This window comes from Notechis scutatus, chromosome 11, assembly GCF_049901735.1.
Source record: "Notechis scutatus isolate UNSWTSFEM ecotype Mainland chromosome 11, rNotScu1.2, whole genome shotgun sequence".
In the NCBI taxonomy this organism is placed as follows: domain Eukaryota; kingdom Metazoa; phylum Chordata; class Lepidosauria; order Squamata; family Elapidae; genus Notechis; species Notechis scutatus.
Window position 1 is genome coordinate 6,049,292 of NC_142019.1, and position 121,896 is coordinate 6,171,187.

The window sequence follows — 121,896 nt, forward strand, 5'->3', positions numbered from 1 at the left end:
CCAAACATGGGTTAAAATGATTTTACAATTAGAACAGTACATTGACACAAGATCCAGGAACCTCAATGAGTATTGAACTATCTGAACTGAACAGCTGTTGGGAAATTGCAAGTCAATCTCTGTGTCTTCGGGAAGGAAACAGATTACAACATTAGAAATACTTTTATCGGTTATGAAATAACACATAAGATGCCACTTAGGGAATAAGGACTGCGCTTGAATGTTGCATCTTTACTACAAACAGAAATGAAATATTTTCCAAAACAAAGACATGGAAATAATTTAGCAAGCTTCCTCCAATTATAGTGTGTCAGAATATTATTCTGTGATGGTCTAAAAGTTTGAATTTCTCTTGGTAGACCAACTCAGCTAATTTTTTAAAGATGGCATTAATCTGCAGCCTCAGTTTGAATTCTTTCTTTAGATCATTCGTTACAGGCTTCCCAACCTTTATCACGGAATTTTAAATAGGCCGCTTCTTCGGCAAATTCAGCAGTAGACCTCTCAACGTAGGCATTGATTTTTTTTAAAAAAATGAACATGAGCAGTTGTAACAATGTTCACATAAAGTACCTTTTCGTCCAGCAAAACAATTGAATAACCTCTCCTGAAAATTCACAAAACCTCATCAATGCTGTCTGAAATGTCATAGTGTAGATAAGGAGAAACTTTCTGACAATGAGAACAATCAACCAATGGAACAGAAGTTGCCCTCGGAAGTTGTAGGAGCTTCATCACTGGAGGCTTTCAAGAAGAGATTGGACTGCGATTTGTCAGAAATGGTGTAGGGTCTCCTGCTTGGGTGGGGGTGTTGGACTAGATGACCTACAAGGTCCCTTCCAACTCTGATTATCTGTTATCTGTTATATGCCAGGAGGATCTCTCTGGGACTGGCATTCAGTAATGCCACGTTAGCACCGAGATGTTTCCTTCCTCACTCACTGCCACATTACCTCTCATGGTGCAGGCACGCATTGGTGCAGCATTTCTGGGAAAGATAACGGTTGCCTAAGGACTTCTTACGACATAAGCCTTAATATCAAGTGGAGATAGGCCAGGACATTATGTGACAGAATCTCCTCTTGCTTAGAAAAAACAAACAGATCAAGCTAAGCCGGTGAACCAAAGAACATCTGGGAGAGGAAGCACGAGAAGGTATCGCCTACGGAGATCCTCGATCATCCAGGTCATGGGTATCCCAAAGAGGCTGTTCAAAAGGCAACTGAACTTTCTTGATTTTTTTTTTAACAACCACGATCTGGATGATTGAGACACTCCTCAGAGATTTAGCCCTGCAATTTGGAACAAACACTCTTCAAAAAAAGACCCAAGAAAGCCCAGTTGCCTTTTGAACAGTACCTTTGGGACACGGGAGAGACTCATGTTGGTAATATTTTTCTAGTCAACTGGAAGATTGAAGACGACAAGAGGCCATCAACCCTACAACCTGCTCCAGCTAGATTCTTCTGTCACTTCCACCCTCCACCCATCTAAGGGCTATTCGTTACCCTGGTGGAAAGAATCCAAAACATGACTAGATTTGCTGTTAAATATTTACTGCCTTTTTATTTACCATTACGTTTCAGAAGAACTCTTGAAAGGGTACAAATAATTATTGTAGCCGTCTATTTTAAACGGCCCCAACGCACTCTCAAAATTTCCATCAGTCTACTACTTCAAAGGTAAACTCCCCAACTACTAACTGTGGAAACAATTCGTAGTTTCGAGAATTTCTGTTTAAAAAACTATATAAATTCCTCAGCTTCAATTTTAACGATCCGCTGGAGCAGGGGTCGCCAACCTTTTGGACCTCAGGGACCACCAAACTCATAATTTTAAATTCCGCAGACCAGAGAGCCTGGGAAAATCCCCCAAAAAGTCTGGAGGAAAATTTCCCACCCCGTTTTCCTACCGATCGATCAATTCTTTATTTGGGATTGCAGGATATTGTCTCCAGCTCTGTTCTCAGGGGGGGAGAGAGACTTTTGGCTTCATGCAAGGAAAGCAGCAGAAGCAGCAGCAGTCTTTCTTTTTCTCCCCCAAACTCTGCCAGAAATGAGTCTTTGTGAGACTTGTCGCGCCGGTGCAGCCTCTTGGAGCAGGAGGCCTTGCAGGGTCCCAAAGACTCATTTCTGGCGGAGTTTGGGGGAGAGAAAGAAAGACTTTTGCGTGCAGCCAAAAGCAGAAGAAGAAAGAAAAGAAGCAGCCCAGTGGCCAGGCCAGGCGCGTGGGGCGAATGGGGCAAGTTCCCCCCCCCCCCTGCCCTTTACCCCCTTCCCTCACTACTTTGTGTTGTTCGCAATGTAAGCGATACAAGCCTTGTGTTCCCACGGGCCATGTGGGTGGTGCAGCCTTGTGTTCCCATACAGCCTGGATTAATTGCTTTGCGGGTGACATTTCTCTGCGGACCACCAACATTTTCTTGCGGACCACCAGTGGTTGGCAACCACTGCGCTGGAGAGCATGGTCCTCCTTTCCACCTTACCTTGGAAAGAGTCTTGCCGTTGGCCACGAGAGTCACGAGTGCCGCACAACAGACCAAAGCACTGGAGCTCGATAAACCGGAACTTGGAGGAATCGTGCCTTCCACGAGGCAGTTAATTCCGCTCGGCTTCCTCAGATTGAAGCGATCCTGTAAAATACAAGATAAACTGATTTGGGGTTTTAGTTCGGAAGAATTGAACCGCTTGCTGTCTTCTTTGTGGGACAAGGAAAGCTGGTTTTCGTCCTCCAGGACGCCCTCGGCTGACCACAGTTCATTTAGTGATCATTTCAACAGCATTGAAAAAAGTGACATGACCGTTTTTCACACTTATGATCGTTGCCGCATCCCTGTGATTAAGATTTGCACGCTCGGCAACGAACTCACATTTACAATGGTCGCCAAGTCTCAGGGTCACGTGGTCACCTTTTGTGACCTTCTGAATAGCGAAGTCAATGGGGAAGCCAGATTCACTTAGCAACCGTATTACTAACTGAACAACTGCCGTGATTCACTTAGCAACTGTGGCAAGAAAGGTCGTAAAATGGGGCAAAACTCACTTAACAACTGTCTTGCTCCCCAAGGTTAAATTTTGGGCTCAGTTATGGTCGTAAGTCGAGGATTACCTGTATGTTTATGCATGTACGCACATACACACAGACAGACACATAGTTTTCATGGCTTCCTGGGCAGGACATACCTAGCAGCCTGGACCTGTTTTTATTTTTTTTAATATAAATTTTATTTGGGTTTTCACAAAATACAAATAAAACATCTTTTTTTGAGAATAGCATGATCCCGAGTTATCACTTCTCCATACAGACACAAACTCATATTTCATATTCATCTTTGTGTTCTATTCCATGTCTTGTTACTATTTTAACATTTTCTCCATAATTTTTTCCCTCCCTTGGTTTTCTCAACTTTATTTTTAATTATCTCATATCTAAATTCAATTATATATCTTTTTCTAAGTTTCAATGTCTTTCTAATCATTATATTTATACTTTTGTCTGTCCTGCTTCAATTTCATATTGTCTTTTCTCATTAAACAAATTTTCCCCTGTAGTTACTAATTGGAGTATGACACCTTTATATCTTTTAATTTTATCCATTCAACTCTTATTTAAACTTAAATTTATGCCTTAAGAATTATAACATTCAATATAGTACATAACTAATATAGTACATAACTTCCATTCTGCTTGGTACATTCTTAAAATACACGCTATGTTTATATATATACACATACATACATACATACATACATACATACATAACAATAGTAAATAAAACAATCATTCCATTCCAATTCAATTCTATCATTAATATCAATTACAATCTTAACGTCTTTAACATTTCTTTTCAATTGAACATCATACTTCCTTGGGAACACTTATAAACTTTCCATAATTAATTCTCCCCCCCCCTCCCATATTTTTAGACCTGCTTTTAGAGAACTAGGCAGGCCCAGAGTACAATTGAGCGAGATTCCTTAAAACAAACAAGTGTTGCCTCATTAGGTAATTTGTACAGCTGAAATCTGTGTTCCAGTTTCCTGAGAAATTTCTTCCTCACAAACGATATTATTCCTGCCTCATTCTTAGGATGCTTTAAAATTCTTTTGCACCATGTTCCTAAGCTCACTTTAAAGTTGCAAGGTAATTAATATATTTTGTCCAGAGGTGGGTATTCAGCAGGTTCTGGCCAGTTCTGGAGAACCGGTAGTGGAAATTTTGAGTAGTTCCGAGAACCGGCAAATACCACCTCTGACTGGCCACGCCCCCATCTATTCTCCACCTCCCATTGAGTCCCAGCTGATTGGCTGGGTCTTCTTTGGTTGCCCTGCACTGGAGAATGGAGCTGGAAAGCAGGTTAGTGGGGTGAGGAGGGAAGGGGGATTTTGCAGTAACCTTCCCTTGCCATGCCCACCAAACCACACCACGCCCACCAAGCCACGCCCACAGAACCAGTAGTAAAAAAATTTGAATCCCACCACTGATTTTGTCCCACATCTTTCTTGGTTACTTTGCCTTCTCTCTCACCCCATTTCTTGAAAAAGGTTTAATGAATTATTTTCCTTGGGCTTAATTGCTGCGAAGGAAGTCAACTATAGACTCTGGAGAAATAAGACTTCTACAATAAAAACATATACCTTGTGCAATGAATTAGAATGAAGAAGCCCGTTTCATACATACACTCTCCCCCCTTAACCTGGTTTTAAGATGATCAAACAGAATGCACGTAAAACACGTGGATGCTAATGTGTTTCATCACCAAACAAACTTTGCATAAGTTTATTCTCAATGCCCAAATGCAGTTTTGGCATACACTGTTAAAAAAAAGGTCGGAAGTATGATTTCAATCTGATTATTTCTCTGACATTTCTGAATACATCAAGTGGTCTTAAGGAGGGCTTTGTTGTTCTGCTGGTTATGGATTTCTTCTTTTTTTTCCAAAGGAGAAGTAGAAATGGTTAGATGTTGTATAATCAGTTGCATTAGGATGCTATAAATTCAGAAACAGTTCCTCAGGTATTTAGAAAAACAGAAAAACTGAGCTATTGGCTGAGTTAAACTCAGCCAGCCAATTTAACATAGATTAGATATCTGCTCTTCAAATGTCTTAAGTTATTTTAGTGGCCATCCAGAAGACAGTAATTGCTGTCCATGCTGTCTTGTCAGTAGTAGAACGTGACCTTTTGTTTCTGTTTTAATTTGGCCAGGAAGCATGTTGGCCATTGCTCTCCTTCTTACCACTCTGCTTCTTATCAACTGCTTCCCTATTTCTGGCTTCATTGTTTTTCTCCCTACGAGCTGAAAGCAAGCTTGGAAGATAAAAAAGCCTAGTACATTCCTGACCTCAAATGTTTGGAAACCACAATCACTTGCTCTGTGGGGAATTGATGTGAATTTCTGATCCCTAAGTATATCGGATCTTTATTTTTATTAGCATTGCAGATGGAATGGAACCAATAGCTGTTTTGGCCTGGATGTGGATTTATTTTAAAAGAAATTTCAAGGAAATTTTCTCATGTGATTTCCTGAAAAATCACATGCAACTTTCCCGTTTCTGCATTAATCTACCTGATTTTTTGTTCCCAGTGTGACTTAAGTCATTTAAATACGAAATGTCAAATTAAGTAGAAAAATGTGTTATGTTCGGCATCCAAAGAAATGCAGCACAAAACCTGCAGCTGAAGCTAGTGGCTGGATGCCTAGACACAATCATCAGGGTCTATGGATTTCCTGAACATAGCTTTCTGAGAACATTGTAATTGTGGGGTGCTTTCTGGGGGCTGAACAATAAAATCAACTGCAGATCTGAACCTAGAGAGAATAATTAATAATGCAATTAGAAAACAGATATAGCTGTTGGCATGCATTTTTATCACAAAAGACCAAGATAAACCACAGAGCTAAACTTGATAGCAAATTACAGGTTAAGCAAAAATCGTATATATTTCATTCGTATTAATTCTCCATAATCATTGTTCCCCATTTTGCTTTTTACATGATTCTGTCCCTGATGAACTAAACAAGACACATGCATGAACTTAAGATCTTCCTTTTTATGTTTTTTTTTAAAGTTGAGCTGCTTTGAGTCATAGAAGAGCAATATAGAAGAGCAATATCTTCATTCATATCTCTTTCTGTTTGGTGGCTTACTATTTGAAGAGTATCGTTGAGTGGTTCAGAGCTGCATTTGCTCAGAGTATGAGAGAAGGCTAAGATTTTTGTGAAATTTTATTGAAGTTTGGAGGGATTTCTTACTTTTAGAAAACATGTTGCAGGTTTTACATTTGTTTCCAGGTGGAAACAAGGCAACAAAACCATGATGGCAACATCCAACAAATTTCCGTAGAGAAAGCTTCCAAGATGGCATGCCAACAGTTGGATCTTAAGCTGTCCTCCTCTGCTTTAAATTATATGCGAGGACAATCAATCGCTTTTCTGTTAAGTTCATTTTAAAGATGGCTTCCCTGACTTGGCATTCTGTAGATCAGGGGTTTGGGGAGTTGAAGTCCTCCAGGCTTAAAGTGGCCAAAGTTGGAGACCCCTGCTCTGGAGGACACAGAATGTATTCAGTATCGGCTGGTGGGGGAATTCTGGGAGCTGAAATCCACAAATCTTAAAAGTTATTAAGGTTTCAAACACTGGGAAAACCTTGGAGGCCCAATCTGTTCATTGTCTTTAACTCTGCTCAACTGAACCTCCGAATTCCAAAGCTTTATGTTCAGTGCTGACAAAACTGGTTTGTTCCTAGATCCGTTTGGCAATCCTGATTGAATCCAGTACCACAAATTCTTATGCTTGCATATGCTTATTTTACTAAGAAAAATTGGCAATCTGCAGAAAGCCTGATCTGTTTTAGAAAGGCTGAGTTCCCTTCAACCCTCTTGACATACTTCCAGTATTAGACAGCAACAGCAAGATTCCTGCAACACCCACAGAAGACAGTTCAAGTTAAACACGTTCTGCGCACCGAATTGCCCACGCACACAAAAAAATATTCTCCTTTTAGGCACACAAACTACTTGCTGCTGAGGCCACCTCTGACAATTTCCCAACAGGGAGAAATCCATCAGATTCTTAACCAGAAAAGGATTAGCAGATATTCCTTTGAAGATGGATCAAACTTTCACATTTATTACGGAATATGCATAATGGAGGGAAAACAAAGTCCCTGACTCAAAACTGAGGGTTTTTTCTTTTCTTTTCTTTTGTTTATGGAGCTGGGCAGGATGTTTCTTTCCAGTGGATAATGTGCTCAGTTTAATATAAACAGATTGTGCCACGGGATGATGCTTTAGGTTTTAAAAATAATTTCGTATAGAGGAATTGTGAAAAGTAGCACTGAAATTTCCAAGAGGCGACTTGCCAGCATTTAAAAGTCTAGATCACAAAAAAGAAAGGGCTACGATTTATAATACTAAACATTACACGTTATCTATCAAATAGTTCCTGCTAATAAACATATAATTAATATAGAAACTTGGTACATGTAGTTTGTGCTCTCTGTATGTTTCTTTTTTAAAAAAGCATCATGCGTTTAACTTTCTTTTAAAAAGAAAAAAAACTTTATTGATTTTACCATTAAAAAACAGCACATCTACAAATATACACAGAAAGAAAGAACAGGCCTTGACAGAGGCCAGAAAGAAAGAAAAGAAAGAAATGGGGGAAAAGGGGAAAAGGAAAAAACGATTAAAATGGAACCATTTCTTTTGTAACAGTCTGTAAGATCTTTTCTTCTTCAAATAAGCCGTATGCAGAACTTATCGATATCTCTACTTGGGTTGCCCTTGGCTAAAGTTCTCTTGACAGTGATCTATCTCTGATTTAGCCAATTGTACCAAGGATTCCAGTTGCTATAGTAGATTGAGGATTCTTTATTTTTTAGTGTTAGAGTTAATCTATCCATTTCAGCACATTCTAAGACTTTCTGGATAATCATCTGTTCAGTGGAGATGGAAGGTGATTTCCAGCACTGAGCGAACGCCAGTCTGGCCGCTGTTAGGATGTGGATTATCATATACTTCGTTTTCTTTGATAATTGTTTATCAAAAATCCCTAAAAGGAAAGACTCTGGTTTGTATTCAATTTGTTCCTTAGTTATCTCCTCCAGCCAATACCTAATTTTTTGCCAGTATTTCTGGGTTTCTTTGCAAGACCACCACATGTGGAAGAAGGTACCGTCTATGTTTTTGCATTTCCAGCATTTTGGACTCATGTTGGGGTGCATTTTCGCCAACCTCGAAGGGGGCAGGTGCCATCTGTAGAACATTTTGAATGAATTTTCTTTGTATGCTGCTGATTTTGTGATCTTGTTCCTATTCCAAATCCTTTCCCATTCTGATAGAGTAATGCTCCGTCCCACATTTCTACTCCAAGCTATCATATTTCCTTTGACTATCTCTTGTTCTAATTCTATTTCCAATAAATATTTGTAAAATTTGGATATATTTTTTTGGTGTGGTCCTAATAAAATTTTATCTAAAATCTGCAATTGGTTATAGATTCCAAAATCTTTAATGTCTTGTTTATATCTGCTATGAATTTGAAGGTATACCCACTGATCAATTGTAAATCCTTGCTCTTGTAATTCTTGTCGTGTTTTCAGTTTTCCTTGTGGGTCTAATAAATCTTTATATTTAATCATTTTTTTGATGTCCAAGTTATTAGGATGTACTATTGCCTCCATTGGAGATAGCCAGATCGGAATTTTTAGATAGCATTTTTTGCGTACTTTTTTCCAGTTAATTAATAGAGAGTCCCTGATAAGATGCCTATGAAAATATGATTGTTTGATTTTCCCAACATCCCACAAAAAGGCATGCCACCCTCTCTGCATGTCGTGGCCTTCTAGTAGTAGAGTTCTTTTATTGGTTAGATTCACCCATTCTTTTAGCCATAGTAAGGTAGCTGCCATATGGTATATTTCCCAATTTGGGAGGGCTAGTCCTCCTCTGCTTTTCAAATCTTGTAGAGCTTTTACATTAAAGAGTGTTTAACTTTCTAACCGACTGCGTGTTATTGGAACATTTGTGTTTTGCTTTTCATTTTGCTGAAAATTTCAAAGGAAGAGGATGTAAATTGAAGTTACTTCACCTGTATTCCTTTGAACCCACAGAGGAAATAGTTGTGCCATAAAGGTTTTGTTTGCTTTATTTGGATGTCATTGGCATCTGTATTGAAATCCCTAGGAAATAAACAGAAAAAAGCGAAATTGTTTCAGAATAGGTTTACTACATTCTCGGTACGCATATAAGCCACTCAAACATATCTACTGCCACCTGCCGGTAAAAGAAATCAGTTTCTTTTTCTCTCTCTGCCAATTACAGATAAGCCTCAACTCATGATCACAGTTGAGCCTCAAATTTCTGTTACTAAGTGAGATACTTGCTAAGTGAGCCTTGTCCTAATTTACGGCCTTTCTTACCACAGCTGTTAAGTGAATCCCTGCAGTTGTTCAGTTAGTAACACAGTCGTTAAGTGAACCTTGGCTTCTATTGACTGTACTTGTCAGAAGGTCACAAAGGAGAATCATGTGACCCTGGAACACCGCAATTGTCGTAAATTTGAGGCAGTTGCCAAGCATCAGAATTTTGATCACGTGACCAAGGGATTGTTAAAAAAAAAAAAAAGTCATAAGTCGTTTTTTTAGTGCTGTTATAACTTCTAATGGTCACAAAATGAAGGACTACTTGTATATTCCTAATTAAACATTGAGAAATTTCTTGATAGAAATTTGAATGAGGGCAGACCGGGGTATCTTCTTCCTAGAACAGTAAGTCCAAAAATGTTCGATCTTTTTGTTTTTCAGTTTGGATTTAAGGCATAAATTAGGTGCCTTAAGCTTTGTACTGGCGAAAAATGTTGGAAATGTCATCAGACACCTGGCTCATATTACCATATGTGGTGGACTTGTGGCGGATGCTAAAAAATACTGGACTAAGATCCACATGTAGTTGGAAAAAATGACAAAAAAGTATATATATTTGAAACCAGAGATATTTTTATTGGGAATTTTACCTGAAATATATAGTAAAGACTTGAAATACCTGATTGTAAATGTATTAACAGCGGCTAGGATTGTATTTGCTAAAAACTGGAAAAATGAGAAAATACCATCACAGGAGGAAATCATTAAGAAAATATTGGAATGTGCTGAAATGAGTAGATTGACATTTGAAATTAGAGAACAAGAGGATAAACAATTTTATAAAATTTGGGATCTTTTCTATCAATGGTTAGACAATAAAGTACAGTAATGAAATATGTAGACTTTTAGAAAATAATAAATCTATAAAGATGTACTTCTTTCTTATTATATCTACAAAATGATTTTAGGATAGATTTGGGATGATAATATGAACTGTTATAAAATAAACTAAGTAAATTATGGTTATCTTGTAAAACATGAATGAATGAATAAAAGTACAGTCAAATGATTGATTAATAATGATACTAAGGTATTTAATTTTTGATTGACAATACGAGATTATATGCAATGTAACTGTAATTGAAGACTACGAAATGGAAGCACAAAACAATTTGTAAACCAACTGGCACACTGTATGTACATCTATGGAAGATAGCTTGATGTTTTTATGTTTTGTTTGTTTATGTTTGTTTTTAAAAACCAATAAAATAAAATAAAAAAAAGCTTTGTACTGGCACCAGAAGTCTATTTTTACCCCGTGAGACCCCTGGAACCGATTCCCCTGTTCAATTCTCAAAACAGCACAGTGGGTAAAATCAGTGCAGCGGATGGTGCCCTACAATGTAATCTAGTTTAAAAAAATAATTAAACTCCAAGAAAGTTTATTATCTTTCTTGTTGTAGAACTTTATGTATAAAGGACAATCTTCCAAGATCGGCCGGTAAAAATTGTAAACACTGCATTAAAAAATTATAAACTGACTTCATATTTAAGACAGGTTTTGGCTGATGGATGGCCGTGGAATTCTTTTTCGTTGGTGTGGCTTTCTAATCAGATGTCTTCTGACATCTCTCTCACAATCTACTGGCCTAACTCCTTTAGTTGATTTCTCCAGTGCTTTCCAGGCCAATGAAGCTCTCAAAGAAGACGACAAGCTATGGGTCAAGGAAGGGTGTATTTCCATCTAGAGTTCAACTCAATTAATGTGAATTAACTATTGCAACAGGAATGTAAATGGGATGAATATCCCAATTGAACACTCCCATCTAAATACTTGGGTTTTAATTTGGAACAAGCATTGGGCAATCTCTTTCTTCCCCATATGAGACATTAACCAGGAAAGTTTGGAAACCAATGTCAGATCTACCAACCCATGTTCTCCATTCTGGTTCTTTCCCTTATTCCTATTACCAGAAGAAAAGCCAACACAGCTTTCTTGACAGACTAGAACACTGGGCCGTATCTAAAAAAATGAAATTCAATGTAGAGAAAAGTAAAGTCCTACACTTAGGCAAGAAAAACCAAAAGTACACATATAGACTGGGGGAAACCAGGCTCAATAGCACTAACTGGGAGAGGGATCTTGGAGTCTTAGTGGACAACCAGCTAAATATGAGCCAGCAGTGTGCAGCCGCAGTCAAAAAAAGCTAATGCAATCCTAAATTGCATTAGCAGAGGGATACAATCAAGATCAAGTGAGGTACTAATACCACTCTATAAAGCCTTAGTAAGACCACACCTAGAGTACTGCATCCAGTTTTGGTCACCACATTATAAAAAAGATGTTGAGACTCTAGAAAAAGTGCAGAGAAGAGCAACCGGGATGATTAGGGGACTGGAGGCTAAAATATACAATGAACGGTTACAGGGGTATGGCTAATCCAGTGAAGAGAAGGAGCAGGGGAGACATGATAGTAATGTTCCCATATTTGAGGGGCTACTACAGAGAGGAAGGGGTCAAGTTGTTTTCCAAAGGACCTGAAAGCCAGACAAGGAATAATGGATGGAAACTGATCAAGGAAAGATTCAACCTAGAAATAAGGAGAAATTTTCTGACAGAACAATCAGCCAATGGAACAGAAGTTGCCCTCGGAAGTTGTGGAAGCACCGTCCCTTGAGATTTTCAAGAAGAGATTGGACTGCCATCTTTCAGAAATGGTGTAGGTTCTCCTGCTTGGGCAGGGGGGCTGGACTAGATGACCTACAAGGTCCCTTCCAACTCTGATTATCTGTTACTTTTCATTTTAATATTCCTGGGATGCTTTCTACTGTAGGGATGATGAGATTTGAAGATACCATACCATACAGCTGCTAGAAGACCCACAGGCCAGTCAGCACACAGAAGATCCACACATTCATACTAAGCCAGGAATGTTTGTTTGGCTTTGGCTTAAAATGTGGCAGGAAAAAAGCCGTAATGATTTGTCAGCCATGGTTCATGTGCTCGGATGTGCTAAATTCAAATAACCCGCAACTTAGGACAATGTATGAATTCCAGGTATCAGCAAAGTATTACAGGTAGTCTTTGACTTATGACCACAATTTGCATTCAAAGTTTGTGTTGCTAAGCAAGACAGAATTTTGCCGTGTTTTACGACCTTGCTTGCCACAGTTGTTAAGTGAACCGCTGCAGTTGTTAAGTGAATCCAGCTTCCCCATTGACTTTGCTTGTCGCAAAAGGGGATCATGTGACCCTGGGACATTGCAACCGTCATAAATCCATGCCAGTTGCCAAGCTTCTCAATTTTGATCACGTGACCATAGAGATTCTCCAATGGTCATTAAATGTGAAAAATGGTTCTAAGTCACTTTTTTCAGCTCTGTTTGTCAGAGTTGGAAGCCATATTGAATACAGATGCTCCCACCCTGCCACATTTTGAGCCTGGCAAAGTGGGAGGGTGAAAGTTCTTGGGGTAAATGTGGTTAGACAAAATAACATGCTTTTTGTAGTTCAAGGTCCTCTTGTTCTCTAATTGCCATTGTCAATCTACTCATTTCTGCACATTCTATTGTTTTCTTAATTATTTCCTCATCCATCGGAATTTTCTCATTTTTCCAATTTTGTGCAAATACAATCCTGGCTGCTGTTAATACATTGATAATCAAGTAGGTTAACTCTTTGTTGTAACCCTCAGGCAAAATTCCCAATAAAAATGTCTCTGGTTTTAAATCTATAGATTGTTTTATCATTTTCTCCAGCCACGTGTGTATTCTAGTCCAATACTTTTTGGCTTCTGTGCACTGTTATTGTAACTTTGAACGATCACTAAACAAACTGAAGATGACCTGTATCCCACTTTTTCCTTTCTAAAAAAAGTCTATGAATAAAGACCAACAAGAGTGCATAAAGGAGGTATCACCCTTGATTGTAGAACACACTGTTTCAAGGGTTACTTTTCTACTGTAGAAACTAATTTTCCAGCCTGCCGTTTCCCTTTGTTCCTTCCCCCCAAATAAACACGGATCCTGTTTCCTCCATGCATTTTTTTCCTTCGCAAGCTCAAAACCCGAACATGAAACAAGATGTGGATAATTACATGGGTATCATTGTTCCCTCTGGAGTAGATGGTTATGATTTAAGAAGACAGCAAGAACACTGGAAACCTTTGCAACCACCTCAGACCCGAAACCAAACCTGGCTTCTAAAGTTGGCCCATTTATTTCAGACATCCATTTTGACAAACTGGCTGAGTGAGGTAGTGTAGAAATTGGGAGAAACAAGTAAAAAGGGGGAAACCGAGAGACAATTGTTTGCAAGGAAAACATAAGCGTTTCAATCTCTTTCCTCCTCCCCCTCAATGTGTGCTTTCAAAACACTGTTGACTCAAAGGTTTTTAGAAGTGGTTTGTATTTCTTTCATCATAAAGGTGGTGATATACAGACTTGTCCAAGATCTGGCACGAGGTTTGGGGCCTCAGGTAGGACCATAACTCACATCTTGCCATTTTTAGTCTTAACCACTACACCAAACTGCCTCTCAGAAATCTGATATAAATTACCAATGCTATAATATTACGTTTTTATCTGAAGCAAATGGATCCCTCCTGGATTATGCTGAAAAACTTGGATTATGTTCCAATTTCTTAAGCAGTTTGGGGAATCGGGAGGTAATTTTAATATTTTTAAAACGGTTCCAGCTTATGTAGATAACTAAACTCATCCTACTCCAGCAGAGATTTCTACTATCTAGTGCTCAGGTATACAGGTAGGTAGTCCTGGATGTAAGACTACAATTGAGCCCAAAATTTCTGTTGTTAAGTGAGATTTTTGTTAAGTGAGTTTTTCCCCATTTTACGACTTCTTCCTTGCCACAGTTGTTAAGTGAATCACTGCAGTTGTTAAGTTAGTAACATGGTTAAGTGAATCTGGTCTCCCAGTTGACTTTGCTTATCAGAAGGTCATAAAAGGAGATCACATGACCCCTGGACACTGCAACCGTCACAAATATGAATCAATTGCCAAGCATCTGAATTTTGATTAGGTGACCATGGGGATATGTCACAATGGTCGTGTGAAAAATGTCATTTTTTTCCAATGCTGTTTTAACTTTGAACGGTCACCAAACAAACTTTTGTAAGTCAAAGACTACCTATATTAAACTGCAGCTGCCATTAGCCATGTTGGCTGAAGAGTTTTGAGAGCTGGAGCCTGACACATGTACCTATTTCCAGGTGCATGATGTTTGTTGATAGTTCAAATATTGAATGGCTTAACACATAATGGATTCCGCTCTGAATTTTGCTCCATTTTCACTAATTTCCCTTTTGTGATGCACTTTTTCAATTGCATGTTTACAGGTCAAGATTGTGCCATTGTTTAGTTGCTGTGAAACATCTATATTACAACAACAATAATCAGTAAAAAAATATATGGTACTCACGAGTATGAGGGATCTGTGTTAGCCAAATGGAGGATTGGACTGTTTAGAGGTTCAGCTGCTATAAGTATGTCTTGATCTATGGCCATTGGGAGTACACTATATCCACAGTAATCTATATGTTCACCTATTTAAAAAAAAAACCAGAAAATTAAATGATCTCACATAGCACCCAAATACCCCCTTTTCCATTTGACTAAATTCTGCATGGGATAGTTTATGCTGAAGATTCTTAGACACAGAGGTTATATCTTGGTTTGTAGGACTGGCCTTCGCTAGACTGAAGCAACTTGATAGAATGCATAATATACAATATAAAATTAAAATAACCATGGCAAAAGCACTGACGGAAAGGTCAAAAAATAATCAGAGCAAACCTAATCAATTTGTAATAAAAATAAAATAGTAATATATCAATAATAGTACAGATGACAACAGCGCTCTGTTGAAGAGTCCTTATATTATTTTTGGGACGTTAAGTGATGTAACAAGTGTTAATTCTAAGGGAAAACTGCTCCATGGCCCTGGAGCTGTCAGAAAAATAATATTTCTTGGCTTTCTTCCCCTTACTTCATACAAGTGGGGTAGAGTATACCTAAAAACATCTCCTGGGAAGAATGTACTGAACAGGTTAATTCACACAGGAGGTGGCAATCCTGCAGATACCTTAGTTAGTGCCACACCTTACTGCCTAACAAACAAATATAGGCTATTTAAAGTGAAAAGGTCTGGCTGCCACTTGATTCTACTGCTCAAAGGTTAACAAAATAATGCATTAAAAATACTTTACCTATTAAGTTGACTCGGCCTGGTGCTCGGACATAAAATTTTGGTGTTGTTTTAAATTTAGATATGAACATGTTTTTCAGCTTCAGCAGTCTGAAAAGGAGCAGCAGTACAAATTTGTCAGAGATACAGATGTCAAGGGATACATTTCAAAATCCAAGGTCTTCAACCAATTTGACATGAGCAGGCTCTAGTTTTGTAGGCTAATGTAATTTTAGTATTCACAGATCATATTACTGCATTCCATTAATCACGGCACTGTTATTGAAAGTAACAGCAAATAATCTTTACATCAGACACAAAGCTATGAAGGGTTGCATAGTTTTATATTATATGATTCTAGCCTATTGCAGTTTATTCAAAAATATCATGGCTTGCTGAATTTGGCAGAAGAGAAATTTTGCATGCAGTTGATTCCAAATCATTATTGTCAGGCACAAAATTTCCCCCAGGAGATATCCCAGATGATGGGACAAGACTTGTAAATTTAAGGCACATCCAAGTCACTATTCAACTATATTTAATATGGCTCCTTAATGAAATTTTGTGCCTGACAATAATGACTGAAACAAAACCAATTGCCATTTTGAATCTGCACCTTCTGTTCATTAAACCTTGTTGGTCAGATGATGTTGAATTATCCAGTGTTATTCCCACAACTACTATGTAAGATATATTGGCCTATGAGGCTCCAGATCATCAAATGAATGTCCATGGCTGAGTAGGGTTGAATTGGATCACCAATTTTTAGTTCAGAATCTTAACTCAATCTTCCCCAATCTGGCATCAGTGGACATCTCAGTGGTTTATGAGAGATATAATCCAACCCATCGGATATCAGGCAGGGCAAAATTATCCTAGCAATGCATTGCTACCCACGGAGCTCTCTCTTACACAGTTGCAAGATCAAACTTGGGGTGGAATGGGCAGAAATATATCAGAGACTGGGGTGCTGAATGTATTAAGGACCCTGTTGCCAACTGGCCAAGCATCTCAGCCAAGCATATTTATTATGGATGTTTCTTTTGTTTTTGTGTTTTGAAATGCTTTTTAGCATTTTGAGTGTACCGGTATTTTTTTAAATTGTAAGATATCCAGAATCATGGACTGAGACGGGCAGCTATAGAAATTGAATGAATGAACGCCTATTTTCTTGAAAAACTCATAGGAAGCAAACTGAGCAAACCACCCGGAACTGCTCCTGTAATCTTCTGGGAGATTACAACTCCTCCAATCTCATGCACCTCGACCTCGGAGTAAGTAACCTGGGGCACTGGAAAAACCACGAGCAGGACTCGTTGCAAAGCGCTTCAAGGAAGAAGGTCCTCTTAGCCCCCTGCCCTGACCGCTGGAGCTCAGACGCGGAAGGGGAGCGAGAGTCCGACCACGCACCTCGGTTCTTCCACCAGCTGGAGCGAAAGGATGGGGGGCGCGTCGGCAGCCATCCCGTGCTTCCCCCACGATTATCAACGTTGCTGCGGTGTGTGTGTGTGTGTGTGTGTGTGTGTTCCTTTTGCAAGTGGCCACGTCCGCTTCCAGCTCGGCTCGTTGCAGCTGTTTCCTCCCCGTATTCCCCGCCCAGAGGCGCTCTTGATGGCAAAGAGGACGAAGCTCCGGCGAACGACCGTGCCCCACCTCCGGCTGCAGATGCGGAACTGAAAAAAAATCACAACGAAAGATGCAGGAAGAAGCGAAGGACCCCGTCTCTCCACCAGGGAGAGTTAGCCTATTCCCGCGAAGACTTCTGCAATGTTTATTTTATTTATTTGATTTGTCAATTGCTTACAAAACAATAGGTATAAGTATAAACATGAGTAAGAATACAGAAAATAGGTACGATTAAATGGGGACAATAGGACAGGGACGGGAGACACGATGGTGCACTTATGCACGCCCCTTAATGTGGAAACATCCACTTTCGGAAATAAAAAATGCCCCTCCCTCTCTCCCTTCCTCCCCATCACCGATTGAGAAAATTGGAGAGATTGGGTCTTGCAGCCGCTTTTTCAACTTACACGTTTTATTAAACGCGTAAACTTAACTAATGAAAAGTGGAGGATTACAGCATCTGTTGAAGGGCAGGTGCGTGTAACTCAAGAAAGGATGCTTTTTAATCAAAGGTGTTCATCAGAAAAAAAAAATGGTAGAGTTTCAGGCTTTTGCTAAAGTTGGGAAGTTACCTTGGAGGTAACACCTACTTAGTCCAGTGTTTTGAAAACTTGGCACAGTGGCTGTGAAATTCAGGGAGTTGGAAGTCCACACATCTCAAAGGTGCCAGGTTTGAAAAACACCTATCTAAGTTTTCAAAAATAGTTGAAAAGGCTGGTATAATTAGGTTGGAGTATTCAGCCCTATCTTATGTTCCATTATTTATTTATTTATTTATTTATTTATTTGATTTGCCAATTGTTTACAAGATAATAAGTATAAGTGTATACATAGTTGTGAATACTTGAAATGGGTACATATAAGAAAAATAAAAGAATAAGAGAAACAATAGGACAGGGACGGTAGGCACATTGGTGCGCTTATGCACGCCCCCTACAGACCTCTTAGGAAAGGGGTGAGGTCAATAGTAGACAGTCTAAGGTTAAAGTTTTTGGGGTTTCATGGAGATTCATTCACAGGGATTCATTATTGTATTATACTTATATCTATATGTCAGGTGTGTGTATAATTTATGCTAAATTATAGCTTGGCGGTGTATGAAAGACACACAACTGGCTGCTTTTATACGTTGTGCAAGTTCTATACACTGTTTATAACCTCTGGCCAAACTGATGCCAAGCCAGGCAAATTGCAAAACAGGAAAACTCATCTCTTGGGCTTCTGCTGGTCTGTGCTGTAGCCATTGAAGCAGAGAGACTTGCAATAACTTGGATGGGGGATTCTGGGAGTGGAAATGCACACATCTTTGAGTTGTCCAGGTTGAGAAGTGTTGGTCTTTTAGGGTTACAGTTGTTGCATTTGAGGGGCCCTGCTGTGAGGTGGCAGCTCTTGTAAAAAGCCCCTTTCTCCTCTTCCTGTATCAGCTGACGATTTAGTGACAGTTGACCAACGATGTCAGGTGCACTGATAATGTTACCTAGTTCGGTCATAAAACGTCTGCAAACACCAAAGATCGGAGAACACCAAGAACTCCTCATTTCAACCCCAAACTACAAATATTCCTTTCCAAACTTGACCAAGTCAGAGTCTGATTCTGCCCTTCGGGGGTTCGCTAAAAAGCAGCAGAGAGCCGCCCAAGGGAGAGCACAACGCTCCCCTCTGCAGCCCTCTCTTAACAACACCAAGGCAAAAGTTTTGCACCCGGGATCTCTCCGCTTAAGATCCCGGTGCATCGGGCGGCCCGAAGCCTCATTCCAATCACCCGAGCTGTGCTTTTGGCAAGCCGAGCCGTTGCTAGGCAGCCTGGTTGCCAAAAAACGACAACAACCCAGGCCTGGTGCACCCCGAATGAGGCTCCGGGTGCGCGCGGCCGGAACGGCCGAGGCGCGGCGCGACGCGAGGGACGCTTTTGCGTGAGAACCCCTTTCCGCGCCGTCGCGTCGAAGGACGGGGGAGGGGGGGTGTTGCCCAAGGCGCGGGGCATTGTGGGAGAAGGGGGCCGTCCGTTCGGCTGTTGGTCCGACCTCCGCGCCCCGCCCCTCCTCCTCCTCCTCCCTCCCCCTCCCCTCGCGTCCTCCGGCCAAGATGTCTGACATGGAGGATGATTTCATGTGCGACGATGAGGAGGACTACGACCTGGTAAGGGGAGCCGGCCGGCCGCTGCGCCGGGGGCCGCCCCCGCCCTTCCTCCCCTCAGCCGCCTCCGCTTCCGCCTCTCCTCCGCTCGCCCGGCGCCTTCGCTCCCTTCGGCTCCCGGGTGCGGGGGGTCTGCGCCAGCCCCTTGGACGCCCGGCTGCCCCGGGGAAGGAAGCGCGGAGGGGCGAGCGCGAGACTCCCCCCACCGGCTCCCTCTCTCTCCCCCCGGCTCTCCCCGCAGTCCCGGGGAGAAGAGCGCCGCCGCCGCCGCCGCCCAGGCTCCGCGCTAGGCCCCCCTCGTCAGGCCCGCCCAAGGGGCTTGAACCGCCTCGCCCCCGCCCGAAGAGCTGGATCCCGAGCCCACAGAGACCCGGGCGTCGCGCCCCCTGGAGCCGCCGCCCCTGGCCCGGGGTGGGTGGGGGCTGTGGGGGGGGGTGTCAATCCCGTGGAGGGGTGCCGGGGGTTCCTTCTTTGGAGGAGGAAGGGGGCTTCTGAAATCTTGGCCGGCTTTTCAGTTCAGGTAGTCCTCGACTTACAACCATCCGTTTAGGGACCCTTCAAAGTTATACAGATACAGATGAACAACAGTTGGAAGGGGACCTTGTAGGTCATCTAGTCCAACCCCTGCCCAAGCAGGAGAACCTAACAAAGATAATCAGAGTTGGAAGGGGACCTTGTGGTCATCTGTCAACCCTCTGCCCAAGCAGGAGAACCTAACAGATAACAGATAATCAGAGTTGGAAGGGGACCTTGTAGGTCATCTAGTCCAACCCTCTGTCCGAGCAGGAGAACCTAATGGATAACAGATAATCAGAGTTGGAAGGGGACCTTGTGGTCATCTAGTCCAACCCCTAACAGGAGAACCTAACGGATAACAGATAATCAGAGTTGGAAGGGGACCTTGTAGGTCATCTAGTCCAACCCCCTGCCCGAGCAGGAGAACCTAACAGATAACAGATAATCAGAGTTGGAAGGGGACCTTGTAGGTCATCTAGTCCACCACCACCCCCGCCCAAGTGGGAGACCCTACACCATTTCCGACAAATGGCAGTCCAATCTCTCCTTGAAAGCTTCCACTGATGAAGCTCCCACAGCTTCCAAGGGCAACTTCTGTTCCATTGGTTGATTGTTCTACCTACACCATTTCTGACAGATACTTCAAAGTTACACTGAAAAAAGGTGACTTGTGACCGTTTTCCACGCTTAATGACCACTGCAGCAAAAAAACAAAAAAAACCAACCCATGGTCACATGACTTATGTTCCTGATGTTTGGCAACTGGCTCACAGTTATGACTGTTGCAATGTCCCCGGGAGGGAGGGTTCCCCTTTGGCAACTTCCTGACCAGGCAAAGTCAATGGGGGAAGCCAGATGCACTGAACAACAGGGTTGCTAATTTAACGACGGCAGGGCTGTGGCTAGGAACATCGTAAAACAGGGCAAAGCTCGCTTAACCAATTTCACACTTAGCAATATGAAGGTTGGGCTCAGTTGTCGTAAGTCGAGGACCACCTGTGTTTCATTCCTGCCTGGGAGTGTGGTTTTGTTGATCTTTGTGGTCCTAGGAGGGGAAGATGACGTTTTTCATGGGAGCCTCAGTCAAACGTCATTATCTAATTGATTATCCTCGTTATTTCTTTTTGTGTGTGTATTAGGAGTTTTTTTTTTTTGTGTGTGTGTGTGTGTATGTTGGCAGTTGCATGCTTTATAGGGAGTTTTTCCTCCTGCATGGTAAAAGGCCTCTATTTTGATGTGATTTGACAGGTGTTGTAGAAGCCACTTCTGAAAATGCGTGACTAATCCACTGAACAAATACATATCGATTCATTTTGTGCTGTAGGAAAAGTTGTAATTCTGTTTTTTCTTTTTTTCTTTTTGAGCAATAGCTTTAGGTGGATATGTGGGTTTTGTGATTTTTTTGCAGCGTTCTGATGCTTAGTGGTCATTTTATTACACAAATACAACATTTTTAATCATGTAAGCTGCCTTGTGTCGCTGTGAGCGAGTAGGTGGCAATGTAAAATTTCCAAATAAATAAAACCAAATATATGGATCTTTCCAGTAATTCAGTGGTTCTCAACCTTTTCTTCCCCACGAACGCCCTTTAAATATCTTTTGTTGCCATGGACCCCCAAGACTTAATCCAAGATTTTAATCATAACATTTCTTCAAGCCTTATCGGACCCCCCCTGTTATGACATTGTGGCTCCCAGAGGTCTGCGGACTACAGATTGACAACCACTGCAGTAATTAATAAAATCGAAAACAAGTTGATTGGCATGTTTTCTAAATTGAAATTCTTGTTTGTAGGTTTGTGGGAGTACTTGCTAACTTTTGAAAACACTGATTACATAGTACTCTCCACAAGTTTTTTCAAGAGGCATGGTGTGTCTATTTCTTGAAGTAGATTACATGTGTGTCCCTTTTAAAATTTGGCTCCTAGCATGTTCGTTTAAAAATCAAAGCGACTATAACTAGGAGATACTCTTGTTTAAGGTCTTGGAGAGCAAATAGGGTAGTCAGGTATGGCTTTTCCAGGTGTAAAACATGATCTACTTTTCCATTTGTAAAACATGATCTACTGGGTTGTATGAATCCCATCATTCATGACAAATTCAGTGAATCTACTGATTTAACTTGTAGTAAACACAACCAGAATCTCCTTAGCCACAAAACAACTTGTCTTTGAAAATCATATTGAAAGCATATAGGGGATAGCTTGATGGAAGCATTAGTTGATTCCAGAAGACAGTAGACTATTGGGCCTTCATCTGATCCAGCAAGCAGCATTAATTATTCAGGCTACTTTCTTTCATAGCAGAAATCTTTCTGAAACCTACCAGTAGTAATGAATGACTCCATTTCTCATATTTTTAACCTAATCCAGGAAAGATTAACGCTTGGGCTGATGAAATCTATGTAAAAATTAAAAATATAAGTTTTGATGTATTTATGAGAGTTGCTTTTAACTGCATGGATTGTTTGACTTATGTTTTGTTCCATAGGACAAACTACAAAAAGCATCCCTTTTCAAATTGTTAAAGCAGCTAAGGATGTGTGGCAACTTAAGCCACTGCTAGCTATTTGCACTACAAATCATTCCCCCCCCCCATTCATTTCTACCCCGTATGCACACTTTTCTTTGGCGCGTACCTCTTAATTGATTAAAATTTAATGTTCTCAGCTGATATGTATATATATATATTTACCCTTTTTAAAATACAGGAATATTCTGAAGACAGCAACTCTGAACCAAATGTAGATTTGGAGAATCAGTATTACAATTCCAAAGCCTTGAAGGAGGATGATCCCAAAGCAGCACTGAGCAGTTTTCAAAAGGTTTATAGTTTTAATTTTTCATATTGGTATACATTCGTTGGTCAAATATTTTGGTTTATTAGGCTTTTTATGTGTGATAGCTTGGTGCAGGTGAAATCCTGTTGTCAAATAATCCTGGGATATTGCCATATTTCACTTTTAATATCATTTATGATAGATGATATCACTTATTATAGTATTGGGAAACCTATCTGGAATATCACTGCTCTCATAATGTCTGGTTCAGGGAGGACTGAGCTTACCTACTTAAAATCTCCTCAGTGCTACTTAGAAGTATGTAAGACTTTTTGCTTGTGGGAACATTTATTTTAAGAATAATGCATCTTATTGTTGCTACTTTTGAATTTTTAAAAATATTTCTACAACTGGGTTCTCATAGTGATGGATCACACATTGCCTCTTCTCTTCCTATCTGCCTTCTTTTGTTCCCGTTTTAGTCACTGCAATGTAGGTAGATTCAGTTGCTGAACTGACAACTAACTTCTTTGAAAATAATTTCTGCATAAAGCTGCTGGGTGTTTTTTTTTTTTGTTGCAATAAATCCAGAAGAACAACTTGAAATCAGGACATGGACATTCAAGGATGAAATACAGAAATTATAAAAACTGCTGCTTTACAGAGAACAGAAGACCTTTTCCTGAAACAAAAAAAAAATGCTGACTAGGATTTACTGTAGCTTTTGATGAATCTGTAAGTATCAAAATTGAAAAATATTATCTTTTCTGTTTTTTAGGTTTTGGAGCTTGAAGGTGAAAAAGGAGAATGGGGATTCAAAGCATTAAAACAGATGATAAAAATAAATTTCAAACTGGTAAGATGTGTATCATTTTTACTTGGGTTTTTCCTGTAAGAACTAAGCCACATCAAAATGGGAGAAAATTGTCGTTAGCAAAGTATGGTCTCTGCAAAATGAGTGGAAGAGCACTGGCAGAACTTCAAGGCATGTATCCAGTTACACAGGCTTTGCCCTATTTTTAAATTTACTAACTAGACTCATCTTCAGTTTGAAATGCATTGTTGTAATTCATAAATATTTCTTTTTCTGATAAAGACTAACTTTCCTGAAATGATGAACAGATATAAACAACTATTGACCTACATACGAAGTGCGGTCACAAGGAATTATTCAGAAAAATCCATCAATTCTATTCTTGATTATATTTCCACTTCAAAGCAGGTTAGATTATCTCTCCTTTCTATTTCTAGAAGTTGCACCTTCTTGAAAAATATCTGCAAATGCTACTTTATTTCATTTATTATAAAAAATAATTGTTCAAGCTAAACAGAGGGCAGTTCATCACAAAATAGAGAACCATTTATTTATTTACCATTTATTACAAGGACTTGCAAATCACATGGGAAAAAATCAATTTATTTTTATAATCTATTTCTTGCATGCAAAAACATGGGAGTAAAACATGCTTTCATGTACTGTTGTCCCAAAAAGATTGCAGGTCCTTGGAATAAAAAGGGACCTGTGGTTTTTGAAAATTGAATGGATTTAATGAACCGAATTTGAGAAGTTTGGCAGATTTATATTAGCTATATAGCATTAAGTTATGATCGTCTTCAGAAAAGAAATTGCACCTTTCTTATAGCATGTGAGGTGGTGGGATATATATATATATATATATTTTTAAAACCCTTCAGTATTGCTTGAAGGGTGTCTACTCAAACTTGTGGAAACCTTTATATAAATATTCTCCAGCTTTAACTCTGACAGATCACTGGGCATCTTCTAGGAACTTTTTATTCTTTGCTATTTTGATTTGGAAATTCTTAATTCTTATAATCATACTATCTTAGACCAACTTTTTAATTGTATGATATTAGTTTTTTTCATGATATGCAAGATTTCAAAGACAAAGATGTAATCAAGATACTTAAGTAGATATGGAAAATCATTTGACAGCTGTAATCTTACTCAACACTAGAAAATGTCCTGTGTTCTAACAACTGCCATTATCTAGGACATTCCCATCCTAAACTCAGTGATGGTTGCGCCATGTGATAGTTTTGGAATAATTTTAGGCTTAGCTTGGCTTGTTGTTCAATGTCCTATTATTTTAAAAGGTCTAAGAATCTGTTTAGTTTGCTTCTCTTGGAAAACTGTTAAGTAGAACCATTTTTAGCACAAATGTTTTTGATTTTGCTGTTTTCTACCTCTTTCTCATTAATTGTTCTTTTCTCAATGTTTTAAAACTATAATGTTAAAATAATATTGAAATTGAAATCATTTTTCAATTTCAGGCACCTAGAGTAGCCCCAAGGTGAGATAGGCAGCAAATAAATTGAAATCATAAATAAATAAAATATTGCTGAACATGTGTACTGGATCTTCAAACTCCTAAAATATCCTCAAAAACCTGAATTGCACAATGTATGATTCTGCCATTGGCATCTGTGTTGATTATTTTCATGGGCAGAGTTTCCTTAAGTCTTCCTTATTTCAGACCCGAAAAGATAATAGCTGTTTGATACAGAAATAAGCATGGCACTAAAAAGTATGAAATCAGTATTTCTAATTGCACATCTTAATTATAGTTGAACAGCAATGTATCTCACTGGAGGAAAAAAAAAACCATTAATCTCTTTTTATTACTTTTATTTGCCCAATATAGGGTGATAATTTTGTAGATGCCAAAATAAAAGGTACTTGGGAATTTGCAGCTTCAATAGCTCAAGCCAAATCATAGTATTATTCCATGAAGCACTAACGAAGAAACAGATTCTTACAAATGCCTGGAAAAAGAGTTTGAAAACCCAAATTAAGCTGATTTTGTTATGGTTTGTCAATGTTAATGCACATCTTAATGCTGATATTAGAGTGTATAAGTTTTCAAAGTTGCACTTTGGGTGTGTTCATTTGACTTTATTAACAGGCACAAATTTGCTGTTTACAATTATAGAATTCTGATTTTTTATGTCAGATGGATTTGCTTCAGGAATTTTATGAGACAACACTTGAAGCACTGAAAGATGCTAAGAATGATAGATTGTGGTTTAAGACAAACACAAAGGTAAAATGGCCAATCTGGGTTGGGGTGGTTTTTTGTTTTTTTTTTTTGAATGTTACAATTTTTAAATATATATTTAGGATTCTTTCTCTTTTTTTTTAAAAAAAATAACATTTTGCTTTGCAGCTTGGCAAACTATATTTAGAACGAGAAGAGTATGGCAAGTTACAGAAGATTTTGCGGCAACTCCATCAGTCGTGTCAGGTAAGGTGCAGTTTGTTCTCTGAGTCTGTTTCTCAACTGGTTGTAACTCTGATGCAATCCTTCGTAGAGTATTTAAATAGCACAAGCATTTATTTGACAACAGAATAGTACTGGTTTAGTAGGCGTATCTTAGAAAGATAATTAATAGACATAAAGGAAGAACATTTTTTGCATTGTGGGGTTCTCTGCAGAATTGCTTTGATGTGTTCTTCTAAAAGGAATTTTAAAGAGGCATTTTACCTGCCTTTGAACAATTTTACAAGTGCCAGTGACAATCCTGCATCCAAAAGCAAATGTCCATTGAAATCAGATAGCTTAGCACTTTAATTTGGATTGTTACTTTGACGGACAGACTTATGCTAAATGTTACATATTTAAGCATGGCCAGTGATGCATCATGCTTGCTCTTTCTGTTCATTTACAAAATATTAGTCCATTGCTCCCATTGCTCTGCTAACTGCAGATCTGAATGGCAGAAATGAAAAAAAAAAAAACCCGCAATTTTCATGTTCATGATTTCATTCTTAAACTTTCTCATCCAGCTCCATAGATCAGGGTTATAGCAGACAGCCAAAGGATTGATGGATCTTCCAGAAGTCTCTTGTCATGTCTTATTTGGGAGCTTTCAACAGCTAAGCTTCCCAGTCCATGTGGGAAATAAATTTATATTTGAAGCTGATGGTGGAATGGAGAATCTAATAATTAACTTCTTCACCCCTGGAGTTCTCCTTTCAGGTGCGGAGAGAGAACTGTGTTCTCTGGAAAGCTGTAGAAATTCAAGTTTATGGCTCCTAGGAATCTATACTGGATTTTGGTTTCTGTGTGTTGATTTGAAATGTATACTGCTACTTTTTTTTTTCCAGTCCAGGCATAAAGATGTCACAAGATAGTTTAGAACTTGCAGTGCATATGAGATACTTTTTATAGATTAAAATCTATAAATAAATTTTATTTGTAAGTGTTTTTCATAGGAAGCAGAGAGAAAAAGTGTATTCATGATTTTAGACTGCACTTTTTTTTTACTAGACTGATGATGGAGAAGATGACCTTAAAAAAGGCACGCAGCTTTTGGAAATTTATGCTTTGGAAATTCAAATGTATACCGCACAAAAAAATAATAAAAAACTGAAGGCACTATATGAACAGTCATTGCACATCAAGTCTGCAATTCCTCATCCGCTGATCATGGGAGTTATCAGAGGCAAGTACAATGGCATCTTAAAGGCTAATAGATTAAGCCAGGAGTCTCCAAATTTGGCAACTTTAAGACTTGTGGACTTCAACTCCCAAAATTCCCCAACCAGCCATGGGTTAGGCTGTTGGAAGAGGCATACTGCTAGTGATACAGCAGTATATTAAACAGGTTAAATTGTACAGAAACATTTTGCTTGATCCTGTGGCTATGAGAATAAGTATGATTTGGATTACTGCAAAGGGAGGAACATAATGGAAATTAGTATTTTAATAAATAGGGGAGTTAGCTTGTTAGCTACAATTTATTAGGGACATTATTTGTAGAAATTACGTTAAGCTGGATATCAACAAGTATAACAACAGAATATTAGGGAGAATGCACATACTCTGTTATGTTTATAGATGTATTACCTAACATATTGAACATGACCAAATTTCTTAGAATTGATTGGATTGGGGTTGTGCCTGTGGGAAATTAATTAGGGTCTTGTGACGCTTTGAGTCCAGTTCCAAAAAGGTGCTTTGGAGTCCTTGGCAGGCAAACGTAGCTTCTATTTGCAGCCCTTTAAAACAGCTTGTTTCTTTTCAGGATCATGTGGCTATGGCCCTACTCATACTCTGAAACAGCATTTTGGAACTGACTCCAAGAGTTGCACAACTCTGGGGCGGGTGGGGAGAACTACTTGGGCAGATGGTATCCTTTCCTTAAATTACTATGCAGATATGGTCATATTTCACTTCTTAATGTTGATGTGTATTACAGCTTGAATATTCTACAGACATAATGAGATTCCAAGCTTGTTGTTTGGGAAAATTCCCTCCGAACAAATGTATTTATAGGTAGTCCTTGCTTACTGACTGCCTTGTTTATCAACAGTTTGATGTCAATGTGTTTGAAAAAAAAAACAGCTTTGCGACCAATCCTCACATTTATGACCATAGCAGCATCTCCCACAGTTCCAGGATTCCTATTAGGGTGCCTTTCAACTGGCACATGTTTGTGACTATTGCAAGGATCAGAGTTTGCATGCTCCCCACATGACTTGCAACAAGCAGAGTTAATGAAGAACACAAAAGTAACATTGCAAGTCGTGGCCACGTAATGCTTTAGCTAATAGTCTTGGTGATTCACTTGGGAAGGAATGTAAGTCTGTTCTCATCACATGATTTGCTGTTTAGTGACCACGAAGCTTAGTGATGGAATTGCCAGTCTCAATTGCCAAAAGAGGACCCACTGTATATAGATTTACTATAATAACTGAACGTTTATCCAGGATAGCCGTGTTCATCTTATACTTCCTTATAATGGGTAGTTGAAATAAGAGATGTGATTTAAACATTATTCAATCTGCTTGGCCCTTTGTCAGTATTAATAAACAAAAAGTCAGATTTAAAAGGTATTCTGTGTTCTGTGTGGCAGAATAAATCATTAGCAGCTGTCTTAATTTTTCTCCCACAGAATGTGGTGGTAAAATGCACCTAAGAGAAGGTGAATTTGAAAAGGCACATACTGATTTCTTTGAAGCGTTCAAAAATTATGATGAATCAGGGAGTCCAAGAAGAACTACATGCTTAAAATATTTAGTCCTAGCAAACATGCTGATGAAGTCTGGAATAAATCCGTTTGATTCTCAGGAGGTACAGCTGACCCTTACTTCATTTTTTTTTGTCTCTGTGAAAGAGATTAGCATAAATATTTTTGTTATTGTAGAAATGTAAATATGTATTATTTCCCGTGTAGGCAAAACCATACAAAAATGATCCAGAGATTCTAGCAATGACAAATTTAGTAAGGTAAGAACTCTTGAATTCTTTCTTCTTAACAAGCAAAATGAATAGCAACCTACAAGTGAATTTGAAACTGTGTGAAGTGGTAGAGAAAATTTGAAATTTGTTTCAAAATTATCTTTAATTGCAAAAAGTATAAATTATTTAATTAATGGTTGACTAGAATGTAAAGGGTACACCTAGTTTGATGCACCAGCAGTCTGTCAATCTGTTAACACTCCTGATGTTTAGTTTCTATCTCAGCGTTATGAAAAAAGCTATTCTAGTTTACCAGATAGTTTCTGAATTATTGGATGCAACATGTGGCATGTGGATAAATGGGATTATGTTGTTAAAAATCACATAGGTCTAAAAACAAAAACGAATGGGACCACTAATTCCTTGCCCCGGCTTTTACCTACAAACCCTTAAGCTTGGATCAGCACTTTGAATGGTAGCCCTTGTATCATAAAAATAGAAACAACTTCATTTCACACCTTGAGAAATTATCTCCTCCCCTAACCTCATGATCTGCAGTCTCATCCCCCCTGCAGGGTTGCCTTTTGGGAAGGCTGCTATACAGTAATAGCCATAGCACTTAGACTTACACACTGCTTTACAACGCTTTACAGCCCTCTCTAAGCAGTTTACAGAGTCAGCCTATTGCCCCCAACAATTTGGGTCCTCATTTTATGGAAGGATGGAAGGCTGAGTCAACCTTGAGCCTGGTGAGATTTGAACAGCCAAATTTCTGGCATTCAGCAGAAGCAGCCTGCAGTACTGCACTCTTAACCACTGCGCCACCGCAGCTCCTATGTTCCCTTTTGGATTGCAAATACAAATTTATGTGCCTGCTGTCTCCTTCAGTCTACCGAAGTGTAACTCTGTGCTCTTTCTCCTGCAGTGCCTATCAGAATAATGACATCACTGAATTTGAGAAGATCCTAAAGACAAATCACAGTAACATCATGGACGATCCCTTCATAAGGGAGCACATTGAAGGTACAGAAGGTTTTTTTGTCTCTTTTTTGTTTTGCATTCTTCGTTTTCCACCCTGCCTGGATTAATTATTGATGTCCTTCGTTCAGAAAACTTCTTTTGTATTTAAATAACATTAAAAGTACATCTAAAATTCTGTTAACCATGAAAATGAGAGGATTGAACCATGCAATTTTTACTTCAGAATTGGTTTGTGATAAGTTGGTTAATTAAAGGCCTTGGCGTCATATGTATATTTTTGGGTGATTTAAATTTTGTTATTTTAAGTTTTGAAAAGACAATTTGAAAATCAGTTACTGATCTCAGGATATACAAGTAGTCTTCGAGTTACACCAGTTCATTTAATGACTGTTCAAAGTTACAACGGCACCGAAAAAAGTGACATGGTCACATATTCAAAATTCAGACGCTTGGCAACTGACTCATATTTATGACAGTTGCAGCATCCTCGGGTCATGTGATCTCCTTTTGTGACCTTCTGACAAGCCAAGTCAATGGGGAAACCATTTAACAACCGTCTTGCTAGCTTAACAAATGCAGTGATTTGCTTAACAAACGTGGCAAGCAAAGTCGTAAAATGGGGCAAAACTCACTTAACAAATGTCTGACTTATGAACGGAAAATTTGGGCTCAGTGATGGTTGTGCTTGATACATATAGAGCATGACAGCAATCACAGGAGAGAGACATAAGCATTTCTTTTATTTCTAACGCTGTCCCTTATTCATGCAATGACCGTTTTGCTTTTGTTCTCTTCCAGAACTTCTGAGAAACATCAGGACACAAGTGCTTATAAAATTAATTAAGCCTTACACAAGGATACATATTCCATTTATTTCTAAGGTATTTGTACATATTGCTTGCATAGGATTTCAGTTCTTGTTACTTATCAGGAAGCGAGAAAAAAAATGTTGCCTCTTCATATTTACGTCATTGAACCTCTTAACGCTGGGGCCATTACTTCTGCCTGTTGTTTTCCCCTTAGGAGTTAAACATAGATGTAGCTGACGTGGAAAGCTTGCTTGTGCAGTGTATACTGGATAAGTGAGTATTTTTTTTCCCTTTTCTTCAACCATAAGTTTTTTCAAGGATGTATTTATAGTGAAGGACATATAAACAGTGTATTTTTTTCCCAGTTAAAATGAAGTTGATGTTATGTTGCATGGTAATAGTAGAATACTTTATTCAACATTATTTGGTTGTGAAATAGTGGTGTCATGTAGGAGATAAACTTACAAATAGGCAGTGGTTCCCAATAATCATTTTGTATTGTTCTGTAAATATTGATTTTATTCGAAAACAGAATTAAGCTAGTATATACTAGAGACGTAGTCTCTAGTATATAGAGGGCTTTTTTCCTCATAGCATTTTAATGTTAACTCAGAATAATAACACTGATTCATAAGGATGTACTTTAAAAGCAATCAGATATCTACTGGTAAGGAAGCAGGTAGTTTATTGAATAAATCTCCAGGTAGAGGTAAAGGTTCCCCTCGCACATATGTGCTAGTTGTTTCCGGCTCTAGGGGGCGGTGTTCATCTCCGTAACAAAGCCGAAGAGCCAGCGCTGTCCGAGGATGTCTCCGTGGTCATGACTAAATGCCGAAGGCGCACGAAACACTACTCCCTTCCCACCAAAGTGGTCCCTATTTTTCTACTTGCATTTTTACGTGCTTTTGAACTGCTAGGTTGGCAGAAGCTGGGACTACTAACGGGAGCTCACTCCATTATGCGGTGCTAGGGTTTTGAACCGCCAAACTGCCAACCTTTCTCATCGATAAGCTCAGCGTCTTAGCCACTGAGCCATTGCGTCCCTTAAGTAATATCTACCAAAGGTCAAAGATTCACAACTTCCATCAACCTTGTCATTCGATTGGATTATTTTTCTTCTTCTTCTGTTCAGTTGTGTCTGATTCTCCAAGACTGGCTGGACAAGTCCCTGCAGTTTCTTGACAAAGTTTTTCAAAAATGGCTTGCAACTTCCTTTTCCTAGGGCTGAGAGAGAATCCCAAGGTCACTCAGCTGGCTTTACGCTTAAGGCAAGACTCCTAATTTCTAGCCTGATGCCTTAAACATTACACCAGGCAGGCTCTCTAGATTGGAGGATAGAACAAAATAAAAACAGATGCTGGGTTAATGTTGGAGTATATCAGATTATCTCACTGATTACAAGTTTTTATTATGAAAGAGGTATCGTTTCACGGTCACTTCCATTTCATCATGGCAGAACATTTCAAAAGACCAATTTCATTTGTTCTTGGCTTTGAACTAAGTGTTGCTTTTGAAATTAATAAGTAAAATTTCTAATATTTCCTTAAGAATTCATTAATCAAACTGCCTCTCTTTCCCTGTAAAAGTTTGTTTTTTGTAATAGGAACCTCTGATGTTGTGTCTGTGTTGTTCAGTTTTTCCCCCCTTATCTTTGTTGCTGGTTTTGTGTATGTGTGGTTTTTAAAAACATCAGCTTGCCTGCACTTGGTCTTTGGAATGTATGTAGAGTTTCACCTCTAAAGTGCTTGTTTTCTTCAGTATATATACTTTAGTATACTATATTCACAATCTCCTGGTCATATTAAATTAGGAATACTGTGTGGGGTTGGATTCACCCTGTGAATTCCATTTGAATCTAAAATTATAGTAGCATTTATCAAATTATAATTAGTTTCAAAACAGATTTCATAAACTCTGACTTGTAACAAAGTCTGGTTAGTATTAATAGAAGCACCTAGATTATGCCTCTGTGTAATTAGGGGTGAAAAGAAAGGTGGGAAGTCAGAGTATTGTGCAAACTTGTATTTATCCATGGTCAGAGCATTGGCCTCAAAGATGTATTCGTTTGTAATAACGTTTCTGTTTTTGCTTCTTTCAGCACTATTCATGGCCGGATCGATCAAGTAAATCAACTTCTTGAGCTAGATCATCAGAAGCGGGGTGGAGCACGGTATACTGCATTAGATAAATGGACCAACCAACTAAACTCACTCAACCAGGCAGTAGTCAGTAAGCTGGCTTAAACAAGAAGAAGCTATGACGAAAATCTACTTAAGGCAACAGCGCAGTGATGTAAACCTTAAAAAACTGGGAATGGCAAAACTACTGTCGGTTGGTGTGCCCTGAAATTATTGGAGTTACTGGCAGAAGTGCTTTTTTGATCAGCTGGTTTGTGTTTTGCTGCTGCATTTATCCCAAGAAAAAAACAAACAGCTTTAATCTTCAGAAGAAAACCAAAATGCCACGGGATTGATGCCGTGTTGACCTTTTGCCCTCACCATGCAACACCCTAATAATCTGCCAAGGGGCACCTTATGGCCAGAGAGAAGGTTATGTTTGTCATGATTTTAATTACACTGACACGTTCCTGTTGGTTTAAATTTAAGCATATTTTACCTGCAGAAAAAAAAATCTCACAAAAAATAACCTGCAATAACTTGAAACGCATACCCTTTTGAACATTTCCTCTTTCTCATGTATACATTGAAATGTTTGCTGCATTTTGCAAAATGTCAACTCTCCAAAAATGTGTCTGCATATTTCTGTACCTGCAGTGTAATAAAGGATTAGAGGAAATCCACAATTATGGTGGCATACTGTCACTTAGGTTTCAAGCAGCAAAAATAAACAGTGCGGTTCAGAAATTGTATATATATACATTTATTTTTTTCTTGAAAAGTTTTAATTGTTACATGAGTGAGTTGCATTTGTGGGACTTGAAAGAGCAAGAGGGTTTAAAACCATTTTTGGGGGGTGGGGGAGGTGATGCTGGCCTTAAACTGTCATAATAGGAAATCAAGCATGGTTTGTGCATTCTTTACATCAATGCTAGACTTTTCTGTTTGAAATGACACTCTGGTTAGTATGATAGCCATAGTTGGGTTTTTTTATAGCCCTAATTAATTCCAACCTGAACCTTGCAGCTGGAATTAGAATGGATTTACAAACCAATTTGGGTTAAATATAGTTTCTGAAAATACAAAGGATGTAATGTTAACCATAGTTAGCTCTGAAATGAAAAAAAAGGCAAAAATTCTCAAATGGGACAGGGTGGGGGTGGGGGATATATAATCTGACAAATATGACCTGAGATGATTAATGTGGATCGAGCAGCAGAATTTGGGGTGGTTGATACAGATTGCCTTAAATTGTCCAAGTATATTTGTTTTGGTTTTGGGTTTTTTTTTGTAAACACTATTGTTTTAACAACCCTAATTTAATAGGTATATTTAGCTTTATTTAAAAGTATGTAAGTATGTGTTGTACCTGCTGCTTTACTTTTAAATTTTGGCTTTGAGAACCTCAATTATAGTTGATGGGCTAGCGGCACGAAACTGAAGTTTGTAGTTTAATCTTTTAAAAAAATGAAAGACAAAAGACAAACCTTGCCAACAATTCTATATGGCTGCTGCTTATAGGGAAAAAATGGTTAGTAGGTTTTCTTTTGGGTAAATTCCTCTGTTCTTACTGATAACCGGGGGACTGACATAATAAAACAACGGAAAGTTATACCAATTAAGTTTTACAAATGATTGAGAAGACGTGGCTCAGAGTAAAAAGTTGAGTTCATGAAGATAAAAAATGTATGCACATTTGTGAAATCAATCAGTATTCTCACTAATATCAGTTAATTCAAAGCAATAAAAAGAGGCCACCTAATTTGTCATAATAGGAGAAAAAAAAACTTAAGGGTTGTGATTTTTTTTTCTTCAGAAAAATATATAGGAAATACATAGATGCAGAATTGTGTGTATATTTTCCTTTTGCTGTGCCTATCCCATAAGACTTGGTTGAACTGATATAAATGTGTATCAGAGAGATTTGAAAATGTCAGCAAAGTGTAAAAATTTAATATCTCAGGTAAAAAAAGACCTCTTAAAGAATTGGGTAGGTTTATTTCAAGGTTTATTGATGGAATTAATTCTAGGGTATTTTTGAAAGTTAGTTCACTTCCATTTGCAACTCCAGTGTTTTCCCATATCTTTATGTATTTATTTATTTTCCTGGTATTTTATTTGTTCATTTATTTACTTACTTGCCTATTTAGTATTGATTTACTTCAGGGCATCTTACGTGAATATAATCCTACACATGGAACCAGCAATATTAGTGATTGAACAGATACACTGTCCTTTAAAACCTGATTATTACATGCTGTGCAGTTGTAAGCCTAGTCAGAAGTAAACCTGATGAAATTTAATGGAAATTGTTCCCTAATAAGCAGTCTTAATCCTGTATCATTCTTTACGACTGAAATCCTTTTGTTCCATTGTTGCTGCTGAATTAACAAACAGCACGCAGAAGAGCAGAATAGGGATATACGGAATCTGCAGATACTCCTACTCATCTGGAGGGAGGAGGAACTCTGGCTGTGTAAAAGCAATTGAGCATCTCTTGAAAGTACAAACAGAATAGAAAGTAAAATAGAGGACAGCATTTGGAGAGCCAACATGATTCTGATCATGTAGGAGAGTTGAACTTTTAATCTGTTTAATCATACTAATAACTAAGTTAAGGCAACTGCTGTTACAACATTGGGAATGCTTCTGTCACATAATTTAAAAGGAGAGTAGTAGTTTTGCAAGATTAACAATTACATTTATTAATTCTGGTGTAGGCTCTTTGAACTGACTCTTGCCTAAGGTGACACCTGAAACAGGGAAGGGAGTTTTTATGCTGTAATACATGTGGCAAAATATGAGCTACGTAAAATGCTTCTATGTGCTTCACTTCAGAAATTCTGACTCCACCAAAGGATGCGACAGAACATATGAGCATGGCTTAAACTGGGACGCTTAATGCATCTCTGAGAAACGATAACAGTAGCCTTTATTTACTTGGGCTTATAGCTATAATCTTTGGAGATTTATAATAAAGAAGTGGAAACTACCTGTCTGGTTCAAAGAATGTGTAAACGTAGGGCAAATGAGGAAGATAGTATAGATATTAGAGAAGCATGAAAGAGATAGAAATCCAGGCCACATGGATTTTCTATATGAGTAGTTTTCTTACATGGGAGGAAAAGCCCAACGTATATTTGCTTTGATTCTCAGTATTAAAAACAGGCAGAGTTTTTTCTGCTCTACCTCTGCAACAAAGTTATGTCACTATCTTTTTCATTTTCTTTGATCAAATGTATGATTTGTTTGTTGTAACAATTATAAAAGAGGAAGCAACAAACAAAATATAATCCCATTTTTTTAAAAAAAAGCTTTTAAGGGTGTATAACATCCACTAAAAGTGGAACAATTACTTGAAAGTCTCTGCAAAGAATTGCCACTGAATGCTAATCCTATTTTGGTTATCAGTTAAAGACATTTTCTCACAGAACTAAGTTCCTTTGCTAGTTACCTACGTAGCTGATTCAGAAGAACAGGTGAGTTGGCAAGGCCAGTTCTGTTGGCTTTAGTGTTATGAATTGGCTTCCAGAATTGGGATGAAGCATTACACTTGAATTTTATTCATTTTGCCTCTGGCTGTTTCTTTTTTCTGTCGTCTATTAAATGGTAAATCATAAACTGGAAACTGAATTGTTTTGAAACATTACCTTCAAATTTATATATACATAAAAGTATATATCTGATACAGTTGAACTTAATTGGGATTAGTTACACATTTAATTCTGAATGCTCAAAATCAAAATGGCTTTAAAATGTAATCTGATACTAAGATTTAGTATCAAATGAGCTTTACTCAGCCCATTTTTAGATTGCCCATGATGGGAACTTGTACTAATTTTTAGGAAGTCAACATTCAGCTGACAATTAATGGCTTAAGCCAGAGCCAAACTAGAGCATTTCTAGTTACAGCTGAACGAACAAGAAGGGTGAGTGAAATTTATTTTTATGGGCTGACTTCTTGGTGCAGCTCAGATGCACAACTTTTATACAAATTCTAATAAAAACAATAATGCAGAAATCTAGATTTTTGTGTACAAAAAGGATATAACTTCAAACAGGCAGCAAACTGGGCTGAAATGTCAGTGTATGCTATGTATTTTTAATGTATCCATGCAAACATACGTGACAAAATGATCTTAGCACATTTGCAACCACAGTATCTCTTTACTGGGCTATTCCTTCAACTAATTCAGGGGTGTCCAACCTTGGCAACTTTAAGACTTGTGGACTTCAACTCCCAGAATTCCTCAGCCAGCAGGAATTCTGGGAGTTGAAGTCCACAAGTCTTAAAGTTGCCAAGGTTGGACACCCCTGAACTAATTGGTGCAGGACTATTCTAGTCAATAGTAAAAAGAAGAAGATGCCTTTTCAATACTAGCTTGATAAAAATGAGTAGCAAAGATTTCCAAGAGCGACCCTACTATTCCTGGCGATGTAATTGGAGTTAGAGTTACCACCACTAAAATCTGCTTGATAAATATATCGCAAATATCGCAAGTCAGGTACAAAAGTTACACTACAGAAATGAAGCCTAACACACATTGATATGGGCTTGTTTTTAATTTATTTTGAGCTCCCTGGAAGAGAGGTGGGATGATAACCTCATACATGGAAAACATGTTTTTCTTCCAGATCTTCCTGAAAGAAAAAATGCACGGCTTCTGGAAACATTAAAGAACCAGCACAAGTTAAAGTATTCTGCAATTCATGGTCATTTGGGCCAAGCGTTTGGAATATCCTGAGGATGGTTAGACGTCTAACTAGCTTTTTTGTTTTGAATTCATAAGAAGGTAAACTCCATTCTTATTTCCCACAGATCAACCCAAGCACATGATCTGGACATCATTTCCTCTTGCCCAGTTGGCAGGACAACAATTTTCCACCTTGTTTTTGAGGAAGTTGGGTTTAGCAGCCAAACCTCAAGGAAAAAAATGTGCTGTCGTGGAGATAAAGTCACCAGGGGTGTGGCAGTTTGTGAAGTATATAAAAACTGATCAGACCAAAGGTTAACCTAGTCCAGTCATGCCTCTGGAAGTTTCACAGAGTATAACTTTCTCATGTTCAGGGGCTGCCATAAGCTTCTACAGGACAAAAATAAGATCCAGGCTTGCAGAAACACTTCGATTAATATTGCTGCTCCAAGAGCTGCCATTTAAATCTCCCCGAATTCTAGAGCAATAGTATTTTGGAAGTAATAATTTTCATATTTAGCCCTTTATATTGTTTGCCCTCCCAATTACTCAGTGCTGTTATGCTAAGTGCGCAGATCAGATTCCAGAGTGTTCTTAATCTCTCCCATATAAGTTATGGGAAACAGTAAAGTGCTGCTTTAGGGACATTACTGACTTGAGGATAAAATCTTGTTTTCTGCAACTAATCGAGAAACTGAGTCCTTCATAGATTTTTGTTTGCATCTCCAGAGCATTGAAAATAAAACTGCATTTCCATAGAGTGCAAATTCTCCCTTGCATGTGCAATCTGTCTACATAATAATAGGAATTTTGCTGCTATGAAACAGATTAAATAAATATTAAGTGTTGAGCCACAGAGTTGGCAAAGCTTGAATAAAAGCCTTTTTTTAAAATGACCTTTACAAGGATATGTATTTCTGGATTTGTTTAAAAAAAGTAACACAATGAATATTTTCAGTGCAGCAATACATTTATTTTAAATACAATCAAACACTTTTTTAAAAATGTCACAGGCTGTAATTCAACAGTCAACATATTTTGGGAGTAGGATTTCTAACAAGCTGAGCTACATTTTTGCTCAATAGATCAGATGGCCATGACAAAGGACCCAGTTGTTTTAAATCCTGCTTGCAGTGGGCATTTTTAACTAGATTCTCTGTTGGGTGGACATGTTCTCCCACAGTTTGAAGGCTAAGAACAGCGACCAGGTTTTTAATTGAGCCATTTATGAACAGGATCACAACATGCATAAAAATGATAATGCACATGTATTTTAGGAAGGACAGAAGAACAAAGATTAGTTATTTACTTAGAAATATTAAGAAATCTGTCTTGCTACATTTTGCACTCATTTACGGATGACTCATTAAACTCTGCTCTTAAATTGCAGGGCTTTAAGGACTCTTGATAAAATCTCTTTATATAATGAATTGGATACACATCTTAATCATACCCTGGAAAATATGAAGAAACGTTATGGGGGTGGAGGGGAAATGGTAACATTACTATATCATCTCAATAGTAGGAATTGATCCTACTGTACCTTTTGCATAATTTTCTAATCCAGCCTTTTATCATAACAGAAAATGTTAACATATTTTTCTAAAGTTACAATTATGCTACTGCTTGAGTACAAAGTAGTAAGGAATTGATTTATGTGTAAACATGTTAAGAATGTGGACTTTTTCACAGGTAGCATTTAGAAATATTCCTGAGCTTCAGCAGGAATGTAAAAACACGGCAACTCAAAATTTTGCAATGCAATGCATTTCGTGTGTCCCAAAGTTGCTTTTTATCCAAAAGGCAATTGGACTTTCTTGGTTTTTTTCTTTGAAAATGTCTCGCTTCTCATTCAAGAAACTTCTTTGGTGAACTGAGAAGTGAAGAGAAGTGAAACATTTTGAAAGAAAAAACCCAAGAATGTCCAGTTGCCTTTTGGGAAAAAAGCACCTTTGAGACAAATGAACATAAATAATACATGAGACTTAAACCTACTTAAGCCTCCGTGTATGAAAACTTTCCAAAGTAATAGGAAATGAAGTTACACTTTGTTCCTTAAAAAGGAAAAGAAATAGCTTAGCGCAGTTCCATCTAGCATTTACATCACAGCATATAACACAGGATAGTGTTCTGATATTACTGATCATTTTGTATGGAGCTGAAAACAGTGAAGACTAAAAAATGTAACCCTTGCCTCTTTTTTTTTTTAAGCCATTGGCCGGAACAGGAACCCACCAGACAGAAATTGGGTGGGCCTGGATGCTCTTCGCAGCTCACAGAGAACGGGTATATCAGGTAAAGTACCAACGCCCTTTCTCCAATGAGCTGCTCCGAGCATCCAGCAGTGGGACATACCAAAGCTTGGCCTGTCCAATGGGAGGGTCTCTGTCTGGCGTGGAGTCCCCTCATGGTCCCTGTGGACCCTTTGCAAAACTCTCCTACTGAAAGAAACCTCAGCTGAGGTAAACCCATCAATTTTGTAGTGTGTAATGAAGGGCGATGGAGAGGCCCAGGTTGCCACATGACATATTTCTGTTATTGGTGCTTAAGTGGCCCAAGCTGTTGAAATCATGGCGCTCCTGGTTGAATGTGCTGTTATGCCCCTGGACACAGGTAATGATTGAGTCTCGTACATTGCAGCTAACTTTGCTGTCCAAAACTATTCGTAGAATGCAGTTTTCCAGAAACTTAAAAAACAGATCATTTCCCCCTATCTTGTTACAGGCTCTTGTCAAACAGGTGTTGGACATTTTAAAGCTCTTTCTAACATGACCTTTAAATACTCTAACTCCATGTTGGCAGTATTATGTGAATCAACTAATGTAGAGGTAGCAGGTCCATCTTTGACAGCCCCTTTAGGCAAAATGCCAATCAAGGAAAAGTCTTACCTCATCTGCACTATTTAATCGTTCCTTCCTCCTCTGGTTCAACCAATGCCATGTTCCAGAAGACAGTCAAATACTCAGATTTTACTGATCATTCTCTGCATTGTTTTATTGCCAGAGAGTCAGCAGGATCTCCAGGAGCCAGAATTAGAGGACTCTGCATCTCAACCAGGGTGTGAATTTCAGCAGATAACCTAACAGCGGTTGCTGAAGTATACGATTTAAAGCACAAGGATTTTCCTAATTCAAATATTACATCATCTCAATGATTATTTCAAGATATGAAATATGAGCAGTTATTTAAAAACAACAAAAGTGATTTGTCAAAAATCATTTGACGAGAGCCTGAAATAATTTCTTCACCATCTCTCCTCCTCTGCTCAGTATCAAATTGGTTTCAAGCATACTTCCATAACAAGCAGATTTTATACTTGTCAAGTGAACAGTGCCTATCTGTAAACCAGCTATCTCTTGAAGAATGGTTCAAATTTGGAGAGTTCAACTTTGATGTGAGCAAAAGCCTCAGCTAACCATTGCCTAAAGAATACTTGCTTTCAATTTTCCACAAATAGGTCAGGCAAAATACGTCCCTATTCTCTGAGCCAGCATTATCTATATCAAATCAGAAACATTTCTCATTGATTAAAGTAATCAACAGGAGATGACTTGCTTCATAATTACCTTTCATTTCCTATGAACTATTTGATCACTCTGGGAATATATGATAGAGCAGTATTTGTTATACACATTCTATTACTGCTTTCTAAACATAAAACTTGATTAATAGACCCATTACTGGGGATAAGTTCAATACAGATCAATCCATGCCAATTCTTATCAAAATAAAATGATGTCCTTGAAAATGTTCTTAAATTGGGTCAATAAACCTATTTTGATCTAAGCCATAATATTTAGTGTTGGATCCATCACTAACTATTAGTCTTTGAAAATCCATTAACATTTAATATCAAACAAATCATTGTCTTTGTTCCACAAATTATTAACACTATGGTTTAATGCAGGAGTCCTTAAACTTGGCAACTTTAAGACTTGTGGACTTCAACTCACAGAATTCCTCAGCCAGCTATGCTCTGGTTTAATGCAATCTGTGAAGTCAACATTCTACTTCCAATTTAATAATACATATAATGTATTATTAAATACATTTAATAATACTAATAAAAATAATAATATAGTATTATAATAATACATATAATGTGGGAAATGGTCCCGAGGGTAGGCAAAGGTAGCTGCAGACATCCTTTTAAAATAAATCTATGAAGCTAATTGTGCAGAAATGTGCTCCTTCACTTTCAGATAAAAAACTAAGAATATTGAGTAGAATGATAATGACCATTATGAATCAATTATTTTCATAAAACCATATTTAACTATTCGGATGTTATGAATACATTCCTGGGATTATATTGTGGTCACAAAAACCCCAACCAAAGAAAAATCCAAGCAACTGTTTGACTTAACATGTGATTTATTTATTTTCTATCTTGATAAGATGTGCAAATACAGCCCGTTAAGAGCAACAACACCCATCCTTTATTATACCTTTCCCGTATCACTTCATTCCTGTATTACCTCTATATATCTCTTCCTGCATTCTTTTTATTTCCTTCCACGCATCTGATATTTTAGCCCGTTTGGTGCAATGGTTTAAGGCGTCAGGCTTCAACTGGGAGACAGTGAGTTCTAGTCCTGCCTTAAGCAGAAAGCCAGCTGGATGACTTTAAGCCAGAGCTCCTCTCTCAGCCTTAGGAAGGAGGCCACAGCAAGGTTTGAAGCCAAAAGGTTTGAAGTCACAAAAAGGTTAAAAGGTTTGAAGCCACAAAAACTGCAGGGATTAGTCCAGGCAATCGCCAGGAGTCAAATACAGACTTGAAGGCACTGAATGAATGAATGAATTTCTGAAGAGAAAACTTAAATAAATGTCTTGGAAGCAAAATTTAATACAATAAATTTCTTGCAAACAGAACTTAAATAAATTTCTGAAGACAAAACTTTCAATGTCTGGAAAGCAAAACTCAATACACACATTTTTGAAAAACAGAACTTAATTAAATTTCTGAAGACAAAACTTAAAGAAATAAATGCCTCGAAAACGAAATAAATTCTTACATAAAGAAATCATTTCTCGAAAGCAAAATCGAATTAGCTCTTGAAGGGCCGAATTTGACAACTGAGTGAGAAAACAATGCATTCGTTTTATAACCGGCCCCAATGAATGATAATGGGGATTATCCTTCCATCCTTAAAAAAGGGGAGGCCCTTAAAACTGACCCGTCTTCTGGTTTCAAAGGATTGCCCAGGGAAGCCCACCTGCTCCGCAGCCCCCTTGGGCGACCCCCTCCTCGGACCCCACGGAGAACCGCATCGGGGATCGAGTCAAGCGGGGGTGTCGCAGCCCATCCTCCAGGCAGGCCGGGCCTCGCCTCGCAGGCAAGGGGCTTCGGGGCTGTCCCGGCCGGAAGGAAGAAGCCCCCCTGCCCACCACAGGGCCTACCTGAGAGCTGTGCAGACCCCCGAAGCTTCCTCCTCTTCCTCCTCCTCCTCAAGGCGGGCCTAGAAAATGCCCCCAAACCAGGCTCTCGGCGTTGCTTAGCAACGGCGAGGGGCGGGGACCTCCGCCGGGCGAGAGCGCATGAAACGAGCGCTTTCCGCGAGGCGCGGCCCCTGCCGGCTTCCGTCCCAGATGATCCCCGCCCCGCCTCCTCCCTTCTCCTCCTCCTCCTCCTCCTCCCGCTTCGCTTGCTCGCTGCCTCGCCTCCATCTCTTGCCGACGCCACTGGCGTAAACCCGCTCGGGGAAGAAGAGGGAAGCCGCGTCAGCCGCCGCCGCCGCCGCCGCGCAGGGTGGGAGCGGAAGCCTGTCTGTGAGGGGGAAAGGAGCCATGGGGGACGCGGCCTGCCGTTCCGCCGGCGCTTGTTAAAGAGGAGCGCCCTCGCCGCCTCAGAAGCCGGAGAAGAAGAAGAAGAAGCCGGAGAAGAAGAAGAAGCCGACCGACCTCCTTCCTTCTCTCCTTCCCCGCCTGCTGGAGCCATGGACAAAGCCGTCGGCGGCCAGGTAGGAAAGGCGCTGAGGGAGCCCTCCGTGGGGGGGCGTGGGGGAGGAAGGGTTGAGGGGTTGCTAGGCAACGGCGAGGGGGAGGTTTCTTGGGAAAGAGGTGGGGCTCCATTTGGAGGACCGTTGGGGAGGGGGAGCGACCGAGTCCCCCCGGCCCGCCGTTATCGGGAGGAAGGCGCGGCCCCGGGCGTAAGTCGAGGCTGCAAAGGGAGGAGGAGGAGGAAGAAGAAGGCAGGGCGGCGAGTCGGGGGGGGTGGGTGGGTGGGTGGATCTGGGTCAGGGGTCCTTCTTGCCCGACGGAGCGGGGAAGCCGAGCCAAAGGCAGAAAGGACCGGAGGGGAGGTGTCCCCCAGCCAGCCGCCCGCCAAGCGCTAGGAACAACAACACGGAGAGAGGAATTAACGGGGACGGAAGGCCAGGGGAGGTGGGGGGACTTAGGCCAGAGGGCGGGGGGGGGAGAGATTTTTAGGCATTTTTAGGCCGGAGAGGAAGAGGAGAGGCTGCTGCTCTTGCTCCTCCTGAAGCCTTCCTGGACTTGCTTAGGCTGCCTATAGCTTAGCTGAGTTTCCTAAGCCTGTCTCGGTTCTCTGCCTCTCTCGGGGTTTGCCTGAAGCTTTGAAATGGACGCATTTCCAACTTCCTGCCCCGGTGGTCCTCGACTTACGGCCGCACTGGAGCCCGACGTTTCTGTTGTTAAAGCTGACAGCTCAGTTGAGCTTTGCCCCTTTTCTTACCACCTTCCTTGCCACGGTTGTTCTTTAAAGGGAATGCCTGTACTTTAAGTGAATGCCGTCGCTAAGTTAGTGAGTAACCCGGTTGTAAGTGCATCTGGTCGCTAAGTTAGTAAGTAACCCGGTTGTAAGTGAACCTGGCTTCTTCCCCCATTGACTTTGCTTGCCAAAAGGTGGCAAAGAAAAAGGGATCCCCGTGACCTCTGGATACAAGCAGTGGTCGTAAGTATGAACCAGTCATAACTATGAAGTGGTTGCCGAGCGTCTGAATTTTGATCCCGCATAGAGGTGGTGAAAAATGGTCTTAAGTCCCCCTTTTTTTCCAGGGATGTCATAGCTTTGGATGGTCACTGAATAAACTGTTGTAAGTCGAGGGTTACCTGTAGTTGTGCGCAAACAGAAAGAAGAGCTGGGTTCTGGGATTCCGGGGCTGAGCAACAGGGTTGGAAGAGAGGGGCCTTGGAGGTCTCCTAGTCCAACCCCTGCTCAAGCAGGAAACCCCATGCCATTCCAGACAGTGGTTACCATTTCAGACAAACTGAGTTAAATGTATGGGCACAGGAGGTTGAGTGGGGGGAAAACAAGCTCTCTGGGACTGAGCCCCTGGGCTAGTGACTTGCTGCAAAGGGTTACAAATGCTACCAGCCTGAGTTTAGTTTTCCTAAAAAGCTGGCTTGCTCACAGCTTCTATCGCTCCAGGAATTCAGCCTTCTGAATGGCAAATTTGAGGGTGGGTAGAGAAGCCTGGGAGTGGATTTTTGTCCTGGAATGTCAGGTATAACTCTCCTACGTGACACATTGTTTATTGAATTAGCATACACAAGCACAAATGTGTGATTTAAAATAAGCCTCTTCCATGTAGGTGTGATTTTCAGGAACATTGGAGAATGTCTTCCCCACTCAAAATGGTTAACTTCTACAGTTATTAAAACAAAACAAAACAAAACATGTTTTTCACTATAGGGACTCTGTATAATTATATATAATTATATAGGAGTACCCTTAATAGCATTTAGAATTAGTAAAACAAGGCATTTGTGTGATTTATTAAACTAGGAAATTAACCTTTGCCTGAATGTTAAATATTTTGTCTCTGGCAGTAACTAATTTTGTTCCTTCATTTCAGCCTTTCTTCAATTGTAAAATAGTCCTGCCTGATGCTATTTTCTCATTTTAAATTGAAGCCAATATTTGAAGTTTTTGTGCATTATAACATCTGCTCTTTGGAAATTGTTAGTAGGAAGCTCAAGGGAAAAACAGACAATGGGAAAATGCAACATTCTGGGACTGAATCCCTAAGGACTTTAATGAAATGGTTATTGGGCAGATGGTATGTTGAAGCATGTGTAAAGGCCCACAGGAGATCAGCTGGAGTCTGAATCCAAATTTGAAGATGGGACATTAGAGAGGCTGTTACACATCGAGTAGTTAACACTGGGCTAAGTGAACCTTCACAGGCTTGATGTAAGGCAGTTCTTTTATAATGGTAGCATACATTGTTTATTGTAGTTAACCTTGGTTTAGTCAACCCAGCTGGCTTTGCACAATTCTGTGGACCATAAACAAAGCACATGGGCTGTGCTCACATGCTAGGATAAAAGATTAGTAAGTGTCTGAGATCATCCAAGATATCCATATACATGTAAAGCTTCCTGTTTAATGACTAGATAATTTTTATAATTGCTTATTCAAACACACATTCAAACCACAAGAGCAAAACCAAATTGTGCTTGTGCCTTTTCTGTTGTTGACCTTGTTCTGTACAACACCCCTACTTCATTCCAGATGCAGGCCCCAGCTCTGTTCACTTAGTCCCCTTTTGTTGGCGGCTAATAGTGTTTGGTCATCACCATTCTGTATAGCTTTAATATTAAAGTTTGAGAGGGGTAGTTTGGTTTATTGTTTGTTGTTGTAAGCTGCCCAGAGTCACATTGTTTCACTTAGGAAGAAGCTTTACAAATCTGGTGATTTAAAGCAGGGATCCCCAACCTTTTCGACGCCGCGCCCGGTTCCGGCATCAGCTGGGCGCGCATGGCCCGGCACCGGCGTCAACTGGCGCCGCCATCTTTTTGACGAAAAGTGCTTCCGGTGACATCACCGGAAGCACTTTTTCGCCAAAAGATAGCGGCGCTAGCAGCCCGGTGAGCTTTTTCGGGTAGAAATGGCTTTCTACCCGAAAAGCTCACGAGCGCGCGCCGCCATCTTTTTTGATGAAAAAGTGCTTCCGTGAGCTTTCTACCCGAAAAGCTCACCGAAGCACTTTTTACAAAAAGATGGCGGCGCCAGCAACCAGCTGCCGGTAGGACTTGTTCCGCTGTTCGGCACTGTCCGCGGACGGTGGTTGGGACCCCTGATTTAAAGGGTTTCATGGCAGTAATAAATAAAACCCTTTAAATCAAGATTCCTGTTTTGATTTTTTTCTTTTGATTTCTCAGTTTAGCCTATAGTGTTGGAGCTTTAAATTAGTCTTCATCACAACTAACCAGAACTACCCCTATTTGGTTTCTAAGCCCAATCACTTGCTAAGATTGTTTAAGAGGGTAATGTTTTGTGTTCTTTGTTAACAAGGTGTTTATTTTGTATTCTATAATCTTTATGAGATTGTTTGCTAGTTCTAATTAAAAGTGTGTATGCTGCACTCTGGGCATGTTTGTGAATTAAGCATTTAAAAGCCTATAATGAAATTCAAAGGCTAATTTCCTCAATTGCTTGGAGAGGCAAGCTATTTGGGGAATCTACTCAGCATGTTGGTTTATGTAGTAATTAACATAAAGAACATAGTTAAAAGAAATCTGATCAAAGTTTGGGTTTCTCATCTTTAATTGGTCGCGTTGATATTTAAAACAATGGTGGTAGTAAATGAAAAAGAGTTCAAAGTGACCAATAAAAAACCATTAATTTAACACCCTCAAAATTGGTTTGGTTCAAATATCCTAGCCTAATTTTGTTTTGTCAATTGATAAGTGGTCAGTATTTTGTCCTTTTGATTTATCTGGAAGCAAATTTTGTTGAAATAAGATTAGCATTGGGGTAAATTTGTACACAATGACTTACGTGACAGCCTCAACATAATATTAAAAAACCAACAAAAATACTTCCTGTTAATAGATTAATATGACGTGTAAAGCTTTTTTGGAATAAAGAAGGAAAAAAAACTTCAAAGTTTAGCTCATCTCTTCTTACTGGCTGTATGTTGAAAAATAAGTTCTCAATTTTTGGCAAGCAATTTGCTCTAATCACAGTCTCTAGACTTTAGTGAAGCTTATCTAAATAATTATATGCCTATAATTACAATGACATTGAGTTTTTCTTTCTCTCTGTGACAGCTGGGGACTGGCAGAGTTGGGATGAAGATTGCATAATTTAAGGGGGAAGGAAGCTACCTTTTTATTTTATAGTTTTTCCTTTATATATCTGCGGGTAAATTCTCTGAGGTATAAATGGCAGACTGTTATAATTATGGGAACAGTCTGCTATTTTTATTTCCTCTTTATTTAAAAGAGGATATACAATTTATGGTTACTAAATATACTAAATATAGAGATAACCAATTTAGTGGAGACTAAAAACTAGGACACCATGACTTAAGTTCTTTCTGTCTTAAGGCAGAAGCCTGTTGAGTGAGTGTGGGCCAGTCACTTTCTCTCAGTCCTAAACTGTAAAGTCAAAAACCACAAGGGTTAGTCAGAATAATAGATTGCACCCATAACCTTCAAAAAAGAGGCTTTGATCCTACAACAGATTGTTTAGGCTAATAAGATTTATTGAAAAACTGGCACCAAGTAACCATATGTTATCCACAATGTGGTCTTTAGTGTCCAGGAATAGAATAAGTATTATTGCAAAATGTAACATGTGCCCTAAATTGTCCCTTGTTTTGAAACACCCTATTTCATGTGAGAACAAATTGCAGGAGATGTTTAAGATAGTGGTTTAAAAAGCATATTTACCTAGGATACAATTTCCACTGCTCGTTATCTCTTCTTGAAGTAGGTAAGTCCTTTGGGCAACATGTTCTACTACCATATATTTTAATAAGTATCATTTTATGAAACTGGTCAGATACAAATCAGAGTTGCAGAAAACAGGTTCTTGTTCTGGTGCAGCTGAAATCTGATTTCCAACACTTCCTTGAAAATAAGCTATAGTGCTGAGGATTGTAAAGGAGACAGAATGCTTATGGACTATAATTTTGTACAAATACCGAATTTTCAGGACTGCATAGCACAGGGCTGAAATTCAGTCCTTGACCCCGAATGTCTTGTAATGCCAGATCCCCAGGATAGGATTGCACCCTTAAAGTTGCTTCTTGTGCATGCAGGTAGTTCTCTTCTTAGGAACATAATTGTGATCAGAATTACAGTGGTAAGTCATAGCAGTGGTTAAGCAGGTCATCTTGTGACACACCTGACTTTACTCTTTTTCTGTGATGGTTAAGTGAACACAGTGGCTGTTCAATGAATGTTTTTTTCAATAGTCATTTTTTATAGACATAAGTGCAGAAACTGGCAAAAAATGCTGAAAATTGCAGTCATCTGATCATAGGATACTTCAAATGGCCATGAATGTGAGCTGGTTACAGAGTGTCCAAAATACGATTATGTGACTGTGTGTGTGTGCATCCATTGGAACTCTGGAACTGGATTGCAAGTAGCTCTGGGTGAGGTCTGTCATAACTTCAAACAGTTGCTAAGTGAGGAATAAATTACCAGTAAATTGTCTATAGGTTGCATCCTGGTTTAACTCATCAAGACACCATTTGAGTTATCTGTAAACACTCTTTTTGCTCATTTCATAATCATATACTGTAGAACAGTGTTTCTCAACCTTGACTCCTTGAAGATGGGTGGACTTCAACTCCCAGAATTTCCCAGCCAGCTGGCTTGGGAATTCTGGGAGTTGAAGTCCATCTATCTTCAAAGGGTCAAGGTTGGGAAACACTACCCTAGAACAGGGTTGTCAAACTCTCAGTCCGCGGATTGGCTGCATCACGTGCTGTCCACGCCCACGGCCGGTTTAGCGAAGGGGGGTAAAGTCATGATATGTCATGTGATACCACCATGACAATGGGAATTTGATACCCCTGTTCTAGAAACCTCTTCACATCTATGACATTAGTTTTATTTATCCCATTTGATTACCCCTTGTCAAAAAAAGTTTATATTTTATCATTTTATTAGCAACATATCTCTCGAATATGGACAACACAACATGTATTGTTTGCTCTTGTGCTCATTTCGTAAAATGAACTTCCCCACCCAAGAAATATTGTACCTCTCAAAACAATTCTTTCTCAGCCTGCCACATTTTAAGGCAGAATCCCCTACAACAGGGGTCCCCAACCGCCTGTCCGCGGACCGTACCGGGTCGCGGAACAAGCCTTTACCGGGCGCTGGTTGCTGGGCGCCGCCATCTTTTTGGTAAAAAGCAATTTTTTTGTAAAAAGATGGCGGCGCCAGCGTTGGTGAGCTTTTCCGGTAGAAAGCCATTTCTACCCGAAAAAGCTCACCAGAAGCGCTGGCGCCGCCATTTGACGAAAAATCACTTCCGTGACGTCACCGAAGTGATTTTTCGTCAAAAAGATGGCGGCGCCCAGCTGACGCCGGAACCGGGCCGCTGTGTCGAAAAGGTTGGGGATCCCTGCCCTACAAGATGATGACAGCGCTGCCTTTGCTAACTTCAAATTAGCTTGCATATTTGCCATATCTTAATATTACATTGCTCAGAGTTTTGTAACTATAGCCACAGCTGCTTTGGTGTTTTCGAAGCTCCTCTGAAAATAACTAGAGAGTGTGACATCTTGTGAAGCTGTTCCTAGAAGGCTCTGTGTTTAAAAAAAACAAAACCTGATATTTTACAAATTCTTGAAAGATCAAACGTGGCACAGATCCTTTCCTTTCCTGCCAGGGCAACTGCAGCTTCATTTTCGGTTCAAAACATAACTTGTGTATATCTGCCTTATGTTTTTGAACACTGGGCCCCTTCAGCTATTGCGGTTCTGGCCGAGGCACAGCATGGCTTCTATTTTATTGGGTGAGGAGGATAAATGTCCATTACTCATTTTTTTTGTGCTTTGTAGTGTACTAACTTTACCAGTCTGTTCCTGCTAGTGTCATCTTCTGTCCCTGCAGCTGCTAAAGACTATAGTGCCTTTTACATAGAAAACAAAGGGGCCTTTATGCACAATATGTTGCCAATATAAAACAGTTTTACATTTGTTGAAGTAAAAATTGAAGGCCAGGCCAGTCTTAAAACGCTGCGATTGGAAAGGAAGTATCTGCACAAACAATAGAGTGTACAATATTTTATTTCCTTTATTTTAATGGTGTACAGGTAGTCCTTGACTTACAATCATTCCTTTATTTTAACAGTGTACAGGTAGTCCTTGACTTACAATCATTCACTTAGTGGCTGTTTGAAATTACAACAGTTTCTGAAACCAAGACTCACACAACAGCCACGGCCATCCCCACAGTCACGTGATCAAAACTTGGGTGTTTGACAGCCAGCATGTATTTAAGAAGGTTGCAGCATCCCGGGGTCATGTGATCACTGTTTTTTTTAAAAAAAAACTTTTCTGGCCACCTAACAGGAAGCCGGATTATCTTAACGACTGCGTGATTCATTTAACAACAGCAGTGATTTGCTGAACTGTGCCAAAAATAATAAAATCAAGTGTGACTTGCTTAACGACATTGCTTAGCAACGGAAATTCAGAAGTCCTAATTGTGGTTGTAAATTGAGGATCACCTATATTATTTTATTTTTTTCCATTTCTCTGCTGTCCATCTCCTTCAAAGATGGGACGGTATTTATAGAAAAATCTCTTTCTGAAGAAACATCAAATTATTATTGCATTATAAGCCACTTAGTATGCAGATGTTGAAATAAAAACAGAAGATAACTTAACCCAAATAAAAACATTTCAGGCTTGTAGTCACATGTTAGGATAAAGTTTAGGTTTATGGGTGTTAGTTGAATCCTCCCCTCTTATCTGATTGTTCAATTTTAGATTAGCTACAATTTACAAATACTGAGTATTGTTTGGTAACATGTACAAGATAGGTTGTACTTGATGGTTTTAATTTTAGCTACAGTGTTACCTACCTTTCTTTTTGTTTCCTAATCCCGGTAATTATGTTTACAACCTTTACAGGTAACAAACGTTAACAATTGCTTTAGTTCTTTTTAATTCAAGCCCCTTTTTAATTTGAATTGGCAATTACATTACAAAATATTATTATAGAACTTTATCTTCCACTGTCATAAACTACTTCTAAAATCTCAATAGCAAAACTGAAGCCCCATTATTTTTGTTTTTCATAGATGCATTTAACAGATTTATATAGCAATTTTTTTAGATAGTTTATGAATAAGACATCTAGAGAATGGGCTAGAATGAATGTTTCATGCGGGAAATAGTTTCCCATTCTGCATTGAATGTATTTGGGTTTATCATTTACCCTGTGTAAATAAATGTTTAAATCTCATCAGTATTTTTATACTTTTAATGAGACTGAATTTAGGTGTGCTGAGCATGTTATCCTAAGTGACATAGTTGTCATCTTCCTGGTTACTATTCCAGTACTTTAAAATGCATGTTTTCTGCTGAAGTAGATTATAAAATTATACATCAAGTTAGCAATATTTTTCAGTGTTAGACATATCCTGGAATGAAATAGAATGAAGTAAATAGCATTTAGATTTATATACTGCTTCACAGTGCTTTACAGCCCTCTCTAAGCGGTTTACAGAATCAGCCTTATTGCCCCCAACAATCTGGGTCCTCATTTTACCCACCTCAGAAGGATGGAAGGCTGAGTCAACCTTGAGCCAGTCAGAATTGAACTCTGGCTATGGGCAGTGTTAGCCTACAATACTACATTCTAACCACTGCACCACCACGGCTCCTAAATGCTAACCAAATGGAACACAGAGTTACGTTATCCAGATTTAGTTTGGGAGCAACCATGATTAGAGGCAGCAACTGGGATAAAATGTTTAAGCTCTTCACAAATAGTATGATTTGTGGTATAAGGTAGATGGAAAGAAAAGCCAGTATTTTACATTAATAATTACTATTATTGTAAGATAACTTATAATATGATGGTAGCTTTAAGAAAATTATGCTTCTGTGGATAATTAAATTAATTATAAATGATTAGTTAATGAAAATCTCCAACTTTAATCATTTTTTCCCCTGTAATATGAAAATAAATTGTCTCTGGTTGGCTTAAATGAACATAGTGATTAGGTTTGCAGAATACCCTGAAATGCAATCTGACTGACCAAATACTAATCTTAAGAGTGCTGTGGGAACTCTCTCCATGGGGTTAGTTGATGATGCAATCTGTTAACCATGGGTAAACATGTGCAAATGTACAGAAGGAAATGTAATTTGAATGGTTTTCTAGCTAAAAATCTTAAACTTTGGTAGAGGCTGCTGGCATATAACTTGCCACTCTTTTGATGAGAAAGAAGCAGATCTGCTAGGCAATCTGATTTGCTGAATGTCTCAGTAAACCAAACAATATTTACAATGTACAAAATTCAGTTCTGACAAACTACAGGTTTTCAACTTACAACACTTTGTTTAGTGACCATTCAAAGTTACAAAAGCACTGAAAAAAAAACACTTGTGATCATTTTTCACACTTACGACGGTTGTGGCATTCCCCCTGGTCACATGATCAAAACTCAGGCACTTAGCATCTGACTCACATTTATGATGGTTGCATTGTCCTTTTGCGATCTTCTGACAAGCAAAGTCAGTGGGGAAGCCAGATTCACTTAACAACACTGGTTATTAAATTGACAACTTCAGTGATTTGCTTAACAAATGTGGCAAGAAAGGTCGCAAAATTCACTTAACAAAGGTCTCACTTAGCAACAAAAATTTTGGTTCAGTTCTGGTGGTAAGTTGAAGGCTACCTGTATATCACTGGGAACTTGTGTAATAAACATACTTTTGAAGTGTTTGCTGCATTAGCCAAGAGTGTTGCTTTTTGACATGGTGAAACCTGATCTTATAATTTGGATAGTGTATAAACGCCGTAATATATATATATGTATAAATATTAAGAATGAAGTACTAAATCCTCTTGTCAAAATCAAAGCCAGTGTCCTTTGATGATAAGAGATCTCAAAGGTTCCATTCTGAGTGGATTCAATTTTGCTTAAATAGCTTGCTCAGGCTTAACACACAGCAAACTTGAAAACTTAAAAAGCAGGTTAACAGATTAACAGAGTTGGAAGGGACCTTGTAGGTCATCTAGTCCAACTGCTCCGCCCAAGCAGGAGATCTTACACCATTTCTGATATATGGTATTCCAGTCTCTTCTTGAAAGCTTCCAGTGATGAAGCTCCCACAACTTCCGAAGGCAACTTCTGTCCCATGGGTTGATTGCTCTCACTGTCAGAAAATTTTTCCTTATTTCTAGGTTGATTTTCTCCATCGGTTTCCATCCATTGTTCCTTGTCTGGCCTTCAGGTGCCTTGGAAAATAGCTTGACCTCTTTCTCTCTGTGGCAGCCCCTCAAATATTGGAAGACTGCTATCATGTCTCCCCGGGTCCTTCTTTTCACTAGACTAGCCAGGCCCAGTTCTTGCAACCGGTCATTGTATGTTTTAGCCTCCAGTCCTCTAATTATCCTGGTTGCTCTTCTATGTACCAAGAATCCTTTTCATTTCGTTTTTCCCTTTAAGAATGTGAAATTGTCTGCTGAAGTGGAACCATTCATTCCTCAGAAGAAGGCCCCTGATTCACTGGTGATGCCCATGGCCCTGCCAAATGATGGTGGAAACATCAGTGGTGTTGAGGCAACTCCGATTCCCAGCTACCTGATTACGTGCTACCCGTTCGTTCAAGAAAACCAATCCAACAGGTAATTCAATCTATATGTCAGAAAACCAGTATGAGTCTGTTTTGTTTTGTTTTATTCTGCTTTACAGTATATCTCTGTTTGGACTAGGGTAATCTAATTTGCCTTGCTTTGCGAAATGTTGGGAAAAATCTAAAAATGAAGGATGTATTTTTCTTGCTTGGATGTGCGTTGAACTCATTGTGGCTTTCTTCTGAGTGAACTTGCAGAGCATTGAGTGGCATGACTGTTAGGGAACAAATTATTTTGAGAGAGTCTTAAAACCCTTCAGATTATTAATAGTATAAAAGGGAGCAGGCGGAAACTCTAGCAGGCTTTCAAGATTCTGTGATTATACTGTACTATGTAACAAAGTTATAGTCTTGGCATTATCTTTATTTTTTTCCATTTTTATTAGAGTTTTTAGTACATTGAAAGTAGAGAAAATTAAAAGATTTTTAAAAAATATAGAGAAAATGAGAAAATATAGGGAATTCTAGAAATCTATAAGTCTTAAAGTTGCCAAGGCTGGACACCCTTTCTTTAAACTACAATAATTTTAGAGAAATAAGCATTGACCTAACTGGATTCCTCCCCCCATTTATTTCAGACAGCTTCCAGTGTACAATAATGACATCAGGTGGCAGCAGCCTAACACAAACCCTGCCGGGCCGTATCTGGCTTATCCCATTATATCTACTCAGCCACCAGTTTCTACCGAGTATACCTACTATCAACTGATGCCAGCGCCTTGTCCTCAAGTCATGGGATTTTATCATCCCTTCCCAACAGCTTACTCTGCCTCCTTTCAGCCTGCAAGTGCCATAAACACAGTTACAGCACAATGCACAGATCGTCCGGCCCAACCAAGCCAGGCCTTTCCGTTATGTAGCCCCAGGAGCAGAAGTACCAGCAGAGGATCGATGGTACAAAAAGTAAGCTCGTTTTGTGCATTTCGGAAAAAGTGGTGGCGGGAAGTTTGTGTCTTCAGATTTGCATGGTTTTATTCATGTAGCCTTACAGTAAAGTAGAATTCATCAACTCCTACTTCCTGTTTGGTTTACCCTGGGAGAGCTGACAGCTTAAGAGACATATGCTTTTTCAGTCACAGAAGTTTGCACGTTGATTCTGCAAGGACCTGAATGAAGCTCACAATGGCCACAAGCTCTCAATGCTACCTAACATACGTCCAGAATGTATTAAAGTTGGTTTTAAGTGTTTCTGCCGCCCTCGTATTTTTTTCTCAGGCATTCCAGATTGTTTTCCACTTGTTAATCTCCATCACTTGGGCAGAGATCACAAGGGATTAACGTGATTTACAGGTCACTTAGTAAAGCCCTGTCATTAGGTGTTATTCGTTAAACAGTCTGTCCTTGGGATTTCAGCGGGGAGCTCACGTGAGGTAGGGGCTAAACATGAGAAGTGCAGAAATCAGCGACCTATTAAGTTACCAGTACTCATGGGACTCTAAAACTTAAAAGACTTCTTGTGTGTTTGTTTGTTTGCCAAATTTGTCTAAAGTGCTCTCGTTAGCTCACAGAGTTGAGTAGAATGTGCTGTCAAGCACTATTAAAACAATAAATAAGGACCTTAAGTTTAAAATTCAATTAAAACTAAGCAGGATGGAGAGGTACTGAGCCAAGTACGCAAAGGCAGGTGGGTTGGAGTGGGGTGGGGGTTATCTACTCTATTAGCCACCTGCAAAGTGCTACATTTCCATTGGGACCCCAGGCGAGTTGACACTTCCAGGTCTTCAAGGCCTTTCGGAAGACCTAAAGAATGGGAGCAGATAGACTAACATTCCATAAAACTAGTTTCAGAAGTAACAAGGTAAATGACCACAGATCTGATTGTTGCTCTTCATATATTCTTATGATTGATACACACACACACACACACACACACACACACACACACATATATCTAAGTCATGTCAAGTAGCTTCATCTGTTTGTTGGCTAATCTTTCAAACAGCCGCCGCCGTCACAACCGCACATAAAGAGCAAAAGGCCTCCAGTGAAAAACGTTGCTATCCAGAAGGAAACGAACTCTTCGGGCCCAGAGAACAGACCCAAAATTGTCCTGTTGGTGGATGCTTGTCAGCAAACAGGTGTGGCAATGATGTGTTTAATTTTTTTTATAGTATACCGGATCTATTTTTCTATTCCTTCTTATTCAATTTGAAATGTTATTTTTAAGAAAGAAAAGCTTGATTTGATAACTAGATCACCTTCCACACCGGAACTATGGACAGTGGTTTCAGTCAAATCACGACACTTCAAAACTGACATTTTTACTTATATTTCAATTTTATAAAATTTACATGCTGCCCAACTTGCCATCCAGAGCGACTTAGTGACGTATTGTTATTAAGCTGCTTATCAAAGGGGCTGCTTTACTCATCCAGTCTTGGGACTTGTGGACTTCAGCTGCCAGAATTCCCCAGAACCAGGGGTGTCCAACCTTGGGGACTTTAAGAATTGTGGACTTCAACTCCCAGAATTCCCTAGAATTCTGGGAACTGACTGGCTAGGGATTTCTGGAAGTTGAAGTCCAACAAATCTTAAAGTTCCCAAGGTTGGACATCCCTGGTTCTGGGGAATTCTGGGAGTTAAAGTTTAACCCCTGCGTTAAACCCTTGTCAGTTCTTGAGACTCTTCTTTGCCTTGCAGACTTCCCTTCAGAGATTGCCAGCAAATCCCTGTCGGAGAGCGTGAGTGGTCTGCACTGGAAGCCGAGAGGCAGGCGACGGCGGACCTCCCACCCTGCCGAATCCTCGAGTGAGCAGGGGGCCAGCGAAGCCGATATTGATAGCGACAGTGGCTATTGCAGTCCCAAGCACAGCAACCAAGCAGGGGCAGCCATATCCAGAAGTGCTGAATCGGCCGGGACAAACGTAGGTAGACCTCTGAAAAGTTCAGAGTAGAGAGCAACATTAAATCAGCCCATGTAAAGTAACCTCTACAACTTTTTTTTTTTTTAATTTTCAGATCAAAGAATCATCCATACACCCAGGTACAGTTTCCTGGCTTTGCAAGTTTGCAGCATTGCCATGTGTGTTTGTGTCTGTGTCTGCATGTGCGTGTGCGTGTGATGGATATATTTTGTCGCTTTCACCGATTACGCCTTGATGACTTTAACTGATTAAATTCTCCACCCTTAATCTTTTTCTACATTGCAATGTTTAAATACAGTGGGTTTCTTTCTGAACCTGTCCAGCTTTTTCTCCTCAAAATATTTTTGAGTAGTGTCAGAATAACACTTTTTAAAAAAACATTCAATATTTAACATTTTAGTAATTCCTGATAATCTGCCTCCTTTTCCATTCTCCCCCCCCCCACTTTTTTGGCCACATTTTCCGTGGCTGCATTGATTAGTTCTTAAGGATTGCGAGTAAGTTGAGAGCCTTCTTGTACCCCTATGCTGAAAATTAAAACATAGAAATAGAAATCTATACAGTTAGGGAATAAAATGCAGTATATCATATATGAAAAACAAGCAAATGAGAATGGTAGCTATACTGTATATTTCAAGATTGCTCAGTGTCTTTAAAGAAAGAGAAGTTGCAGACAGACTGCTCTCTAAATTATTTTTTATGATGTAACCATATAAACTGGCAAACAAAGCTAATTATGTGAATACACATGCTGATTAGTTCCAACATCTAGTTGGCTTTCCTAAAGGTGTGGTGTTTTGGTTTTTTTCTGTGTAAAAAAAAGTAACATGTCTTCTTTGCATTATTTTCTCTTTTCACATGTTATCTTTCCTTAAACTTCTGTGATGCTTGTCTCAGTTGGTGCCAGCTGGGCAAGCGTCAGTTCTCAAGCAACTCAGAAGAAGCCTTGGATAGAGAGAAACTCTTTCTCCAGAGGTGGAAGGCAGCCTGAACCTCAGCACGATTCAGAGGTATAGTTTCCACTGATCTACTTCAAGCCTTCTTTAGAGGTAGAAAAATACTGTTGAATAGATAGCAAGATGCTCTGTTGGTTCAATCTTCTGTCTGAAAGCACTATACTTGGCAAGTTTTTACTGTTTCCAAGATTTTAGGAACTTTCAGCTCAGGTTTCAACAAACTCGATAGATAGTTGCAGAATCTGTTAATCAGTAAGTTTATACAACTTCATTTAATGAATTTCTTAGATTAGAAAGAAATTTGCTTCTCCTTTGCAGAGTTTATTAGAGAAATGAAATTCTCCACCTATTGCTACTTTCTTTCATTTGTGCCTCTTGGCTGAAAGATGATTACAGAATTAATTGGCAATCTGTATACACTGTTAAACATGTTAATTTTATTGAATTAGTTTCCTATTAAACTGGGTTTAGGCACACAGAATCCAAATGAGCTGATAAAATATTGACTGCATGAATTAGTGTTTTATTTTCTTGTAATGCCAGTCCATTTACTCTGCTCCACTCTGTGAAGACTGTTCAACTTTTTATTGTCACGTATTTTCATCTGGCAGACAAGATAGCTAACACATACTTTGTGATTTACATGGGTGCTTTCATACTATAATTTAAAAGGGACAGTCCTAATATGTTTGTTTTTATTTGCTTGTATAGCCTGGCTTTAAATGTAGAGGTCACAGCACATCTTCAGAAAGGAAACAGAGTTTGCAGAAGAAAATTGAGAAACCAGTAATCACAAGCCAGTCAAACAGAGTAGAGCAGACCCCCGAACTGCTATATTTTGGGGTAACTCTTTCATTAATCTTGTTTATGACAGCTTTCACTCACTAAGACAAGTGGAGATTTTGAATTGGTTGATGGCTACATCTTACAGTGCCCTGCTTGCTGATTTTAAAACATTAAAAACTTATTTTTCAAATGATCATTAACATTTTTTCAGTTTGTTTCCAATATGGCATGTGATAACAATATCTTTCCTGAAAATTCCAATACAGTTTCATGCTTAATCCTTTTGGTACTCTTCATATGCATTGGCCAGTTTCCACCAATCTTTAGCTGAGTAATGCTTTCCTTGCAAAATACAGATATTTTGTTCTGTGACTTTCAGTGAATGAATTTTCCGTTTGTTTGTTTGTTCAGGATGAAGAAGAATTCCCAGAGCTAAATTGTGATAGTGGACATTCTAAAGCTAATAACATGCAGCTGAAGCACGCACCCAAAATGGTAAGTGACGCTATTATACTGTATTTGGAGGCTAGAACTGCAGTGAGGTTATTTTTCTTTTCAATATATTTTGGCTGATTTTAATCAGCAATAAAAGTGAGCAGAACTGTTCCTTGGGAACACACACACACACGCACGCAAGCAATAGACAGGCATTGTGAAGAGCATAACATTTGATTTCTTAAGATCCGGATATTCAGTTTAAAGCAGATTATTACTTGGCTGGGAGCCTGCAGGCAATATCAGGAGTGAAGGTTCTGTAGTAACCCCAAATCCCACAGGCATGCTTAATGTGATAACCAGGCAGTGAGTTTAGCCAGAAAGACTTTACCATGCCTTAACTATGTGCATATTTGGGGATGTGCTCAGAAACACATTTTGGGCGCAGCACATACCAGAATCAAGAACCATCAGTCTCAATCAAATCATGGTTGCTAATTTTGAGTGGCCTCTAAAGTAGGAGTTGTATTTTATTAAGTTAAATAAGACTAAGTATAATTAGAGACGTTAGCGGACAATTGCACATTACAATTCAAATTCTAGCTTTATTGCAGCATTGTGAGGCATCTTATAGCAATAGCACTTAAGCATATACAGCTTCACAGTGCTTTAAAGCCCTCTCTAAGCGGTTTACACCTTTCCCCCCAACAATCTGGGTCCTCATTTTACTGACCTTGGAAAGATGGAAGGCTGTGTCAACCTTGAGCCAGTGAGAATCGAACTGCTGGCAGTCAGCAGAATTAGCCTGCAGGACTGCACTGTAATCACTGCACCACCTTGGCTGATGGAGTTATGAACACAGAAACAGACCATCCACTTAGAAAAAACACTAGGTAAAGAAACAAGATCAGCTCTAGGAAAACCAATGTACAATGAGCTACTGCTTATGCTATATCTCTTTTTAACACTGCAGCCCCTTTATAGTTAATCACCACCTCCTCTTTCCTTAGTTGGATGATCTACCTGAAAATTCTCCAATCAACATAGTACAGACTCCTATTCCAATCACCACCTCTGTTCCCAAAAGAGCCAAAAGTCAAAAGAAGAAAGCTCTCGCAGCAGCACTGGCCACAGCCCAAGAGTATTCAGAAATCAGTATGGAGCAGAGGAAGCTTCAGGTCTGTTTTAATGGTTATAATGGAAATGCATTCTGGGTTTCAATCCAGGTGGACCGATTGCAGTGTTTGATGCTAGAGGTCCCTAAACTCAGGTGCCTACGAATCATGCAAGAAAGTTTCCCATAGTATAGTATAGTTATAGTATAGTTTATAGTTATAGAATAGAATAGAATTGAATTGAATAGAATAGAATTGAATAGAAGATGGAATAGAATAAGGAATAGAATAAGGAATAGAATAGAATAGAATAGAATAGAATAGAATAGAATAGAATAGAATATGGAATACATTTCATATTTCATATAGACAGCTGAATATAATTTGTTTCTTGGGTTCATTCACATGTTTTAAATCCTCTTTTCTCTTACATTATTATCATATATTTACTATATCTTTTTATTCATTATTTAAATAATATGAATGTATTAATTAAATAATAGTTATAAACCAACGAGAAGATTAGTAGAGTATTGTGAGTTATTTAGTGATTAAGATGTGACAGTAAATGAAAATGCGATAAGTAGCAGTTAGTACTGACTAGTAGGACTTATAAAATTCGATATCAAATTCAAAGAGTACGTGTTATTTACATACTATTGTTTTTGTATTTTTAAATTTGTATGCTTTCTTGTAAATAAAGTTTACTTAAAAAAAGATAGAATAGAATAGAATAGAATAGAAATTCTTTATTGGCCAAGTGTGATTGGACACACAAGGAATTTGTCTTGGTGCAAATGCTCTCAGTGTGCATAAAAGAAAAGATACATTCATCAAGAGTCAAGAATCATAAGGCACAACACTTAATGATAGTCATAGGGTACAATAAGCAATCAAATCATACTAGGAAACAGTCAATATAAATCGTAGGGATGCAAGCAACAAATGAAATGAAATGCTACACTTCCTTTGGAAGTTAGTAATCTTGTTTTCTGTTTATTATAACTCAGGTTGTCCTTGACTTACATTTAGCGACCAAAGTTACAGCGGCACTGAAAAAAAAGTGACTTAAGTGACTCCCTTTTCACATGATCGCTGCAGCAGCCCCCTGATCATGTGATCAAAATTCAGACACCTGGCAACTGGCTCATATTTATGACGATTGCAGTGTCCCAGCTCATTTTACGACCTCCTGACAAAGTCAGTGGGGAAGCCAGATTCACTCCACCTCTGTGTTACTTAACAACTGCAGTGATTCACTTGACAAACATGGCAAGAAAAGGGGAAAAATGGGGCAAAACTCACTTAACAAATGTGTTGCTTAACAACAGAAATGTTGGGCTCAATTGTCATAAGTCGAGGACTACCTGTCTGGATTCCTTAATGAGTCAGTTCATGCGATAAAATTCATTGCCAGCCTCACCCACCCCTTCCCTTTTTTACGATCAAAAGAACAGCTTCAGATAAGCCAGGATGGCCTGATTGAAATAATCCCTTTGGCCACCGAAAGTGACATCTCACGTTGTCACCCTGCATCTAGGAAGCTGTTTCAAAAGCAGCCGGAAAGAAGAGTAAAACTCCTGTGCAGTTGGACTTGGGCGACATGCTGGCGGCGCTTGAAAAACAGCAGCAGGCGATGAAGGCCCGTCAGATCACGAACACCAGACCCCTCTCATACACAGGTCGGTATGCCTCACTTCGCCGCTCTGCGTAGTTGCGCAATTCCCCAACATCTCTTGAGCTGGTGTAATAAACGGCATCGTCTCCTTTTGGTCCAGAATCCTTTAGACCAGGGGTGTCCAACCTTGGCAACTTTAAGACTTGTGGACTTCAACTCCCAGAATTCCTCAGCCAGCAAAGCTGGCTGAGGAATTCTGGGAGTTGAAGTCCACAAGTCTTAAAGTTGCCAAGGTTGGACACCCCTGCTTTAGACCAAGGTTCTTCAAACCTGGCAAGTTTAAGATTTGTGGACTTCAACTCCCAGAATTCCTGAGCTAATATGACTGGAGGAGGAATTCTGGGAGTTGGAAGTCCACAAGTCTTAAAGCTGTCAAGTTTGAAGACCCCTGTTATAGAAGTACAGTGTGACACTCCTCTGTAGCCCATCTTTTGCCATGGATAAATGGTGGCTACTCTCCGTGCAAAACATTTCTTCGAACCTTAGGATGCAATTATGGTTTGCACCAAGGCAGAATTCTGCACATTGTGCAACTCCAGATGTTACGATTTGTAGACCATAATCTTGTGGTGTGGACCAAGCTCCTACAACAAAGTGTGGGATGCTTTGAGGTGGGGTTGTTTTTGAAGTTATCAAAAGGGATTAACAAATAACATTACTTATCTTTATAAACCTGGTGTACAGCATGTTTCTTAGTCTTTCTCCATGATTATTTTCTTAGAAGAAGAGGTGATCTCCATGAAATGGGCAGCATTTCACTGCACAATTTCCTTGCTGTTGTAATCTGTTTTTTATTTCCAGTGAAGGAAAAGGCATTTTAATGAGAATGGAGGAGGTGGGAGGGGAGCAAACCACTGGGTTTGCCTTCCCCCCCCAGCAGCATCAATTCAGCTGTTGCACACTTTTTTTTTTTGTTTATCTTCAGTTGGCAGTCCAGTTCCTTTTCACACCAAAGAATCCACCAGTCGAAAGTCCTTCTCCAAAGGGCAGCCCTCAGTGGGTTGCATTAACCCTTTGGATTCCACTAGCCCGAAAGTAAAGCGGGGAAAAGAGAGAGAACTCTCAAAGTTGAAGCGTCCTACAGCACTGAAAAAGGTAAATGGGTTTCTTAAAGTGCAGCATTCTCTTTTAACAATATTGGGTGGGCAACTATGGCAACCTTACAGCCTGTGGACTTCAACTCCCAGAATTCCTGAGCCAGCAAAAAATATTCACAATATCCTAATTGGTTTTATTTCAGGTTATTTTGAAAGAGAGAGAAGAAAAGAAAGGACGGTTAACAACAGATCACAGCCTTTTGGGAGGTGATGAAGAGCAAGAGGTGACTCTGACTTCTAACCAGGCAGAAGAACTAACATCTCAAGAAGGTTAGAAGATCCACCTGACACATCTGTTTGTATCAATATGTGTAATAGCCATTATATAACCAAACACATGTTTAGTGGACTTTTAATTCAGTAAAAATCAACCTGGAACTCCCTGGTTCCAGTTGCTCATGGAAACAATGGTCTAAAATAGTTTATTGCAATCTATGATGTAACATTCTGCTACACAAGACATTAAATTGGCCAACAAGAGGTGGGAAGTGACTGTTCTATTCATTAAATCTGTATCTGCTACATTATTTTTTGAACTAATTTCCTGGGAGAGCTTTTTAAAAAGACCTTTAGATTTGCTGATACTTATATATGAAGAAAGACATGTAAACGGTATTTCTGAGGATTATGATGAGATGGAAGTAGAAATATGGGAGGATTTGAAGAATAGAATAGAACTTTATTGTCACTTTAGATGTACACTAATCAGCAGAGAGTAAAATGAAATCTGTTTGCTTTCAGCTCTCAAAAGGATTGTGCATGTACCCACATACACACACATATACGACACAGGGAAACAATACAAATAAATTTCCCATGCTGCAACTTTACGAGCGAATGACTGGTTGGTTTTGTCTTGTTTCTTCCAGAAACTGGTTTGAGCGTGCCGAGTGACACCTCCCTCTCTCCAGCAAGCCAGAATTCTCCCTACTGCATGACTCCTGTCTCCCAAGGTTCCCCTGCAAGTTCAGGGATAGGAAGCCCCATGGCATCGTCAACTATAACCAAAATCCACAGCAAAAGATTCAGAGAGTAAGCTTTGCATTCTGTAGGACTTGTTCAGCGAAAAACAGGCTGGCTCAAGGAGAACGAATGTAAATTCTTACAGGGAGGCATGTCTGTTCCACCTAAATACGAGATTCTAGCTTTCCGGAGCATCAGTTACTCGAGCTGAGAGAAAATGGCTTCTGGAATTGCTTCTTTGGATGTCTTTAGCCAGGCATATGTGGTGTTTTGAAATAAGTTGTCCAAGTGCAGGTGACTGGTTTCCAACAAATGAAAAGATTTGGTATTGACTCATATAAGATAAGCAGATTAAAAAGTATTTATAGGTGAAAGACATAGGTAGGTTCTCATGTCTTCGTCTTTATCACAGCCTTAGAGCTGAAAAATGTAATATGCATCAACTATACCAGGGATCTCCAACCTTGGCAACTTTAAGCCTGGAGGACTTCAACTCCCAGAATTCCCCAGCCAGCTTGCTGGAGAATTCTGGAAGTTGAAGTCCTCCAGGCTTAAAGTTGCCAAGGTTGGAGACCCCCGAACTATACAGTACATACCAGATGCATATAGAAAAATGTATATATAGTTGTTTTTTTAAAGTGGATTCAACAAATAATGTAGGTCAGGGGTCCCCAAACTTGGCAACTTTTAAGACTTGTAGACTTCAACTCCCAGAATTCTCCAACCAGCATAGCATAGCTTGCTGGAGAATTCTGGAAGTTCAAGTCCACAAGTCTTAAAGTTGCCAAGTTTGGAGACCTCTGATGTAGAGAGTCAAGGGTCTCTCAGATTAAATTCAAAAGTGAGATGTTTTATTTATTAAAGTTTTATTAAATTTGTTTGCTGCTCAATCTCATCACAAGGGAACTATATTATTAAGTAATGATACCAGGATTGCTTTTCTTACTTTGAGGACACCTTACTGTCCGTTCTCCTGTCTTTCTACATTACATTTCATTTATCAATGCATAATCTTTCAAGGATTATTTCTGATTGTCTGTGGACATTCTCAGCCATCCAGGTCCTCGTTGTCCCCAAAGTGCTTTTTCAAAAGGCAACTGGACTTTCTGGGAGTTTTTTTTAAAGATGTTTCGCTTCTCATCCAAGAAGCTTCTTCAATTCACTTCTAGAACTGAAGAATTTTCTTGGATGAGAAGCGAAACATCTTCAAGAAAAAACAAAGTCCAGCTGCCTTTTGAAAAAGCACCTTTCGGATTATTACTGATGCTTTTGTACTTGAAACTGCTTCATGCGGCATCCATGCAGTCTGTTTGCAAATAAAATAATTGCCCTATTTTTGGAAAACACTGCCAGTAAAATAGTTTTCAAATAGTACAGAGCTCAGGGAGAGTTTTAAACAAAGGAATGAGGAATGTGTAGGCAGTACTTAGTACGTAAGAAATACAGCTTGTAATGCAGATAACAAAAGCTCTTCAACATACACACCCTTGAAGTTTTTTTCAGTCATGTCTATTTATGGCAGATGAAATTAAACAAAGTTTCAGAAAGAGAACTTTAAAAAGGATGAATGCTTCCCCCCATGTGATAGATCCAGATCGTCATTGCTGAAATTTGTCTTTCTGCTCTCGTCCTGAACGTGCAGGTACTGTAATCAAGTTCTCAGTAAAGAAATCGATGAATGTGTGACTCTCCTCTTACAAGAACTTGTCAGCTTCCAAGAACGAATTTATCAGAAGGATCCTATAAAAGCCAAAGCAAAGAGGAGACTTGTGATGGGCCTACGGGAGGTTACCAAGCACATGAAGTTAAGCAAGATCAAGTGTGTAATTATTTCTCCCAACTGTGAGAAGATCCAGTCCAAAGGTACACATGACACTTAGGGGGTATCTTCTCTTATGAGCTAGTTTCCCTTTTAACATAGGATTTATTTTGCTCATTCTTTCCTCATTGCTTCCCTTTATATATTAAAGTTTTAAACACTGCTGCCATCTAAGGTGCCATGTCCTTAGATCACTGAGCAATGCTTCGGCTTTTCCCTGTGGCAGCCTTCACTTTCTCAAGAAGTTCCTCCAGGAGATTTAGGAGACTATTAAAGGAGGGTTTTGAGTGTGACCCAGGATCTGTGGTTGCAGAGAAGCGAATGGGCAGACATTAAAACATTCTTGCATTTTTGGGGGGGCGGGGGTGTCACAGAAGACAATCGTATTTGAGACAATCCGTTATCTTTTAAGTAACCATTTACCTCAGGCTTTTGAACTATGAAGACTAATTTTCTTTTCAGGCACCCGTCTTGCTGATAAGTTGCCCACTAAGAATAATTGATACTCACTTTTGAACAAGCAGCATTTTGAAACAGGGAAACACTATTTTCCTTTTCTGACTGGCTGTAGATGGTGCACTTGAGTTACAAATGGCGGTTTTCATTTCCTGGAGATGACATTTAGGCTCTTCCACATATGATGCATCAGCAAATTGCATTTGCCTTTGCAGGGTAGATGTTTATGGGCTACAGCAGATGGCAGCACCTGGCTGAGATTGTGATGGATCCCAAAAAGACTAAATGAAGTTAGAATTGTTTATTGCTTGGATGGAGAGATCATCAGCATTCTCAGGACTGTAGCCTATATTGGGAAGTTTAAAAAAAAAATATAGAAGACCATGACAACAATTTCCATACTGCAAAAGTTGATATATGGCCTAAGAATTTCCCTTCAGCAATGTTGGCTGGAGAATTCTGGGAACTGAAGTCCAAACACCTTAAAGCTGCCAAGGTGGAGAAGGAATTCAATTCAATTCCAGAGACCAATACTTGATATGTTTGAGGTACCTTCATATTAGTGAAGTGTTTGCTGATACTATGGTGGCGCAGTGGTTAGAATTCAGTATTGCAGGCTGACTGCCCGCTACCAGGAATTCGATTCTGAACAGCTTAAGGTTGATTCAACCTTCCATCCTTCTGAGGTCAATAAAATTATCCAGATTGTTGGGGGCAATAGGTTGACTCTAAAAAACGCTTACAAGAGGGCTGTAAAGCACTATGGAGTGGTATATAAGTCTATGTTCTATTGCTGTTGCTACTTCGTTTTTTTGGACAGGTTCACATTCATCTGGTTTGCATGTTTTGCATGCAAACAATTTTCCTCTGATTTTTGTTTGACACAGTAAAACAAAACTTCAGCTTTTGGGTGGTTTAGACTTTTTAGTAAATTTGGTGCACTTGGTGCACTTATGCACTCATTGTGAGGAAGTTCTTCACCTTTTTTTGTTTGTATGTTTGTTTCTTGATGTGCCTCAAGGTGGACTAGACGAAGCTTTGTATAACGTGATCGCCATGGCTCGGGAACAAGAAATCCCTTTTATCTTTGCCCTCGGACGCAAAGCGCTTGGCCGCTGCGTAAACAAGTTAGTTCCTGTCAGCGTAGTGGGCATCTTCAATTTTTCAGGCGCTGAGGTAAGAGCTTCTTAGTCAACTCTAGAAGAATGGAGTTCATTGTCCATGGCATTCCTAACCCAACCAACGATGCCTGAAAATAAATTCTTTCTTTTTCTGTCCTTTAAAATAATCTGCCATTTGGGTGTGTTGTGTTTCTTTCCAAATCTTCGAATTGAGTTTGGTGCTCATATTCCTTTCCATACACACAACTCTGAGATATCTTATTTTTTTAAAAAAAAGAATAAAAGCCAACCTGGATGTAATCAAAGGGGCACATATATGTACCTTTTTTTCCACATTTTATATTTATGTAGAGCCAGTTTGGTTTAGTGGTTAAGGCACCAGGCTAGAAACCAGGAGACTGTGAATTCTAGTCTGGCCTTAAGCATGAAAGACAACTGGGTGACTTTGGACCATTCATCTGGAGACCTTGAATCCACCTAGCCAGCCAGTTGGGTGACATTGGGCCAATCGCTCTCAGCCCAACTCACTACAGGGTGGTGGTTGTAGGGAACATAGGAGCAGGAAGGAGTATAGCATGTGTTTGCATCCTTGAGTAATTTATAAAAATAATAAAGGTGGGATATAAATACTTAAATCTTAAAACAGTTTTTATTTGTTTGTGTACTGTACAAATAAGGGGAAAACAAGCATGAAACCGTCCAAGAGAGCAATGCAAACAATCTGGAAGCACCTGATGGTCGTAGTTTTCCTTCTCTTAGTGGGCTCTTTGTCTTCTAGAACCTCTTTAACAAACTGGTCTCTCTGACGGAAGAGGCCAGGAAAGCCTACCGGGAGATGGTTTCAGCCATGGAGCAAGAACAGGAGGAGGCCTTGAAGAATATTAAGAAGGTGCCTCACCACATGGGCCATTCCCGGAACCCTTCGGCAGCCAGCGCCATTTCCTTCTGCAGTGTGATTTCAGAGCCCATTTCCGAGGTGAACGAGAAGGAGTACGGTAAGCTTGCATTTCAAAACAATGCTTGTTAACACTTTCCAACACATCTTCCTCTAGTCTCCCTTTAACTCACCTTTGAGTGATCTATTTTTAATTTACTTCCTAACTTTCTGGGAATGTTACAATTTCCTACAGCCTGTTGGATTGTCTGTTTAATGATGTGTCTGAGGTTTAATCACATGTCTGAGGTTAGATATAATGGATTCACGTGGTAGGTTGGGGTGGGCAATTATGGCCTCCTTTACAACCTGTGGACTTCATCTCCCAGAATTCCTGAACTAGCATTTTGGGAATCGAAAGTCCACAGGTCGTAAAGGGGGCCATAATTGTCCATCCTCATGGTAGGACAACCATGGCATGAATTTCTGGACTTTGGAATCAGGAGGGTGTAAAAGAAAGGAGAGGGGAAGAGAAGTTCATTTAAAAAAGTCAGCATGGGGGCCACAATTGTGTGATTATTCCATTTTTACATTTGTCTCTTGTGAGATGGAGCTTGATCACTCAGGTGTGGCAACCCTCTTAACTTTCCCTTGCCAACATCCTTACATGGAATATTGAAGTGTAAGCTTTTGTTTTAGGTAGATTAAATTTCCGTATTCAACCAGCTGCGTAAATCTGAAAATATTTAGTACGTTTTCCTTTTACTTCAGAATACAAGGTCCGTAGGGTATTGCAGTCTCATAAAACAGGCTATCTCTCAGCTAGCTTCCAGAGCAATTTGTAGTCTGAGAATAATTTAAAAAAAAACCCAGAAAAACTAAAACAATAAAATAGGATGCTAAAAACATTAAGATCAGAATGATTAAAACAATTAAGGAACAGCGGTGTACTAACCACACTATAGCTTTGTAGCACTATTTCAAATGTTCTTCAGTATGTCTGTGGTTGCTGATTTGGAAACAAATAGTTAAACTCTCATAGGCTAAAATTTGTCTATTGTCACATACAGTTTTATTCACGGAAACAATAGTTCGCATTCTTAGAATTGCTTCCTCCCATCCCCTTTTTTCTTAGGTTTGCTATAGACAGAAGGGTTGTGGTTTTTTGTTTTGTTTTTACATTTTAATTATTAGCATTTAAAGTGCTCAACTGGACAATAGTCCCGATTATGTTATTTTGCAGCGTTAAGCACTTGCTCACAATGCGCAGAATTTTGTGTTCAGTATTGTTAACCCCACAGCACGCTGGAAACAGCGCTTGTTTGTGTGACCTATGCCAGCCTTTCAGTCACTGTATTGTTCAAAAGCTTTTTCCTAGAATGGCGATGACGTTACCTGGAGGCACTTAGCAGCTTGTTTAAAACAGAAGTGCGCTTTTGCGTGTTCCCCAAATGTTCTGCATTCTTTTCTCTTTTTTTTCCCCCCCACCAGAAACCAACTGGAGGAACATGGTGGAAACCTCCGATGGTTTGGAAGCCTCTGAAAACGAAAGAGAAGTGGTGTGCAAGGTTACCACCTCAGAAAAACCCGGCAACGCTAATGTCGCTGCTGGTAAGCCCTTATCTCTAGCTGCCGTGGGCCTCATCGCCACGGCGTCCCAGGGGAAACCGCTAAGTGGGAAGGAGGAAGCGAAGCCAGACGACAACCTGGAATGGGCCTCCCAGCAAAGCACAGACACCGGCTCTTTAGATGGCAGTTGCCGGGACATTTTGAATTCTTCCATGACCAGTACCACCAGTACTCTTGTGCCAGGAATGCTTGAAGAGGATGAGGAGGAGGAAGAGGAGGAGGAGGAGGAGGACTACTCCCACGAGCCCATTTCCGAGGAAGTTCAGCTCAACAGCAGAATTGAGTCGTGGGTCTCGGAGACACAGAGGACGATGGAAACCCTTCAGCTCGGAAAGACCCTGAGTGGGGCAGAAGACGAGAACGTGGAGCAGAGCGAGGAGGAAGGGCTGGAAACTCCCGAGCAAGTCGAGGCGGTTCCCGACAACGAGGAATGGACATTAGACAAGGCCGCGAATAAAGCCCAGCAGAAACCAAACCCCTGCCCTCCCCTCGATTCAAAACACACAGACTCAAATTATATGCCGTGAAACTTTAAAGCCCAGACTCAGGAGAAATTTTTACTATTTAAAAAAAAGAGAGAGAGAGAGAAACTAATTGTTGTAAGGATTGCAGCCATTGCTTTGTGCGCTTCCTCTCGGCATTTTGCACTGTGTAACATTTAATTACCGTATTTAATTCACCCTTCTTCTTCTTCTTTTTCGTAGCTGTCTTTATCACTTCTCCGTTGAGACCTAGAGTTTGCATGTGTGATTAATATTTATTCCTTTTCTTAGAACAGGCTATGTGCATTAAACTGTCACTGAGAATCTTTTTTTTTTTTTTCGTATGAGGAAACTTATTTGCCTTCGACCATTTTTAAGGCAAAACTCTTCTCAAACTGAAAAAAAAAAAAAAACCTTACCTATTTTTAAAGCGTTGACAGTATTGACCAACATTGGCTTGCCGTGAACTTCTTTGGGAGGTATTTGTCCACTGGGTACCTAACATTAAGCCGGAATGATTCTTTTTTTCTTTTGCTCAGACTGTTAAAGTGACTGTAATCAGAATGAAAATGTGTTCTGGGGGGGAAAAAAGGGCTAGAAGGATGTATATGAATTAACTAAGTGCACCTTCTTAGTAGTATTTTATAATATTTAAGTAATAACACTCCTGAAGAACTGGTTGCAGTTGGCTAAAACCATTTTGGCTGGGTACTTTGGTGGAACATCACTTAGCAGGTACTTTGGTAATGGAAGTACCTGTTTACTTTCCAACTGACATTATCCACGTAGTCACTTTGCCCACAAGCCGGCTGCCAAAAGGGGACCTCAAGCTTTCCTTGCTTGCTTTTCTTAATTTCCACTCTGTTTCAGTTACGCCGTGTTCTGCTTCTTAATGCTTTCACTGATCTCAGGAATGTTACTAGGAGTTCATACATGCCATGTAAATACAAAAAAAAGAAAGTTAGAATCGGTTATCGATCATTTAACATACAATGAAATATGAAGCTTGGGGCGGTTCGTTGAGGGAAGGGAAGGGAAGTTGTTGTTTGGCTCAACTTACTTTTTCCCCCCTTGGGGTTGGTCTTGGTGGGAAGGTGGACTCTCTGATCATCTAACAGTCTGTCTCATTTGGAAGTAAATTTTCATAAACGCAAGAGGTAGAAGTGGCTTTATGGTAGGGAAAATACCCTTTGTCTTGTGGAGTTTCAGAGCGGGTGAGAGATAAAGAACCGGTTTTAAAACGACTTGCTTAAATTTTGCATGCCTGTTCTGAGTTTTCTAAGCACTCATTTTCACCAAACCAAGTTGCATAACGGCGAGGTTGGGAGGAAGGTGGGATGGGGCAGTGATGGTTTGAGGTAGTGCAGGAAGACAAGCTTTATGAAAAATAGGGACATCCCCAGCATTGTAAAATATTTCATAGGTCAGTTGCTCTCTTAATAGTTTGGGACCAATAGCGATCACATTTGAAGCTAGTATCTTTACTTCTAATAAGAATAAGCCAGAGGAAATGTTTTGTAATTGTGTGTGCGTGTGGTCACTTAGTGCTAAGGAGTGTAGCAGAAAAGACAAGTTTGAATGATTAGCTCTTGTACGTGGAATTAGTATATGATGAATAGGAAAAGGACAGGGGTAGCCTCTGTATCCTTTGCTGATTGTCCACAAGTGGAAATTCTTTCCTTCCGAAGTGCTGAACAACCAAAATGACTCCTTCCTCAGTAGATGTTGTCTTAAATGTCTCTTTCCTTTTTTAGAACCTGATTTGTCCCTTGCCAGTTTGCATAAAACCCAGTAGATAAACACACACACACACACACACACACACACCCTCTTCCCATTGTTACCTCTTTCAAATCCAGTCAAAAGCATTCCGGTGTCCCTTGTCTGGGACGTCACGTGTGAATGTGCTGATCTTCAAACTTCAGCAAGCCTCTTTTAGGACAAACAGCGTATCGTTGGCTGAAGCCGCCCGCCCTTTATAAAGGGTTCATTTTGGGGGTTGGGGTGGAGGGGGGGGCGAGAACCAAGTTGAGGGTAGAATGTGTCTATGAAGTGTATTAGATTGTACTCTGTGTTTAACGTGCTTCCTTGTCTTTTGTCGTCTTGCGATGCGGTGAGATATTAGCACTTCTGTTCACCCTTTCGATAGCTGATCCATCGTCCTTGATGTTCCTTCTCCGTATCTTCAACTTCCTTAAACCGGCACAAATGGATCTTTTTTTTTTTTTTTTTACAAACGGGGCGGATGATGGGCCTGTTTTTGCACTTCTATTGGGGCCAAGCTCAGCAGTGTTTCCTCTTCCTTAAAACCAGTTTAATTAATTTCACTAGAGTTAATGGCAAAAGGGGAGGGAAGGGGAGGGAAGGGCGACACGTCTGATGGGTTAGAGGAAATAATCCTAAGCGCTTCCAGTATTGGCATAAAAAGAGCTGCCACGAGGCGGAGGGAGAACACAAGGTGGGCTGATGCACGATCATCTGTGGAGGGCCAAAATAATAAAGTGGGGTTTGTAGGTTAATTGTAACATGTATGCCTTTATCTTAACAAAAATCGATTGCAATACTTGTATTTCTCCCCTGTTATATGCCCCCGTTCCCCGGCTTACGTTTTAAATGGCATGTTTTTACAAACTTTGAGATTGGTGTAGTGGTTGATCGGCTGTTTGGGGTTTTTTAAAAAGAAAAAAATTGGAAAAGATTCTTTTGAATGATGCACTCGTATGTATTCTGAACACCTCACTGGGATATAACCTTAGATTCTTCTTTGGGTGGGCCTATGCAGTGTAGCTAAATCCCATTGTCAACTGGAAGCTCTTAAATTTTAATGGCAGGGTGGGGAGAAGGGGGGGGGAAGTCTCAATTTGAAAAGCTGCTGTCTATTGAAATTGTCGTAATGTATGTATGTGTTTGTGGGTGTGCGCGCGTGTGTGAGAAATTGTGCCAATTAATCAAGATGCTCGGTCAATTTACCAGATTTTAATCACTAACGGAACACTTTTTTTAAAAAAAAAAAAAAGCCATGAATGGAAACTGTACAGCTTGGTGCCCAGTTTAGTCCTACACAAACAATAAATCTTAAAACAATAATTTGAAAAAGAAAAAAAAATCAATATAAGGGGGCACAGCCTGATTAATGTTTATATGTGGTTAATGTACTTTTAAAGACTGTACTTCGGTAATGCCTCTTAATCTTTGACACCTGTACACTAAATGTCAGTAACATCTAAAGTTTAAATTAGAAGGAAAAATCGTAACGAAATTACTTCATGAACATGTTCTGTCTGTGTTCTTTTTATGAAGGATAATTCCGTCGACCATACATTTTTTGGAATAATAACAGCTTTTGCACTATGTAAATACGAGTGGGGGATCTTCCACAATGAATAAAGATGATTATAAAAAAGAGTGAGGTGATGTTTATATCCAGCAGTTTAACTGTATATTATAAATATCTGCATCAGCGTCAGAATGCAAGTGTATTTTCTGAAGATGAGTGGTCTTTCTTGAGTAATTTTTTTATTAAGTTTTATCCTGTCTTTATTGGGGGGTTTGGGGGAGGGAGGGGGTTAACATAAGGTGGAAATGTACTTAATACAGTACTTTCTCCTCAACTCTGTACACAACAACAATCTTGTGAGGTGGGTTGAGCTGAGAGAGAGGTCATCTGAATTTCATGCCTAAGATGGAACTAGAACTCACCATCTCCTGGTTTTTAGGCCAGCGCTTTAACCTCTACATTAGACTGGTTTTCATATATATATTACATATTATGGGGATTTCCTATTCTACATGAGGCCTTTCAACTCCTGAATCTGTTCCAGAGCTGTTGCTAATTTTTAGCTCAACTGCAGTAGATCCAAAATTGCAAAAAAGAAGAGCAACTTTCTAAGGTTAAAACTAGAGAACTTTGGGGCTGCATGTCCCCCCCTCCCCCCCCCAGTGCTAAGAAATTTTTAGCGACTAGCACTCTGCACACAGGAGAAAGGTAATTTAGGAGCAGTGGCTGCTCATTATTCTTTTTGCCCAGTACCCTGTGGGTTTCATTTTAAAACCAAGCCAGGATTGATAGGATTTCTCTTTTGAGTTTGGGAAATTAACAATATTTGTCGGCATGTTCAGTAAAAAAAATTCTTGCTCTTGTTCCAGGACCATTTCTTGTATTCCTTCCCTGGTTCCCACAACATTCAGGCCCTTGTTTAAAAGGCCTATTTGCAGACATTTTGATAGTCTGCATCTAAATACAGTCTCCAGTATGTCGTCCCTTAATCGTAGCAAGCAATAGACTTTTCAATGTCACCGAAGAATGATACCCTGGCTATTTCAGCTTGGCAGGCTCTGGCAATTAAATCACTGGATTGTAATCCAAAACTCGGTATCTTTGTGAACCCAGTTAATTAGGACTTAACAAAGAGCAATCCTCGGGGTGGGTGTAGGTTGAAGTAATTTCTCCTATTGGCTTTTCCCTTCCCATCCTACTCTGGGAAAATAAGAGTATTGTGGAGCTGTTCGTGTCTATCACCCGAAAACTGAGAAGTAGCAATTCAAAGGCAATCAGCAGGAAGGGAAGGCTGTGTGAAGCTTTTTGTGATAATATAACAGCTGAAAGAGGGACAGGAAGTCTCTGATTGCAATAAATATTGCTCTTGGCTTCATTTAAAACACACACACACAACTGCACTGTGACAAAAACCAGCAGTCCTCAAGTCCCCCCCAAAAAAGCCAATAAGCACGTTGCATTCCACTTGGCAGCAGGGAAACTTTTAATGTATGTATGCTTCATCAGGAATCCGCCTCCTGGTTGAGCAGGCGACCAGATTCTAACGTGATTCTGGTCTCCTGCATGGAGCACACACCCCGCTCTGGTGACAGCAGCACATGCCTCTTGCTTCTCCTTCCGCCCCTCACTCACAAGGCAGCAAATGTGACTGCGGGTGTCTCTTCACACCCACACGCTGAGAATTAACATGAGAAAAATGCATGTGATGGGGAGGCATCCACACTCCCTGAGAAGGGGGGGGGGGTCAGGCGAAACCTATTCTTGCAGGGTGCAAATGCGCCGTTTTTGTTTGCAGAGTTGTATTTTCGCCACTTTTTTTTTTAGAGAAGGGGGAGTAAGATCTTTGTTCTAGGCAAGACACATTTGCAGTCGTGCAGTGTTCTGGAATCCGGCACTTTCCAGGAAAGACCCATCCCCAAAAGCAAACAAGACGGATGCTATCCATCCCAATTTGGCAAGGCTTGCTTACTGGTTTTGTGGGTCTTCTTTCAAGTCAGGACTCTGACATGCACCCCCATTCAAATCTTAGTCTCTAGCTGCATCTAAAAAAGATTGATTGATTAGGAGTTGACATGTCGGCGTTTCCCAGTTGCAGCCAACTCTGACACATTATTCATTTCTCCCTTGACCCTGGTCTTCCCCCCCACACCCTGGGTGTATATTCTCCAATGAGACACATCCATAGCCAGGAGTCCTCCATCATGCTCTCCAGTAATTTGCGTGCCAGAAGCTTCGGTGACCAAAGCGATTATCTCAAACATTTAAGGAATGCACTGCTTTCTCCCCTCCCTTTCTGCTGACAACTAAAAAGACCAAAGAAGTATTTTTGTAGTTGACTCTGTGATCAATAAATGTGAGAATGATTTCCAGAATGTGAGAATGATTTCCAGAAAAGCCAACATCGATAGATTCCTTGTTTGAGTAATATGCTTATATTATCATATATATTTCTCTCTCTCTGGGCACACAGAGAATAGATCTGCTGAACAAAACTCTTGTCTTGGTGACAGGAAGGGCATCCAGCCATTAAAACACTCTGCTAGCTCCATTCAGTTGCCCAGACTCCACCCCGCAAGGGATTATGGGGTCGATAAATGATGATGATATATAATGTGCTATATGATCAGGGGTGGGATTCAATTTTTTTAACAACCAGTTCTGTGGACGTGGCTTGGTAGGTGTGGCTTGGTGGTCATGTGACTGGCTGGACGTGGCCAACTCAACATCACTCATATTGAGGCATGCATCTCCTCGCCTGGCCTCTCGTGACTGTGGGGATGCTGCAATAGTCGTAAGTGTGAAAAATGGTTATAAGTCACTTTTTTCAGTGCCATTGTAACTTTGAATGGTCACTCCACACAAGCAAAGTACCAGCAAAGGAGGGGGAAAAAACTCCAGAGACGTTCCTGAGACAGGAAGTCTAGTCCTGCCAAGAATGTAATAAGGGTTAACGGAGAGGCAGTTTCTGTAAGCAACACCAGAATGTTTCCTTCCTGCCTTCCTTACAGGATTAGGCCCATAATTTCTTCTAACAACCGGTTCTCCAAACTGCTTAGAATGCTAACAACCAGTTCTAGTGAATAGGTGCGAACCTATAGAATCCCACCCTTGTATATAATATGCTTTGAAGAATTCAGATACAATATTCTGAATTGTGATACCAAAAGTCAATATTCCATAAATATCTTCTACCCATTACAATAGACCATCCTGTTTTGTTTTGTTTTTTTTTAATTTTGGCATAATATGTAGTATGAATTCAGTTGCTGTGTTATATAAAGCATGATTAATAGTCAGTGGCATGGCAATCCAGTGACATATTTCCTGGATAAATAGATGCACAGTTACCATGCATAACCATGATAGTGCAAATTGTAGATCCCTGTGATATACAGGTGAGGTAGAACGAAGCTGATGGTACTCCAGCAATGTGAGAAGGCTATTTGGCTAGTTTTACTTTGTATGTCATGTTAACAATAAGATGTTTGCAAGGGCTTCCGGTTTGAGCTTCTTCGGCGACAGATAGAAATCTGCGATCGTGCGTGGTTTTAGTCTGGGCTCGCCATTGGAGCGCCCCGAGCCGGCTGGTTTCTGGGCTAAGCCACCCCGTAGAGGTGGTGAAGAGGGGGGAGACTACCAGCAGGGTTGAGGAGAGCTGCATCTCTCCTCCTCAGCTGGCCATTACTTCCTTTCTCAAAGGCGGTTGCAGCAGTGGTCAGAAATGGCCACCTCAAAGAAGAACTCGACCGGAAAAGAATTGCAAAAGCAACAACTAAGGTACCCTGGAATTTAAACTAAAAAAAAAAAAAATAACATCGTTCCCAAAGAAGATTCTGAAGCAGTGAAGGAAAGTGAAAAGGGAAAGGTTTGTTTGTTTTTTCTTCTCTCCCTTTCCCTATACTGACAACTAAGAGATTTAAATAAGAAATTGGGGGGAAAAACCCGCTTTGACATCAACAGGCAATTAAGCTGAAAATAAAACAAAATGTCAAAGGGATAATAAAGATTTCTGGACACTAAAAATTTTTTATAAACAGGAAAGGAGAGAAAAAGAATAAAAGGGCACGATCTGGAAAAAAGGGAGGAGACTGCCTGGCATTAAAAGGAATCTACAGTAAAACTTCAACAAGACTTCTAAAAGATACATTTCAACTGAAACTTGGCAACTAAATAGTAGAACCCCAGGAAGAGAAGGTGAAAAAAAAGCAAAAAGAAACAGCTTGCGTGTATTTGGATTACTTGGTGATCTTTGGATTCTTGGTTATTGCATTTGAATGACTAAAATTAATCAGGTGGTTGTTTAAAAATTTATACAATGGCACTACTTCTGGATGAATTGAAAATGGAACTTAAAAAGTACAAAGAAGATGCACAAGAAGGGAGGGGTTCTTTTGGCTTCGTTTTTCAATTCTTAGAAATGGAGATTTGGAACTATGAGAAACAACAAGAAACGTCTGCAAAACAAGAAGAGTGGGACAAAGAAGAAGCCATCTTTAATGAACAAGTAATTCTATGTGGGGAAGAAAAAGGAAAGGGGGGGAAAGAGAATGGAGAATTTAAGACTTAAAAAAACAACCAAAGAAAAGAAAAATAGTTCGAAAAATAAGTATAATATTGGAAAGCAACAGAAGAGGGGAATACAGAAGAGAAAAATAGAGGTAGAGGGGATAAAAAGGGGAGAGAGAAGAAGAAAGGGAAGAAGGAAAGGAAAAGAAGTTACAAAGGACAGAAACAAGATATGGAGAAACAGGGCCTATTTAGAGATAATGGGTGAAAATTTAAATGAAAAAGGGATTCTGTAAATGTACATAAGATTGTATTGTTATATTAGTAATAGAAATAATTTTAAAAAAATTGGAAACAATGTATGATTAAAATGAGGGATAAAATACTGTAATCTAGTGAAATGTTTGTTAATAAAATAAATGAGAGAATTGAATTAGGAAGGGACGGGAACATTTTAATTAGTTAATGTTTTATAAAATATAAGTGAAGAGGGGGGAATTAATTATGGAAAGCTTATAACTGTTCCTATAGAAGTATGATATTTAATTGAAAAATAATGTTAAAAAAGTTAAGATTTTAATGAATATTAACATTAATGATAGAATTGAATTGGAATGAAATGTGTTGTTTTAATTACATATATTTATAATCTTTTTTTAAAAAGAATATAGTGTGTATTTTAAGAATGTACCAAGCAGAATCTGAATGGAAGTTATGTATTATATTGAATGTTATAACTTTAAGGTATATATTGAAGCTTAAATAAGAGTTAAATCGATAAAATTAAAAGATATAAAGGTGTCATACTCCAATCAGCAACTACAGGAGAAACTTTGTTTAATGAGAAAAGATAATATGAAATTGAAACAGGACAGACAAAAAGTATAAATATAATGATTTGAATTGAGATGAGATAATTAAATTAAAATTGAGAAAATTAAAAGAGGGGAGAAGCTATGTAGAACATGTAAAACAGTAATAAGATATGGAATAGAACATAAAAATGAGCATGAAATTGAATTTGTGTCTGTACGAAGAAATGTAACCCGGGATTATGCTACTTTCAAAAAAGATGTTTTATTTGTATTTTTTTTTTGTGAAGACTCAAATAAAATTTGCAAAAAATAAATAAAAATAAGATGTTTGCAAGGAAGAGTAAGGCTAGGCTTTGGTCTCCTAATGGTTTCCTTTGTAGGCCATCCATCCAGGTTGAAGGTATCCAGACAGAGCTTGTTTCGCAGTTCCAAACAATATTTAAGAGCTTCCAGGTGAGATAATTTCTGTGCAATTGCCCTATCATGTCAATGGAATTTTACAAAGGCACATTAAACTGGCAGAAGTCAAATTCCACCATCTGTGATACCCTTCCCATCCCTACTACAGGTATCCTCATTGACTTAGATGACCCTCCTCCTATAAAGCTCTACTGGAAATTTCCTTATGATCAACTTTCTGTCCCCCCCAAAAAATATTGTTCTTGGATGTTAAACCTGTGATGGGACATGGTTGGAATCTTAAATAAGGATTGTTTATTAATATTAAATGATAATGCTGAGAAAAACTGGGAAGATGATATAATTGGCCCTTACTCCTATTTTGAGTAAGTCAATCTTCACTTACTATTTGTTCACCATGTTTCATCCTTTTTTTTTTTTTGCTGCACCACAGTCGGATAAAAAAGAGAGAATCCACTGAGGATCCATCTGTTATTCTTTTTTACAGGTGAGCATATTATATTTATAATTAAATGTCATGGTGTTGAGACCCCTTAGCTTTCCATCCACTGCTTTGAATACTTCTGGGAGATGTAAATAGATATTCAGTTTTTGGGATGTGGCATGTGCCCTTCAGGTTAGATATAATTAAAAACGAAGCAGAGACCATGTTCCATCCAATGAAATGGTACCAATTTCCTTTCTGCTCTCAATGGTATGTTCTAATTAGGTGTAGGAGAAGGAATGGCAGAACCTGGGGATAGAGTTGAATGAGGAATCTGCCTAGAATCTCTACATAGTCATAAGAGAACCAAGTCCAACCGTCCTTGAGTTCTATTGACTCTTCTCTAACTTTAACCAGGTGCTAGCTTTAGTTCAGAAGATTCCTGTGCATAGATTTTTAGCAATAAAGTCAGCTTAATTGAACCTTCCCGTGCGGATCTGGTCTTCACCACCTGGCATTAGGAGTGTGAAAATCCAGTGCATTTTGAATCATCTGACTATAAGTCAGGTGTCATGCCCCTGTTGGAGTCTGAATCCAAGGAGGAAGACAAACAGCTGACAGGGAGTAGGAGTGTGGCTCCCTTGGCTGTGGAGGAAACTGGGAAGGGCAAAGTCCGGCTGGGCAGAGCAGGGGAGAAGTAGAACAAGAGAGAGGGAGTTCAGAGGAGGACCCAGGCCCACCCCCTCTTCATCCTAGGGCACGCAGGGAGGAACGGAGAAGAGAGCAACATGGGTTGCATGGCTTACGGGGGAGCAAAGGGCCCTGATTCCCTTCATTAGCCACAGCTGGGAAGAGAGTTTAAAAGAAATGCATGCTGTGTGTGGCAGCTGCTGGGAGCAAACATGAGTTTATCTTGTATTGACTTTGCCTATCTGTGTTCCTGGCGTCTTCCCAACTGTGTTGAGTTACTGCCATGCCTTCACGTCTGGAATTCTTGCACCTGCCCTGCCAGACTTATTACCTCATTTTGCCTTGATTGGACTTATAATTACAGTCTTTGTTGACCACGTTTTGGACTTGATTCTCTGCAACCAAAGGCTGTTCCTGGGAGAGTTTTTCTCCAGCCAGAAGGTAACCTGGACACTGGGGGCAAAGCTGGAGATAATAAAGGGACTCCGACTGATTAGCTGACTGCGTTGCCTTTGTGCCACGCCCCTTTGGGTCATCACATCAGGGCTGCGTTAATCTTTTCAAAATTGAAAATAAAAGTTGTATCAATTACCATTTCCTCTTCTGCCAGGTTTTCCCTCCTCCCGTTGACATAGAAAGCTACTGTTTCTTTCCTTTGTTTAAAGGAAAGGCTTTTAAAAATGATAATAATAATACCCTTCATTTCACATGTGCAGCACCCTGTGACTTAGAAAAACAGTGTGTTATTATTAAGTATCTCCTCCCACACCACAAGCCCACTCACTGGTGCCTCTAGGTAGGTGAGTTTTCCTTTGATGTTTCTCCTTCCCCTTTTCTCACTCGCATCGCTGGAAAGAGGAGAAAACGAGACGTTTTAGCAGAAGAAATGGCTGCCTTCAAATAAAACCCGTACAGGGGTTTTCTGGGATCATGTGAAGCTTCGCAGAGTAGGGTTAAATCGCGTTCAGCGTTGGGCACGTTTGCAAAGAAAGGTGCTTTTTGTGTGGTTGGAGTGTGTACTTTCCCATGAGGAAAGTGAGTGTACCTCTTGTGATAAGTATGGCCCCCGTGGGGTCGAAAGCACTAAGGAAGACAAACAAGTAGGAATGAATTTCATGCGAGCTTCTCCCTAATCCAGAATTTACATCACCTTCCCTGTGTAAGGAGCAGACAAGGCAAGACGCTAGCGAGGAGAAAGAGAGAGAGGTGCCCTGTGATGAATCCAAGTCAACCCCAAGATAATACAACATCCAGAAGGGGGGAGAGGAAATACTAAAATCGGTCTAAATTTGAGAATATTGTGTGTGTGTCCCAAGATTTTCTACTAAGGACTAAATTGGGTTTCAAACGGAGAAAAGCTTAAGAGGCCATTGTTTCCTTGAATAATCCCTCTGCGTGTTGCGAGGAGCGGTTGCAGCATCTCCTTTGCTGGGAAAGATCCCAAGTTCAGCAGCCTTTAATATTTTTAGATTTGAAGACAGAAGGTGACAGATGCTGGGGTGGGGGAAAAAAGAGACACCTTCCATCAGCTCCACGACCTTCCTAGAAGTTTTCAGCAGTCTTCCTGCCTCTTCCCCATCACGGAAAACAAGAAGGCACTCCGACTGTTATTATACACCCTTTCCAGCTTTGATCTCGCTCCAAACAGAGTCCTTTTTTAAAAAAATAAAAATAAAACCATGTCAATACACCCAGTGATAAAGCTGCAGGGTTCCACTCCCCACTCCTTCTCCTTCTCCTTCTCTTCTCCCCAGGTGCCCTTTTGCCTTCCTTCCTAGTGCCTGTGATGGCTTGCAGTTTGTGAGGATGTGATGTACTTATTGAATTGCCTGCTCAGGTCCTGGGCTTCCTGTGTGTTGCTGTGTTCTTCTAATCTGCTTTCCCAGTAAATTTGATCGGCACAGGAAGTGCCATTCTAGATGGAACAGAAAGTCGATAAAAAGGAGCTCTGTTTCTTAAAGAAAGAAGGGGGGGGGGAAAGGGGAGAAACAGGAAAAGAAAAACCCACCAGTTCATCATTATTCTTTTCCTCCCCGAGGGCTTTTCATCTTATGAACCTTTTCTTTATGCTGAACTCCGGCTGCTGCATTGCAGAAACCACATGCTCTCCACCTTTCTTCTCATTGAGAAATATTTATATATATATATATCTATATCTGAATTGCATCTCGTGCCAAGGATGCCTTCCCCCCACCAGCTACCTCCGGTACAGTGAAAGCTGCCCCTTTGCCAAAAGTCACATTTTGGATGGTTACTAGTTTCGTGTATTTATGGTGCGTGAGTCATCAGGCTCCCTTCCGATTGGCTGCAGACTGAACACCCCTGGGACTGCCAGTCAGTTACAGCCATTCTCAGCTTCATTCACAGATTTATTTAGCTTGCACACAGTGAGAGCCATTCAGAAAACTTCATTCATAAAAAAGAGGAAGAGGAAGACAAGAAAAGGCAACGTTCTTTCTGTAACATTTCAAAGGAATCGGTCATCCTAACCTGGAGATGGAAAAAGAGCGAAGAGATGGCTCCAAAGGATAATGGACAGACTTTTCCGTAATGCTGACATTGACTGATGGTTGCCGTGAAGTTCTGAAGTCTTGCTGTGCCAGAATATCAATCTATGCGGAGTATTTGAGGGTCACTATCCTACTGAGGGTCTTTAAGGACAACCAAGGTGTTTCTGCAGACAGAAACTGTGTTTGGTTCATAGAACATGTTAACCTGGACTTTTTCCTTCAAGCTGCCTTTGTCAGATTTTATTTTAATTTCAGAGAAGTGCTTTTTTCCCCACCTCAACTGATCAAGTCCTTGTTAATCAAGTCAGAACAAGGCGGCTTTTTTTTAAAAAAAGTATATCCTGCTGTTGTTTTTCAAGAAAGAGGTTTCTTGTTGTGTTTTTGTCCTAAATACTTAATTTTTTTTTTTTTAAAGGTAGCCGAGTCTTCAACATTAATCCTACACAGAAGCATGGCACAGAGTGTTGAAAAACTGAGACGGATTTGGAGTTTGCTTGCTTGAAATGATTGTCGCTGTTCAGATGAAACAGATGTAGTATTTTTGGGGATCTGGGCTTCGTACGTGTTTCACTTTGATTTAATTTCAAACAATCAAATGACCGGGCAAACGGAAGCAGGGTTTATGAAGAAGAAGAAAAATTCCGGAGATGTTTTGAGAGCATCCAGAGTGACCAGAAACCCTGTCTTCTTATTTTTTCTGTTCAAAATTATTTTGATCTGTCTGGTTCCGTATTTTTTTTGGTCATTCATAAGAAGGCAGCTGAGTTAAGGGTGGGGGATCCAGCAGATTGAGTTACAAAACTTTGCAGGCTATGAGAGAACCCATTCTCTATTGCTTGAGTACACAACTACTGGATGTAGGATTCTTAAGAGAACCAGGAATGCTCCACAGGACTAAATATAGTCGTTTCAGAAATGAGTCCCTCACCTCACTGGAGGAAGACACGTCCAGTGATCTCCTTCGCCTAAAGGCCTCTTCAGCTTCTCCTTCCACTCCATCTACCACACTCACTGAAGATGTCCCAGCTGGTACCTCGGACAGCTCCATTTCTTTGTGCACCTTGGTACCTCGCATGGCGAACGTTAAGCTGACCAACACTTCCACCTTACCAACCCTGAAGAACTTCTGCTTACGAACGAAAGAGGTGCCAAGGTTTAAACTCACGGAATGCATCACTGTCCAGAGCAGCCCAACCGTGCCAGAAATCGGCTTAAGCAGCTCCTTGTCTTCTGCTTATCCCCAGGGAGACCCTGACAAGGTGTTCAGGTCCAACCCAAACACCCAAGAGAACTGTGTTTTGTTAGCTGTGGGGGACTCTGCTTTCCTGTCTAAACCAGGCAAACATCTTGGGCAAAAAGGTGAATCCAACTTGGAGACTGGGATATCCTACGCTGCCCGGGTAAGTAGCTCTCCTTGATCCGTTTTCTTGTTCAGATTCGATCATCTGAACAAATACATTTAACAAGATTTCTATAATAAGCTCCCTTGGAATTAATGTAATGTATTAGGTTGTAGTCCTTAGTGCAATCTTAACAGTATATCAACTATGCAATGCGTACCTATTCCTTGTCAATGGGAAAAGCTGGTTTTGCTTGATAACCATGGCAATTTGCTTAAAATGGCCATAAATGTATTGGGTGCAGCTCATCACTTAGCAACTGCATCACTTAGCGACCAAAGTTCCTGTCTCGTTTGTGGTCATAAGTTGAGGACCAGCTGTATTTCTGTTTTACACTTCAGCTGCTAGCCTTCTAACTAAACAACTATTTAGTCCACCGTGTTTTATATATGCAGAAGTCTGATTCCAAAATGAGAATGGGGGGAGGGGAATCTTCAAACGACTCATGTTTCATTATTTCCCCCACATTTGGCCAAAAATGCTTTTAAATCCTCCCCTCTTTTAGGCTCTGTCAATAAATACAAGAGCACTTCCCTTTGTATCAGGCAAAAATTTGAGTATGCTTACAGAGTAATTACAGATGTAACTAAGATGTTCTTTTATTTGGTGTGACACACTACCTGAAGTATTTTGTAAGAAAACTGGCACATGATGTGTAAAAACAGCATGAAGAAAATACGGTATTTAGCTAAGTCTTTCACATGTTAAGGAAATTATTATATTTTTTTAAAAAAAAACCTCAAAGACACAGGAAGATTTGTGCAGCACACCGAATGCAAACTAGTGAATCTTGGGTTAGCCTAACTATTATTTGAATGCAGCCCGTGTGCTTTCAGTTCATTGAACAGTACATAATGCAAACCCGTTAAATTGGGTCAATGAGAACAAACAATGCTTCAGTTAATCATGGGCAGTAAGCATTTTATAAAACGCACAGTGGTATCACTGGGCTAAGCAAATTCTGCTGCTCACAGGTAAAAATCCCAAGAAGATTCATTCCAAGATACAAAAGGCAACCAGAATGACTAGGATATTATAGAAAACAAGGCTAGATTTGTATAAACGAGGCCAGAGGGACTCTACATTTCATTTTATTAAAATTATTTTCAGTATGAGAGCCATAGGTTGGGGGAAAGAGAGCCATTTAGACAGTGATGTAACCGGACTAAATGAAACTGAATGTTTGGGCCTTTTCTTTATTTTTGGAAGTCTATGGAGAAGTTGTAGAAGATAGGTGTATGAAAGAAGCTTAACGTGCCTATTGTGTTGCTTCAAAAGAAAGAAAGTAAGATGAAGGAAGGAAGGAAGGAAGAAAGGAAGAAAGGAAGAAAGGAAGAAAGGAAGAAAGAAAGAAAGAAAGAAAGAAAGAAAGAAAGAAAGAAAGAAAGAAAGAAAGAAAGAAAGAAAGAAAGAAAGAAAGAGAAAACATTGCATCTCCCAAGATTACAATGTTGTCCTTAAACATCAACATTCTCCTTGAGGTTCAGTGCCGAAGCATAAAAATGGGGCTGGAGGTTACACGGAAGCTAAATTGGTGCTTGCAAGGTGGCTGTTAAAAATGCATGTAAAAAGAATGGGCTTTTGACAGATAAAAGAGAGCAAAACCCCACTCCTTTGTGGCACTGATGATATTACCTAGTTGGGCAATGAAATGTCTACAAGAAAGGGAAAAAAACTCAGCTCAGAGAGCACAGTCCTTCTCATCCTCCTCTACTCCGGAAACCCCACTCCCTTGTGGCACTGAGGATGTTACTTAGTTGGGTAATGAAATGTCTGCAAGAAAGCAGCCAAGCTTAGAGAGCCCCAAGGACCCCCACAGTTCAACCCTGAGCTGCAAATATTCTCTTCAGCTGGGACTTTGATTGCATAGTTGTGGCTGCTTATCTTGCTATTTTTTTTTTAATCCCTGTCAGCAGGGTAAAATTGGCTAGCTGGCATATGACCTTTCCTTGAGAGAAAGAAGCCTTGGGGTAATGTGAGTTTATCCCTGTACCTTGAACAGTTAAAAACCTCATGTAAAAAGCTAACAGTTGTCCCAGCAACCCTACAAGGGATAGAGCCCCAAGGGCATCTTATATGGAGGAATGTCACAGTTAAGCAGATAAATAATGGCTTTGTGTTAAAGATGAGGGCATTGCCACCTTGGCATAGCCCTATATTTAAAATAATACTGTTCAGCCAAGTTCAAGATGAGAAAAGGAGCAAGTTTGTCCCATAGAAACCTGGCTCTTGTGTTATAGCTTAAGAGCAGGGACATGAACGATCACATAATGCTTCCTTGATGGCGCCATGGTTAGAATGCAGTATTGCAGGCTAACTCTGCCGAGTGACAGCAGTTCGATCCTGATTGGCTCAAGGTTGATTCAGCCTTCTGAGGTCGGTTTAATGAGGACCCAGATGGTTGGGGGCATATTATGCTGACTCTAAACCCCTTAGAGAGGGCTGTAAAGCACCATGAAGCAGTATATGAGTCTAAGTGCTATTGCTATTCCTGATGCAGGGAAATGGTTTGTGATTCTGTTCCCTATATTTCCATAAACTGGTGTTTGCAATTCCTCCTGCCCTTATCTGTCTTCTCTCCCCACCTCCTGGGAGAAACTATCAACCAGTTAGGCACTCTACCAGTGGTGGTCTTATTTTGCTCATATCCAAATTAATTGGATTCATTTTTTTATTTTTTTTAAAGGATTGGGCATCTCACAAAGAAGAAGATAACCTCAGCTTAGATTTATGAGGTGTTATTGCTGGCCCAAAATAGCCTGGGTTAGGTAGGAAGTGAGACAGCTTCAAGGCTACATCTGCACAAAATGCAAGCCAAAGCCGAACCCATTGTGCTTTATGTGTTGTGAAGTCAACAACTGAATAGCTATTCAGTAAAACCAGTTTTAAGCAAACTTGGGCTTCTTGCAATCTGCAATGCCATCTCAAGCGTGCATCGTACAAGATTCCAGGTTATATTCTAATGTGTAGAAAGAAGGTGGATTCACGTGGAAATGCAGGAATTCATTATTAGGCCCATCCATCCAGCCTCTGTTTAAACATGCAATATCCCTTTTTTGTACCAAAAAGACTACAGGCTAATAATTTTTACTTTTAATTTCACTTTACTCTAATTTGATTGCCATTCAGGGTTATTGGGAACTGGGCAACATAAAAGATTAATACAGGAAAGAATTACAAGCTAAAAATTGCAAACCTAATCTGTATTTCATCTGATTTTTGTCTGCAATAAGTATAATAATATAACTCACATTGAATTTCTTATGGTTCTGATCTCTAAACGTAAAAGATTTTTTTTTTAGCCTAGGGACAGAATGTTAATTAAATGTCATTTTGTTTAATTAAAAGCAAATAGCACATATGATGAGTTTTTGTTAAGGACAGTAATACTTTCTTCTTTCTATCATATTACAAAAAGAATTGTGATTTAAAAACCTCCCATATACAGTATATAAACAGTGAGAAATTGCTACTGGAATTCCCCATTTAAAAGGAAAACACACAACACCAGGTGAGTTAGCCAAATGTATTTATATACCAACGCTCACTTTCACTTCCTGGTAGAAGAAAGATCTTTGTTGCATTAGTGATTTTTGTCTCTTTTTCTTGAAAACCACATTTTCCGTACCTTGCTGGCATATTTTGCCACTTCCTGCTTGCTTTCAGCTTTTTCTGTCCTGAACCCCAAACTCATCCTGCAAGGCTTTTAAAACGGTGCGGATAGTGGATGAATAAAACATTCGATTATGTGCACTTTTTAAAAATAGCAACCTTTTTAGGAAAGGAGGAAAAGGGGGAGAGAAACTGTAGTCTAACCAGGAACTTTAGGGAGTGAATGCTTCATAGGGACCTCATTCCCAAACTACTCACGGCTGCATTCTATGCAAACATGAATTTTTCTCTATTGTTGTTTTCATAAAAATAGCACTTAGACTTATATATCGCCCCATAGTGCTTTACAGTCCTCTCTAAGCAGCTTAGAGAGTCAGCATATTGCCCCCAACAATCTGGATTCTCATTTTACTGACCTTGGAAGGATGGGAAGGCTGAGTCAACCTTGAGTCGGTCAGGATGGAACTGCTGGCAGTGGGCAGAGTTAGCCTGCAATACTGCATTCTAACTATTGCGCCACCATGGCTCTTAGCAACTTTATCCTCTTAAATGGGTGGCTCCATAAATAGGACATTCTCAAATAGCGAGAAAACTCTTAGCATTGTTTGGATAAAAAGCATCAATTCCTCCCATCATTTTGCAGATTAAGTGACTGACTGATAGGTTGTGGGCCTCCAAGTTGTTTTTAATTAACCATGTAGATAGATTTTGCTCCATGATGGCCTCTCCCTGACCTGGTCTTTCGGGTTTTCCAACATTGCTACTGTAAATGGAGTCCATCTTCCTTGCATATTGTGTCTAATGTAGCATAGTTTGTGCCTGGTTATTTGTTCCTCAAGTGAGAATTCTGGGTTGATTTATTTGATGACTCCTTGGTTTGTTTTCTTAGTTGTCTATATTATTCCCAGGATCTTCTCCAACATCAGTGGCCGAAAACATCTGTCTTCCTATCCTACTTTTTCTATCTTTCACTCTCGTAGAGCCTCACAGGCAGCGGTGGTATTCAGTAGGTTCTGACCAGTTCTGGAGAACCGGTAGTGGAAATTTTGAGTAGTTTGGAGAACCGGCAAATCCCACCTCTGACTGGCCCCACCCACATCTATTCTCTGCCTCCCGAGTCCCAGCTGATTGGCTGGGTCTTCTTTGGTTGCCCTGCACAGGAGAACGGAGCTGGAAAGCAGGTTAGAAGGGTGGGGAGGGAATGGGGATTTTGCAGTATCCTTCCCCTACCATGCCACTTTTTGAATCCCACCACTGCTCACAGGGAATATTGTGACTTGCCTGAGCCTGATCTTTGTAAACCTAGGTGTGTCATGGATCACACATTACAGATTTGAATCTCTTTTCCGAGGCATCCATGGCTGCTCTACCAAGTGCAACTCTGAGGTGAATTTCTTGGCTACTTCTTCCATAAAATCCCACAGCATTGCCTTCCGCTGCCTTCACTCTTGCCCACCCAAAAGCCAACACCCATACAAAAGTCCTAATCCAAAGTGTCCAGTTGGGCACAACTGCTCTGAAGAATTATTCTGCGGGCGAATGAGTCAATATGCGAAACTCCCTACACCTGTTTTCCACCACCTTCCTACAAACGTCTAAAAATAAAGGTCAGAATGTTCAGCCTCACAAATTTCCGGTGATATCATCACCTCGATGGGTCTCCTTTCCTCCAGTTGGTGGTTCTCAGACTGAAAATAAATGCTTAAAAAGGAAAAGTTGGGCCCTTGTGAAGAGAAAGATTTGTCTTAGCTTTCTTTCTAGAAGGCGTTCTTCAAAAGTAGCAGCTGGAGACTCCTGGTTTGAGGCATCTTGCTTTGTTTTGTTTTTTTAATCTCTATTGTTTCATTTAGTTCAGTTGGAAAGTAGGGTTGGGCAGGGAAAATGAGGATGAGCAAAAGGGTCCATGGAATTTTGAGTAAAATCTCACAAAATGCCCATCAAGCAGAAGACAAAATAACAAGGCTGCTTCCTGCCACCTCACTAATTGTCTGCAGAGATTCTCAGTCATCCAGGTCATAGTTGCCCCAAAGGTGCTTCTTCTGGAGGCAACTGGACTTGTTTGTTTTTTCTTTGAAGACGTTTCATTCCTCTTCCAAGAAGTTTCTTCAGGTCTTCAGCTTCCCCACTATCCTGTCAGAGCTGAAGAAGCTTCTTGGAAGAGGAGTGAAACGTCTTCAAAGAAAAAACAAACAAGTCCAGGTGCCTCCAGGAAAAGCACCTTTGGGGCTCACCAACTGTCCTTCCCTCAAAGATGCTTTCTATCTCCTCATTATAATATTTAAATATTTGCCTAGATGAGGCACCTGTGACCATTCAGATATGACAAACTGCCAGGATCCTTCACCATTGGCTGCTCTTCCTGAGGATGCTGGGAACTGTAGTTCAGCAATAGCAGGAAAGCTGTAGGTTCCCTGAAACATGAAGGAATCAAGCACCCAACAACCCCATATGTTATGTGATCCTGAAAGTAGAATCTTATTTTGACAAGGTTATCTCAACGTTCCTTAAAGTACCCATCTTCCTATCAAGCACCAAGGAAATCAGGAAATCCAGGCCATTCAAATGAATATAAGGCTTATGGCAAGCTTAAGCTCTCTAGAAGAATCTGAACTACTAAGGGTCAAAGCAGATTAGTGGTAGATAAGAGTCAATGGAATTCAAGTGGGCTGGACTTAGATCTCTTGTTGGTCCCTATGTTACCTTGGCCTCTCTCCCTTTCCATGGGTTTATCTATGCTGTCTTGGCGTCTGCTGAAAGAGTCAGTGGAATTCAAGGTGGGCTGGACTTAGCTCTCTGGTGGGCTCAAAGATACTCTAGACTTCTGACACACTTGACCCCTCCCTCAAGCTCATTTTGATCATCTCCTACATCACCCACACTCCACCTTGGCTCCCTCCTCTACCATGGGTTCTTTTATGCTGTCTTGGCGTCTGCTGACAGAGTCAGTGGAATTCAAGGTGGGCTGGACTTAGCTCTCTGGTGGGCTCAAAGATACTCTAGACTTCTGACACACTTGACCCCTCCCTCAAGCTCATTTTGATCATCTCCTACATCACCCACACTCCACCTTGGCTCCCTCCTCTACCATGGGTTCTTTTATGCTGTCTTGGCGTCTGCTGACAGAGTCAGTGGAATTCAAGGTGGGCTGGACTTAGCTCTCTGGTGGGCTCAAAGATACTCTAGACTTCTGACACACTTGACCCCTCCCTCAAGCTCATTTTGATTATCTCCTACATCACCCACACTCCACCTTGGCTCCCTCCTCTACCATGGGTTCTTTTATGCTGTCTTGCTGCTGCAGAGTCAGTGGAATTCAAGGTGGGCTGACTTAGTCTCTGGTGGCCAAAGATACTCTAGACTTCTGACACACTTGACCCCTCCTCAAGCTCATTTTGATCATCTCCTACATCACCCACACTCCACCTTGGCCTCCCTACCATGGGTTCTTTTATGCTGTCTTGGCGTCTGCTGACAGAGTCAGTAGAATTCAAGTTGGGCTGGACTTAGCTCTCTGGTGGGCTTGAAGGGACACGCTTGAGTCCTCCCTCAGGCTCATTTCGGTCATCTCCTAGACTTCCACAGACATATTTGCTTGTGCTTCCCACCTCCTACCTCTGCCCATTTTATTTCGCTAAGAAACAGCACCTTTGAAGCACCTGCCCTGGCCTTGTAGAGAAGACTGCATAAATAAAAGCTTTCCCGTCCTATCGATGATCTCTCCTGGGCATCCAGTGAACTCCTATGTCTCAGAGCTTCTTGGACTCATCTATGATGCGGGAAGCGAAAAGATGGCTTTTTAGCTTCTCCCCGTCGATTTGCTCGCTTGTGCTGGATGCAAACGTTTTAATTATAACCTTGGAGCTGGAGAGTCGGGGAAGGCAGGAGGACCGGACACTAGTGTTTTCCTCAGAGACCTTGGCAGCTGTGAGTCTTATCGGAGGGGAAGAAGGAAGGGAGGTTAGCGGCTCCCTCCACTTCCTTTGTAATTACTCTCCTCCGTGAGTCATGAGACTTGACCTCGATGCAAAGGACTGGCAGTTGTATTGAGATCCCGGCTCTCTGACTAAGCAACCAGCCTGCTGAACAGCTGTGGGAACTGCGAATAGTTCCCCGGAGGGATTTTATTGCCCACAGAAACATCCGTTGTCATTCGCAGTGAACATAGGGATGTGTTTCTCTTTCACAAAAATCTCGATTTAGGGAGCAGAGTAGAAGGCCTGAGGACTCCCCGCAAAAAATGAGTTTATCCCCTACTGGCCTCTCCCAATTATGAGTCCTATGAAGTTGTAATTAACATACAGCTAGTCCTTGACTTACAACTGTTCATTTAGTGACCGTTTGAAGTTACAACGGCACTGAAAAGAGTAACATACAGGGGTGGGATTCTACTGGTTTGGTCCAGTTCAGGGGAACCTCTAGCTCCTAAGATCAGCTGGGAGTGAACCGGTTTACTCCGACAATCAGCTGTTGGGCCCACCTGCCTGCCCTGGCTGTAGTCTGTGCTTTATTTCCAATGGTGGAGCACCCTTAACTTCTGGAGGCAAGCTGTTCCATTGAGTCTTTTCATTGTCAAGACATTTCTCCTTAGTTCTAGGTTGGATCTCTTTTTAATGATCTTCCACACGTTACTTCTTCTCCTGCCCGGAGAATTATTGGAGAATAAATCGACTCTTATCTTTTCTGTGTCAGCCCCTCAAGTGCTGGAAAAGAGCTGTCATGTCACCCCCTCCTCCTTCTCTTTCTTAAACTACATGTGAATTAGTTAATTAGACTAGAAGGTCATTAGATGAGAAGTTCATTTTTTAGAGGGGGCGTAATGGCTCAGTGGTTAAAGACGCTGAGCTTGTCAGCTGGAGAGCTTGACAGCCCAGGTTTGAGACCCCAGCACCACTCAATGGGATGAGCTCTGGTTCCTTGTTCCTTCCCACCTAGCAGTTTGAAAGCATGAAACGTGAGTAGGTTCATAGATACCACTTTGGCGGGAAGGTAATAACATTCTATGCGCCTTTGGCATTTAGCCATGCTGACCCCAGAACCACAGAAAACATCTTGCTGGTTTCCTCATCCAAGAAACAGAAATCAGCCTTAGAGTTAAGCAGGGGAAACCTTTATTTTACTTTTTATCTTTTCATTTCCTAGACAATTGAGGCCTTGCCTACACAGCTAGGAGTGTACAGTCATGAATAATCAAAAATGTTAAAGTCCCTTGACTATCTCTTTCAAAACACCTTATTCCTACCGATTCCTTACTCCAGCTTTTATGTAAATGTGGCCTTTATAGAACGTCTGATAAGATGAACTCCAATCAGGACCATTGATGGCAACCCCTTAAATATTGATTTCTCTCCTCTCTCCTTACTTTCCCTCCCCCTCCCCCCACAAGGCTCAATTGAGCCTCCCACGCATATGTTGAGGGGAGCTTACTCACAGTCATATGATCTCAGCCTGTGACTCACCTACTCCTCCGAATCTTTGCCTTCATCAAGGGTGGTAAAACCGCAGCCAGCCGGTTTGCAAGATTACCGTTCTTAAAGAAGGTGGGGGGGTTTGAAAACCCACAGGCATTGAAAAAGTACAGCCACACACCCTCCCTTTTCAGAGCAGAGACTGTAAATACTGATTAATGGATATCTAACCTTGAAGGAGATTTTCAAAGACTTGATTTGCAACATACATAAACCTTTTGGCCATTATCTTTTCCCCCTCTTGTAATTGACTACTAATGGTTGGCTGAGACTTACGGTAACTACAGTGTTGGCCATTAAATAAAATATATGATCCTCTTTCATAGCTTCCCCTCTCCTCAAATAATTCCTATGCAATTATCTGCAAAAGCTAGACCAGTTTATTCTTATCCCCGCATGTGACCGGAAGTACCAATTACTATTATAGTGTAGCCTTTACATTATGAGGAAATAGCTACCGCTGTCATAATTCCTCAGAATCATAATTCCTCAGAAAGCTCAAAGTCCCTCATCCGCAGTCTTGTAAGAGAGAGAGAATGAAAAGAACTTTAAATGTAATCACACACGACAAGAGGAAAATATACTTTTTCAATTTGTGCCTTTAGTATGTCATGTGGATCCAGTTACTAGTCAATTTATGGCTTAAGTGTCACTGAATTCTTTTACCCCAGAAAAAAATGCCCAGCTATCCTATCATTCTTAGTAATTCATTTCAGGGGTGTGAGGACTTTACGGCAGTGTATCTCAATCTTTGGCCACCTCATGAGAAGAAAGGACTCACTGAAAAAGAGCCGAATGCTGGGAAAGATTGTGGACAATAGGGGATGGCAGAGAAGGAGGTGGCTGGATGGAGTCCCTGAAGCAGTAGGCGTGAGCTTAAATGGACTCCAGGGGATGGTAGAGGACAGGAAGGCCTGGAGGAACGTTGTCCATGGGGTCGCAATGAGTCGGACACAACTTCGCAACTAACAACTGTAGAGTTGTAATTGCAGGAATGTCTTTATCTTTGATGGCAAACCTCAGAGAAAAGAATGGTTCCAAGCAGATACAACTCAGGCAAATAAAGTTACTCATCTAAAGGAGGATTAGAGAGAGGAAGTAAACATATGTTGGACTTTGACTAGAGATCATTAATTGTGTTAGTTACTATGCTGAACAATAACGAAAGTCAAGCAGAAACCAAAGTTAACCAATGTTAGAGGATTACTAAAAATGTGTATAAATGCAAGACTAGATTCCAATAAAGTTCATTATGAATCAGTTGATCATGATCAAACACCTCGACTGCCTCATCATTACAACAACAACAACAACAACCTCAACCTTGGTGACTTTAAAATGTGTGGACTTCAACTCCCAGCTTTCCCCAGCCAGCATTATGGCTGGGGAATGCTGGAGTTGAAATCCACACTTCTTAAAACTCTCAAAGTTGACAATCGCTTCTCTATGATTCAAATGAACACTAGGCAGATATATATATATTTTAGAATTGTTGGACAAGATTTCTGGGCTTTTTAAATGCAGCTTATTTATTCCTCTATATTTCTCCTTTCATTTTGCACTTGTACGATGGAGGTATGTTTTACCTATGTAAGTCACATGGAGCCTTAGATGCCTCAGTCTGGGTAAAAAAATAAGGTCCAAGCTAAGCAGCATATACATGGGAGATTATTCCAATGTTCTTTGAAGGGTTTAGAGTTTGGACATTCCATCTTAAAAAGGAAGTGATACAAATCTTTCCCAGTTTCGTGATGGAATGAAAATGTGAACTCCAGTTTTCTCAATCTAGGTTGATGCTTGTCCATTGGTGGGAATAATAGAAACTTATAAAAATCAGGAAGTACCAATGAAATGCTTGAAAACTACCATTTTAAACAGTGAGGTCTTCCAATTAGGGCATCATTCTCTTTGTTTTTCTATTTTTTCAACACTTGTGATTCTCTCTCTCTCTCTCTCTCTTTTTCAATATTTAGTATATGGGCTGCATTGAAGTCCTACAATCAATGAGGTCTTTGGATTTTGGCACTCGGACCCAAGTAACCAGGTAAGTTACAGCATCCTATTCAAACCCTCTATATTTCTATGCAGGCAGAAATATAGTTTATTTTCTTCTTATTCTCCTGATTTAAAACACCAGATCTTTTCGGATTGATTTTCTTGCCTTTGTTCTGCATGGAGTTGCAGGTCATCAGTCAATCAATGAAGTTTTGCTATTGATCACTTTGAATGGATGTTTTTCCTCTGTATGATTTTGTTGCTGGTTGAGGGTTTTAAAACAGGTATTATTTTGTTTTATGAAATTGTATTCATTATACATTGCCTTTAATTGCTATATCCCTGCTTGAGGATTGAATTGTTAATGAAAAGTTAGGAGTTATATGTAGGTAAATAAGTAAATAAATATAAATACTTATATACAGGAATAAAATTTTCCTCCAGCTCTCCACTGAGAAGTATTTCATTGATTTTTCTCCCTGGGTAATCTTCTACTGTATTGTAATACATTCTGTATAGAGTATTATAAATGAGTCTTATCTGTTTTTCAATGTTTTTCTAATTTAAAGATTTCCTTTTTCTTAGGACATTCACAAATTTAACCCCACCTGTGCCCTGTATTGGACTAACACATCATAAAAAATTTTTCCCTGTTCAGAATGTTATCAGTTGCTTTCATTTTACATTTTACATGTTGATTTAATTATAACTGTATCTCATGTTTTATTAAACTGCTCTTGGGCTGAAATAGCAGCTTTCTGGAACTAATTTTCAATTTATCAATAGCACGACAGATAATATAAATAAAACAGCATCCCTGTCCTTATCTCAGTTCAGGCTAATAAATATCTAATAGTTAGCAAAATAAATGATGCATTACCCAGTTTTCCTAAGCAGGACACATAATGCATATAGAATAACTACTGAAGATAGAAATGCCAATGAACAGTCTGTTACATGGGGCACATTTTAACTGCAGATGTATCCACCTGCCCCCCCCCAATTCCTGGCTTTAAAGTTGCTCAACAAATTACAAGCAGTTAGTGGACCACTACTAGTGATAGTATTCATTCCAGTAGTTGTAAGCCAAGCTCTGCATTCAAGTTCTCATCCATGGGGGATGATGCAGAACCAACATTAGTTTCAATGACATTAATCAAGGATTGTCTGTCGCTAGAGCTAGTTCAAAGCTAAAGTTTTGAGGAACACCAGGCCATTTGGTTGGCTTGGCTTTTAATGCAAAGAATTCAAAACATTCTTTGCGTGCGAATTTGAAAACCAGCCTAGCATATTTATTTTATCATCCTGGCATGTCCCCTGTTTCCTCTCCACACTAGTGACTGAGTTGCTATCAGATGGAGACTAGGATTTGACAGTTGGCATTAAGTAAATGTCATATTCTGGTGCCCCCAGTTTCAGACTTGAACTCAGCAGCCAGCAAAGAGCCCGAGGCTGGAAATTATTTCAGTAATATACTGGTCATTGTTAATATCGTGTCTGCCACATGAATATTTCAAAACCACAGCAGGAAGCAGTCAAGACGACTCATAGTCGCCCAAGGGCTATTTAAGCAAAAACTATATTGTGCTGAGATCTCATCTGGAGAACTTTCTGAATTTCCTCGAATTATGTACTGGCAAAGGGCACATTTGACATTCTAGGCTTTACAGAAAGCTGGGTGACTAAGTTGTTTCCTTGCAACCCACAGCGTTGCTTGAAGTTGCTCTTGTGTTTCATGGCATGTCTTCAGGGAAGAATCTTCTGCATGATTCAACTGGCTGAGTTGCTTCATCGCTCAACCATAGTGTGTTTTAATCACGATTTGTTTATTTTATTTATTTCATTTGTCAATCTCTTACAAGATAATAGGTATAAGTATAAACATAGTTATGAATACATGAAATGGAGACATATAAGAAAAATAAAAAGAAACAGGGATGGTAGGCACGTTGGTGCGCTTATGCACGCCCCCTACAGACCTCTTAGGAAAGGGGTGAGGTCAATAGTAGACAGTCTAAGGTTAAAGTTTTGGGGGTTTGGGGAAGAAACCACAGAGTCAGGTAGAGGATTCCAGACATTGACCTCTCTGTTGCTGAAGTCGTATTTCCTCAATCAAGTTTGGTGTGGTTTACCTTGAGTTTGTATCTATTGTTTGCTCTTGTATTGTTATGGTTGAAGCTGAAGTATTCATTGACAGGTAGGACATTGCAATGTATGATTTTATATACTATACTTAGATCAGACCGAAGGTGGCGTAGTTCTAGGTTTTCTAGGTCTAGAATTTCAAGTCTGGTGGCATAAGCTATTCTGCAACGAGTAGAGGAGTGGAGAATTCTTCTTGTGAAATATTTGCTGAATAAGCCAAGATAGCTACAACTGTGCAACATTAAACCAGATGTTCAATGGGCTACCCTGAAAGCTTGACAGATACACTTTAGAAAGTAAAGGATAGAAACAAGAAAAAAATATTAAAGGTGGATTCCTTTCATTTGATTCCCTTCGAATTAAATACGGTAAGCATAAGCCTTTCTTTGGTCAAATCTTCGTTTTCTCCCCTTTTCTCAAGATAACAGCTACAATTTGCTAATAGGGCATTTTCCTGAACCCTACCCATCTTATGGCCTTCAACTGATGGTTTGTGTAGTCCCCATTAAAGGAATATTTTCACGTGTGCTATATTGCTCAATGGATGTGGAATACGGCATTAGAAGTGTTCTAAATTATGGGGAGCGAAGTCTTAACGCACAAGCAGCAAAATTGTTTTTCCTTCCCAGAATTGCAGGTGTTTAATGCTATGCAGAAGAATGTGTCATGTTTATTTAAGAGTTTGATATTTCACTGTTTAAAAAAACTTAGTTAAGTTAATTGTATCCATCAAAGGCTCCCATCTCTGAGACCGAACATTCCATTAAGGCTGCATTAAAATGGCGTAAGCAGAAGCTTTAAACAGCACAAGCTTTTAACAGCTCCTTTTTAAATATCTTGCTCGAGTTACAGCTTTTAATGCAAAAGCTTCTTTTAATAATGGGGCACCATCTCAAAATACAAAAGAAATGAATCTCTCCACCACCACCCACCCCCATTTTCCTTAGCTAAACATTTGCTCCGATCTGGCAAAGGAAGTGCCCTTATCCAAAGATTTTTGCACTATCAGGCACAAAGAATCGGGACTCAACATTTAAATTCCAGTTAAGCTGATTCGTTGCTCATGCGTTATGCATAAGGATCTAGTCAATGAATAATCAGCACTAAATTGGAGCTAGATAAGGGTCAATGGAATTCAAGAGGGAACGTAAAGACTCTAGGCTGGTTCCTCTCTTGACTCCACCCCCCTGTCTCTGCCTGTCTTCCTCTTACATGTACCACTTGTTTAATGGGATATCAGAATGTGCACTGAAATACTTTCTGTCTGGACCATGGAGGAGGCAGTGGAATGGCTCTTTCGTCCAATCTCCTGAAGACGTTGGATAGAATATTTCTTGGGATTGGGAGGCATCTGGAGGTTGTAACCTCTAGATCAGTGGTGTGTTTCAAATTTTTTTTTACCACCAGTTCAGTGGGCATGGCTTGGTGGGCACACTTTGTGCACGCGCACACACTTTCCCTATCTGCGCACCAAATGCGCACTTGGCGCAGAGGCTCACCTCTTGCAATCCTGCACTCTCCCTGTCGCTTCAGTAGCTGCCGTGTGGCAATCTGCTGTGCCACGCAAAGCAATTGAACTTCAAAAGCAGGACAGAAAGGTTAGTTTGGGAGCCCCGGCAGGTGGGGCTAAACAGCAGAGTGTTGGAGAGAAGCAGTTTGGTCTCCGCTGCTCATCGGCACTACCGGCTCGGTAGAACCGGGTTGAACCGGTAGAATATGAGCACTGCTCTAGATCAGGGGTCTCCAACCTTAGCAACTTTAAGCCTGGCGGACTTCAACTCTCAGAATTCCCCAGCCAGCTGGCTGGGGAATTCTGAGAGTTGAAGTCCGCCAGTTGCTAAGGTTGGAGACCCCTGATCTAAATGTGCTTGGACCCCATGCCCCATTATCCATCATTAGGAGCCTCTGCGTCACAGTGGTTAGAGTGCAGTACTGCAAGCTACTTCTGCAGCCAACTGCCTGCAATTTGGCAGTTCAAATCCCACCAGGCTCAAGGTTGACAGCCTTCCACCCTTCCCAGGTGGGTAAAATGAAAGTTCTGTACCTTCAATGTGCTCCCTTATGAAGGGATCGTCCATGATGTTACTGTGATTTGTCTTTAGGATCTTCTCAAATTCAATGATGTCATTATTCTGATAGGCACTGCAGGAGAAAGAGCACAGAGTTACACTTTGGTAGACTGAAGGAGGCAGCAGGCACATAAATTTATATTTGCAATCCAAAAGGGAACATATGAGCCGCGGTGGCGCAGTGCTGCAGGCTGCTTCTGCTGACTGCCGGCTGCCAGAAATTTGGCTGTTCAAATCTCACCAGGCTCAAGGTTGACTCAGCCTTCCATCCTTCCATAAAATGAGGACCCAAATTGTTGGGGGCAATATACTGACTCTGTAAACTGCTTAGAGAGGGCTGTAAAGCACTAAAAAAGTGGTATATAAGTCTAAGTGCTATTGCTATACAGTCATTTCAGGAAAGGGCTTCATAATCCATCTGTATTACGGACAACCATGAATGAATTGGAGGGCTTCACGTACCAGGCTAAGCCATGTGATTTATGGGCCTAGAATTGGCTGTGTTTGTATAACCTGTTAGGCTATAACAGTTATTCATAAATTATGGTGGCTAGGTACATGCCTTCTGTTAAAGCATAAGCCACATCTCCCAATGCATAATGGTTGGGTAGCCAAGCATGATGTATGGAATAAGTTATGATGTGATGGCTGCAGGCCAGTTTACTCCAAGGTATCTGAGGGAACAACTCTCCAGTCAGAGTTTTTATAAAAGGGGAAGAGTAACGGAGGACTCATTGCATGTTCCTCAGAATGAACATGTCTTGTCTTCATGGAATGAACATCCAAACGTTCCATGTTTCTGAGGAGACTTTTGTGAAAAGCACCTACAACAGGGGTGTCAAACTCAAGGCCCGGGGCCTGGATCCAGCCTGTCAGGTGCTTAGATCTGGCCTGTGGGGCCATCCTAGAAACAGCGAAGGACCGGCACACGGTGCCTCCACCAGCAAAAACGGAGCTCTCGGAAAGGGCCGTGAGTGGCCCTCCTGAGCTCCGTTTTTGCTGGCAGAGAGTTACAGGAGCTTGGGAGCCCGTTTTCTCTGGCAGAGCCCTTGGGCCACCACAGGTGCCCCCGACACGCGTGACATTGAGCTGGCCACACCCACCCTGGCCACGCCCACTCCACTCCCCCCCCCCTCCAAACCCACGTGCTTGGATTTTGCCCGAGATACAAGCGTTAGTAAGCAGCCTGCCTTTTTCTGGAGTGAGATGAGTGCATGCTGTTGTGTGGGGTTATCTTAAAACAGTTAGCCTTGTTTCCACAGTAAATATCCTATGACTGTTTGGTGGGGGCTCTCTGTGGTCAAATGAGAACCTTGTGGGAATATTATATGAAGTCCGGGTTCAAACATCACATGAAACCATCATGTGCTGTGAAAACCTTGCGATTTTTACTCATGATTTTATAACTTCGCATGAAGTATCAGATTACAGATTAACAGAGTTGGAAGGGGCCTTGTACGTCATCTAGTCCAACCCCCTGCCCAAGCAGGAGACCCTATATAATTTCTGACAAATTGCAGTCCAATCTCTTCTTGAAAGCCTCCAGTGATGAAGCTCCCACAACTTCCAAAGGCAACTTCTGTTCCATGGGTTGCTTGTTCTCACTATCAGAAAATTTCTTCTTATTTCTAGGTTGAATCTCTCCTTGTTCAGTTTCCATCCATTATTCCTTGTCCGGCCTTCTGGTGCTTTAGAAAAGAGCTTGACCCCTTCCTCCTCTCTGTGGCAGCCCCTCAAATATTGGAAGACTGCTATCCTGTCTCCCCTGGTCCTTCTCTTCACTAGACTAGCCAGGCCCAGTTCCTGCAACCGTTCATTGTATGTTTTAGTCTCCAGTCCCCTAATCATCCTGGTTGCTCTTCTCTGCATTCTTTCTAGAATTCAACATCTTTTTTAATAGTGTGGTGACCAAAACTGGATGCAGTGTCAATAGGGGATTGAAGACAACGCAACTGAGCTAGAATTAGGCCACTCACTAAGCCATAACAAATAGCTTTCACACCAAAATGGCTGAGTTCCAAATACTTGCTAAACTATACACATAGGTCAGGTTTACAGATTGCACACAGATGAATTTTTAGCGAACAGTTGTCGATTAAACCTTTGGTTGTGTTCAAACCACACTGCCCAGGTTCACACAAGCCGAAAACAATCCCTGTGGCAAAAATTGCTTGATGACTGACCCCAGTCTTGGCTTGATATGATGTGTGAACCCAGGTTCTAAACCTTGGAAATAGTCAGAAGAAGATCCCTTGAGATAGGAAGCTTCTGAAATTGCAGAACCAATTCAGTCACATAGCTTTGTCTCAATGGCTAAACATTCAACTTTGTTGTTGCGTACAATCGCTTTTCTGTTCTGTGGGTAAAAAGGCCGCACTTCTGAGGTTTAAAAGCCCAACTTCAAGGGGATTCTTATTCCTTGACATCAGCCCACGTTCTTTGCTCTCAACTGAACTTGGCAAAACAATAAACAAAGTAAAGCAGTGTTGTTGCCGAGTGGCTTCTCCAGGGAAGAAAACTGGACTCTCCTCCGTCAAGAGGCACGCAATCCTGGAAGGAAGGGGGAGGCATTGTGGGAGCAGAAATTCCATGATACCCAAGAGTTATCGAATGACTTTTTTGGGTGTTTTGGGGACAAAGAAGGTACCGGTTCCTCAAATGCGGACTAGAATTCTTTTCCCCAGCCTGGTCTCTTCTAAAGCAGGTTTCTCCAAACTTGGCAACTTTAAAACTTGTAGTTATCAACTTCCCAAATTCTGGGAGTTGAAGTCCACAAGTCTTACAGTTGCCAAGTATGGAAACCCCTGTCCTAGAGGGTTTAAATATTAAATCTACATTTTAACATACAGTCTACATAGGTTGAAGATCTTGCTCATTTTGAGGTAAAGTGTCCTATTCCACTTGTTTTAGCAAAATATGGGTGCAGCGTTACAGTTTATGAATGACAGGTGATTTACATTGAAAAATGAAATGGTTGCATGCAGCATATGATATTGAATGAGCTTTTTCTGGGGAGTTTAGTATGCATCTCTGCTGCCTTTTGCTTTTCATTAAAAAAATCAGAAAAAAATGCTGACTCAAATTTCCTGCTAGAGAAAACTCATGGTTTGGTTTCTTCTGTTTCTTATTTAGGAAACCTTTTAGAATGGGGTCTTCAAACTTGACAGCTTTAAGACTTGTGGACTTCAACTCCCAGAATTCCTCCTCCAGTCATGTTAGTTCAAGAATTCTGGGAATTGAAGTCCACAAGTCTTAAACTTGCCAAGTTTGAAGACCCTTGTTCTAGATTCTGAAATCTCATTGACCATTTGATCATAGTTTTAATATTTATTTATTTTGGCAACCAGAAATGTTATGAACTTATGGAAAATAGATGGCAGAGGACAAACTGTTCATGTGTTGTATCTGGTGTTTCCACAGTAGGGAGTCCAGAAAAATCAAAATGGCAGCTGCAACATTAAAGCCCTGTCCTCGTTTTACATGTGTTCCAAGCAAGAAAGTGGTGAGACTCTAATCATGTAGTCGCGGCCACCATCTTGATTTCCATTTTTGATTTCCCTCTGGAAATCCTTCTGCACTGTTGAACCTGGTGGGAGTTCTTAGTGGTTATTTAGCCTGTTGCATGTTTCCACCAGTATAATTTGTAACCTATGCTTAATTCTTTTAATGCGTTGGATTAATCCATCTAATCGTTGTCTGTTGAATGACACCATCTTTAATTTAGTGCAGTGCATGATTCCATCTAACCAACAGACCACAAGTTGGTCAGAGTAAAGATTCTTTGATGCTATAGGATTGTGATGTTGGGAAAGGCTCTTGAGAGCCCCTTAGACTACATGGAGATCAAATCAATCAATCCTGAATGAAATCAACCTTGATTGTTCCTTGGAATTCAGATCCCGAAGCTGAAGCGCAAATACTTTGGTCACAAAATGACAAGGGAGGATTCCTTGGGAAAGAGCCTGATGTTTACTTTACTTTAGTTTACTTTATTGTCATTGCACCTCGTACAATGAAATTAAATACCATCTTCAATGCACATTATAACTATAAAAATAAAACACGGACACACATCCTTCACATTCTATACAATTGAATTGAAAACCCCTAATATTGCTGTTAATATTGCGCTATACAGTAGAATTCAATAGAGTTACTGCCCTGGGATAGAAGCTGTTTTTCAGCCTAATTGTCCTTGTTTTTATTATCCTGTACTGTCTGCCAGATGGTAATAGTTTAAAAAAAAGGCTTCCCAGGATGAGATGGATCTTTGAAGATGTTCTGAACTTTCTTAAGGCAGCGGGAGCTATAAAGCTCTTCCAAAGAGGGGAGAAGGCAACCCATGATCCTCTGGGCAATGACATTAACCCTCTGGAGCGCTTTCCTATCTGCCTCTGTGCAAGTGGCAAACCATACAGAGGTGCAGTAAGTTAAGATACTCTCTAGGGTGCAGCAGTTTTTCATTCCGTTGTTGTTTTCTGAGAAGTCTCAGGTAGTCTAGTCTCTGCTGGGCCCTTTGTTGGGAAAGATTGAATGCGAAAGGAGAAGAGGACGGCAGAGGATGGGGTGGTTAGATAACGTTGCTGATGCAGTTTGGTCAAATTCCAGGAGACAGTGCAGAACAGAGTGTCCATGGGGTCACAGAGAGTTGGGCACAACTTAGTGACTGAACAACATAACAGGCAACAAATATCCTTCAGTGTTTAGCAAGCAATGTTCTATTGGAAAAGCAATGTTCTGTTGGACAATACTGAGAATCATTTGGGAGCCATTTTTGTAACCCTGCATAGAGTGGAAAATTACTGAGCGGGATAGCGGTTCCCAACATCCTGATATTTTTATCCTCTCAAGAATGAGAATCCTTGTTATGGGGTTGCTTGGGCCTTACTCATTCTACCCAGTGGGTTTTGGAGGAAGCAACTTGAGTATTCATCCTTTGCCAAATGTTAGTTGCCTCCACGTTCCCCTGATTTCATTCAGCCTCTCTGTTCCATTCTCTCCTGGGCTCCTGGATGGGTTTCATGAAGGGTGTTTTTTTTAAAAAAAAATCTTAATAAAGGCCAATTTAATTGCTGAGGAATCTGGCAAGGCTTTTTTCTCTCATTAGCTGTTTATGGGATGGGAGTGAGGCTGAGCTCCATTGCAATGAATGCACTTATTTACATCCTGCTATTTTCCTAAGAGCACCCGAGAGATGCAGTGGTGTAATAATAAAATCCATATAATTGCATCAGTAAAAAAAAAAAGCATGGATATAATCTTGTTTTTTTTTTAAAAAAAAAAAAGCAGTAGGAAAATATATTCAGTATTTAAACCTATTAGCCTAGTGAGGTCATCCAGATAAGGAGTACTGGAATGCTAGTTCTATACCTATTCTGAGGTTTTCATTATTAGAATCTTACAGAATTTAAGAATCTAATAGAATTCCTGAAAGTATCCCTCCCTTCCTTGATGCCAGCCAATAACATGACCACAAGCCACGTTCACCCAGTCACATGACCACCAAGCCACACCCACTACCTAAGCCATGCCCACAGAACCAGTTGTTAAAAAATTTGAATCCCACCCCTGGCCATGAGTTTAGGGCCTCCTGCTTGGGAGGGGTGTGTGTATGAACTAGATGACCTACAAGGTTCCTTCCAACTCTGTTAATCTGTTAAAAAGATGGTTGGATGGGGTTGGATGGGTGAGTGAGTGGGTGGGTGGATTCGTGGGATTGGCTTGATGGATGGATGGATGGATGGGAATGAATAGATAGATTGCAGATAAATAGATGGTAGATAGATAGCTGATAACTAACCCTGGGCCAGTTACTCTTTCTTTCTCATCCAAACCTACCTTCCAGGATGATTGGGGCGGCAGAACTGGAAGAAGTATTGTCTAGGTTGCTTTCAGCTCTTGGAGAAAAGTTGGTCCAGAACAGCTGGAAGCATTTGATGAGTGATGGCCATGTGCCTCACTGGCTCCAAACATAAAAAGCATTATCCTAAGACCACAAATAATTGAAATCTCAGACAGACAAATCTGAAGTTCTATTCAATGCTGCATGGATCCTTAATTGATGGTTTCTCTTTCCCCCATTTTTGATGTAAATCCTTTTCCTTTTTTCTTTTTTTCCAGGGAAGCAATAAGTCGTCTGTGTGAAGCTGTGCCAGGAATACATGGGAACACCAAAAAACGGAAGGTAGATCTACCTTTGATGCCTGACTAGCTTCTTTGTGGGGAAGAACTCTTCCTGGGCCTTCAGAGGTTTACCTTTTACTTGAACCATCAACACATATAAAACATATCTGCATGTCTTAGGGACTCCTCATATAATGAATTAATGGAAACTAATGAATGTTGTTCTATTAGCATGGAATATTAAAAACCTTTCCAACCTTGGGCTCCCAGAAGCAGGGTTGTTACCACTTTCAAGCTAATGAGAAACCATGCCTGGATTCTCTAGCATTGTCCACTGAGGGCAGGGGGTCTTCAAACTTGACAGCTTTAAGGCTTGTGGACTTCAAGTCCCAGAATTCTTCCTCCAGTCATGTTAGCTCAGGAATTCTGGGAGTTGAAGTCCACAAGTCTTAAACTTGCCAAGTTTGAAGACCCTTGATATAGATGATTAACAGATAGCTATAGATATTGATTAGAGAGACAGATGATAGATAGGATAGATAGATAATAGACAGATACAGATAGACAGAGCTATAGATGTTATAAATTAGAGACAGGATATAGAGATAGATATAGATAAATGATTAACAGATAGATATTGATTAGAGACAGATGATGATGATGATGATAGATAGATAGATAGATAGATAGATAGATAGATAGATAGATGATAGATTGATAGATAGATAGATAGATAGATAGATAGATAGATAGATAGATAGATAGATATCAGGGGGTCTTTAAACTTGACAGCTTTAAGACTTGTGGATTTCAACTCCCAGAATTCCTCCTCCAGTCATGTTAGCTCAGGAATTCTGGGAGTTGAAGTCCACAAGCCTTAAACTTGCCAAGTTTGAAGACCCTTGACTGAGGGTGTCCCAGGACATTTCTGGCAGGAGCTATCAACTCATAAAATATTTCTCTGGTCTTTTTGGAGTTGTCAACAGAAAGGGAGGGGGGAGCAGTGCAGCAGCTTGCAAAAACCAGGGTCAAGGGTGACAATGAATGATTGTCTCAGAGTAGGCTACACCCAGGCAGTGCCGGCATATTAACTCTCAATAAATCCTTTTTGAGTTTTGGAAGTTTGGCTCGAGACTCATGATTTAAATGGGGGTAACTGCCGGAATCCTGACAAGAGCCTTGTAACAAACATCTGTAAGTGAAACCATGGACTGCTGTTAGGTGAAATATGAAATAAGAAATCAACATTCTGCTTGTCTTTACAGCCTCCCGCTAAATTTCTTTCTCCTGTGCTTGGCAAAAGCAATCTTCAGTTTTCTGGCATGCATATAAAACTGACCATCTCAACAACCAGTCTTACTTTATTGAACTCCGACAGCCATCAGGTAGGGTTGCTCCTTCATGCTATGATTCAAGCAGCACGAGCTGCAGATCTAATGTTTGGCTATACCTTGTCATGAATTATTTTGCTTTTGAATGCACTCTGTTGCAATACCCTAACAAAGTTAATTTGTTTTTTTCCTATCTTTGAGTAGTGTTGACTCCCAGCAACTATCTGAACTGGTCCCTGAAGTTTTGGGGCAAGGCTTTTGGGGAGTGATTTGTCTTATGTCTGCTTCCTAGGACTGACAGAAAGTGACTGGCCCAAGGTCAGCCACCTGGCTTGGTGCCTCAGGTGGCACTAAAACTCACTTCTCTCAGTTTCTAGTCCAGTATCGTAATCCAGGGGTCTCTAACCTCGACAACTTTAAGACTTGTGGCCTTCAACTCCCATAATTCTTCAACCAGCCATGTTGGCTGGGGAATTCTGGGAACTGGAGGCCACAAGTCTTCAACTTTCTGGCCAGGGATTATATGCATCTCTATAGGATCTTTCAGGGGTGCGCAGATGGAGACTTTGGGTTTCATATAATAGCCAGAAGCTGGAGATATATGGCTGTTGGAGGAATTTGTCTGTTCTGAGCATTTGGTCTTTCTTCTTTGCTTTTGGGTGCTTTTATCTGACAACCTACGGTGGTCTATAAGCAGAATTTATGAATTCTCAATATGATGAGCTTTGCAGAGATAATTTTCCAATCGTTTCTGGATGAGCTATACATGGACTTCACAGATTTCTTCTTTTTCCTTCCCAGATTATTGCAAACCATCATATGCAGTCCATTTCATTTGCCTCTGGAGGGGATCCAGTAAGTATAGAGGTTTCAACTGAAGGACATGCTGGAAATGAATGGGGGCTAACACAGAATCAGTGGCAGGGCTGAATCTCATCAAATTTGGAATACGTTTCAATGATAGAAGGCAGCATATTGAAGAAAATGATGCTCAGAGTGGAAATCATTTATCTCTTAGCTCAGTCATTCTCTTATTTTAATTTTTTGTTATCTTTTTATAAACTCCCTCCTTTTATTGACCACTGAAACCTAGTAGTCAAGGGAATAGGTTATTTTGAAATATGAAACAACATTAATATTCAAAATGCTTGTTCCTTTTTGTTTTGTGTGTATTTTAGGATACTACAGATTATGTCGCCTATGTTGCTAAAGATCCTGTTAATCAAAGAGGTAAACCCAATAATTTCTTGAGAAAAATCTGGGGACGAATTCCCAATCTTTTCATTGGGAAAATTATTTTTTAAAAATATTTAATTTCTTCTCTATCTTTATCTCCTGGGTATGAATTAAGTGGGGAATTTTCTTATTTAAATAATAGTAATTAAAAAACAAAGCTTTACCTGTAACCTATTTGCAGTCATTCTTCCTAATTTATTGTTATAAAAGTGCCCTCTGATGGCTAAGATGTGGAAGTGTGGCTAGGAAGGAAGGAAGTCTCGATCAAATTTCAACATAACGTTCTTTACAGGCCAGCAAAACTATGCAAACTAACAAAATTCGATTCTTGCAAGCCAAAGGCATGATGGTACAGTCTCTGGAACATTCTATGCTGCAGCCTTTTCAAACAGTTGCCCTTCCTATGAATTAGATTTTAATTGCCCTGATCCTACAAGCCCTGCTTTTAATCCAAAATATAGTAAAAAATAAATAAATAAGGAAAAAGTAAATTGAGACTGTTGGGTTGTGATTCTAAAAATACAGGTAGTCCCCTGATTTTTAAAAAAATTTAATTGAGCCTGGCATTATAATTGTAAGTCATAGTAGTTGTTCAACGGATTCCCCTCAGGCGAACAAACACCACAGTTGTTAAGCAAATCCATTTTATCCAATGAACGTTTTTTGTGAGAAATGGTGGGAAATGGCAAAACCCCTCAAAAATCATGGTGATAATGGGATGCCACAAGCATTGGTAAAGGTGAGCCTGTTGCCAAGGGCTCAAAAACCGATCACATGACAGACGCTTGACAACCGACTCATCTTTATGACAATTGCAGTGTCCCAGGGATCACATGATCCCCTTTTGCGACCTTCTGATAAGCAAAGTCAACGGGGAAACCAGATTCACTTAACAACCATGTTACTAACTTATTGTTCTGACCCAAGCCTTGTTCAAATGAAGCAACCACAAACTGTGTATAAAAGCAAACCTTTTTTAATGCAGTGCTGGGAATTCAGTGCATTCCCAGCCAAAAAATATTTAAATCTAATTGTCCAATAGCAAAAGCAAGCCCTTTCAAGGTTGCAAAGGGCTGCCAAGAACAGAAGATTAATTACTGATTAAATATCCACCGACAGTAGTTTCAAAAACAAACCTGCCTAAGCAGGGCTTCAACGAGGATTATGAGTCTAAAGAACTTCTTTGCTTCCTGCAAAGAACCCATCCCCGAGGGCTGGCTTTTATCCCTTATGGGAGGGGCCATCACCTTGCAGCCTTACTCCCAAGTCGCCCTTGCTGCTTCAGCTGCTCTTTTCTTCGAGCAGTCCTGCGCACACACACACTGGGCACAGGCTTCCCGGGGTCCTCTGAGTCACTGCTACAAGCCTCCACAAGCTCTCCGAAGGCAGCACGCCACTCTCCGATAGTCCTGGCCCCATCCCTGCATCACCCGCAGGCCCCGTGTCTGAGTCCTCGCTATCAGAGACCTCTGCCGTCCGCGCCTGCTGCCGGCAAACCACAATACCTATCAACTGCAGGGACTCACTTAAAAAATGGGGCAAGAAAGGTGCGAAAATGGAGCAAAACTCACTTAACAAATGCCTTGCTTAGTGACAGAAATTTTGGGGCCCATCATGTGGTCGTAAGTCGAGGACTACCTGTGTTTCTTTCACATCCCTTTTCTTTCTGGCTTTTATTTTTTCAGCATGCCATATTTTGGAATGTCCCTCTGGAATAGCTCAAGAGCTCATCAATACCATCGGACAAGCTTTTGAACTTCGGTTCAAGCAATACTTGAAAACTCCTCCTGCTTTGATTGCTTCCAAAGAAAGGTAAGCAAAGGCTTTCGGAAGGCAGCTGGAACCTGGTCAGGTAACCCTTGAGTTACAACCATTCATTTAGTGACTGTTCAAAGCAGAGGTTGGATTCAGCAGGTTCTGACAGGTTCTGGAGAACCGGTAGCGAAAATTTTAAGTAGTTTGTAGAACCGGCAAATCCCACCTCTGACTGGCCCCGCCCCCATCTATTCTCCGCCTCCCGAGTCCCAGCTGATTGGCTGGGTCTTCTTTTGTTGCCCTGCATGGGAGAACGGAGCTGTACAGCAGGTTAGTGGGGTGGGGAGGGAATGGGGATTTTAAAGTAACCTTCCCCTGCCATGCCCACCAAGCCATGCCCTCCAAGCCACGCCCTCCAAGCCACGCCCACCAAGCCACGCCCACAGAACTGGTAGTAAAAAAATTTGAATCTCACCACTGGTTCAAAATAACAATGTCACTTTAAAAAGCGACCCACGATCGTTTTTCACGCTTACGACCGTTACAGCATCTCCATGGTCGTGTGATTAGTATTTAGATGCATGTATTTATGACGGTTACGTGATCTCCATTTGTGACCTTCTGACAAGTGAAGTCAACGGGGAAGCCAGATTCTCATAGCAATTGTGTAACTCACGTAACAACTGAAGTGATTCACTTAACAGTTGGGGCAAAAAGGCCATAAAATGTGGCAAAACTCAACTGTCTCGCTTAACAACAGAAATTTGGGGCTCAATTGTAATCCTAAATCGAGGACTATCTAATGTGGGAACGGCCTTGGAGACAGGAGGAAGAACAGCAAGCTAGGTCAAAAAGTAAATTCACATTTATTCAACCGTGTTTCATTAAATTAGGATGCTAATGATACCTTACGATTCCGAAAGGGAAACAAATTACAGATTTTCGAATTAAAAGGAATGTCTTGCCATCGTACCGTGAAAGGTGTTACTTGCTGTGCAGGGTATTCCTTCATGTTTTGCTAGCCGGTTCAGATTTACTTTCCAGCTTAAGAGTCCAGTTGTGTTGGATTGCAGCATTCATATTGTCTGAGCAGTATAGGCCAGGGATGGTGAACCTCTTTGTTGTGGTGTGCCGAAAGCATGCGCACACCGGCACCCACAATGCAATGCATGTGCAACATCCCTGCCCCACCCCCTTACCTGCACTGTGCATGTGTGCACCTCCCAGCTGAGTTTTTGGCTTGTTTGAGGCTGTTTTCGCCCTCCCGGAGCTCAAGGGAAGTCTCTGCAGCCCTGGGAGGCTGAAAATGGGCCCGTTTCGTCACTTCTGGTATTTCCGGAAGGCCCGTTTTTTGGCCTCCCGGGGCTGCAAGGCTTCGCTCAAGCCTCAAGGAGGGCAAAAACGGCCTCAAATGGTCCAAAAATAAGCTGGGAGGTGTGCACATGCACAGTGCAGGTAGGTTTGGCTGGAACTCGCATGCACACACAAATGGCTCTGCGTGCCACAGGTTCGCCATCACGGGTATAGGCCTTTGGTACATAAAACCGAAGACAATTGGAGGGCACCAGGCTGGAGAAGGCAAATAAAACTCATACTGTATATTCAATGTTGATCCCGCTGCCCCGGGAGATGAACAGATGGAAAATGTCTTTTTCAGTTCCTGTGAATCACATAATTAAATTCTTGAGTCATGTTCTCCTAATCAAGCGGCATGGCCCCACATTTCTTTCCTGTTCCTGTCTGTTCATCAAATTATGTTCTTCTAAATTAAAAATCAAGACTCAACACAAGTTGTTCTAATTCAGAAGACATACTATAAAGAGGGGTGGGGAGAGGCATGTTTAGGTAAAGGTTCCCCTCGCACATGTGTGCTAGTCATTTCTGGCTCTGGGGGGCGGTTCTCATCTCCTTTACAAAGCCAAAGAGCCAGCACTGTCTGAAGACGTCTCCGTGGTCATGTGTCTGGCATGACTAAATGCCAAAGGTGCACGGAACGCTGTTACCTTCCCACCAAAGTGGTCCCGATTTTCCTACTTGCATTTTTGACATGCTTTCAAACTGCCAGGTTGGCAGAAGCTGGGACAAGTAACGGGAGCTCACTCTGTTACGCGGCACTGGGGATTCGAAACGCCGAACTGCTGACCTTTCTGATCGACAAGCTCAGCGTCTTAGCCACTGAGCCACCGCGTCCCTTAGGCACATATTTTTTTGTCACTTGTTCCAATGAAAAAATAAATTTAAAAAATGGTGAGCTATTTCTCAAAGGCTGCTGGGAGAACCCTGGAGGAGAGATTCTCTTATTAAATTTGGGGAGGGGGGGAACAAGGGTGAGGAATATATAGGCATATATATCCCTACCCTTATCCTCACCCTTGTTTTTTCTCTCTCTCCAAATTTCACAAAAGAATCCCTCCTCCAGGGTTCTCCCAGCAGCCTTTGAGAAGTAGCTCATAGATCACCATTTTTATTATTATTGGCAGAAGATGTGAAGGGGTCTCAGTTCAATCACGATCAAGTTTAGACGTCTTGACAGTTCCAAAGATGGAGAAGGCTTTTAGTAGTCCAGTGTGATGACTGGCTTCCTTACTTCTTTAACCAGCTGCTTTTTAAAACCTGAGTTTAGTTTTTAAAATTCTAATGTTTCTTTTCCTGTGCTGTTTTTGTAGTCATTTGTCTAGATTGTTCTTTTCTTTTTTGAGCCTTTGTATAGGAATGGAGAACAGAAATATTAAAGGAGGACATTTGTAGCTCAGGTTTGAAATGAGGGATCCCGGGTGCTGTCTGAGCTTGGTTGTTTCCTTGCAGACCAGAAGTGGTATTCAAGCGGTTCTGACCAGTTCTGGAGAACCGGGAGCAGAAATTTTGAGTAGTTTGGAGGACCGACAAATGCTACCTCTGACTGGCCCCGCCCCCATCTATTCTCCACCTCCCATTGAGTCCCAGCTGATTGGCTGGGTCTTCACAGGAGAACAGAGCTGGAAAGCAGATTAGCTCAGAGACCACCAAAGACCCCTCAGAAATAATAAACCACCCTCTGATTTAATGTGGTGCTGCCAAAGTTTTATATTTCAGCTGTTGCTTGTTTTTTGCACAGAGAAGGGGTGAGTCTTGATGGATCTACCTGGAATATTCAAGAGAAGGAGGACTGTGGATACTATAATGAAATTCCTGGGAAGGAACCTCCTGTAGGTGGGCTGTCAGATGTCAGACTGAAGATAATCCCAGAAGAAAGGATCAACCGGCCCATCCAGACTGAGCAGCAACTATGTGGAGTAAGCATATGTGTGATCAGCATCATTGAGCATTACACCGGGTTTACATTAGAATGGATGTTATGCCTTCTGGAATAATCAGCCTGAATTATTGAGTTAATCCCTTACCACTGTTTAGAGTCTGAATCTGCTGAGAATTCCTCATAGTAATTTGTTTCTGTATTTCTTTTTTCCTTTTTTTTTTTTTTTAGGATGATAGTCCCAGTTGTAAGCAGCTTTATGAAAACTGTCCAGATGAGCAACGAGCAGTAGGTGGGTTGCCTGTATCTTACACAGAGCTGATTCCTGCCTTCCTGTCTTGGTGAAGGAAATCAAAGAATCCATTCTTAATCTGTTAGTAATCCAAAATTGCCTCCATCTTGCCCAAGAACCCTCTCCCCTCTTTGGAAGAGCTTTATAGCTCCCGCTGCCTTAACAAAGTTTAAAACATTCTCAAAGATCCATCTCATCCTGGGAACCCTTTTTTTGAACTATTACCATCTGGCAGTCAGTACACGATAATAAAAACCAGGACAAATAGGCTGAAAAACAGCTTCTATCCCAGGGCAGTAGCTCTTTTGAATTCTGCTGTATAGTGCAGTATTGGTGCGGTGTCGGGGGGGGGGGTCAGTGTGTGGAGTGTGAAGGATGTGTGTTTGTGTTTATTTCCATGGTCATGATGTGCACTGAAGATGGTGTTCGATTTCGTTGTACGAGGTGCAATGACAATAAAGTAAAGTATAGTATAGTATAGTATAGTATAGTATAGTATAGTATAGTATAGTATAGTATAGTATAGTATAGTATAGTATAGTATAGTTAGTATAGTATAGTAAAGTAAAAAGTAAAGTAAAGTAAAAGTGAAGTGAAGTGAAGTGAAGTGAAGTGAAGTGAAGTGAAGTGAAATAAAGTAAAGTAAAGTAAAGTAAAGTAAAGTAAAGTAAAGTAAAGTAAAGTAAAGTATAGTATAGTAAAGTAACCTAACCTAACCTAACCTAAATTAAACTAAACTAAACTAAACTAAACTAAACTAAACTAAACTAAACTAAAGAGCTAATATAGGGGGATACCAAGTGAAATGAGCCATCCTTCATTCAGGGTGCCTGGGGCTAAATTACAGGCAAAGAGAAGTAGCAAAGATAAAGATTGGATGCTATTCTGTTCAACTGATAATAGCCTGAGAGCTTGTTTTATACATCTTCACATTCTAGAATAGGTATTGTCATTTTGATCTGGTTCAATAAGCCACCAAAAGAGTCTCCCAGGAGCCATCAAAGATGGAAGAACATGGGGACTTCTTGGGAATAGTCAAGACTTGTGGACCCCAAGACTTCTTTTTGAGGCCGCCTGAGATTTCCTCAGGATGGAGTTCAATAGAAAGTAAAGCATTTGTAAGGATCTGTAAGGAAGAAGGAGAAAGAGAAGAAGTAAAATGCTTCCCTCTACCTCCAAATCATGATTTCATTAGCCCTGTTTACAGGGGTGGAATTCTACCAGTTCGCACCTATTTGCTAGAACCAGTTGTTAACATTCTAAGTAGTTCAGAGAACCGGTTGTTAGAAGAAATTATTGGCCTAATCCTGTAAGGAAGGCAGGAAGGAAACATTCTGGTGTTGCTTACAGAAACTGCCTCTCCGTTAACCCTTATTACATTCTGGGCAGGACTAGACTTCCTGTCTCAGGAACTTCTCTGGAGTTTTTTTCCACTCCTTTGCTGGTACTTTGCTTGTGTGGAGTGACCATTCAAAGTTACAATGGCACTGAAAAAAGTGACTTATGACCATTTTTCACACTTACGACTATTGCAGCATCCCCACAGTCATGAGAGGCCAGGCGAGGAGATGCGTGCCTCGATGTGAGTGATATTGAGTTGGCCACTCTCAGCCAGTCACATGACCACCAAGCCACACCCACCAACTAAGCCACGCCCACAGAACCGGTTGTTAAAAATTTGAATCCCACCCCTGACTGTTTACATATTCTTTTTTCCATGTTCTTATCCATGCTAATGCAGTCCACACTTTTCAATCAGACTTTTCAGTGTGATTAGAATTCACCACATTATAAAAAAAGATGTTGATATTTTGGGGGAAAAAAAGTGCAAAGAAGAGCAACTAAGACAATTAAGGGCCTGGAAACAAAAACATATCAAGAATGGTTGCAGGAATTGGTTACAGCTAGTCTAGAGAGAGAGAAAATGACTAGGAGGTGACTTGATAGCAGTATTCCAGTATTTGAGAGCCTGTCACAAAGAGGAGGGGATCAATTTATTTTCCAAAGCACCAAGGAAGGCAGGACAGGAAACGATGGATCAAAACTATCCAAGGAGAGAAGCAACCTGGAATTGAGGAGAAACTTCCTATCAGTGAGGACAATTAACCAGTGGAACAGCTTGCCACCACAAATTGTAGGTGCACTTCATCACTGGAGATTTTTAAGTAAAGACTGGACAGCCACCTGTCTGTAACATAGGGTCTTCTCCTTCTTGAGTAGGGGCTTGGACTAGAAGACCTCAAAAGTCCCTTCCAGCTCTATTCTGATTGATATTGATAACATTATAGTAACTGTATTTAAGTCAGAATGGGGTGGTTTAGATATTTTCCTTAACAGTGAGTTTCTTTAAGACAGACAGCATGTTAGACATAGGATTTTTGAAGATACTAGGATATCAGACATCCTTATCTTTTTTGGTGGGATAACTCACATTAATTTGGTTAACTTGATAGTATTTTGTACTGTTGGATAAGTTTTTTGGGGTTGCTTTTTGGGGGGGAAAAGCTAAAGAAAGATCTCCTTGTGATGATTAATTGCAGATGTCAGCAAATCAACTCAGCCAGCAAATCAAGATGCTCCATTGCTGAAAAATAGCAGCAAAGTGGATCTTTTTGATGACCCTCGATATATCAATACTCAAAACTTTCAAGCTACATCAGGTATGGCCAGAATCCCTCCTTCCAGAACAGAGTTCCCACGAGTCCAGTTCCTCATTCAAGCCCGTTTCTCTCTTTTTTTTTGCAAATCTGTTCCTTGCATCTTTGAGAAGAAACAGGAACGTTAAAAAGGAATTCAGCATTGTTTGAAGCAATGCTAAGCTTTCGCTCCCGAGGGCAGGGTCAAGATCATGGAATAGAACCTAACAGATTGTCACTAACAAATCAACAGAGTTTGAAGGGAACTTATAGGTCATCTAGTCCAACCCCACCCCCTGCCCAAGCAGGAGACCCTACACCATTTCTGACAAAGTCCAATCTCTTCTTGAAAGTCTTGAATCATAAAAGCTGGAAGAGATTTAGATCTTTTAATCAGACCTGCTGCTCAGGGCAGGAATCAAGTGCCTCTCCAGCCTTTGAAAGCTGCAGTGACGGAGTGCTCATGACTGCAGGAGCCAAACTGTTCTATAACAGAATAACAATAGATTGATGCCTCCTTCCATAAAGCTAACATCCATTGGTTCTCATCCTATCCATAAACCCACATCCATAAATCTACTTCTCCCTGACATTCTATCAAGTATTGGAAAACTGCTGTCGTGCCAGCTTTAAAATGAATAAAAACTACAGCCAAAGCAGGATCTATACCAAATAAAGAAGAATATTTGTAGCTCTGGGTTGAAATGAGGGGTCCTTGGTGCTCTCTGAGCTTGGTGCTTTTCTTGCAAACGTTTCAAACTAGGTAACATCATCCATGCTAGTGACTCACTCATGGCTGGCTGAGGAATTCTGGGAATTGAAGTCTTAAAAGTTGCCAAATTTGGAAACCCCCTGAGCTAAAGGATTGTGACGCTCTGCTCTTTTTAGGTCTGTGGGTACAGTCTATTGTGTACATTGTGACAGTTGTGGCTTATTCAAGCCATAAACCCCACTCCCTTAGGACGGGTGAACTCATACACTGGAAATAGACAGTCTCTATATCTTCTATGGTGCGATGCGGTGGCTCAGTGGCTAACACGCTGAGCTTGTTGATCAGAAAGGTCGGCAGTTCGGCGGTTCGAATCCCTAGCGCCGTGTAACGGAGTGAGCTCCCGTTACTTGTCCCAACTTCTGCCAACCTAGCAGTTTGAAAGCATGTAAAAAAATGCAAGTAGAAAAATAGGGACCACTTTGGTGGGAAGGTAACAGCGTTCCATGCGCCTTCAGTGTTTAGTCATGCTGGCCACATGACCACGGAGATGTCTTCGGACACCGCTGGCTCTTCGGCTTTGTAATGGAGATGAGCACTGCACCCTAGACCCGGAAACGACTAGCACGTATGTGTGAGGGGAACCTTTACCTTATATCTTCTGTTTCATTTTCAGAAGCCTTGGAAACTGTAGAGCAGAAAGGATGCGGGGACATGGCAGGCCTCAGATGCATCACAGAGGCAAAGACGGCTCTTTGGAATGAAGAATGTTATCATGGGAAGATATCCAGGAGACAAGCTGAGAATCTCTTGAGAAACAATGGAGACTTTCTGGTACGGGAGAGTACAACGTCACCTGGCCAATACGTCCTGAGTGGGCTGCAAGGAGGACAAGTGAAGCATCTCTTGTTGGTGGATCCTGAAGGCAAGGTAGGAACAATTGAGACGAGGGTCCCCAAAAAGGAGAATAGTTGTAACTCGGGGGTTGAAATGAAGGGGTCCTTGGTAGGGGTGGGATTCAATTTTTTTAACAACTGGTTCTATGGGCGTGGCTTAGTTGGTGGGCATGGCTTGGTGGTCATGTGACTGGCTGGGTGTGGCCAACTCAATATCACTCACATCGAGACACGCATCTACTCGCCTTGGCCTCTCATGACTGTGGGGATGCTGCAACAGTTGTAAGTGTGAAAAATGGTCATAAGTCACTTTTTTCAGTGCCATTGTAACTTTGAATGGTCACTCCACACAAGCAAAGTAGGGGAAAAAACTCCAAAGAGGTTCCTGAGACAGGAAGTCTAGTCCTGCCAAGAATGTAATAAGGGTTAACGGAGAGGCAGTTTCTGTAAGCAACACCAGAATGTTTCCTTCCTGCCTTCCTTACAGGATTAGGCCAGTAATTTCTTCTAACAACCGGTTCTCCCAACTGCTTAGAATGTTAATAACCGGTTTAGCGAATAGGTGCGAACTGGTAGAATCCCAGCCCTGGTCCTTGGTACTCTCTGAGTTTGGTTGTTTTCTTGCAGATGTTTCATTTCCCAACTAGGTAACAGTGCTAGCTTTACAGGGGCCTTCAAACTTGGCAAGTTTAAGACTTGTGGACTTCAAGTCCCAGAATTCCTGAGCTAACATGACTGGAGGAGGAATTCTGGGAGTTGAAGTCCACAAGTCTTAAAGCTGTCCAGTTTGAAGACCACCAACGAAACCCTTAACTTCTTTTAGCACAAATTCATGCTACCATTTAGTGGGGGTGACCATATTGCAGAATTTGAAGACCTCTTACTTACTAAATTCTTGAATGCTCTTTTTTCCCCCCAGGTTAGAACCAAAGATCATACATTCGACAGTGTGGATCATCTTATCCGCTACCATATGGAGAACAAATTGCCAATCATGTCCTCTGGAAGTGAATTAAGGCTCTGCCAGCCTGTAAGAAAAGGGTTAGGGGCATCTGCATTCTAAGGAATACTTTTGTTGACTCACATCCTTTTCAAGAATAATTCTTTTATCACAGTCTCCTCAGCATTCCTATTCTGGACTCATTTTCTGTGCACAGAATTTGACAAAGAATAGGAGACACCTCTTGATGAGGTTGCAGATGAATTGTTTGTGTGTTTGTATATGTCTATGTCCAATGCATCTGCCTAATCAATATTTCTCAACTTCAACAACTTTAAGTTTGTGTGGACTTCAATTCCCAGAATTCCTGATTCAACATGGCTGGGGGATGCTGGGAATTGAAGTCCACACAAACTTAAAGTTGTTGAAGTTGAGAAACATGAATTTAATCACACCTTGATGTTGCATCTGACCAGCGACAACTAATTTACATTTGCAAAACATATCCCTGGAAAGACCAAGAGGTTGGGGAGAAATCATAAACCAGAGATACTCACAAAACATTTTGAAGAGATCAGAAAAAGATGTCAAAGCACAAGCCAACTTTCCCGAAGCAAAACTTACTTGAAGATGTGCCTTTTAATGTACAAGATTTGGGGAAATGACTCATATTTTTACTGGAGCTGTGGTTCTTTTTTAAGCTGATAAATTAATTTGAGTCATTCCTAGGCTGATTTTTAAGGCGCTTGAGAAAGAGTGAACTTGGTTTGCATTTGGATGAGAGACCACAAGGAAATCTCAGCACTGTCGCTCGGACTGGGAACTCAAAAAATAAGAAGGACCACAGAAACCACGTCTCTCTTGCTGCCGAGGAAATGACATCTGTGTGTCCCTGACGTCAACAGGCATCATTTTGCTCAGTTCATTTTGTAAAATATACTTTTATTAAAGATGTTAAGAATAAAAGATAAAGACAAACAGAAACGAATGGAGGGTGAGAGAAAGGAATGAAGAGAAGTTAAAGAGCGAGCTAAAAGTACATGAAAGAAAAAAGTAAGCAGAATAGAAAAGAAAGAAAAAAGGTACACAAAGAAGTCACTTGTGATGTTTGAAGCACCTATAAGTACAATTATAAATTTACCTCTTGCTCTGTGGTTACAATATAACTTTTTTTGCCCTATAATTTATTCTGTCTAATCATAAAAACCACAAATATGTCATTTTTGTTTCTGTTTCATGCAACAAAGTCTAAGGGATTTGCAGTCAGCAATAAACTGATTATTTTATTATTAAAAATCCCCACCAATCTATCTGATGGAATGCTGATGCTAGCTGCTGATTGGACTAGTTATAGGTTGCTGGTTTTTTAAACGAGGCGACAATGCTTACTAAGTTTATATATGGTAATTAGTTCTCATTTTGAAGTGGATGCTAACAATGTGCTAGATTTAGCCTTCTCATGTAATCCTATTTTATAATGCAGTTCTACCAGGATGCCAAAGGGTTAGCGTAAACTTAAACTGCAAAATGTTTGCCTACTGGCCTGTAGATAAAGACACTGGAACTGAACCAGCAAAAATAAAAATGACAGATGCAAATAGTTTGGGCAGTTTTGAGATAAAAGAAAGCAATCGTACATTATATTTCAGAGTTAAGCGAATCCATAGTTTTGTTTAGAAGCTATTTCATTTTTTTTATCACACGCTTTATATTTTCCTTCATTCTGTATTTTGGGGGGTTGGGTTTCATTTGTTCCTATTCGTTAAGAAAATATTTTTTAAAAAATAAACATTCCTGCCGCATTATCCCTGTATGTGTTTTCAACTGGAAGTAGTCTGTAAATCAATATGCCTGGAGTGGTTCTGTTATTTATATATAACATGGAGAGGAAGAGATTTCTGAAAATCTATTCCTTGCAGCTTTGAAAAAAAAAAACATAAATCCAGCATTGTTTGAAGCAAAGCTAAGCTGTTACTCTTAAGAGCAGATTCAAAAATCACAGAATAGAAGTTGGAAGACAATTTAGAGCAGGGGTGTCCAACCTTGGCAACTTTAAGACTTGTGCCTGGCTGAGGAATTCTGGGAGTTGAAGTCCACAAGTCTTAAAGTTGCCAAGGTTGGACACCCCTGATTTAGAGTCTTCTAATCCAACCCCATATCAAGAACAGGTATCCTAGACAAGTGCTTGAATTTCTGAAGTGAACTCTTAAGCACCCTCACCTTGGCTGAGTATTACTAATCTCAAGGGCCGTTTTTGCATGCCAGTTTAAGCCAGGAATCCTGGCTTCATAAATCAGGATGCTAACAAGCAATGACTTACTGTATAGAGCTGATTCATTCATCCCAGTGTGTAAGCAGAGAGGTGTGATGTTGAAAGTTAGAATTAGGGCCAACATCTAGATTTTAAGCCAACCACAAGCACTTGCATGGACTTGAAAATAATCCTAAATCCAGACATCATATAAAGATGTACTTTCTTAGTTTGTTTACCTGCTTAAAAGTACTGGTACATTGTGGTTCATTAAGCTGTAGCAGGAATGGATTTTACTTTTAAATGTACATCTTTAATACTGCATTGCATGTGATACAGATAGACACAAAATAGAGTTTTCTCAGGGTATCTTCAAATTTATATGTGTGTACACACACACACACAATGCCATCTCAAATTCATATTTATAAAAGTTGTCCAGGCAATAGACTTGTAATTCTCTCCTTCAATTTTCATCCTTGGAAATTTGTATGTTATCCATATAGCAGCAGTTTCTTCTTTATGACCATAATGTTTGCAAATAATTTTTTTCGGTGGATCTGTTTTCAGAGGCATATTTTCTGTCCCACTTTCAATGCATGGCTTGCCAAAAGAATAACAATCAATGTGTAATATCGGGGTGGGATTCTACCCGTTCGCACCTATTCGCTAGAACTGGTTTTTAACATTCTAAGCAGTTCGGAGAACCGGTTGTTAGAAGAAATTACCGGCCTAATCCTGTAAGGAAGGCAGGAAGGAAACATTCTGGTGTTGCTTACAGAAACTGCCTCTCCGTTAACCCTTATTACATTCTGGGCAGGACTAGACTTCCTGTCTCAGGAACGTCTCTGGAGTTTTTTCCCCTTCCTTTGCT

General features: G+C 40.3%; 4 protein-coding genes across 8 annotated transcripts in view; 3 read left to right on the plus strand and 1 right to left on the minus strand.

Moving 5' to 3' along the window:
- Positions 1-17,193, minus strand: part of GALK2 (galactokinase 2) — a 48,342-nt gene extending 31,149 nt beyond the window's left edge. Inside the window, exons 1-5 of one of the 2 annotated variants that reach the window (XM_026677095.2) lie at positions 16,983-17,193; positions 15,595-15,683; positions 14,808-14,931; positions 9,094-9,184; positions 2,486-2,632 (exon numbers count right to left, since the gene is read on the minus strand). In XM_026677095.2, the coding sequence (XP_026532880.1) occupies positions 2,486-2,632; positions 9,094-9,184; positions 14,808-14,931; positions 15,595-15,683; positions 16,983-17,035 (504 nt within the window). In that variant the 5' untranslated portion in view covers positions 17,036-17,193. The remainder of the gene's footprint in view (positions 1-2,485; positions 2,633-9,093; positions 9,185-14,807; positions 14,932-15,594; positions 15,684-16,982) is intronic. The other variant, XM_087972665.1, reaches the window with a different exon arrangement.
- A 2,070-nt stretch (positions 17,194-19,263) lies between these two features.
- COPS2 (COP9 signalosome subunit 2) lies at positions 19,264-33,493 on the plus strand. Of its 2 annotated transcripts, none has more exons than XM_026677098.2 (13): positions 19,264-19,337; positions 22,560-22,673; positions 23,407-23,484; positions 23,725-23,850; positions 25,583-25,693; positions 25,817-25,894; positions 26,921-27,095; positions 28,548-28,726; positions 28,830-28,882; positions 29,760-29,857; positions 30,614-30,696; positions 30,839-30,897; positions 32,723-33,493. In XM_026677098.2, exons 1-13 carry the CDS (start codon positions 19,284-19,286, stop codon positions 32,865-32,867), a joined length of 1,353 nt encoding a protein of 450 aa, XP_026532883.1. In that variant the 5' UTR covers positions 19,264-19,283; the 3' UTR covers positions 32,868-33,493. The 2 variants fall into 2 exon arrangements, with proteins under 2 accessions (XP_026532883.1, XP_026532884.1); XM_026677099.2 differs by having other exon boundaries at positions 25,604-25,693.
- Positions 33,494-43,065: 9,572 nt separating this feature from the next.
- SECISBP2L (SECIS binding protein 2 like) lies at positions 43,066-73,698 on the plus strand. Of its 2 annotated transcripts, XM_087972654.1 has the most exons (18): positions 43,080-43,395; positions 53,832-54,010; positions 54,597-54,921; positions 55,961-56,096; positions 56,659-56,882; positions 56,977-57,001; positions 57,780-57,892; positions 58,550-58,681; positions 59,036-59,119; positions 60,070-60,237; positions 61,715-61,856; positions 62,778-62,947; positions 63,093-63,219; positions 63,819-63,981; positions 65,555-65,775; positions 67,209-67,363; positions 68,087-68,303; positions 69,674-73,698. In XM_087972654.1, the coding sequence occupies exons 1-18, from the start codon at positions 43,372-43,374 to the stop codon at positions 70,336-70,338; spliced, it is 3,270 nt and encodes a 1,089-aa protein (XP_087828780.1). In that variant the 5' UTR covers positions 43,080-43,371; the 3' UTR covers positions 70,339-73,698. The 2 variants fall into 2 exon arrangements, with proteins under 2 accessions (XP_087828781.1, XP_087828780.1); XM_087972655.1 differs by lacking the exon at positions 58,550-58,681 and having other exon boundaries at positions 43,066-43,395.
- A 9,084-nt stretch (positions 73,699-82,782) lies between these two features.
- On the plus strand, positions 82,783-120,576 carry SHC4 (SHC adaptor protein 4). 2 transcript variants are annotated; one of them, XM_026677100.2, is made up of 12 exons: positions 82,785-84,335; positions 95,386-95,456; positions 105,742-105,805; positions 107,010-107,129; positions 107,877-107,930; positions 108,254-108,305; positions 109,997-110,123; positions 113,161-113,338; positions 113,530-113,590; positions 116,131-116,250; positions 117,612-117,865; positions 118,751-120,576. In XM_026677100.2, exons 1-12 carry the CDS (start codon positions 83,748-83,750, stop codon positions 118,892-118,894), a joined length of 1,833 nt encoding a protein of 610 aa, XP_026532885.2. In that variant the 5' UTR covers positions 82,785-83,747; the 3' UTR covers positions 118,895-120,576. The 2 variants fall into 2 exon arrangements, with proteins under 2 accessions (XP_026532886.1, XP_026532885.2); XM_026677101.2 differs by lacking the exon at positions 116,131-116,250 and having other exon boundaries at positions 82,783-84,335.
- The last annotated feature ends 1,320 nt before the right edge of the window (positions 120,577-121,896 follow it).

Bases quoted from the DNA above. Each gene is read 5' to 3' on its own strand.
- COPS2 (XM_026677098.2), top strand. From the start codon at position 19,284: ATGTCTGACATGGAGGATGATTTCATGTGCGACGATGAGGAGGACTAC. The intron at 23,485-23,724 runs GTAAGATGTGTA...TTTCTGATAAAG, and splicing joins TAAAAATAAATTTCAAACTG to ACTAACTTTCCTGAAATGAT. The intron at 29,858-30,613 runs GTACAGAAGGTT...GTTCTCTTCCAG, and splicing joins CATAAGGGAGCACATTGAAG to AACTTCTGAGAAACATCAGG.
- SECISBP2L (XM_087972654.1), top strand. From the start codon at position 43,372: ATGGACAAAGCCGTCGGCGGCCAG. The intron at 58,682-59,035 runs GTAACTCTTTCA...TTGTTTGTTCAG, and splicing joins CCGAACTGCTATATTTTGGG to GATGAAGAAGAATTCCCAGA. The intron at 63,220-63,818 runs GTTAGAAGATCC...TGTTTCTTCCAG, and splicing joins AGAACTAACATCTCAAGAAG to AAACTGGTTTGAGCGTGCCG.
- SHC4 (XM_026677100.2), top strand. From the start codon at position 83,748: ATGAGAGAACCCATTCTCTATTGCTTGAGTACACAACTACTGGATGTA. The intron at 116,251-117,611 runs GTATGGCCAGAA...TTTCATTTTCAG, and splicing joins AAACTTTCAAGCTACATCAG to AAGCCTTGGAAACTGTAGAG. The intron at 117,866-118,750 runs GTAGGAACAATT...TTTTCCCCCCAG, and splicing joins TGGTGGATCCTGAAGGCAAG to GTTAGAACCAAAGATCATAC.